Source organism: Pholcus phalangioides, unplaced genomic scaffold, assembly GCF_987345545.1.
Source record: "Pholcus phalangioides strain wild (caught in Gottingen) unplaced genomic scaffold, Ppha-v1.0 ptg000007l_1, whole genome shotgun sequence".
NCBI lineage: Eukaryota > Metazoa > Arthropoda > Arachnida > Araneae > Pholcidae > Pholcus > Pholcus phalangioides.
In genome coordinates this window covers 27,000,995-27,145,173 of record NW_028301600.1, presented here as the reverse complement: position 1 = coordinate 27,145,173, position 144,179 = coordinate 27,000,995, and the positions used below count along the sequence as shown (strand labels likewise).

The 144,179-nt window shown below is 35.6% G+C and overlaps 3 protein-coding genes across 3 annotated transcripts in view; 1 reads left to right on the top strand and 2 right to left on the bottom strand.

The window, feature by feature from the left end:
* LOC149085129 (univin-like) overlaps nucleotides 1-6,303 on the bottom strand; it is a 9,704-nt gene extending 3,401 nt beyond the window's left edge. The window contains exon 1 of the mRNA XM_089233926.1: nucleotides 5,732-6,303. Coding sequence (XP_089090052.1) covers nucleotides 5,732-6,110 — 379 coding nt within the window. The 5' untranslated portion in view covers nucleotides 6,111-6,303. The remainder of the gene's footprint in view (nucleotides 1-5,731) is intronic.
* A 70,158-nt stretch (nucleotides 6,304-76,461) lies between these two features.
* On the top strand, nucleotides 76,462-108,157 carry LOC149085128 (transmembrane protein 8B-like). Its single transcript, XM_089232942.1, has 11 exons — nucleotides 76,462-76,560; nucleotides 87,590-87,755; nucleotides 101,679-101,892; nucleotides 102,099-102,217; nucleotides 102,330-102,574; nucleotides 103,073-103,413; nucleotides 103,963-104,186; nucleotides 104,429-104,583; nucleotides 104,694-104,872; nucleotides 105,806-106,066; nucleotides 106,301-108,157. The coding sequence occupies exons 1-11, from the start codon at nucleotides 76,464-76,466 to the stop codon at nucleotides 106,619-106,621; spliced, it is 2,322 nt and encodes a 773-aa protein (XP_089089068.1). The 5' UTR covers nucleotides 76,462-76,463; the 3' UTR covers nucleotides 106,622-108,157.
* A 12,922-nt stretch (nucleotides 108,158-121,079) lies between these two features.
* LOC149085127 (uncharacterized) lies at nucleotides 121,080-143,034 on the bottom strand. The gene is made up of 3 exons (XM_089232941.1): nucleotides 142,786-143,034; nucleotides 131,827-131,901; nucleotides 121,080-124,629 (listed from the first exon to the last, which is right to left on the bottom strand). The coding sequence occupies exons 1-3, from the start codon at nucleotides 142,846-142,848 to the stop codon at nucleotides 123,028-123,030; spliced, it is 1,740 nt and encodes a 579-aa protein (XP_089089067.1). The 5' UTR covers nucleotides 142,849-143,034; the 3' UTR covers nucleotides 121,080-123,027.
* Nucleotides 143,035-144,179: the final 1,145 nt, after the last annotated feature.

Sequence of the window (144,179 nt, the reverse complement as noted above, 5' to 3'; positions counted from 1 at the left end):
CCAAAGAAACCAGAAGATCTAGCTTGAACTGTGAGGCGCCTAGGTGTGGTGGGCAGAATTGATTTTTCGCGTGAAAAGAAACGAAACAAAAAGGTGTTGATCCTTTGCAGTAAAATATCACCGACAATAGAAAACAGAACTGGTTCGTGGTGAGTTGCAATGTATCTCTGATTACAATACAGTTACAATGTTTCAGTCCAGCAAAATTTTCATACTACTTTATCTTGGAATAAAATAAAGTGACACTCTTGGTGCTGCCATCTATCAGACAATATTTTAAATCAATAAAAACCATGAAAAAATCGAATGATTTCGTTGTTACTGTAATTAGTGCTCGCACGTGGTGACAAACCGAGGAATCTTCGTATCTTAGAAACAGCATTGTTTTAGATTAATGTCCTCAAAATTGGTGATATCGCTCCCCCAGGGGAGCAAGCATGGATCACGAGGGCAGTAGAAGCTACAGGTAAAGTATGAAATCACATCAGCTGGACCTAATATCAGGGGTGCTCTGAGATAAAAACAAAAATTCTCGGAAAGAGATGGTTAGGACCTATGAGTTCAGCCGAATCTGTTTTAGATGAAATACGAGATAAGATAGAACGGGAGTTAAATACTATAGGGCGAGGTTCTTAATCTTTTGTATTCCATGGACCCTATATGCCAATAACAAAGTGTTAGGTGGGCTCCCAGCTCCGCGCAAATAAAACGAAGGATACGGACCCCTTTACAAAATAATATAGTATGTAGAAGAGTAAAAACAATGAATTGATTTCCACGTGAACCGACTGAAATCTTTCCAAGGACCCTAAGGTGTTCGTAGATCCGTGGTTAAGAACTCCTACCATAGGGAGTTTCTCTCAAACTGGGTAATTGATGAATAGAATCGCTCATGGTGCCCATAACGGTGAAATTAACATGACTCTGGGATCCATTAACAAGTACGGTGATCCATTTCATTTTTTTTTTTCATTTTTTATACCAAAAACTTAATAGGAAATCCATATAAAAGAGCCCAATTAAAGTCTTTTTGGGAAGGTGGAGGGGCAGCGGAACCACCAAATATCCTGGCCTATGGGCATAACCATATTTAGAGGTACGCAACGCATTCAAATTTTCGGTTAAAAAAAATTGAAGTCTGCTACATATTTAACATTAAGTTGAGTTGAGCACGGTGGCATAAAATATTTTACTGTACGGTGATGACGTAAGCGACCTAATTACTGACCTGGTTATTCGGAATGCTCATAGATATAGGGATGGGTTTATCTGAGGTGGTAGAAGAATTCAAATAAGAAATTTAGATAACATATTCAAGTCCAGCATTCTTTCATGGTCTTACGTAAATCTACCAGCAGCTAATCAATACGTTTAACAAAAATATAGACTGTGCCTGCAGATTAACACTTCCTTCGATATGAGTAGTCATCGATTCCTCGAAAATTATTACCGTAAAAAATGCACGTATAAACCGTGTGAACCCTGACACCTATGTGCATGATAACACCAGTCACATATAGAAACCCGAAGACATAAGGACCAGCTGTTGGAATATCGAAACAATGATTCCTCTCAAAATAAGACTTAAATTTCCAGTTTTCCTTCTCACTGCTGCAAACCTGTAAAACCTCAAGAATTCATTTTATTTATTTATTTACTTATATTATTCTCCCGAGTTGGCGACGACGACAACGTCTGTCGCCTCAGCATTCATGGCATCCAAGGTCACAGAGTTTGGCTGCCGGTGTGACACACACACACACACACACACACACATACACACTGATTACTAAGAGGATCGCTGAGGGGGTATTCAGTATATCGAGCCATCAGTAACAATGCGTTGTGAGTAGAGATTCTATTGACGCAACGTTGTGTAACGCCCGTTAGGAACGATGATAAGAAGTCATGAGGGTAAAAATTTTTTTAGCACTGTATGTCACACAAGATCGCGTGGAATTTCATGAATGTGTCTCATTTTTTGCCCTGTTTTTTTTTTTTTGTGCCTCACAACATTTGGCTCTAAAACAAAAAAAAAATTATTTTGTTTCTTTAAAACCACCAACTCACATGTGTTTTGGGAGAAATATCACAGAATATGAAACCGTAAACACGGAAATCAAATTCCAAAAAAAAAAAAAAAAAAAAATTATGGCAAATGAATATTTTTTTAATTGCTAAATTAATAATGATTAATTAATTTGAACTTGAAAATTATATTTTAGTATCTATATAATGATATCTTAGTATCCTTACAATAAATATGAGAATTGAAAGTCCAGCTACACGGTTTCATATTAACATTCATATACAGTATATATGAATAAATAATGTTTCAATTATATCAAACTAATTTAATTATAATTAACATAATTGGGATAAAACTAATATTTAATCAAAAATATCCATATTAAAAATCTATAACCACCACTGATTCGACTAATTATATATTTCTATCGTATTATATTCTCGAGAAAAAGTGTTGATAAAATGAAAAAACGCTTAAAAAATGAATTATTTTTTATTTTATATCCAAAAACAGTTAAAAAACTGGATGAATCGAAACTCTTCCATTTACAATAGTTTTTCTTAGATTTATAATATGTAACTTTTCATGAAAAAGACGCCTTTGAAAATAGTGATACCTGGGTTAACGAAGATTTCGAAGGTTTCGAAATTACATTCGCAAGCCGGAATTTTCGTTATCCGAAACGTGATTTCCAATAGATTATTATGGAAAACGTTTAATTCGTCCCAGGTGTTCCCCAAAGTTTAAAGATGAGTTTCATAAAACACTGAAGAAGCACAAAAAAGAAATAATAATAATAAAACCTGACCAATGACTGAAACTGACTAAAGTCAAGATTATGAGTCATTATCTAAAATTGGATACATGGGAATTTACTAGAAGATGAGAAACTGAAGATCTTTTCATCTTCCACCATGCACACAATCGGTATCCCCATTAATTTCTGATTTGAGCAGCTCATTTCTGGACTCGATTATGTACGGGCTCGAGTGACTGCAATTCTGATGATGATCGGCGTGGAAATTCAGGTAGGTCACACGGTGGCTGTGTTAGGTTAGAATATGCATCCATATCAATAAAAATGTTCGTTAGCTAAATCCATATTCGTTAGCCGAGGCCGTAAAATTGCGGAAAAAATCTTCATTAGCCGAAAACTTCATAAGCCGAGGCGTTCGTTAGCCAAGGTATCACTGTACTCTCAAATTAAAGGTTATTCTCCCCCGTATCGTAATCCTTAATAAATTTTACAGATGTATAACAATCGATGTATTAAATGGAATTTATTTTTATTCACTCGTTTGGGTATTGATGATAACAATCTCTATTCGCTGTATTAACATAAAATATTCAATGAAGTAAAAAAAAAGCTAAATCCTTTTAACGCTTTTGGATAGCGTAACCACAGACATCTGCTCCGGTCGAAGTGTTCTTTTTGTGGTCAGGGATGGGATGCGGATAGATGTTGTTATCCTTATTAGACTCAAAAACCACAGATAGTCATATGCTTTATGGATGCTCATCCTCCCGGAAATGATACCGTATTAAATTTGCATTCACTTTCTATTAACCCCCCAGAGGCCAGACAATCCGATAATTATACGCAAACATCTGAAGTGGTTATCCTTAAAATAGAATAGCAGCTGCTATGGGGTTTTATAGTCTTTTTATGCGGTTTTGTGAATAAAGGAGAAAAATAAAAATAAAAAATCATATACTACATTATTAATGTCGGCCGGCGAGGCTTTGAAATGTCAGTTAGAATGTGTTGACTCTTTAACGGAGTCTGTGTTATGAAAACAGACGTTTTGAAAATCTCTCCGTTTAACAAAAGCTTTTACTCATATTTCAAATTTAGTATCATTTATTTATACCAAATTTTAAGATGAGGATTACGTCATTTCTCAACGACGAAAAGGATGATAAAGGAGAACGCTGGCAAGTGAATGTGTGAATGGATCGTTTCCAATGTTTATGGCATTCCACTCCTCTCCCTTGTGTTTATACATTCGCTACTTGAGAGAAGATGGAAGAAATATATGTGTATAAATAATAAAGAGAGAGAAAGAGAAAATATATTTTTTGAAAAGTCGTATTTTTTTTTAGTGTGGAATTCTTCAAGAAAAAGTAACTCGAGAGAAGAATTCTTAAAACATTCTTTAAGTTACGTGCCTACGGAACTACAGCGTTTCAGACATTGCGCTCTGGACTATTGTGGTTAAGATGGAAACAAAGTAGAAAATTTTGGTTCTCAATATATAAAGAACTTCCTCACTAAATTATATCGATTTTAAAAGATAAATATCCGCTATAAATTAAACCAATTTACTACGGCGTCTATTTTACCCCATACTTCACAATTTTCCGAGAGAGACATTTCAAATAATTTAAAATTAATTTATAGAGTTTCCGGTTAAATGCACCTAAAAGAAACATCCGATAAGAAAACGGTACTTTTTGTGGTTCTGTTTTCGATGAAGACTCATGTGGTGTATGATAATTACAATTCTAATTCTTACGCATTTGTTTGTTTTTCTGAATGAAAACAAAACTGATGACGCGATAAAAAATTAAATATTCATTTCGGCAACGAGAAAATCATTAAACCATTGAAAAAAACAATTATTTGTCTTTAAAATGTCCATTCAATTTCTCATAACAGAATAAAGAACAATCCTAAGTTGAAAACTACATGCGTCATAATTGAAACTACTTATATATTCCATTTCCTAACAACAATTTTATTTACATAATGAATCTCAATCGTGGTGGATTTCACGTGGAATATACTATAAAACATAATGAAATTCCAAAATTTCGAGAAACATTTTCTTATACGTAAGTTTACGCATCCTCCTCGTTATTGACGTTTTCAGCTAAAGATGAATTGATTTTTAAATGAATTCAACTATTTGTAACCTCAGAGTTATAAAAATGGAGAGTTTTTAAGGAAAAATACACAAAGGAAAATACACAAATATCTCTCGAGATGTTTTCGATCGAAACATCTCGTTTTCACTTTTTCCCACGCAACTGTCAGTACAGTAATCGATCGACAGTGAAATTGGCGCGATTCGGCGTCAAATACCTCACAAACCGTTACGATTAATGGCGGGAAATATAACTTGGTTCACGTGGGATGGATCAGACATACACAAATACGGTTGTTGAACAATAAGAGATTATATTCAAATATATCGTCAATAATAACTGATATTTTTTTTGCTTTATAGTGGGAATAAAATATTTTTATATCAATGTATACACGGAATTTTGAGAAAAAAAATATATGCAGAAAAACCTCCCTGAGAGAGAGAAGATAGTATAGAAAAAATTGTTTCCATATATATATATATATATATATGTAGGGTGTCTCAGGGAGGTTTCACTGTATTTTTCTGTGTACATACCTCGCATATGTGAGCATTTTAGCCTGTGAAATGATTTTCGATTCCAATCTACAATATCTACAATGACTTACCTATCGGTATTTTCCACCCAATAAATATTCGCTCATCTACATACAGTAGAACCTCTCGATAATGGGCAAATATAATTGGGCAAATATAATAGGCTCGATAATTTAAGCAACCGAAAGTTTTGTCCGCTAATGAAGAGTGTCCATTATGGGAGGTTCTATTGTAGATATAATCATGCACGGGATTGCGTTATTTTACGGATTTGTTTGCAGGAAAGCAAACTCACCTTTAGCCGAGAAGCTATAGATCCTCTCCACACTGTGCTTTTTCCTGTTCGTCGAGCTATCATCGTCCTCGTCATCATCTTCATCCTCTTCTTGGACACTTCTCTTGTAAAGTTCGAGCATAGCCTCCATCTTCTCGGAAGAAATCACCGCACGTGATACGTCCGGGACTCTGGTCAGCCCCAAATCGGCGAGAATACGTTGCTTGATGGCATCTAGAATCTTACTGTCCTCTCGACGTTGTCCAAAGGTGATGGGTTCCTCTCCAGTTGAAAAACGGATGGTCGGCAGCATCTCGGCTACAGCAACTAAAGACACGAACACCATAGACGTGATGCAAACCACCCGTGGTTGGATAAGCACTGACCATCGTCTATGCATGCTGGCCGGACACTAGTTACGATACGGTCACGAGCCCATCAGACGAATTCAAACCGAACACTCGGAAGTGATTTATTTATTTGGTTCGAGAGAGAGAGAGGTAGATTATATAGGTAGATAATATTGTCGTCAGTCCGACCAAACATCACTCGAAAGGATGCAATGCTCCTTCTGTTTGGGTCAGAGCCCCGCTCGCAAGTTTTAAACCGAGTGCTTCGTTTGTCAAAGAAACGATCGTAGCGCCCACGAGCGGCACAAATGCTCGAATCGTGTGTACGGCGTAATAATAAGTCATGTCATCGTCATGAGCGCGAAAGCCGCGCGCGCGCGCGAGAGAGAGTGTCTCTCTTTCTCGTTTTTTCCCCCCCTCTTTCAGCGCAAAAATGAAGTTTCGGAAATTCCCGCGAAATGAACACGTCATCCAGGTTTGCCATCGACGGTGAAATCTTGCTGAAGTTTGGCGACCGATTTCCGAAATGGTCCAGAGGAAAAATAACGTACAGTGGTCTGAATAAGTTCGAGGTTCCGGATAATCCGAGGTCAGTGCCGTCTTAACGCATGGGCCCACCCGGGGGTGAAAAATGAGGGGTAGTTGAATTTTTCGAGAATTTGCCAGGTAGGGCCTCGATGAAATCACTTTGCCGGGGGCCCCATGATGCTCTTAAGACGGCCCTGTCCGAGGTGCTGGGAATTTTTTCAAAATTCCTTCTCAAAAATTGTAGCTTCCGGTTTTTCGCAGAGAATGCATTTTTTTTTTTCATTTTTACTATGAATGTGAGTAATATCGGTTTGAATGGGACTTGACAGGTACTAAAGGGGGTCTTGATCGCTAAATCAGGGCCACCCTTAGGAGTGTGTGACAGGTGCGGTCGCACCGGCCGGGGGGCCCCAAAGGCCTTCCCGCAATTACAGTAATAATAATTTCTTACATAAATTCTGAATTTTCATCCATTCTGGAATTCTGAATTTTCATCCATTCTGGAATTCTGAATTTTCATCCATTCTGGAATTCTGAATTTTCATCCATTCTGGAATTCTGAATTTTCATCCATTCTGGAATTCTGAATTTTCATCCATTCTGGAATTATGAATTTTCATTCATTCTGGAATTATGAATTTTTACAATTCTGGAAAAATCTGCATTTTCATCTAGAATGAAATGATTCTATTTCTTAATTCTGAATTCTTATTCTATTCGCATAAATTCTGAAAATTTCCATCAGTTCTGGAACTAAACTTCCATCATTTTTGAAATTTTAAATTTTCATCAATTCTGGAATTATTTTTTTCACTTATTCTGAATTTTTCTGGATGCGGGAATTATTTCTTTCATTTATTCTGAATTGCCATAGGTGTGCTGCCTGTAATTATTTACTCCACTTATTCTGAATTTTCATGGCTGCTGTGTACTCTTATTACTTTCTACTTTCACTCATAGGCAGAGATAGACTTTAAAGTATGGAGAAGGGGGCGGGCAGCATGGTGATGGTCAATTCATATATACGCATATACATTACATCAATCGGCTCCAACTTTTGCGCTGGGGGTGGGGGGGGGGGGACATTGCTCCCCTCCGTATCTCCGCCCATGCTTTCACTTATTCTGAATTTTCATGGATGTTGCTATTATCTCTGTCAATCATTCTTCTTATTTTCAAATCATGGATTCTGAATTTCCATTAGTAAAAAAATATTTTGGGGTTGCTTTACACCAGCATTTCTTAACCTTTTTCGCCCAAGGCCCCTTTTAAACCTTATTTTCGTCGCGGCCCCCTTTGTTTTATCTGCTCTCCCTCAATCAAGGAACTAGTTCCATTTTACTTATATAATTGATATTTTGAGCGAATTTTGATATTGAAAAAAATTTTGTGAGTAAGATTGACCCCCATCCCCGATTCAGTGAGGTTTTTGTAGGGAGGAGGCTTCTATGCAGTGGCGTCTCAACACCATGGCCCTCGAGAAAAAAGATGCCCCGGAGTCCTTTTACTTTAGCTGGAAGTAACAGCTTACGTATTTCCTTACTCTCGCAAATCATTGTACATTATCATGTAGGACCAGCACTTCCTAGAGATAGAAGGCCTCCGCAGTCTGCTTGTGACGTCAGTAAGCAGTCCATTTTCCCTCAGAATATTCAGGGAAAAAAAATTCCCTGCTCGTGCCAGTATCATCGTTGTGAGGAAAAGAAATGATCGGGTTCAGAATTGGTGATTTCTATGCCCCACATCCATATACTACGCGGTATTTGTGAGCCAATCAGGAAGATTCTACGCTAAAATAAGAAGAAACGAAATAGGATGCTGTGTTTCAAAATGTGGCAAACTTGCTAGGTAGTCTGAATGACGTTTATGGCAAACACTGCAGAGGCCTTCTATCTCTACTGGTAGGACCCACTACTGACATCAGGTTCAGGGTCGTGCCTGGATGAGGCCCTTGTGTGAAGATGGTCCTGGTTGTATGCAGGGTCATTTTAACAGCATTGGGGGGGGGGGGGCTACCTGGCAGGAAATACACGTATACAAATATTTACATACTTATTTTCGAAGAAAATAGTATCGTATCTATCGGGGGTGGGGGTCCTATTATGTATTCAAGGCCCCGGGCTGTGTCTGGATAGGAGCATGTGTTAAGATGGCCTTGGCTATATGGGCAGTTTTGCTTCATTCTAAAAGTGTAGTCACACTTCACTTTTTTTTTCCTGCCATATTTTCACTTGAAGCTTCATTTCTCTAAATCTAAATTTTTTCAGAGCGCTTTGCGGCCCCCTTAACAGCCCGTCATGGCTCCCTTTCAACTTGATTTTTACCCTTGCCCCCCTTGGAGTATCTCAGGACCACAAGAGGGGCGATATGGCCCCAGTTTGAGAAACACTGCTTTACACGACTTTTTAGGTGGTGCAAACTAGCCCCAGTTTTGCTCAGAACGTAACCATCAAATTATTATCGATCAGATAATGAAAAATAATTTAAACGACAGTTAGAGTTTCTGCATACAAATGAACATCATTTACTTCCTAATTAAATCTTATTTTGATCATTTGATCATTTTTGTCGCACCACGGTCATTTTCTGCACACGAGGGCTAATTAGACCGGGACCTACAACTTATTGCCGATTCCGAACGGCAGGCTTGTTTTTTTTTATACTCATCGAGAGGTTGGTGCGCTTTCCCCTCGATGGGGGAACTCCCTGCGGTAGTAATTTTTTGCTGCGGTCAAGTCGCCGTTTTTTGTTGTGCCCCTGCGTCAGGAAAGTTTTCTGACAAGGACGAACCGGGTATTGAACTTGCGACACCTCTAAACATCCTTTGGTACTTTAGGCGAGCATCTTATCGACCGGGCTACTGCGCCCCCAAATATTATTTTGACAACAAAATGCAACTTTTCTTGGCAAAAATTCAAAATGCTATCAAGCAGCACAGATATGTTTAACAAACGATATCCAAAATGACGAATACATCAGTAACTCAAACACTATACATGAGTTAACCGATGATGTCATTTTTTATGCTTTTGTATTGGGTTGCTGTATTTTGGTTATATTTGATATCCATATTTTTTATGGTAATCTGTTTTCATCCACTCCGTTGGCCAATTTGTTTGTTGTGTCTATTGTGTTTGTATTTGTATTCTTCTCTTGTCGGGCAAAATCAAATTAAGAGAGGCTATTAATGCCTCTACTTCAGCGCCTCGCACCACAGTGCGTGAAATAAAGAAGGCATACAGAGGGTCGTATCTTCAGTGGTGTAGATAGTAGTATGCTTTCCCGGTGAGCGATAGGGTCTGGTTTCGAGTCCCAGCGGATACAAAAAATTCTAATGGAAATGTATTTAACATAAACACATCACAATTAACACAGATACAAAACACGTATTACATTCTAAATATTACACCCAAGGGATCACACGATCCGTCCAGGTTTCCATGATTTGTATACACTTGGCAACAGACAATTTTTTCATATATTTGACATTAATCAAGTTATAATCATGAAATATAATTATCACATACACACAAAAGAAAAATTACACACATATTCGTTTCTGTTTTTTTTTACTTGATTTTTCTTTCTCAGTACACCTCAGCATAATATCCAGAAAATATCTGTTTCCTTAAAATCAAAACTGTTTGGAAATTTCATTAGAATAGCACTAGGTGACGTTGAATGTTTTTCAGGATTGGTGCAAAGTAAGCCCCGTAGGTGCAAAGTTGCCCTGGATTACGGTACGTATAAACAAACAGTGTCTTTAAAAAGAAACAGCAAAAAAACTTGGCACAATCACGACTCAACGCGTGAAAATCCAACATTTGACATGAGTCAAATTTTTCCGTATCAACACCGCATATAAAACACATTTCAATACCATAAAACTTTTTTTTTAAAAATACAATAGACATCATTTTTGTTTCTTTTGACATGAATCATTCGTCTTAATCCTTCCTTTGGTCTACTTTACGGGAACCATTCAGATTCAAAAAGACATTCTATTGGATGGTCACCTGATCAAACGAGGAAAAAACTATATGCTAATGAGGTTTTTTTTCCTCTCCTTTATAACAGCCCGAAGCATCTTCATTATTTCCTACTTCCGAGAAATCTTTGTAATAGCAATAGTTTGATCGAGAACATTCAAATCTAACGGTGTAAAATTAATTTTTATTGTGAAATAGTCAGCACTGGTCGGTAATTTCGCAGAGTGGCGAAAGTCTGAGTCCCAGTCTGAAGTCTGGGGAAACGTGCGAAATGGCCGGCCCTTTACGAAGACGCTAGAATTTGGACCTTGACCGCAACGTTCCATATTGTCATGTATAACGACTACTTAAGGTGTCTCAAGATTAAAAAAAAAACTTATTCAAATAAAATTCCATATTCGATATTTCTGAAATTGTGCATGGTACTTATTTTTCTTCGATGTTTTTACCCATTCATTTCATTTTCCTTTCGCAATATCTAGTCTGACACGCAGTTTTTTGCTTTCAATTCCCAATTAACAAAAAAAAGTGTCTTTCAAAGTTGATTCTAAAAATAATGTTTTAAAGCCTGCAATTAATAACTAAACTTTGAGAAAATATCATATATTTTAACATAAAAAATTGAAATTATAAAAGCAATGTTTAAGGCAAAGAATCACAGCTAATTCGGCACCCCAGAATGCCATTATTAGACATAAGAACGAGAGTGAAATAAATTTAAGACCCGTCGGGTTTTAAATATTTGCTCTGATTATGTTTTATTTCATTTATTCAGCATTATAGGCAATATTTTCCTTTAAAAAAAACTATAAATAATGAATTGCTATCAAATCGCCTTATATACTGTTGGCGAGTATTGGCTATCATTTCATTGATTGGTTTCAGTTTCCCTTTATCTCTCAAATACCTTATACACTTAGAAAAAAATTTTTGCCTTGAAATTGAGATTCTTGGTGAGAATTTCGAATGAATTTCTACAGAAGTTTGAAAACTCTTATGTAGAAGGAAAAATAAGGGGAAGAAAAAACTCGTAAAACGAAAGGAGGGAAGGTTAACATTCTACTCGAGAGAAATGGAAATGTTTTAAACGTAATATTCTCTCGAGGCACGGAACTTCGTAGAATTTTCGAGAACGCAGGTATCGTAGAAAAGGAACGATTTTTCACGGGATAACGTCGACCCTCTCTCCCTTTACCTGTCACTCTCTCTTTTAGACCTATATCTTACCGTTATGGCGGGAAAAAGAACTGTTCTAGATGCTTTCTATGTATTGATTTAAGCGTGTTTCATTTTTTGGCGGTTCCATCTACACATGCGTAAAAAGATAAAAAAAAGAATATGTGTATTAGTTCTCACACACACTCACGCGCGCTAAAAGTATTATTTGTTTGTTCTTTCCGAGATGTTCCATAACAAATGTTCGTTCAAAGAATGGCGTATTCCTCTTGAGATTTTGGAACTGAAACTTGAAAAAATAATTTCGTAGAAACGACAATTTCAACAAAAATATGTATAAATTTTTCTCCTCACCGCATTCAAAGAAAAACCATCCCCATAAGAAATTTCACTGACATTAATAAGAATTAGAGATTTTATCATCATTTTAAAAAATATATTCGGTATTACACAGTATATATATATATATATATATATAACTTACTACAATAAATATAATGAAAGAAGGGGATAAAAAAAAACAATGACCTTCATCTTGATTTTTTGATGGCCTTCAATTATGTTATGTCGACTGTCTTGATGAAAAAATACCAATAGTCGCCACGATGTCCAGAAAGAAGCATCTTATAACTCTGCCCGGAAGGTTTTGTCTGAGAAAAAACCGATGATTATACAAACCGGAGGAACTCCCCAAGTAAGGACCCGTGGAAAGTACGTGTATAAGAAAGAAGTGGTATAAGATAATCTCCGTATTCTCATGTTAACAATTAGTTTTTAACCGCAACTACCCGACCTCAACAAACGACTCGACGTCTTTCGTTGTCTTTATCTAATTTATACCGTGTGTTCTTTTTTTCCATCTCGTATCAGACGCAGAGCACGTGGGGAATACAAATTTAACTCGATTGTTCTCGTGTCGAATTAATGTATTTCAATACGTTGTTATTGTTTTGTTAATGTTTGCAGATTACACTTGCGTTACGTAGCTAAGAGAGAAACTACCTGGTTTCCATGTAACAACTAAAAAAATGGATCGATAGATTCTAATGTTTTGACTGAGAATTTCATGATTCAGTAAAGAAATCATCTAGGTTATTGTCAATGGCCGAGACAAATTCCCAAGAATCAGTAACAGGTATGGTATGCGTTATGATATGACTCACAAAACCCTGAGGTGAGTCAAAATATTACTTATGAAAAAAAAAAAAAAATAAGAATCTGGTATTCGTCACGAAACGTGGCCGTCTTTTGCATACACAACTGGAATTTGACTTCTGTATATTCCCGCGCGAAACGAAATTATTCGAAAAATGTCTACCGGTAATAAATGAGGCAGTTGTGAAAGATTATTTCGAGAACTATTTAAAGGATTCAGCGGTTATGATTCATATAATCTTCATCTAATTAAAGCAGAGGAACGACGAAAAAAATATTCTTTTTTTTTTCTTGTTCAATGGAATGGATTCTTCACCATCATTTCATTCACGTGTCGGGTGGATTACTCCCGAATGAAACTCTTGCCAACAATCAACAAGATCGCGGCCAAGAACCACGCTTTTCGCTGTCACTCTTTTTCGTCTTCAAATAATTTTCATTTTTTCCATTGGATAAATATTCCACTAAACGTTTTTCAAGTGTTCATCCACTTACAAATGTTTACATGACGTTGTGTCCACGTCGATCAAATGAAAACAAATAATTCTCTTAATTACTCAATAAATGTCATTTAGATTCTAGGATTTTCCTCCATAGAATTCACTTAAATCATTTAGAGTTACAGACAAAATATGTGCTTATGTTCGAGAATTTTCTTTTGAGAACCCATAAATACAAATACAAATACAACGCCACAACAGACAAAATGCCCAACGAGGTGGCTGATAAAAAGATGCCCATAAAAATATGGATGTCATATATTTCAAAAATACAGCAACCCAATTAAAAATGCAATTAACATAAATTATAAACAATATATACACATGATAAAATATTATACAACGCCCATAAAGAATACTTATGGTTGTCTTATTCTAAGAATGGATAGCTTCTCGATTTACCCCAACATGTTTATCGTATTTCTTTTTAAACGTGTTAATTGTGTTACAATTTACTACCTCCGGGGGTAAGCTATTCCATTTATTAACAACCGTATTAGAGAAAAATTCCCCCTGCGGCACCATAACCTTGCATTGTCCCTCACCAATCGATACTGGTGTCCCCTTGTAAAAGCAGTCGGTTGGCGGAGTACTAAAAGTTCATGGTTCCTCCTATCCATCCCATTGAAAATTTTTTGAACACTTCAATCATATCTCCTCGACACCTGCGTTCATCCAATGTAAACATATTCAAAAAATGAAGTCTCTTTTCATAATTCAAGCCCCGTGTGCCAATAAGGACACGCGTAGCTCTTCTCTACACCCCTTCAACTAAGTCTATGTCCCTCTGTAGGTATGGTCTCCAAAACCTTACAGCATACTCCAGTCCAGGACGAACTAAGCCTCGAAAAAGCGGAAGAATGACTTTAGGAGAACGCGAAGAGACCTTCTTGAAAATGAGACCAAGCATTCTATTCTCTTTTTTGACCACCGCTGAACAATATTCAGAAAACCTAAGCCGCTCGTCAATAGAATTCCCAAATCGGTGATCCTAGTTGCATCCGGGATAGTGACACCATTCAACTCGTAAGAGAACCATGGGTTGTTCGAACCAAAATGAGCGACCATGCACTTATCAACGCTAAACGTCATGCTCCATTCATTTGCCCATGATGCAATTCTGTTTAAGTTGGTCTGGGGCAACTCCCTATCTCTTTCATTCCCGATTACCCCCATTAGCTTCACATCATCTGCGAATTTGCTAGTAATCCCATCGATACCCTGATCGAGTTTATCGATAAAAAGTGAAAAAAGTATGGGGCCAAGGACACTTCCCTGAGGAACTCTACTTGTGACGTCTGTCCAACCAGAGAATTCCCCGTTCACCATAACTCGTTGCGACCTATCTCTTAACTACGATTCTATCCAATTCAGCAAGTTGCCCCCAATTCCAATCTCGTGTAAACGCTTCAAGAGTTTGCCATGTTGGACCCGATCGAATGCCTTCTGGAAATCAAGGTAAACAACGTCGACATTTTCGCTCTAACCCAAAGCCTTAGTCACGTGATCATAGAAGCAAAGGAGGTTAGTTACACATGACTTTCCCTTCCTGAACCCATGATGACTATCCGACAATACATTATTTTCGCCTATCCACTTCACAAACTGCCTTTTGATAATAATTTCCAAAATTTTCGAGAGGGAGCTCGTCAAACTCACTGGACGATAATTGGACACAGCTTCTCTACTACCCTTCTTAAATATCTGAACAACATTAGCAAGTTTCCAATCTCTTGGGACGATACCCTCAGCAACCCTACTCCTGTATATCTGTGCGACTGGCCCCAACAATTCATTGGCACATTCCCTGAGGACCCTGGGATAGATATCATCTGGTCCTGGTGCTTTGCTTGCACATTCATTTCTTATAAGATTTAGGAACTCATCGTCTTCTACTTGAATATTGTTGAGGGTTTTATTACCCCATGCAACACCCGTATATCGAATATCATTATCTCCATTAAAAACTGACGCGAAAAAGTCATTGAAAGCACTACACATGCCTACATTGCTCTCTACCCTAGAGCCTCCTATCGAGAGGGGTCCAACTGTCCCCTTACATTCATTATTGACGTATCGAAAAAATGATTTTGGGTCAGAGCCAATGTTATCTGCCAACCTTGATTCAACTTCCTTTTTACTATCCCTTATCGCTTTCTTCAACAGTCTTCTTTTATCAGTAAACAATGATAGGTTACCTCGTCCACTTTTATACTCTCTGAATGCTCTTTTCTTTTCAAGATTAAGGTTCTGCACGCTATCCGTGAACCATAGAGGGTGCGATGTACAAACACGCTTTTTTCGAACAAAGGGTATGACGTCGTGCAAAACATAGGACAGTTTCGTACTAAATTCCTCCCATTGACTTAACAACCCTTACTGATTCCAACCGGTCTTTGAAAACTTCCGCTAAACTTCTTCTCAAAACATCAAAGTTAGTTCTCCGAAAACAAGGAACCATTCTTTTGTTATCAACCTTACCCGAGAAAAAGTTACAGTGAAATCTGACGATACGATGATCACTGGAAGAAAACTCTTCCCCCACCGAAATATGTTCAACTAGATCCTCAGAGACTCTCATAAGACTCTAAGTTAGAAGGTTAACCTTTTAACGGCCAATGTTCCCCATTGAAAACATCGGTTTTATTAATTTGAAAGAAATAGTTTTCATTCATGAAAGAGATTAATTTTTTTCTCATGGATATGTGACATTCCAAACTTAATTCACAAAACAAAACTTTTACTAATTTCTGCACTTGTGCTACAAATTTAATTTTTTTTTAAATCACCTATTTTGAAGGAAGAATATATATATTTTTTAATTTAATGTTGTTTCTATGGGCATGACCAAATCCAGAAAACATAAAGCTTTTCTGTATTGAGAAAGAATTTTTGGTTGATATCTCTAAACTCTCTTCTAAAGCATCAGAAGGGGAATGGGAAAAAAAATTAAGAAAATCAATCCAAATCGGAATTCGGCTGGTAAAAGGTTTAAGCATATGTGATCATATAAGAATGATGAAGTAGTTTTCGTTCTTTGTTGTGGCTAAAAGTTGAAACTAGTCGTCGAATGTCCATTATAGGGATTAGGTTATTGGTATTCTAGTGACATTAGTAGGTGACGTGCGTGTTTGTTGTGAGTTTTTTTCTTTCTTGTGTCATCTAAGTGTTCATCTGAGCAGAACAACCGACAAAAGAGGATTGCAGTGTGATTCATTTGACGAGTTCCACGAAATCTGAATGACGACAAGATTAATGAATAAAAAATAAAAAGCGGACGGCGAGGCTCTCTATGCCTCTCATTTGCCAACCTTCTGTTTTTATTCATTCTTACGTACGTTGCGTCCGGCCCAAATTCGCATCTAACAGATTTTATTACTTTCACATTATTATTATTATCATCACTATTATTTACCTGTCAATCGACTTCATTAAATTGCCTCCATGCCTATTAATCTCGATATTAAAAAAACGCTTTGCAATAGAACCCCGGGGCTTGACACTACGAAGTGTCCCGAAAACAAGAACGAAGTCCCAATTTTCAAGGTTTAAAAGAATTTGATATTATGTCGTCATTTCATACGTGTGAATACTTAATTTGGTCTTTCTTTTATCTTTTTTTAAATTATTCTTCTTGTGTCAACGATCCAGTCGCCTTTGTGGTTTGCAGCAGCATAAATTATATATTTCATTTTCTTCTTGTTGGCTAGATTGAAATTCTGTAACATAACTCGTACTTTCTTGATGGAAAAAATTTCCATAAAGTTAATTACAAACAATGTTATGCATATTTTTTTTTAGGTCTTGTTTTTCCTCTATCCATTAGTTTTTGTGTGTCAGTGATGACATATTCACTTCAATTGTTTTCCTAATGTATGCTGTTGGTGGAGTCCGACTGACAATTTGTGGTCAAAAACAAATCTTTAATGGGTATGAAAACATTCGGTTTTTTCCTTCATTATTTAAATGAAATTTTTTAAGCTCTGTGGTATGCTGCTAAAAATAGACTGGAAGAAAATTTCCTCACAAAATGAAATTTTTTTCTATGAATGTGTACAAAAATGGACGAGGTCATTGCCCCTAGGTTAAGCAGACGTATCTTTCATTATGAACGTTATTGCAATAAACCAGCGAAATAACAATTATACTTACTCTGAAGCGAATTCGCACCGTATTTATTCCTTAGAGATGTCATTTCGGAAAATATACACAAAATCCCAAGTGACGTCATCGAGTGTGCAAAAAATAGAAAAGATTCTCTATGCAGATTCGTTTTTTATTGTCCTCAAGGGACACACATTTATTTAGATAGGTTACTTGTTTAGCTCTGCCTGACTAGATGTATAATGAATACATTTTTCACTAGACTAGCAAATGAGTGATTTTATACCCAGGTGGGAATGTTTTTTTCGCGTATTTGTATATTGAAGGGATTTTTTTTTGATGTGATATATCCGTAAAAATGAATTAGAAGTCATTTCAGTGATTTTCAACTCTGCATAATGACCTCTACTGTTGGCCTTGACAATGGCTTCCTCATATTCTCCTGGAACCAGTTGCTGATGTTATAAATGACTGTCGGTGACATGGAACTTGCTTATTAAGTGATGACTCGTCTCTTGCTTCCGTTTCTCCAATACGGCCTCTAATCGGCCTTCACTGAGATGTCGATTCCCAAATGGAAATAGAGCATTAAAACAACATTATATTTTGTTCCTATAAATTAAACTAAACCTCCTGCCACCTTCTTTAAATTTAAGTCGATATATATTTCGCTAGCTTGAGAAATTTAGGTTAAAAAATCATCAGGCTCAATGGGATCTCGATAAATTTGGATGAATTTTTCATAAATGTTAATACCTGAGTAAGTCAATGAAAGTGAAATTAGACTTTTATAATTATTGTTGTTATTATTATTATTATTATAATTCTCACTGCGTAATTTCCGCTTACGTGTTTAGAATATGTTAAAAGGTCAAGGTAGAAGGCATTTCACACTAGGCGAATTTCCGAAAACTGGTGAAACTTGAGAATAAATATAAAAAAATTGATTGGAGAAGGAAAAACCTCCACATTTTAGAAAAAAAGTTATCAACGGTTTATGAAAACTGGGGAATAATTGAAAGGATGGTGATAATAGCATCGCAATGTAAAAAAATCACAAATTTATTGACATAATAAATGCGCGCAAACTTGCGAAAGAACGTGAATAAGAGTTATAAAAAATTTCCATTTTATTGTCTTCTTTCAGTGATCAAGATTTAGAAATGAAAAATAAATAAATAATAAATTGATGCCTTCTAAAATTATCGATTATACATGGCGATCACAATAAATGTACCTTGTCGAAACAAACATTAAACATTTAAAATTGACCCGAGATGTCAACATTGAAATTTTAAATGTTATTCTATGCTTATAGAAGGAACAAAAACGAATCTTCCGTCTGGAGAACGAATAAAGCGTTACCAACAACGATAAAGGGTTAATTCTGATTAATTTTATTACCGAAATTGGTAAATACCGGAAGTGGCGTCATATCAACTCCCCAAATCAATTACACCTGGAAAAATCATATTCTTATCGAAAAATGGTTAGTTTTTGTCAATGCAGCCGATCATTATTATCATCATCATACGTTCGATTCTAACCACTCTGTGTACATATAACAGATCCAGAAACGCTTACACTTCTAAATATTATAAGCTTCCGCATTGCATCATAGTTTTCTCACGTGCGAAACCACTGACAAAAAAACACACACACACATAACAGGTATATAAACATAGATTCTGAGGACTTCCTGTTGGGTAAAAAATGAAATTATAAAAAAAAATTAATAATAATAAAGGAAACTAGATTTTTGTGGGAAAAAAAATGGACGTGAATATCTCTTGCAATCAGCAATTACCAAAAAAAAAAAAAAAACGGACTTGGGTATTTCTCGTCAGTGGGTAATTCCCAAACGAGCACAATCGGACCGCGTCTGCTAAAAGTCCTAAAAAAAAACATTTTTGTTTTAGACCTGTATAGTTTCCTTCACAGGTAAGAAAAAATAGACAAAGAAAATGAACAGAGGATAGAAAAGAATAATAACAAACAAATGAGAAAGAAAAAGTGGATTATAAAAATGATAAAAAAAATAAATAAATAAATAAAGAAAACAACTCTTGGCTATACACGCGAGTTAACGCTAGGAAAAAATGACCTTGGGGTACTTGCGGTCGACTCTTAACAGCTTACTGTCCACTACTGGCACTCGGTTAAGCCGGGAAATTCCACCAACAGCATGTATGGATGTGTTTTTTGAGACAATCACTTGATAGAATGCCATAGTAGAGAAAAATAACAAACAAAATAAAATCACAGAGAGAGAGAGAGAGAGAGTATATTAAGGGGGGATTTCAGATGAAGCCTTGTGGAACGTTGATTCTAAATGAATAAACGGATAGCGGAAAACATAAAAAGAATATAATATAATAATAAAGAATCTTTATATCCTAATACGTGTATTAAGTTTCGTATAATACCAAAATACTCGTTTTATGTGTTTTGACCTTAGTTCGTAAACCTATTGTTGATAATGATGCTGCTGCTAACACTTGTTGGGCTTTCATAAGATGAAGATCTGATCGCAACCAATCAATTAAGTATTATAATGGAATTGATTTTCTATAATATTATAAACAACAAAAAAAATAATTTATAGGCAGTCTTAAGGGGTCTCGTATAACTGTAAAAACCTCAAAAACTATGCTGTAGTTGGACGTATCTCTTTAAAAATATTATTTAAGGATTTCTTTATTTCAAATTTGATAAACATATTTTGGATTGTATGTGCTATGCTATGTCAAAACAAGATTTTACTTATAATACAAGATTTTACTCTAATAACTTATTTTTTTACAAATTTTTCAAACATAAAAAAAATGCAATATTAACACATTGCGCGCATGATAAAATAGCATGACATCAATGTGAATAAAAAAAATTGATTCGATTCCAAGATTATTCATAAATTTCACAAAAATATCTTGATTTTTTTTTAAATTTGAGTTTTAAGTTTAATTTTAAATAAGATGAAGTTAAAATGATATCTGAATCTTTTGTCTCATTTTATGTGAACTGAGAAACTTTGCTTTATTTTGAATAAACTTTTATTGAATTGAATTTCTGTTACGCTATTTTATCATGCGCAATGCACATGATAAAATGATGTTAATAATGCACTTTTTTTCTTAATGTTTGAAAATTTGTAAAAAATAAAAATTAGAGATACGTAAAACATTGCATTGGCATAACATATAACGGGAGGGGGGAATTCTCCCAAACTTTTTAGGAGAAAAGTTCGTCGCGGAGCTCTGCGGACACAGGGGAGAGTTTTCCGGCTGGACGGAAACCTGTTTTCGAGCAGCTTTTACCCCCTGGTCACACGAGAGCGTATTTCGGACGCGAACGCAAGTTTTGTGACGTCACAGTGCCAGCTCCTTATTGGTTGTCTGTCATAAGCGCCTTATGATCATTAAGATATTATTACGGCAGGCAGACGCTGCCCCTTCACGAAGGGGCCAGCCCAGTTGACCCGGTCAATGTCCGAAATTCGAGCTTTCACCGGCCTCTATATATCGATCCTTATATATCCCTATATCTATTCCTATGATTCGGGGTCATCGACGCGTTGGCGTGTTTTTTCTGATAATTATGGCCATTTATAATTAGTTTGTTTTAATTTATTTATTTAATTTGTTGAAATTAATAAGCAATCAGTTAATTTTAATTTTAAAAAACCAATTTTTTTTATTTAAAAAAATGATTTTTTCATACCGTCGCCCGGATTATAAGCAAATGCACATGTGCATATACCTATTTTGGCCTTTTCAGCATTAATGCATATAAATGCATAAAATCAAAGAATTTTCAGAATAAGTGCATATTTTTAAAAGTTTATTTAAGCTCAATTACTTTTTTTAAATAATGTTTCAAGTAAATATTTCTCGTAATATTTTCATAACATTTTTTTTCCGGAGGTGGGATTTAGTGAATTAATAGAGATGCTTGAAATACAGTATTTTCCAAATATCAATCATTTTATTGTAACGCTATATTTAGAGATATGTCATAAATGTTTAATGTTTTTTAGAAATAGCGTCGAAATTATTTTGTTACTGGCGCAGCTTTTTAAAGGGTATTTTCTCATTTTTGTTACATATTTCGGAATTTTTCGTTTCGGAATTTTTCGTTTTTCAGGATATTTTAGTGCATATTTTGGGTTTTAATGCATATCTTGGCATTTTCAAGTGCATATTTCGCCACTTTTTAGTGCATATAATCCGAGCTCTACTGATGAGTCTGAATTTGAAGGTTTTTGATTGAACTGTAAATCAGGCTATTGTTTCGTAAATAAACAATAGCCTTATTTACAGTGATTTTATTACAGTGTGACCATTAATTAGCGTATCAATGGACTGATTATTGAAACACAAGTTTTTATTCTAATTTTTTTAAATCCTGACGATAATACGCTGCCTTGGATTATATATACAGGGTGATTATAAAAAAACTATCCCGACATATGGGCCCCAACTATCATACCATTCACAGAAACTGAATGAAATTTTGGCATAAGGTATTTTGATGTATGCGCTCAAGAATGATATGGAAAACAACAGTGTCACTCTAACAGTTACGGTTACCGTGAGAAAATTTCGAAAATATCAAATGGCAACACCAAGTTTTTTGCATTGGAATGTGATCTCCATTGTGAAAAACCCTAAATAGCGTTCGAACGGCAACTGTAGCATGAAAATCACCGGCGGTAGATAGGCTAAAAGTGAGGACAACCAATAAGGACACAGAAGCAGCATAAAATAAAGCATTTTATTGTGTTTCACAAATTTTCCACATGACCTTGTGGAGGACTAATCAGGCTGGGATCTCAGCCGAAGAAACGGTGTGACGACCGAACTAACGGTGTGTCCACCGAACTGACGAAAAACACGCGAAAAAAAAATGGAACCAGTTGCGTTTTTGTGCGTGCGACTTTGAGAACGCGCCTTTTGTGCGGGGAACGCGTGTTGTGTGTGACCGGTCCCGTACAATTCTCTATTGTCCATTTTTCTGCAGTTTTTCCCTCTCCCGCTTCACGCCCGTGTGTCCGTAGCTGAATGTTCGCCTAGCACTTGAACTATCTAAACTAACACCATCTATAGCAGAAGGCCTCCCCGCGAAGCTCGCGAGGTCACTGAAGAAGGTCGTCACACCTATAGCCACTGGATAAAGAAAAAAGAGTAAAGATAGTCCATGTGTCGGCCTGCTATATTCAATGGCTATAAGTGAGTTGACCTTCTTCAGTGACGTCACGAGCTTCGCGCGGAGGCCTTCTGCTATAGATGGTGTTGCCTAAACACACGGAATAAGGAATTTTATGAGAAACAGTATGTACGATCTCGGAACGCTACTCACCCACGTCTGTAGGATAAATTCCGCGATTACACTATAACAGTTTTATAAAAACAATATTGGTAACAAATGCAACCAATAAGCTGATCAGTCGCATTTGCTCGAATGTAACCGATAAACTTATCGGTTGCATTTTTCCAGTTTTATAAAAGAATTTTTATAAAACTTTTATAGTGTAATCCCGGCCTAAGAGATGCTGCTGCGGTGTACACAGGGTGTTTCTTACGAAGGGTGGCTGATGGGGGTTAAAACTCCACGATAAAATTCGAATTGAAGATAAATATTGCATTTACGACTCTTGTAAATAGGCTATGACACAACCGCATGCATCATCAACTACAAAAAAAACGATAAAATTTTCATTTTTCATTTTATCATAGACCCATTAAATCTTCTTTTTGATCAATTCAAATTAGTTTTCATCATATTGAACCCCTATTCCATAGTACCCGTTTATTCCAAATTACCCCATGAAAATTATTTTTAATGTTTTGTTTCTTAGTTATAATATATTTATCTTTAAATACGACACAATGAACTTGTGTCAATGCAAAGACAATAAACCAAATTATATAGAAATACAGGTTTCAGGTTTCTATCTGGCATGGAAAATTACAAACTGAAGTTTCAGTTGTAATAATTGGAATGAAAATTGCAAAGATGTTAAATTTTTTTATACTATCCTCAATCCCCAAAAGGTTCAACAAGACTTTGTCATCATACAGTAGAACTTGGTTAATTCGAACTTTTACGAACTCACCTTGAGTTTTCCATCTAATTTAATGTTAAGATTTATTGTTTAATTCAAATTTTTTGGATGATTCAAAGTTGGGAATAAAAGTCATTATATTTTTGTACCAGCAAGTTTAGCTTGGAAAAATTCTACAAGAAGTCAGACTTTTCGGGATCAAGTTGTTAAACAACAAATTTTCAAAAACAAACAGTTTGAAAATTTTGTTTTTCTCTACTTTATCTTTGATAATTTAATGCCCATTTTAATATTGGTCAGCTAGAGCAGTGTTTCCCCAAAGTGGGCAATATCGCTCCCTGGTGGGCGATGGAATCGTCCGGGAGGGGACGACGACAAAGGCTACGAGTATAACATAGGATCCCATGGGCACGCTTGAATTGGGGGGGGCAATGAGAAAAAAAATTCCTGAACAAAGAGACGATGGAATAAAAAGTTCGGGAAACTACGGCATAGAGTTCATCGAGAATGTGTACCACTTAATCTGAATCTTTTTGTTTTCATTAAACATATGGAAAGTATCGGAAAGTTCAGATTGTAATACGTTAATGAAATTATATTTCCTTGATAGCCTAAGTGAGATAAGTAAAATTTGGGAAACAGTTTCGTAACTGATGATCATGAGCTGTTTCCGTATATCAGGTTTTGAACATGGTCAGGAAATCCTGCAGTGATGCTGATTCCAGAACAGTGGAATAATGTAGCAGCTAAGATCAATTATTATAGTTAGAAATTATTTAAAATTTGGGAAACAGTTTCACAACTGAAGATAAAATTTTAATAATTGATAATTATTATCATATGCGTGTGTTGATGATTACGTTGCAGTTTGTAGTCATTTTACAGAAGACGCTGTGATTGTCGAGTGGTCATAGTGACGGACTCGCATCGCGGGGACCCGGGTTCGAATCTCACAGTCACCACAGTGGTGGTCGGCTGAAGTTGGTTTTCTGTGGTTCCCAACTTCGATATGCAAATGCGAGCCGATCTCCCATTTGAAAAGTCTCGCTACAGAGAGCAACAGGCCTACAACGGTACAATTATTCAATCATCATACTTCACTCATACATAGTTAAAAAACTGATGTCAGCGCTACTCATAACAAGCATTACACAGAAACAAGCTTCATGGTAGGTTCACTACACGTACATGCGCATTCCAACATGTAAGAAGTTCCGCAGAGGATTATGAACGAGGTGTATCTGTGGTTTAGTAGTAGTTATTTTTTTTTACAGATTTAGGATAGATTTATTGGATAATTCGAACTTTTTTCCTGTGACTTTGGATTTCGAATTAACCAAGTTTGACTGTATTTATACCGGAAGAAATTTACTTCGTAACTTTCTTCGATAAAGAGCAATTTATCAAGATATTGATAATTAAATTTATTAATTTTTTCCACTTTCTAAGGGGGAAAAATATCTAAATTTTACTATGTTCGCGCGCACCGGTGCCAATTTATTGCAAACAATTGAATTTTGCGAACTAAATATATTTTATATTACCGTCAAAGACGATGAAATTCAACTTGGTCAAATTATCTCTGTTTGAGGAGTACCGCGGAGCACAGTTTCGTAAATCTATATTGTATATACCAGTGGTTCTCAACCTTTGGAAGCCCGTGGCCCGGTAAATGTCTTTTGTGTAAGTGAAAAGCCTTGTCATACATACAACTAATGGGGCGTTCAAGTATTCCGTCATCAAATTTTTGGCCATTTTTGACCCCTCCCCCTGTCAGCAAAAGTCAGCAAAACGATACTTGATTTTTTGAATATGTTTACATTGAACGAACTCAGTTGTCGGTGGGATGTGATCGAGATTTTTAAAATTTTCAATAAGATATCTATCTCATTGAAAGATAACTAACACATGAGTTATTAATACACCGTGAATCTACTGCTTCGACAAGGAGACATCAGTATCGTTTAATAAGGAACAACTCCAGGTTGTGATGTCTCAGGGAGGAGTCGTGAATTCTAACACAATTGACACGTTTAGAAAGACGTATGATAATAAAAATATTGGGATAAATCGAGAAGCTTTCCATGCTTAGATAATATAAGACAGCCATAATCTTTTTTATGGGCAATGTATTAAATATTATTAATGATTAGTTTTTTTCCGCGATATATGCTTTTTATTGGGTTGCTGTATCTCAGTTATATTTGGCATCCATATTTTTATGGGAATTTTTTTCAGCCACCTTCAGAGCAATTTGACTGTTGTGGCCATTGTGCTTATATTTGTATTAATATGCTAATATTTTACGACTCGTTATAGAAGCAGCATGATTGATCCTTATAAGCCGCTAAGTCATTGAAAAAAACAATTCAATCCATCTTATCAAATTATTTAAAAATAAATAAAATTGTCTAATACCAGAATTTTTATTTCCCTAAAATTGATATTATTATAGTTGATATGGGAATTACAAAAGAAAACAGTTATATAAAAAAAAATAACTCAACAAAGTAATGATTTATTAATGTGTCAACACAATGGTTTTTAGGCAATACATCATTCGCGAGAAGGACTTCCTGAAGAGACGAATGTCACGAAGAGTTTTGTGAATGGATAATATAACATAAGGAAAAACTTTCCTAGGGATGAAGTATCAAGTCGTAAAAATGATGCCTTTTGCTTGGAAAAGGGAATCTCTTCCAAGAAATCTTTTCGAATATGTATGTAAGAAGATATAAGAATTGATGATGTAATACATAAAAGGCTAGTGAACGCGTATTAGGTAAAGTAGCCTTTATTTTTTTCATTGTGTTAAAAATGAAAATATCCGTGAGACAGATAGACCCAATATTTGTCTTCTATTTACCTTGTTTATTTATTTATAATAAAACATATCTAGCTCTCGAATATAAATGATTATCGTCAAGACAAAAGGGAGTACCATTTGAAAGTATTATTTGGAGGTGGTCAAAAAAAGCGAATAGAATGCTTGGTCTCATTTTCAAAAACGTCTCTTCGCGTTCTCCTAAAGTCATTCTTCCGCTTTTTCGAGGCTTAGTTCGTCCTGGACTGGAGTATGCTGTAAGGTTTTGGAGACCATACCTACAGAGGGACATAGACTTAGTTGAAGGGGTGTAGAAAAGAGCTACGCGTGTCCTTATTGGCACACGGGGCTTGTATTATGAAGAGAGACTTCATTTTTTGAATATGTTTACATTGGATGAACGCAGGTGTCGAGGAGATATGATTGAAGTGTTCAAAAAATTTTCAATGGGATGGATAGGAGGAACCATGAACTTTTAGTACTCCGCCAATCGACTGCTTTTACAAGGGGACACCAGTATCGATTGGTGAGGGACAATGCAAGGTTATGGTGTCGCAGGGAATTTTTCTCTAATACGGTTGTTAATAAATGGAATAGCTTACCCCCGGAGGTAGTAAATTGTAACACAATTGACACGTTTAAAAAGAAATACGATAAACATGTTGGGGTAAATCGAGAAGCTATCCATTCTTAGAATAAGACAACCATAAGTATTCTTTATGGGCATTGTATAATATTTTATCACGTGTATATATTGTTTATAATTTTTATTAATTGCATTTTTAATTGGGTTGCTGTATGTTTGAAATATATGACATCCATATTTTTATGGGCATCTTTTTCTCAGCCACCTCGTTGGGCATTTTGCTTGTTGTGGCGTTGTATTTGTATTTGTATTTGAATTTTAGATATCGTCGTGGTTTGCTAAGAAAATCCATGGATTGTCTGTAAATTCGGTAGAGTTCATCTTTCTTTTATTACACTCGAAGCTGGATTCTTTAAAATTTTTTAATTATTTAGAATTGATTAATACTTGAAACTTACTATTATGAAGTATTTAATTGACAACTTATTGGAAATGAATCCTATTGCATTCGATTAAGTTTTGAAAATTTTATTTTGTTCTCTACTTGGTATAAATATTTCATTTAATAAATTTTGTTTTGTCGTAAAATTTTCTGATAGAGCTATTTTTAGCGGGAAAAAAAACAAGTTTGTATAAGTTCGTGTATTTTCGGAAGAGACAAGTGACATCGAATCTTTGTGACGTGTTTATAATGACGTAAAATCTCGATTGACGAAACTGAGGCGATTGACTACGTATGTATAGATAGTTTTGACTTGCATTAAGATGATTGTTAATGGAATTTTCCGTGGAAGGGAAAATAGTGTTCGATGCAATGTTTCAATAGCTCAGTAATGTTTCTTAGAAATTTACGGGAAAAAATCTATTTAAAGCGATTCGAGTTACGTCTTAGATATTTAAGAAACGTAAAAAAACGGGATTTGTGTGTGTGCTGGTTTATATCCGTAGTATACGTGATTGAACTATTCCATGCAATTCAAAATGGACATTTGGTGTCCTAGAAAGATTTCCCTCCCAGATACAGCAATACGTAGAACTATAGAAATTTCCAAATAATTCCGTCTGAGATAATGGAGACTGTTGACAATTATTTCGATATCAATAAGGCTGTGGAATAATATTCAAAAGAGTATTGAAATGAATATCTCGCAACACTTTTTTTTTGTTCTGTTCTGTTACAATGATCCTTAGAAATCACCAGCGAAGAAATCTCTGCTGGAGGTCTCTCGAGTTATTTAGCTATTGCACAATTATCAGTAAAGGTAAATTAATCCGCCCGTAAGCGTTGCATATACTCTTTTCCTTCTATTATTATTATTGATTATATACTTATCGATGTAATGTATGTCTATTGAGATATCGAACAAATACTTTTGTGCGTGTGTGTGGTTTGAGGCATCGTTTGTGTTACCTACTCGAGATTGCATGTGTCAAATTGCGATGATGATACGTTACAGGTAGAAGAAATTCATGAAACAAAAACAATAAAAATAAAACACCGAAAATGTCATCCTTATCACCAAGGCATCGCGCCACTTTCGGTATTCTAAGCATACTCACAATAAGATTCCATGTCTTCTGTTCCTGAAATTTACCATCAAAGTAACTTTTTCACAAAAGCGTTTTATTTTTTAAGCATTGAATAATATGGCAGGGGAATAAATATATATAAAAAAAAATTAAAATTGCTTCAACTTCAATAAAATGGATCGTTTTCAAAGATAAACGAAAAAAAATAACGTTTTTTAACGATATGTGTTCTACAGAATCGATTTACTTTTATTTATTTTGTATATTTGATATTTCTGTAGAAAATCAAAGAAAAAAATTACTGTAACGTGAGATTGCATTTTGAGTAGTTGACCGTTTCCTGGAATCCATAATAACTTCAAAAAAAAATTATGGCGATTTCCAAACAACTTACGTGATCATGAACAGTCATGTAACATTCTTTTTCGATTTGGAGAATAATAATGTAAATTTTCTCAAAAATGCTTACGTGATCTTTAACGTAATCGATATGAAATTGATGGGTTTAGTTGAAGAAAAGACATATTGCTGCAGAAAAAATTGAATTTGATTTGTGGGATGAGCGAAGTATTCGAGGGCCACTTAGATATCTTGTTTTACTGTTCGTGGGCCACAATGAGATTTAGCGGACCAAACTTTCCAATGGAATAAATATCTTAATAAAAATTGCAAATAATGATGATTCGTGGCTTCTTAATGGGTAGAAAACGAGCCACGGGGCCCAGGGCTCGAATCAAACAGGAGGTCCCTAATCATTGAAGAATTTTTTCGTACTAGATTTTTGATTAAATTTTTGTTCCTTTCTTCAAAATTTCTTTTAATTTTCATATTACCAGTTTCATTCGCCCTTTTTTCGCGACGAAAAGCCAATATTTATAGAAGTAATAAATTAGAAAGGGGTTCCAAACATTTTCAGGTGGTCAGAAGGCCCCGTTGAGATGACCCTGGTTAAGATAACCATTTTTCCATGGAAATACTGCCACTAACAATAGATTTTGACAAACAGTGAATCCTGAATTGTCGATCTTTCAGAAGTTGAGATATATTCATGCTTTTAATTGAAAAATATGTATTAAGGTCTTACATTCGGTTTGGCTTCGTAGGCCACACAGTTTCAATAGCACATTTGGCTCCCGGGCCACAAATTACGCATGCACGATCAGTTTCCCAAACTTTTTGTTCCATTTCACCCTCCCTTTCAACTTTTTTTTCTCATCGCTCCGAACTCAATCCAGCCCATATAAACCTACACAGGGTAGTAATAAGAGAAGTCTCTAGGCCATATTTTACTAGAGAAAAGTTGAATCCTAGACGCACAGTGCCAATTAGAAAAAGTAGTTCGCGATAAATACGGGTAAATCGTTTTACCCGTATTTAAAGCTATTTTCTCCCAACTTTCCTCCGTTTTTCGAATTCGAATATCTCAATGAATATTGTACTTAGAAATGTGGAATTTTTTTTATTGGTATCAGGAGAGACCGGGCAACAATTTTTTCACTGGGCTTTTGAAAAGACACCCACCATCAAAAAAAGAGCACCCTTACGGCAACTTTGACATACGAATGCATGAAATCACAGGATTATTTCAATCCTTCAATGCAATCTGTGCAAGGTGTTGACTTGGGACGTTGACCAAGTGCTCGCAAGCACGAAATCGGACACGAGCATCGAGCACTCCAAGTGCTTCAGGGAGCACCGTGGTGCTCGCGAGCAATGCGTTGAAGATGCCTGCTCTAGGATCACGTTTCGCCAGTGAAATGCGGCAAGGGGGAATTATGGAATCATCTCCTGTATACCCGTAGCTCCTTCGCCCTTCCCCCTGGACTATTTCACCCACTCCCGGGGGGCGATATTGCCCACTTTGTTGAAAGCATAACTTCATGCTTAAAAAATGTTTCATCGCTATTTCCAGATGTTATCTCCGACCATTTTTTCGCGGCCTAGTTCGTACACGTATGGAGTATGTTTTGCAATTTCAGAGGCCATATTTAGAGATACATAATTCATATATACTTGCAGGGGGTTGAAGGGGGGGGGGAACTTCTAGGCCACTTCGTTGGTATGCAGCGAGACTGGATTCTTTGAATGGAAGGTCGCAGACTTGGTGGGGCACGAGATTAAAATCTGCAAGACTTAAAACAAGGGTGCTCAACCTCTGAGAGAGTGCGGGCCACTTAATTGGTTCGATAGCGTTGCCACTTAAGTGATCTGGAACACCACCGCAGGTTACTTAGGTGATCTGCACGGGCTGCTTGAATGCTCTGGAATTATAACACGGGTCACTGAAGTGAGTGAGTCACAACTTCACACAACTGATCTGTAAATTATGCCGTGGGTCACTTAAGTGATTTGGATATGCGGCAGGCTACTCGATTGCTCTGGTACTGTGCCGCGGGTCACTTAAGTGATGAGAGAATGTGTTGTAAGCCACTTGAGTGCTCTGGAATTGTGCCGCAGATTACTCAAGTGATCTGTAAATATTCCGCGGATCACTTAAGTGATATGAGAAATGTGCCACGGGCCACTTAAATCGTTTGAGACTGCTGTAAGCCACTGCAGTGCTCTGGAACTGTGCCGAGAGTACTCAAGTGATCTGTAAGTATACCGTGGGTCACTTGAGTGATTTGTAAATGCCGTAGGCTACTCAAGTGCTCTGGTACTCTGCTGCAGATCAATCAAGTGAGCTGTAAATATACCCCGGATCATTAAACTGATGCGAGAAATGTACCGCGCACCACTTAAGTGATTTGAGAATGTGCTGTAAGCCACTCAAGTGCTCTGGTACTGTGTGTAAGTCTGATAAATTTATCACTTTTACCGGTGGTTATGCATAATACCCAAGCACCATTGGTTGTAGTTAAGATTGTTAAATGACAGTTTGTATATCGGGTTACAATCGTAAAATGTGTTAAAGAGGAGCTCGTTATATCGCAATCCGATTGTAAAATTCAACAAATATAAGTTGATTATATCGAGGTCCGATTGTATAATTCGTTAAGTAGGAATTTGTTACATTGGGGGTCTGATTGCATACGCACAAAAAACTTGTAAAAACTCGTTAAATCAGAAAAATTGTTAAATGATAGTTCGCTATATCGGGATACGATCGTAAAATTTTTAAAATGGGAGTTTGTAATGTCGGGGTTCGACAGTAAAATTTGATAAAGTAAAAGGGGGGGATTATAATTAAAAAAAAAAATTAAAAGGAGTTCGTTATACGGAGGTCCGATTTCAGAATTCGTCGAATAGGAGTTAGTTATAGGAGTTATTTCGGGGATGTTCGGAAAAATTCGTGAAATCGGAGTTCATTGTATCCGATTCAAATTCTGGCTCAACAGTACGATCATCTAAATAATAAATCTTATCACGGCGTTGGAACCAGTTTATCATATATACCAATACGGAATGGTGATTATGCAAAATAACTGGCAAATGTGATTAATTTAGTACGATTATCATGTTTACCAACGACGCTTGGTTATTATGCGTAATCGCCGGTAAAGGTGATAAATTTAGGGAAATGTATCAACCTTACCAAAATGATCGGTGATTATATGCACAATAACCGGATTTCTCACGTTTACCGTGACATCCATCTTTTAAAATTTAAACCATTATTTTATGAGTAGTTTTTAAATTTATGTATTTCTTGTGATAAATTTCCAGCAATTCTACTACTTATCTATATTTTAGGGTTCGATATTGAGATAAATATAGTAGTATATATATATATATATATATATATAATAACCATATCAATTTATTTATACAATATTTTTCGGAAAATTCTATCGTTTCAGTTTTTTCAGCGCAATTCTTTTGTATTGTTGTAGTCCGTAATTGTATAATAAATAGAAATAGTGCTTTGAAATATTATTGAATTACAAAGGAATTCACATATCGGAACTCGTAATAATCGTTACAAATAATTATTTGTTGAAACTAACCCAAAAAAAGTTGTCAGTTTTTTATATCTGAAGTGGCTTTCTGGAGATAGTCTCATTGAAAGTTTATTGACGTCAGTTTTAGTAATGGGAAATTTTAATAGTGAATATTAATAGTAATATATATACAGTGAAACCCCGCCACAACGATACTCGATATAACGATAAATCCCTCTATAAAGATATTTTTTAAATCTCGTTTGAAAGAGGAAAACCACCATGGTTTTCCTCTCGATATTGTTAGATTAATTATAAGAAAGAATAGGTTTATTAATTCATAATAATTATACTTCTTCACTTGAAAATGATATTATTCACAACCCTCATAAATTTTGGTCTTTCTGCCGAAATTTAAGATCCCGTAATTGTTTTCTCAGTGTCATATCTTACTGTGGCAGATCATCATCATCTGATTTTCCTGTTATTGCTGAATTTAAAAAAAAAATTTTTAGTTCAGTTTTTCGTAACAACTTCGTCTGTGACTGAACTACCAAGTTATGATTTTGCGAACAGTTGTTTCTTTGGTTCCATTACTGAACATGATGTTTTGTCTGCTATAAACACACTCAAAAGTTGTAAAGGCCAAGGCGATTATTGTATTCTCCCATACATAGTCAAGGGTTGTGGCTCATATTTAGCTGACCCTCTCTCTATCATTTTTAATATCTCTATTAGTTCAGGTGTCTTTCCTACAATTGGGAAGACTTGTTCAGTGTTGCGTGTCTTCAGAAGTGGTGATAAATCTGATGTTTTAAATTATCGGCCTATAGTTAAAATTAATTCTATTTGTAAGGTATTTGAATTTATCATCCATGGAAGAATTTATGGCCACGTTCGTTCCTGGTTTTCTAGTTGTCAGCAGGGTTTTATTGCCGAGAGATCTTCATTAACTAATCTAGTAGGATTTTCTCAAGTTATAGCACAAACTATAGATAATATGCAACAAATTGATGTTGTTTATACTGATTTCTCCAAGGCTTTTCATTCAATCAGTAATATTATTCTTCTTCGGAAGATCAGGGGTTAGGGTTTTTGTTTTGGACATTTGCTCAACTGGATTGAGTCATACCTTACTGGGAGATCTCAGAAAGTAATTTGTAATGGTTTTAAATCGTCTTGTTATCCATGTTATTCTGGTTTTCCCCAGGGGTCGATTTTGGGTTCATTACTTTTTATTTTTATTTATGAATGGTTTACCTGATTGTGTATTGATACTAAATGCTTAATGTTTGCTGATGATGCAAAAATTTCTCGTGTTATTAATAATGTCGATGACGCTGCTAAATTACAAGAATCTATTAACAAATTTAATTTCTGGTGTGTAAATAATAAGTTGTTCTTAAACATTGATAAGTGCAAATTTATTACATATAGTAGGAGACCACTTATATATGATTACAGTATTGATCGTCAATTACTTCAAAGGGTTCATCGTGTGAGAGATTTAGGTGTGATATTTCACAGTTCTTTTTCGTTTAACCAACATATTAATTATATTGTGTCTAAAGCATCCAGAAGTCTTGGTTTTATAATTCGTAATAGAAGCCTTTTCACAATGTTGAAACTTTCTTGTTGCTTTTCAGTTCCTATGTTCGACCTGTCTTGGAATACTGTCTCATCATTTGGAATTTGTGTTACTTATTTAATGTAGTTAAACTTGAACGTGTTCAAAACATGTTTTATGCTATGTGTATTTTAAGAAACATCAGTCATATAATCATTACTTATCAAACGAAATACTTCGCTCATCGTTCAGTTGTGATTCACTTGAAATTCGCCGTCTCATTCAGTGCCGTCTTAAGGTATGGGCCCATCCGGGCACGGCCCGAGGACCTCAAGCGAAGAGGGGCCTCACAAAAATGAGATCTGGTTGAAATTTTGGAAAATTTATTTGGTAGGTTTGATACTCTTAAGACGGCCCTGGTCTCATTGCCCTTACCATATTTTTTGTAAAAATTCTTACTTTGATATTGACGCACCTGATTTTCTTAACCTCATTACATTTTATTTGCCCACGTATCATTCAAATGTATTGAGTAATTCTTCATTTCACCGATTTCTAAGATGCAATAATAATGATGATGTATATATATATTTAAATTTTATCTTATTTTTATTTTATAATGCATGTTTTTATTTTTATCTTGTGTTCATATTTGCGAACTGGACTTTAGCGTGTATAGTTTGCATTTTTAAATAAATAAATAACCTATAGACTAATGTTAAACTTCTCTAGATATAACGATATCCTTTACTACGATAAATCCCTCTATAACGATATTTTTTTGAGGAGATTTTGTAACTCTCTCTGCTACAACGATATTTTTTATATTTCACTCAAAATAACCTTCAGTATATTTTCAAATTCCGCACCAGCGTTTGTTCTTTCGGGGATGTTTGACAACATCAGTATTCTGTACGATCTACCTTCCGAAAACGTTAATGAAGTTGCTTTGAAGCTATTTTTTGTGTAGTACACAAATGCATTTGTGTACACACTATTTTTTGTGTAGTACAGTAAACCACTTTACACTGTGAAACACAACTCCATAAATTTTATTAATCAACTAATTGATAAGAATTTTTTATTGCGAATACCGATAAATTCCTTTTATGGTGTTACTTACAATGCCAAGAAAGAGAAGACGATAACAGCCTAAATTTGTTCGATGACTAATGATAACACTGCTCAGTACTGATTTTTTCTCAAAGATATCTCAGTGATTTTAGGGTAATTTTGGGGCACTGATTCCGAATTCGGCATTGGATTTGTCGGATTGGCTTTTTGAGATAAAGTGAAAATTACATTTCATTGGTAATACCATAAGCAGCATACAAATCACATTGAAACTGTGCGTTATAAATAAATAAAGTAAATCATTGGCAAAAATATTTCAGTGATTTTAGAGTCGTTTTGAGGCGCTAATTACGAATCCAACATTGGTTTTGTCAGATTGGCTCTATTTTTTGTGATAAAGTGAAAATTACATTACAATGGTTATACTATAAGCAGCATACAATCACATTGTTGACAGTATGCGTTATCTCAAAAACTAGAGCCAATTCAGCGAAACGAACACCAGTTTTGAAATCAGCATCCACAATATAACCCTAAAATTATTAAAATTTTCTTAACATGAAAAACAATTTTTTTTTACTGTTGATCAGTGTAATGCTACATCTCGATAGAACGATAACACTGTATTATGCGGTTAGCTCTGACCACCTTGATTAAATATAATTACATGAATAAAATTTAATTTTTAATGATGATATTTCTGTGTTCGCAAACTTATTTTCGCATACCCATATAGAAAAAGGTAAATTACTTTTGATTGCATTTTTCACATTACCGTGAGTGGCTACTAAGTATAAAAGAAATAAAAAAACGTATACACAATATATATATTATATATATAATGTTTCTTTATTCATTCCTTTCTCAATGGTCAGTTTTACGATCTTATCGTATTTAAGCTTCAATCAAACTTTGAGTAAACAAGTGGTTTCTTTGTTGATCGCATGTATTCATGAAGGAAACCGATACGAATCTTTTAGGAATCTCTATTTTTTTTATGCTGTATTCATGTTACATGTTTTCTAAGAACTTCTTCACCATAGGATAAGAACCGACACTACTGATGGTAAGGGACCAAAGGAGAAAAAAAAGGTTTCTGACCGAGATAAAAGAAAACTTTGACAAGACTGTGGTAGGTTGAGCCGAGCCTTACGTTCTCTCTTTCGATTTCTTTTAGGGGTTTTTTTTCCTTCGGACTTACTCTCGTATATACGAGAATGTCGAATTTGCACGCAACATCAATCAATAACATGGCTCAGCATTTACTTTTTTTTTTTTACTATTATTATTCTGAAGGAGCCACGAGTTTCCTTCTTCCTGCTAAAGGTGAATATATATATGATAGAAAAAATTGAACACGAGAAATTCGAGGAAGAGCGTTAGGAAATGTATATAACGCTTCCCAAGAATCAGAGCAACATAGAATCGCTTCTTCTTCGAAGGTTTTAACGTATCACAAAAAAATATATATTACGTATATATAACGCAAAAGAAACTTTCACTCCTTTTTTTTTATGTTTTTTTTTTCTGTCCTCTTGCTCTGAAATCTTTTCCATCGAATTTCGTATTTACTACTTTCGTCGAAATAGATGGGAGTGGTGGACAATACATTGGTAAAACATTCACTACACTTTTCTTTTATCATTATTATTCTCGATCTGACCAGGTGATCCGTTACTAGAAAGGTATGGGGGAATAAAAGCAAAATGTTCAAACAAAAAAGAAATAGTTCAGAGAGGAAAAGAAACCGAACCACACAAAACCAAGCTGACCACTTTGAGCGTGCCGTGCGTAATAAAAACTGGGAGCTCTTTGATAGTTATACAGCTGTTGTCTCTTTCTAATTTACTTACAGCAACCCAGTGCAATAAGAAAACGCCAAAATCCGCCAAACCGTCGTATCCTTAGAAATGTTTTGAAAGTGTTTTTTAGTCGTTGTGGTTATGATTAGGGCTGGGAATCGATTAAATATCTAACTGATCAATCAAAAAATTTTAATCGATTAATCAATCGAATTTTAATTGATTATTCTAACGCTAATCATTCACAGCAAACGTAGTACTGTATTTGTAACTATACAATATCAATTGATGCTATAAAGGTATATTCTAATCTTTCACGCATCTATCTACTGAAGGGATGTCAACAAACATAGTAATAGATTAAGAAATAAAGGCCGCCTGCTTGTGAAGCTATTCAGTATGCTGAACCTGTCATGTCTTGGAATTTCTTAACTTGGTTCATCGTTGATTTTGACACTAATTTTGATTTTTCATACATTGTTACTTTTTCGCTTGAAGCTGCTCTCAAATAGTACTGGAGAGGGTGGGAAGCTGATGTGTTCCCCGAATAGAAAAGTGCTGTTCACAGAGAAGACAATAAATTTTGGTATTGTCTTCTGAAACTCCCACGAAACTCGATTTTAAACTGAAGTTACGATATCACACCAGTTTTTGCTAAATCGACTTGTATTTCCCCCATGTCGAAAACTTCGATCAAAATATTGATCCAATATTTTTAAATATGGTCACTTATCTGAATCTTTATGTATAGAAATATAATTCACACTGCATATGTCAAATTAATAAAGTAAAATTAAAAAATTTGAACAAAAATTTTAACCGAATTGTTCGAGTCGATTAACTCAACAAAAAATGTTAACTGCGATTAACAATTGATCAATTAACCGATTAATTGGACCAGCCCTAGTTATGATATTCTCTGGATGAGTGTTAACCTGATCAAGACTTGATACTGATAGATTTTGATGATCCAGTCTATATATAAAAAATTAAGGTATCAAAATTCCAGATTTCATGTAGGGGGCAAGTTGGTACAACGGTATTTATGGAAGTATGCAAATACACAAAGTTACGCTAGGGGAGGGGGATATAAGTATACTCACCATTAGTGTTCATCAACTGACCGTGTGTATGAATTACTCAGAGCCGCTCTTACCAGTCGCGGGGCCCGATATGAAAATAATTGTGGTGCGAGAGAGGTCTTAACAGTTTCGGGAGGGGAGAATCGGCATCCAAAAATTCATACATTATTACATAAATGCTGAAAAATATCCATACAAGAAATATAAACACACAATTTCAATGTTAATTAACACAAAAATTAATGAAAATTTTGATCTGACGAAATTAAGAACCGAAGAAAATTTCAAGCTAATGAAAGAAATAATACCAAAACTAATGAAAATTAGGAGCTAATGAAAATTTAGGATTCATGAATAAGAAAATAATTTAAAAAATATATACACATCAGCACCTACGAAAATTAAGAACTAATGATAGAAATATCTTTTTCCGAATTGTTGAAAATCCAGAATTAATGAAAGAAATACCTTAAGAGTTCAATAACTTTGGACCCCCCTTTTTTTAAATTACCGTGAGTGAGGGGCCCTGTGCGACCGCACCGACAGCATGCCCAAAGGGCGCGGCTCTGGAATTACTTTCTGCAATTTTTATTTTTTTATTTATTATTATTATTTTTGTAGGAGTTATGTTTTATGTATGTGAAATCGACACTGTTTGAAGTACTTTCAGAGAAGATTTTGTTTCTTTTGTGACAAAAAACGAAAAATTCAACTATTAGGTGAGATAAATTAATTTTTTGTAGTTTTTCCTTAATTTCTTGTATATATAATACGTATATAATTTCTAGATCGCTTCAATCAAAATATATTGTTGGATGCGAGTTGATATGGTGTAGAACAAGAGTGATCAACCGTTTGGAGAGTCGCTTCGTTTGTTTGAAAACGTGTCGCGGGCCACTTAATTGAAGGGAGAATGTGCAGCAGGCCACTTTGGTGATCTGGAACAGCGCTGGTTACTCAAGTGATATGAGAATGCGCTGTGGACCATTTAAGCGATGTGAAGATGCACTGCGGGTCATTTAAGGGATCTGTGGATGTGGCTTAAGTCATTTGAGTGATATGTAAATTTGCTGCGGGTCACATAATTGAAGTGAAAATGTGCCGCAGTCCACTTAAGTGATCTGTAAAGGTGCTGCGGGTCACTTCAGTGATCTGAGAATGTGCCGCGGATCACTTAAGCGATCTGGGAATATGTCACGGGATATTGAAGTGATTTGGAACTGCATCGTGGATCACTTAAGCGATCTGGTAAAGGTGCCGCTTAGTTCATTTTTACAGATGCAGCTTCAAGGTCGTGGACCACATCAGATGACACCGAGAACCACATTTGGTCCACGGGACATGGGTTGAGCATATATGGTCTAGAATGATATACGAGTTGACACAGTAGTTAACAAAGCTGAAATGTCTGTGATGCTTCAACTCTTCAATACTTCGTGTAGAGAGAGATAATCTACACTCAGAGCGACAATCAATCATTCCCCACTTTATTTGACATCAGCAATAAAACGCGATTATTTTCTTGTGTTCTAGCCCGCAGATAAACTAATGGTCAATTTTAAGTTAAGAACACACTACAAAAGGAAAAAAATTACCATAGTAAAAGCAAGCAAATTTTAAGTTATAGAATAAAAATTCATACACTGAACAGTTAATATGCATATCCTTATGCACGTTTATCATCTCAACCGTTAGTGATAGAGGCGTACTTTCCATTAGAAAAATTATTCAAATAACGTGCCCATTTCATATTCACAAGTACAATATTTGTCGAGATATTGCTGATTGAAAGTTAAGAGGGCATCTCATAATTTAGAAATGTTTTATTAAAACTATGACCCCAAAAAAAGATGTTTCAAATATTTTCTCGAGTTTGTCCTTTAAAATATACAAATACAAATACGCCACAACAGGCAAAATGCCCAGCGAGGTGGCTGAAAAAAAAAAGCCCATAACAAATATGGATGTCATATATTTCAAAAATAAAGCAACCCAATTAAAAATGTAATTAGAAACATTATAAACAATATATACACATGATAAAATATTATACAATGCCCATAAAGAATACTTATGGTTGTCTTATTCTAAGTATGAATAGCTTCTCGATTTACCCCAACATGTTTATCGTATTTCTTTTTAAACGTGTCAATTGTGTTACAATTTACTACCTCCGGGAGTAAGCTACTCCATTTATTGACAACCCTATTAGAGAAAAATTCCCTGCGACACCATAATCTTGCATTGTCCCTTACCAATCGGTACTGGTGTCCCCTTGTAAAAGCAGTCGATAGGCGGTGTACTAAAAGCTCATGGTCCATTCTATCCATCCCATTGAAAATTTTGAACACTTCGATCATATCTCCTCGACATCTGCGTTCATCCACTGTAAACATATTCAAAAAATGAAGTATACCTTCATAACTCAAGCCCCGTGTTCCAATAAGGACACGTGTAGCTCTTCTCTGCACCCCTTCAACCAAGTCTATATCCCTCTGTAGGTATGGTCTCCAAAACCTTACAGCATACTCCAGTCCAGGACGTATTAAACCTCGAAAAAGCGGAAGAATGACTTTAGGAGAACGCGAAGAGATCTTTTCGAAAATGAGACCACAAGCATTCTATTCGCTTTTTTGACCACCTCTGAACAATGTTCAGAAAACCTAAGCCGCTCGTCAATGAGAATTCCCAAATCGGTGACCCTAGCTGCATCCGGGATAGTGACACCATTCAACTCGTAAGAGAACCGTGGGTTGTTCGAACCAAAATGAGCGACCATGGACTTATCAACGCTAAACGTCATGCTCCATTCATTTGCCCATGCTGCAATCCTGTTTAAGTTGGTCTGGGGCAACTCCCTATCTCTTTCATTCCCGGTTACCCCCATTAGCTTCACATCATCTGCGAATTTGCTAGTAATCCCATCGATACCCTGATCGAGTTTATCGATAAAAAGTGAAAAAAGTATGGGGCCAAGGACACTTCCCTGAGGAACTCCACTTGTGACGTCTGTCCAACCAGAGAATTCCCCGTTCACCATAACTCGTTGCGACCTATCTCTTATCCACGATTCTATCCAATTCAGCAAGTTGCCCCCAATTCCAATCTCGTGTAAACACTTCAAGAGTTTACCATGTTGGACCCGATCGAATGCCTTCTGAAAATCAAGGTAAACAACATCTACGTTTTTGCTCTTACCCAAAGCCTTAGTCACGTGATCATAGAAACAAAGGAGATTAGTTACACATGACTTCCCCTTTCTGAACACATGCTGATAATCCGACAATACATTATTCTCGTCTATCCACTTCACAAACTGCCTTTTGATAATAGTTTCCAAAATTTTCGAGAGGGAGCTCGTCAAACTCACTGGACGATAATTGGACACAGCTTCTCTACTACCCTTCTTAAATATCTGAACAACATTAGCAAGTTTCCAATCCCTTGGGACGATACCCTCAGCAACACTACTCCTGTATATCTGTGCGACTGGCCCTATAACAATTCATTAGCACATTCCCTGAGGACCCTGGAATATATATCATCTGGTCCTGGTGCTTTGCTCGCACATATATTTTTTAGAAGATTTAGGACCTCCACATCCTCCACTTGAATATCGTTGAGGATTTTATTTCCCCATGCAACACCCGTATATTGAATATCATTATCTCTGTTAAAAACCGACGCGAAAAAGTCATTGAAAGCACTACACATGTCAACATTGCTCTCTAACCTAGACCCTCCTATCGAGAGTGGGGCCAACTGTCCCCTTACATCCATTATTGACGTATCGAAAAAATGATTTCGGATCAGAGCCAATGTTATCTGCCAACCTAGATTCAACTTCCTTTTTACTATCCCTTTTCTTCCTTCCCCTTTCTTCAACACTCTTCTTTTATCAGAAAAGAATGATAGGTCACCTCGTCCACTTTTATACTCCCTGAATGCTCTTTTCTTTTCAAGATAGAGGTTACGCACGCTATCCGTGAACCATAGAGGGTGCGATGCACAAACACGCTTTTTTCGAACAAAGTGTATGACGTCGTGCAAAACAGAGGAAAGTTTCGTACTAAATTTCTCCCATTGACTTACCATCCCTACTGATTGCAACCGGTCTTTGAAAACTTCCGCTAACCTTCCTCTCAGAACATCAAAGTTAGTTCTTCGAAAAGAAGGAACTAGTCTTTTGTTATCAACCTTACCCGAGGAAAAGTTACAGTGAAATCTGACGAAATATGCTGTTCTTTCCCTCATTTAAATCGATTTTTCATCTCAGATATCTCGGCTAATATTGCATATTAAAACATGGTATTTTTTATGGGCTCAGAAGAGATAGGGCAACAGTTTTCTAGTTGAGAGTTAGAGGCAGGAGACCGTATAATTTAAAAAAATAGATTTTGTATTTCATCACGTATATGGCCCATAGTGGAAGAAATGATAAATCTCTGAAACGGGCGCGTTATTTGAAAACTTTTTTTAGTTGAAAGTATGTTTCTATTACCAACGGTTCAGAAGATAAACGATGTACATAAGGCTATGTCTTTACACCATATATGGCTCTCGGAGTTATGTGATGTGGCCCGCGATTTAAAACCTAATTTTGTGGAAATGAACTAAACGAGCACATTCACATATTACTGAAGTGACCTGCGGCATATTTTCAGATCACTGAGTGTCCAGCGACACGGTTACATAGCACTTAAACGGCCTGTGGTACATTTATAGATCACTTAAGTGATTCGCGGCACATCCGCAGACCACTTAAGTAACCCGCGACAGATCTACAGATCACTCAATCAAGTACAGAGCAGTAGCGTGCTTTCTCGGGGCCCCGGGGCAGAATTTTCCTTGGGGACCCCCCTTCCTTTAAGGGTTATTATTATGAAAAATTATTACATTTTTTGTGGGGCCTAATTCAACTCGTTGTCCCGGGGCAGTGCACCGGTTGCCCCAGTCTAGTTACTGGCCTGCTCAAGTGGCGCGTAGCACAGTTCCAGACCACTCAAGCGGCCCACGGCGCGTTTTCACTTGACTTAAGCGACCTGCAGCACATTCCCAGATGGCCCACGGCACGTGGCCATTTTCATGCTACAGTTGCCGTTCGAACGCTATTTAGGGTTTTTCACAATGGAGATCACATTCCAATACAAAAAACTTGGTGTTGCCATTTGATATTTTCGAAATTTTCTCACTGTAACCGTAACTGTTAGAGTGACACTGTTGTTTTCCATATCATTCTTGAGCGCATACATCAAAATACCTTATGCCAAAATTTCATTCAGTTTCTGTGAATGGTATGATAGTTAGGGGCCCATATGTCCGGATAGTTTTTTTATAATCACCCTGTATATGAGGGGGGATATTTTTTTTTTGTAAATGAATACATATGCACTAAGAAATAGAAAAGATGCCTTTAAAAAACACATTTTTTTTTCCATGGTGATTTTTTTAAATGCACATTTTCTCATTTTTTGTACATATTTCGGAATTTTTGACTTTTCAAGATTTCTAGTGCATATTCTGGGGTGTTTAATGCATATTTTGGGATTTTCATTGCATATTTTGGCATTTTATGTGCATATCTTGGCATTTTAAGTGCATGTCTTGGCATTTTAAGTGCATGTCTTTCATTTATAAGTGCATATCTTTCATTTATAAGTGCATATCTTTCATTTATAAGTGCATATCTTTCATTTATAAGTGCATATCTTTCATTTATAAGTGCATATTTTTGCATTTTTAAGTGCATTTTTTCATATTTTTAGAGCATATTTTGCCACTTTTTTAGTGCATATAATCCGGGCTCTAATAATAAGTAATTCGCCTACACACCCTTATCCCACCCCTAAGGGTATCCAGGCTACTTCGTAAACTGGACACCGCCATGCTACTAAGTACAGATCTGGCTGGACGAGACGGAAATAATTCCCGAGTCGAGAGGCAGCGGAGCCAGGTTCGGGGGGGGGGGGGGGGGGTGGGGAGTGTCAACCCTCTTAATGTCCATCGTGTGGTTTTTGCTAAAGCTACAGAGCTATATTACATTGTAGCCTTCGACCGCAGGGCTTAGTGCTACGTAACGGCAGCACCAAGCTGAAGCCCTACACGCAAGGGCAAAATACCCAACAGTAGGGTAAAACTAACCTGCCTCACGACGGTCTGCATAATAAGCAATACTTATTTCTTTTACTTGACACTTTTTGATGAAATTCTGGGTCTCATTTATGACTTTTAATATTTTGTTTATCTTAAATGAGAATGGGGGGGGGGGTTTCGTATTTTTCTTGTGATAAACCTTATTAACTTTTTTTAGTCTCATACATACAAATACAAATACAACGCCACAACAGGCAAATTGCCCAACGAGGTGGCTGACTTAAGAACATCATGGATCCCCGAGCCATTTTTTTGGAGGCCCTACCTACTACTACTACACCACACATGCACCCCGCCCACAACCCGCCCCGCGGAACCCCCCAACGAATCGGTACATGCGGGAATGTGCGTGTACGTGTAGTGAAACCTGACGTGAAGTTTTTGTTGTTTCTCTGTAATGCTTGTTATGTGTAGTGCTGCCATCTGCCACTAGTTTTCTAACTATGAGTGAAGTGTTATGATTGAATGATTTATCGGACTGTTGCTCTCTGTGGCGAGACTTTTTAACGGGGAGATCGGCTCGCATTAGCGCCTTGAAGTTGGGAACCACAGAAAACCAACTTCAGCCGACCACCACTGTGGGGTTCGAACCCGGATCCTCGCATCGCGAGTCCGTCACTATAACCACTCGAATACATTATTTGTATCAACTTCCCGGACACGGAGCAAGTGGATTGTTAAGAATTTACGCATTTTATTCACAAATACAAATGCAAAGCCACAACAGGAAAAATGCCCAACGAGGATTATGCGCAAACAGAAATACAATGATACCTTGGCTTACGAATTTTTCGACTAGCGAAGATTTTTTTTCCTGATTTTTCTACCTCGGCAAACGAATGTGGATTCGGCTAACAAAAATTTTTTTTGTTAATTTATAATTAAGATGCACGTGCTAATATAAAACAGCCGCGTCATGATATAAATTTTCGCAGCCAATCTTAAGCCCAATTAATTCTTTTCCACCTCGAAATCTTTTTCTAGATATTCCTCCAGTTCTCTTTCTGAAAGTTTTGAACCATTTTATGTAAAATGAAGGATCTCCCCCAGCTAACAGAAAATGCATTGAAAAAAAATAAATAAACCCGTTTTCATAGCATACATTCTTTCAGTGCGAGACTCTGATAATCAAACTGAACATTCGAACTCAACTCTGAACATGGTAGGAGCTTATCTTTTCTATCTGCATGTATCAGACACAGAAATGAGCTGACCGAATCACAAATGAATGGGGAATACCACCTACCAACTCGACTGGGTTGTGTCAACACCAGCTTTAGTAGACCAAAGCTGGTGTTCGTTGTGTGCATTAGTTGTAAAATAAAAAGATCTTCAGTATCTATCATGTTCCCGTAGATTCCCATTTAGTCAGTTTGAAGCTGTTCATTTTAGCCTTCGATCAGTTTTTGTCCTTTTTATAGCGTTGCTCGGTGTTTTAAAATCCTTATCTTTAAATTTTGGGTAAAACCTGGAACGAATCAAACGATTTTCCATAGAAACCTACCTATGGGAAATCACGTTTCGGCTTACGAATATTTCGCCTAACGAACGTGATTTCGGAACGAATCATCTTCGTTAGTTGAGGTACCATTGTACAATATAATTTTTAGAAAGCCAAAGACTTGAGACATCGAAAAAAATGTGTTTAACACTTTCACTGTGGAGCCTAATTTGTTTTCTTAGTTTCTCCGGCGGATTTTTTTTATATAAATGGGTAATTTTAGTGTGCGAGACAATATTAGAGTTAAATTAGTATAATATTAAGTATTTCAATCAAAAAATCGCATCATGCCAAGGGGAGTCTTCCGCTTGTGGAATTAGGCTAGTTATGCAAACCCGCAACACATGAGAAAGAAAGTCTCTGATGGCCTATGAATGGTGGGGCAGAAACTTGGCAATCAATGGGCCCTTTTTGCCACAAGTTTAGGATAAAAACAGCATTATCTTGCAAACCATTTTCTTACCTGAGTGATGAAAGGAAAGAAGCAATGAACCAAGAGGATGAAACAAATGGAAAAATGAACAAAGCCTAAGACCAGTAGACCAGTGGCGTATTTACAAGAGGACTCAGCGGGATATAGCCCAGGGCGGCAAGTTCAGAAGAGCGGCAAATTTGAAAAATGAGTAGCCAAAAAAATTAGTATAATGGGAGAAGGGCGGCAAAATTTGTATAACCCTAAATAAATACACCTCTGCCGAGACAGTAAGGGACTAGGTTAGTGAGTGATCAAAAGAGCGACCTAGAAAGTTTGCAAGCACGTGAATGAGCAAAAGATTGACTTCGAGCGTGAGCAAAATGGTATAAAACTGATTGATTAGTAAGTTTAAAAATTTAAAAAACCCATTAAAATCGTGTTTTTGTGCGCAAACAAACTGTTTATTTGTAATAAAAAACAGTCATTGTGGGATGTGGATATATTAAAACAAATAAACAAAAATGCTAAAGGAAACAGTTATTTTCCGGATATTATGCTGAGGTGAGCTCGGAAAGAAAAGTCATCACGTCTCCGCCGGGACTCGAACCCAGGCCTCTTGCATACCGGGCAAGAGGCCTGGGTTCGAGTCCCGGCGGAGACGTGATGACTTTTCTTTCCGAGCTCACCTCAGCATAATATCCGGAAAATAACTGTTTCCTTGATATCTCTGGCTGAGAAAGAAGCCATCTATATCTCTCTAAAAATGCTAAACTTACCTAAAACGTTGTTTCGGAAAACAGAGGGCTCGTAGAGCAGACAAAAAACTTGAAATAGCTAACTGACAGTATGAAAACTTTGAATGAATGTTCACAGTGGCCACAATGCAAATTCAAGGCCCACATCCCCACCAGTACCATTCTATAAGTCCAGGCATCTGCAACCCGTTGACCACGGTTCTCCCTCGATACTAGTGTCTCGTCCTCGATACTAGTGTATAATTTTGTGCTCGCGAGCACTTGATCAACATTCCAGTTAAACACTTTGGATCAATTTTATTCAAGGATTGAAAACATCGCCTTTTCATACATTCATATGTAAAACTTGCCGTAAGGGTGCTCTTCTTTTGACGATGGGTACAGGCAGTGCTCGCGACTGGAAAAAGGTTGGAGACCTCTGCAAAATAGTCCCCCAATAAAACGCAGGCTAGAACGAGACAATAATGGCGTCATCCGCAGTGAAAGTGTTTATATGCTTTTCATGCAGCAGAAAAAAAAAATCATTAATCAAAATGTGTATTAACTTGTCACGCCCCCCTCCCCCACATATTGAAAGTAAATTCGCTTCCCACCTTAACATTTTTGTTAACGGCACCGTGTGCTCCGAGTCAAATTAAATGTTCAAAATCTCTTTGCTTACGATCTTCGTCCAAGAAAATTGATTCCCTCGTCATTTCACTCACACCCACAGATAAATGAACACAACGTGCCGATGGAAACTCACGTAAATACAGTAGCGTTTATAAACCAGAAAATATGATATTCATATAATTTCTCGAGAGAAACGAATGCCTCGTGACGTCATGGTCTTAACGTTTCCCCTTCAAAGTTCACGATACATATATATATAAGTGTACATACTCTCACAAGTATAACGCGATACTAAGTAAATATTTTCCTTCTGATACATAGGAATATCAAAAGTGGAAAGAGAAAATAAATCTCCCGAAAACACATTCGTCACGGCTTTCTAAAGGTGTTTTCCGATTCCCGAAACGCCTACATTTAAATTAATGAGCCATGTATCCGCTGAAAATTTAGCGCCAACACTGCAATCATTCGTTTAGCCTGGCTTGGTCTAAACAGGTTCACATGCAACTGGAATTCTCGTATATTTTTTTTCATTTTTTTTTTTTTTCACCCTCGGGAACATACTTTTCCCGCGTTTTACGAAACATTTTTTTTAGCTTTAATTCATTTATTTAAAGTCACTTCCGGCGGTGCTCACTTATTCATACGCTAAAAGTGGGATCCTTCGCAACTATCTTCAAGCGCCATACTCTTGTATATATATATATTTCTTTTTTAACTTCTTGTAATTCACTTATAAAATGATATCAGACACGTGTAGGACGTGAATGTGTGTATAGCATACGAATTGGAGAGAAAAACAAGATCTCGTCGTCGTCGCGCAGTCTCTAAATACACACACACACAGTTACTAACCACTAACATCATCCATTTGTAATGATATTAATTATTTTTTTACATCTATTTCAGGTGTTACTTTACCTTCGAGGTGCTTCCTCTATGTGTGTGTTTGACAGGATAAATAAATGAATACGTTTCTATCTCTTACCACCAAGTAAGAGATCTGTCGTGAAGATATACCTACATGCAAGTTCATGGAGTTGATGTTATTTAGTTAGAGAGTATATATCTTAAAAAAAAAGTTATTTGAGAGAAGAAACTTTTTTTTTACAGGATTAACCATAAAATAAATTAAAATCCGAAAAAAGACCCCATATTGAAAAACTTGAATACGATTATTTAAATCATCTTGAGTGTGTGTGGTTTGTTTAGTTTGCATCAATAGCTAACCGTGGAATAATTTTAGCTAATATAAAATGAGATTATGGTGAGAAGTAACGAAAAATAACGTGAATATTTTATTCAATTAAGTTGAAAAAAGGAAATTTTAATATTTTTAGGTGTATCTTGTATTCTTCTATTATTAATTTAAGCATTTTTTTTAATATGGGGGGGGGGGGAAAGACATTATCAGTTGTAGTAACTACATAGCCATATCATTCTTTTTATATCGGATTGTCGGACTATTTTGATTGGAGAAAATTAGATGATGAATTTTAAAAATTTAAAATAATTTTTGGTGTGAATACGTGTTTTTTAAATCATCTGACGATACTAGGTGCATTTGCAAAAAGTTGCATAACGAAATAGAGTGAGAAATCTCGCTATAACGATACCTACTTGATATAACGATAAATCCCTCTACAACAATGTTTTTCCAAGTCTTGTTCGGAAAGAACTATAATCTAATGTTCAACTACCGCCTCTCGATATAACGATTGTCCCTCTGCAACGATAGTGTTTCCTGGTCATCAGAGTATCGTTGTATCGATATTTCACTGTAATTAAAACGCTCATATTTCAGGAAGTTATCAGAACATATCAGTATTTTTTATGTCTGCGGGTATATCTCGTTACACAAATCCAATGATACCACTTTGGTTTTAATACCTCCTTCGGTCTTGGCACCACACCAGCGGCACGTATTTTTAATAAAATGGTTTTACGCTATATCTTGGAAGGTTCGCAATGCAAATGAAAGACAAGGATATCATCTGTCAGATATTTTATAGACAAATCCGATGTTATACGTCTTCTGGTCTGGCCACCAAGCTCGCGGTTCGCATTTGTAACGAAATTGTTTTACGCTATATCTCGAGAAGTTAGCAACACAAATAGACAACGTTGGTATATCGTTTGTTAGTTATTTTAACAAATCCTATGATAACAGTTTCATTATGCCAGTACTTACTACGTGAGGCCGGGTCTAAGTTACAGAGCCTACCCCATTTTTTTCCCGTTCATATTCGCACTGTACTGTCATCGTACGGCGCTATTCGAGTACGTCCTGGTTTTAGAGCGATCCAGTTTTGGTGATTGTATCCAAAACACATCACATGATTTTTGGATTCTCCAAGAAAATCATAAAAAGATAATAAGAGTACTCACCGGCAGTGCTGTCTTAACGCATGGGGCCCGCCCGGCACGGGGGCTTCACAACATGAGAACTAGTTGAAATTTTCGTTGAAATTTGCCAGGTAGGGCATCAGGGAAAAAATCTTTGGAGCGGGGGTCCATGATGCTCTTAAGACGGCCCTGCAAACCGGTATGGCAAGCTGGATATAATATAGTATTATAATTGTTTTTTAATGTCTGTTTATATTTACTCGTTGCTATAATTGAGACAAAATCACAAATATTTTACTTGAAGAGTAAAATTCTTACACGATCTAGGTCAAGGGTATTAACCTTTAGGAGAGTGTGGGCCACTTTATTGGTTTGAAAACGTGTCGCGGGTCACTCAAGTGATCTGGGAATGTGCCGCAAGGAACTTAAGTCATGTGGAAATGTGTCGTGTGCCGCTTGAGTGATCTGAAACAGTAACGCAGGATGCTTAAGTGCTCTGGAATTGTGCCACGTCACTTAAGTGATCAGTTAATATGTCGCGGGCCACTTGCGTAACCTGGAAATGTGCCACGGCGGGGTTCTAGCAACCTGGAAGGTCAGAAATTAGAAATGGTCAGGGAAGACGTAAGTTATATATTTGGCAAAAGTCAGAGAAATATGCAAATATTAGATAAAAATCAGGAAAAAGATCTGTGAAGGGAAAAAAACTGAAACAAAAATGCGAAATTTGGGCACACATAGTCAAGATTTTGAATTATATTTCTTGCGGAGCTTTGGTTAGAGAAATGATCGAGCAGATTTTGCTAGGAACCCTGCGCGAGTCACTTAAGTGATCTGGAAATGTGCCGCTGGCCGATTTCGTGATGTGGAACTGTACCACGGCCCACCTAAGTGCTCTGAAACTGTGTTGTTGGTCACCAGAGGCGCCGACATGAAGAAAACATTGAGGGGGCTGAAAATCGCCATTTGTCCCGTATATACGGGACTCAAGCTCGTACGCAGGTGGCGGAATGGTGCGTTCCATTGTATATTGATGAATTTAAGTGGGGGCTCAGCCCCTTACAAAATTTAATGAGGGGCTAAACTCTCCTCAGCCCCCAGGTTCCGGCGCCTATGTTGGTCACTCAAATGCTCTCTTAATATGCATCGGATCACTTAACTGTTCTCTTAATTACGCATATTTATTGCATATGTGTTCCATTTTCTTACATATTCAAAAAAAAGTGTTTGAATCTTTTTATAAATTCTTTAAATTCTCACAACCATGTTTTCCATATGCGAAAAAAACAGAAACACTACCTCAAATTAATTATTTTTTAAATACTTAAATTGAAAATTTCTATGCTATTGTTTTGAAATATGCGGTGGGTTGAATAGAACCTCAAAGAGGGCGGTAGTTTTCTCATCACTAATCTAGGTAATGTAAATACACTACTCAGTTCGTCTAGTAAAATGACCAATCTTTGATAATTTCGGTTAATGAAATTATCATTTCAATGTGCCAACTCTGCCACCAGTAAATATTAAGCTTATATCTCCAAAATTTTCTGGAACAATACACCTTTTTAATTCTCTATTGAATTTGATTCCACTTTCGATACAAGTATTGTCATGGTCCTCACACCCTGAAGTGCCCCCATGCTGGGATCTTTTGTGGGTCCCCCCCCCCCCGGTCATACTTTTCATTGGCCCTTCTATAGTTAATTTATAGCGTGAAAAAGCAAAAAAATTATGAGAATTCCCACGGGCCCCCAGGACTAGAGCGCTGTCAACCCCGCCCTTGTGGGGGCCGTGAGTATTGTATTCGCCTCGGCCTAATTTGCCCAGGGTCCCAAAATTAAAACAACATAAACATATATTCACTGACCAACCAAACATTTTCGACCGTAGTCCCAACAGCTTCTAAAGCAGAAGGTGTTGGTAGTCCCCAAGTCCCCTTTAATGTTGGCTTTGCCGATAGGCCTTTCAAGTCAGAGTTGGTACATATATGACTGGTGTATTTGCATATAGAGAAAGTGTCTATACAGGGTGATTCCATAATTTTCCTTGCCGCATTTTACTGGCGAACCGTTGATCCTCGAGGTATGCTTCCAAAGAGGAAAAATATCCAAATAACGCGTACGTTAAAAGTGGGATCCTTCGCAACTACCTACAAGCGCCATTCTTGTACATATACTTATTTTTTAACTTCTTGTAATTCACATATAAACTGACCTCAGGCACGTGTAGGGCATGTATACGTCATTTATGTTGTGAGGGATTGTATAGTTATTTAAATATAAAAACTAACTTTTTATACGGGCACCCTGTGCTCAAACACCCAATTAGAAAGTTTTGTCTTCTGAGGCCAACAAAAAAGTTTCACTTTTCTAAGTGCAATATTCGCTGAAATATTTGATTCAGAAATCAGAGAAAAATTGGGAAAGAACAGTATAGATGAAGGAAAGAAGTGATGTCCATTAGAGATCATGCTGTTCTTTCCCAATCTTTATTCAATTTTAGAATTTGAATATATCAGCGAATATTTCACTTAGAAATGTGGAATTTTTTTTGTTGGCCTCAGTAAAAAGACAGGACAACAACTTTCTAATTGGGTTTTTGAGGACAGGGTGTCCGTATAAAAAGTCAATTTTTTTACTTTAATAACTATTCAACCCTTTGCAACATGAATGCCATATCTGAGTTCTACACGTTATTTATATACTTCTTCTAATCAGAAGTAAGACTCTATAGGATGAACGTTCGCCAGTGAAATGCGGCAAGAATAATTTTGGAATCACCCTGTATATATTTATCTCTGTTCAAATCTTCACGTTTTGCAATTGCTAATCTAGAAGCCTCTTATCAAACTTCGTACAAATGGATGATATTTTTCATTTCCATCATCTTTCACAAAACTCCAAAAAAAAAAAAAAAAAAAAATCGGTGTGAAAAAAGGGTTATTTCAACTCCAAAAATACGCGTATTTCAAGATATTTAAGGAATGCGTAAGTGAAAGAGCCCTTTTTATTTTCAAGAGAGAAAGAATTCTCATTTTTACTCGAAAGAAGAAGACATAAGTAACATCTTTAACACTACTACGCTTTCCGGCCAACAAAGAACGCGCAAAATATTTGTATGTATATACTCTATTGCCCGATCACCTCATCCGAATTTAGCCCTGGCTTGCCTAATTTAGCTACAGCAATGTATAAACGAAACGCTTTTCGTGACCGTGCAGCTTCTTTTTATAGCTAACACCGGAAGGAAGTAAGAAATTTTTCTCTCAAAAACCACTCAACACTCGATCTTAAATGATAGCCTCCAATGTATAAGACTTTACAACCAAAAAATGAAACAAAACAATTGTTTTTGCCTCTGTCGAAAATATTTTTATAATTCCTATTTTTACCTCAAAAAAAATCCCGCTTCTTCAGATATTTTCTTCAATTTGCGGCGCATATATTAACTGGCGGATTTTTGTTTATCCCGTATATATTGAATGTCTAATTACTGTCTAAATGCGTCTAGACAGTCTTGTTTATAATTAATAAAAAATCAATAGTTATATTACCGAATATCGTCGTCTTTGTTCTATCTTTTCAAATATTGTATGCATTTATTTATATAGGTTTCATTTTGCATTGAGTCATTTCAGAGATATTTCAAGGTATCGGAATATCCTCCTTTTTACGAAAAAAACAATAAAATCGAAGCCTTTTTTGGTATCGACGAAATTTATTGGCGTCGACGGGTACGAAATACGAGGCATATTGGCGTCTAAATTAAGATATCAAAACAAAAACTAAATTTGTAATGATTCTTCTTCATGACATGTTGCACCATTACATCCGTCCCGTCACTAATGAAATATTTCAATATCAGATTTTATAATAAATTTATGATTCGTGAAGAGTTAGTTATAACATAATATTTTCTCATCCATGTCTTACGAGGTTTTTTTTTATTATAAAAATGTACTGGTTCTTTCATTTTTACGAGTTTTAATTAAAATTTAATTTTTTAATGTATTAGTTATATGGTTTTAGCCATAGTAATTCTTTAGGAATAGTATTTGGTTATGAGAGGATGCACCTGAACTGCGTGTATTTGTGATGTTTCGATACACATGCATATTGTTTATTCATTTTGTTTCAGCAGTAATTCCATTTTAATGCAATAATATTTTGCTTAGTTCTCTTATCAGACTAGTCAAATTATATTTTTAGTCATATTTAAGCAAGCCACCTTACTAGACGTAAGGCCCAGTGTACAAAAATCACGAGGCTCCTTCACGGAATGAATATATTCCGTTAATTACTTGCATTATTTACATTTTTGCAAGTGAACCGCAAATATTTCGTTTTATTTATTATTGAAGACCACTGTACCTACGGACAAAATTCACATTTTTTCACTTAGTAAAACTGTGGTGATGCTAGTGCTCGTGGATGTCTGGTTATTTTGGAAGCATGCCGAGTCAATGACTTCTTTTCTTTTTTTAAGTTATTTAATAGAAGAAATAGAAGAGAGAGAGATTTTTACACAACATGTTCGGTCGACAGTTGGAGCCAGACTGAACTCCAATACAAGACGACACTAGATAATGCCTAGCTAGGGGTCTAGGTCAATTCGTCGCGCTCAACTTGTCGCATTTAATTTGTCGCAGCATCAGTTCGTCGTGCTACAAACTCGTCGCGGTACAAATTTGTCGCAGACTCATTTCGTCGCAGTGCAAATTTGTCGCAAGCTCATTTCGTCGCGGTACAAATTTTTCGCAGACTCATTTCATCGCGACAAATTTGAATTTCTTTAAAATTCATATGTTTGTTGTGATCTTATAAATAGGGTAGTTGCTTTAGGCGTAAAAAATGGAACTAATTTTTTTTCTCATTTATTGGAAATGTTCCCCCTTCCCATATGTTTTAATTTTCGACAAATTAAGGAAAGTATTCAATGAAGTCATTAAATTTTTAAAATTTAATTTTTACCATATAAGCCGCATTTCTGTCGGGATTTCTATTTCTCGCAGTGAGGGATGTTGAATAGCTCACCCAAATAAAAAATTGAGATCAAATAAATTTTTAAATTTTAATTTACACCGTATAAGCCGCATTTCCCACTTTTTGTCGGGATTTCCATTTCTCGTAGTGAGGGGCGTTGGGAGCTCACCCAAATAATAAATTGGGATCAAATAAATTTTGAAAATTTAGTTTCCATCGTATATGCCGCGCTTCCCGCTTTCTATGTATCCATGCAGAGAATATATCTTTAAGGAATTTTTTATGACAAGACAATGTATCTAAGTTTTATGTGTAACAGCTGCGAAAAGTATTATTTTCAAATTATTTTTTTGCAGTGCAGAGTACATTTCAAATCACTTTGTATTATCACACCGAAATAATATTCAATCACTCCGACCATAGGCACCAGAACTGGGGGGGCTGATGCCATTTGAGCCCCCCCCCCCAACTCCAATAACTCATGAATATACAATTCAATGCACCATTTCGCCTCCTGAGTACGGGTTTGCGTCCCTTATAAACGGAATGAATGGCGATTTTTAGCCCCCCCCCCCACCTCCTCAGTGTTTCCTTCATGTCGGCACCTTTGACTGGCCAAGGATGCCGGAAGTGTTTGGAACTTGTGGATTCTTGTCTTGATCTTGAAGTAGGAAATTTTGATTTCTGAATCATTTCTCTGGGTGCTCATACCCATTCCATAAGTACCCTGGACACCAACAGCATCTCTGTCTCTGACACCACTGCAAATGTCAATCGATTTTTGATTTATTTTTTTTTCAACTCTAAAGTAACAACTCTCGAGTAAAAAGAATGAAATCAGACTTTTAATTAGTCCATTGTATGTAACTTCATGTACATGAGACTCGAAATTAAAATTATAACATCAATTACATTTAAAAATTTAACTGCATATAAAAGTTTAATTATATTTGAAAATTCGGTTATAAAAATTTGAAATGTTAAATAATTGATTTTTGCTGTGATAAAATTTCAATATCATGTGGAAAAATTTCGGTTTGTATGATATTCCCCAAATTATAGTGAGCCTATCTTTAACGGTAAATTTCTATCTGCCCCATGGGCTCGAGAGTTCCCCCCCCCCTTCTCGAGAGTCACCAACATTTGCCATTACAGTATCTCCATAAGAACCTGAAATATTTAACTAATTAATAATTAAATTAAATTAATATTTAATTTTCACCGTATAAGACGCACTTCCCGCTTTTGTTGGGATTTCTAGTTCTCACAGCGAAGGGAGTTGGGCGCAGATCAAAGGTGGAAATGTACAGTGCTTATGAATGACGATTCGATGAAGTTTTCATAATGCCCACAGGATGAGCACCTACAAAAGCAATGTAATCACCAATAAGAAAGATGACTATGGGTCAGTCGCATAGATAGAACATAACCATTAATCTTATGTTTATAATCAGTCGCATATCTTTGGCTGGTTTGTTTGTGTGGTTGTAAGTGTGGCTTATACGGTGAAATTAAATATTAATTGAATTGAATCATTAATTAATTAAATATTTCAGGTTCTTAAGGAGATACTGTAATGGGGCAGATAAAAATTTACTGTTAAAGATAGGCTCACTGTAATTTGGGGAATATCATACAAACCGAAATTTTTTCACATGATATTGAAATTTTATCACAGCAAAAATCAATTATTTAACATTTCAAATTTTTATAACTGAATTTTCAAATATAATTGAACTTTTATGTGCAGTTAAATTTTTAAATGTAATTGATATTGTAATTTTAATTTCGATGACCTTTATGTGCATTGACAAAAATTAATTATTTTCAGTTAACTGCGTGTACACTTTTGTTCATGTTTTTATTTCACGTGTAAGACAAAAACCTACATACAAGCTCGCGTGGAACATGTACAGTGAAGAATCGGCGGTTCGACGAAATTGATTCTGCGCTGTAATATATAAATTGACGTCACGACGAATTGACACGGAGTCAAACTTGTACAGCTACGAATTAGAGCTGCGACGAATTGACACTGCGACAAATTTGTACCGCGACGAATTGGCACTGCGACGAATTTGTACCGCGACGAATTGGCACTGCGACGAATTTGTACCGCGACAAATTGACCGGCAGCTAGTGAGTGGCATAAAAAATACAAAAATTGCGCAAGACAAGCAGCGCCACAAAACGTTCAGGTTATGCTCTAAAAAAACCTTTGTGTGAATAAAGTCTTTTTTTTTTAAACTAAAATTTTGAATACTGAATTTTTAAAAATTGAAAATTTGGAAAAGAAATTTTCGTAATCATAACCGGAGGATCCCGATGACAAAACTACTTCGTTAGAGTAGTTGGAAGAACTAAAGAGAAGCATTTTTTTCACCGACTGTTTTCTCTTCGCTACGTTGCTGTCTTTTGAAACAACTCTTTTTAGCTACTTTAGCAATTTCATCCAAAAAGGCTTGTTCAATGACTTGTTTTTTGGTGTCCGAATGTACTCTGTTCTCCACAGGGAGATAGCAATAGAAAGTTAAGATTTCAATGATTTTAAAATCAAAAATAAATCAACAAAACCTTGATAATAAACTACGACTATGACAAGTAATTATTAAAAAAATTAAAGGGTGAGAAAAAAATTAAAAAGAGCTAGTTTCCCGTACGCAACTTCCTATCACTAGTTTACATCTGCCAGGAATCACCACTCTACATTCCCACCTGTTTTCGAATTTTAAAATGAAATGTACACTTCCCTTACCGTTTTCTTTTTAATATTTTTGCATTATTATTACACCAAGAGTGAGGTTCCACGCCACTCAATGGTCGCATATCTCACAAGGGCGACTCTGTATTCAAGCGTCTACGAAATTCACGTTTAACACCGACCTGTGCTATATAGTAACGCAACCCTATAAGATCATACAATTTTTAACATTTTTGCATCATTTCTAACGATTGTAATTTTCTAAATCCTGATCGCGTTAAGAAAAAGCTATCGTATATTTTTACGAAAAATAATCTAAATCAGTGGTTATGGACCTTTCTGAGAGTGCAGCCTAGTAAATTAAAATTAAGGCAATGAAAAATTAACTAATCAAAAACGGCCAATCAATTACTCTGTAACCGTAAGATTACCTTAGTCTGTAAGATTTGAACAAATGACAAATATTATTTCCCAGTACGATCGATGTCATGGCCTAGCGGTTAAGAAACATTGGTCTAAATTAGTGATGGGCAAATTACGGCCCGCCGAAGATTTTGAGGTAATAGTATAGAAATTTTCAATTTCAGAGAGTTTTCAAAAAAATTCATTTAAAGGGGCGTACCATTTTTTGCATATGGAAAAGATAGTTGTGAGAATTCAAATAGGAAGTGTTAAAAACTTTAGCATATGCAGAAAAATGGAATTCAACCTAATATGAATAATTAAATATATGCACAAAATTTTATTAAAATATACTAATTTATTTTCACAGTTGTAAAGGATAAACCACTGTGTCTCATTTGCAATGAAACCGTGGCAATCTTCAAAATATTCAACACATTCTTCGTTTCTAGGCATAAAAAATTCCAATTATTAATCAATGCCCGAATATGCCCGGGCCACAAAATTTTTTTTATTTTTATTTTTTATCCGGCTCCTAAAATAGTTTGCCCATCACTGGTTTAAATTATGCATAAGCAATTATTTCTGTATTTTACGGCCAAAAAGGTCTGCAGTGTGCAGTGTTTTTCTTTTTTTTCAAACCGAGCACAACTCCAGTCTATCGCCATGGGCAATTTACTACCAAGTGGGTTGTGCTGGAAGTGCGTATATATTTTTTCAGTCAACCTCGTTGGGAATTTTCTCTGTTGTGGGCTTTGTATTTGTGCGCGTGGAATTGTTAGTGCTGCTATTTCAAATTGTGAGCGAAGTTTAATGATTGAATATTTGTACAGTTCTGGATCTGTTGCTCTCTGTGGCAAACCTTTTTAGCTGGAGGATCAGTTACATTCATGTCTTGAAGTTGGGAACCACAGACGACTAACTCCAGCCGACCACAACTGCGCCGCCTGTGGGAATCAATCCCAAATCCACGCGATTCGAGCCCATTACGATACCCACTCGATCGAACAGTGGTGAAAGCCAAAATTCTGGTCATTACTCGAAGCCTGGCCATTTCTCACATTGGCGAAACCTCAGACATTGAAAACTAGAAGTAGAGCCTAAACTTCGGATATCGCCCGTGAAATTTATGCATCTATGAATTTTATATGCACGGTTCATGGACAACCAACGCAACCCGCGCAGGTCATATTACTGGAGACCATTTTCTAAAGTGCGTATTAGACTTCGCGCTCGTTCTCCTAGCCATCAATTCATTGTGGAATACTCAACAAGGACATTAAACAGAGCTTATTTTAAATGAACCTGAAAAAAATTAGGCTTCAAAAAATTAAAATATTTTTCCGAACTAGCATCACAAATATTTTTACTTACTGAAAAAATCGCAAGATATTGCCATCTCTTATATGGCATACCGAAGCCAATTATAAAATTTCATGAACATTCAACAAATGAAATTGAGTTGGACATGAAATGAAATTTGTTTTAGACTTAATTCTTCCAAGCACCATGACAAATTTAACCCTCTATGGTCCACCAGTGTATATTTGAATATGCATGGCAAATACATATTTATTAGTAAAAAAAAACCCCATTATATCAATTTCTTTTCTCAATTTTTTTTTTAATTTTGAATGTACATCTTTTATTGTCATTTCAGTTAATATAAAAATACAGCTATATATAAGTGTAATATATTTTTTTATCTAGAGTTTTGTTCCTTGCTGGTGTCTTTTTTGAGATCTGCTAAAATTTTACATGTTCAGGGATTTATAAAATAGCACGAGATTGAGGGAATCGGGAATAAAATTCAAGGAAACAACTATTCAACTTTGCTAAGCAAGATTTTATCCGTTTATAGATGACAGTAAAATGAACGCAAACTATATATAGGGTGTTCTGTAAGTTCTAATGCGGCCTTTATGTCATCAGTCAGTAGTAGAGGTACAGTGTGTCATAACTGTTTCATAGTATTATGAAAGGATAGTAATCCTAGGATCTGTTGCAAATATTGTTCGTCTTAATACGTTTTAGCAGCTCTATTCCAATCGGTGAAATTTTACAATCACTCTACAGTATGTGCAGCATAATTAGTTGTGTTTTTGATTTTTACGTAAATCTAGAAATTTGTGAGAAATATATTCTCAAAGAAAGGTATACAGTAAGACCTCGGTATAACGCCGATCGCTTTCAACGTCGTTACGTTCACAACGTCAGTTTTAAAGGTCCCTGGTAGAGCAAAGGCCACCCTTATCGGACGCGGGGCCCGGTGCGAAAATAATTTCGAGCTCCTTAACCCCAATTTTATATATTTTGTGAGGGAGAAGAATTGGCATTCGAAGATTGGCATTATCACAGAATATGCAAGAATGCAGAAAAATATGTACTCACACAAATGAAAATTCAGAATTACTGAGAGAAAAATCCTAGAATTGATGGAAATTCAGAAATTATGATAGAAAAATCCTAGAATCGATGAAAATTCAGAATTAATGAGAGTGAAAATTCCAGAATCAAATCAGTTGAAGCTAGGACACCTTGTTTACTACGAAAAAAAAATGTATTTTTGATATATACAGTAGACCTATGTATATATTTTTTACTTTTATTGCCATAAGTGTGGGGCCCCTTCGAACCATGGGACCCGGTGAGATCGCACCTGTCGCACACCCCCTAAAAGCGGCTCTGCTGTTAGTAAAACATTAGAAAATTGAACTTACTCGTTAAGTCATCCCGTTCATGAAGTCATTTTTATTCGGTCCCCAGGGATGACATTATACCGAGGTTTTACTGTATTGACTGATTTGATATTTTGTAGTATTATATTGAATTATTTATGCTGTTTTAAATAATAGGGTATATAGGTGAAAAAATACTTTTTCTGTAATAGTCATATCTTGGGCGAGAGCAAATGATGTTCACCTCAACAGGAAAAATATCTATTTGTACGCAAGAAGATTCTCGAAGATACTGGGCATGCGTAAAGTTTTCCACAGTGCAATGAACATACACACACAAAGAGCAAAGCCGCGGAACCATTGCCGTCTTATTGCATGGGCCCAGGGTCCAGAAACCTCAGGGGGCGTAAAGGCCCTCGGCGATAATGAAATCTGGTACTATTATTTTTGAAGGTATTTACATAAGGGGACTGGTATTTTCAGCCAGGTAAAAAGAGCCGCGAGGATAATAATTTCCCCGCGGGATCACAAAGCTGCGCAGAAACCGTTGCGAAAATGCATGGGGGAGGGGGGGGGCTTTTGTGGGTGTGGAATCATTGTTATGACGAACAAGGAAGGAATCATTTACGCTGACTCTTTGTTATATTAGAGTTCCCTAAACATTTCACGCGAAGGGGTTACAAGCGATTGGCAAGAAATTCGGATGCTCTCTATTTGACGAATTGGCAATAAATATGGTAACCTTGTCCTAACGCTACAGCACGTTAGAAAAAGAAAAGGAGAAGGAAAAAAAAGTAGAAGAGAGTAAAGGAAAAAAACAAATGAGAAAAAGAGTATAATATATATAGATAAATTGATGAAAGAATGTAGATACAAAGTAGATTTTTCTTTTCACCCTCACCCTAATTTCACCCTATTCATCCTCTTTAACTCTTATAAGAAAAATTACTATCAGTTTATACAAAAAACCAAGAGGAAAAAAAATTATAAAGTTGCCACAAAGCTTCGCGATGATGACGAGAGAAGAAAGAAAACAGAAACAAGTTTAATCCACTAGCGTTTGGACGCAATATTACGTCCTTAATCAAAGACGGTGATTAAAAGTTAAGTGGTTAAAATAGATAAGAGATTTGCTTACCCCTAGAAATACGTAAGAAAATATTCCGACATCTAGAAATGCGTAGGTTCACTTGAATAGCATCCATAGAAATGGGCATTCATCCCAGTTCGGGCATGGATGTGTATTAACACTAACAAATTTCCCTAAACAAATCATACACTGTGTGTGTCTTTTTTTGGAGTTAAAACATTTTCTCGAATTTCTACAAAAATACTGGGCAAATCGTTCTGAAATTTCGGTCACATGAATCCTATAAGGCCTGTACTCATAATTTCCAGTGAAAATTTAGTGCATTTAGGGGACCGACAAAAAATTAAATAAGAAAAAAAGGTTTTTGATCAACCCTGTATGATAAAAAACTGCAAATTTCTTGTAACTTTCACAAAATATTATACCAACTTTGTGCAATACTTGTGTGCATCTAATGAGAATAGCACGTACATTCAATTTTCATCGCAAGCTTTTTTTGTATATAACATGCGGAGTTTTCAACCAGATTTTTTTATGAAATTCATAGAAATCGGGCACTATACATGGAAACCATGTATAGAAATTTAGAATTTGTTAATTCCTTATTTAATGAAATATGAGTATTTTTTGTAAATAATTTTTAATGTAAACCCTAGCATGGTTTTTATCTCATCATATCTCATTAACCGTCCATGGTACAGGTATGGTTCCAGATTAAAAAATGCTGGACAGGTGTTCGAAAATTACCCTTTATCTGTTTTGAAAATGAAAATACAGTGTGTAACAAAATGAAAAAATATAAATTTTTATACGGTCCTCCTGTGACCTGACTTCCAATTAAAAAATTTGTTGCCCTGTCTCGCCTGATGAAAAAAAAAAATCCATGTTTCTAAGTGCAATATTGACAGAGATATTCGAACTCGAAAAACGGAGGAAATTTTGTCAAGAACAGCGTTAAATGAGGGTAAAATGGTTTTTTCGCATTTAACGCTGTTCTTCCCCAAATTTCCTCCGTTTTTCGAATTTGAATATCTTTGTGAATATTGCACTTAGAACAAGGCCGTAGCGGGGGGGGGGGGACTTGGGGGACTGCCCCCCCCCCAAATTGTGAGAAAATGACCGAAGAAAGGGAAAAAGATGGCCAAATCCATTCTTGTCACTTTGGAACCCTGTCAGCCCTACCCTTTGGGGTCATGCCCCTTCCTCACAACTTATCCAAACAATTCCTAACAAAACAAATATTTTTTCGCCCTTACATCTGGTATTTTGCGCCCCTCCAAGACCAGACAGAAAACATTTTCTTTGATTCTTTTCGGCCAATATAACTTTTTTTTGTCCATTCACCTCGGGTTTAGTACCCCTCTTGCGCGTCACCCGGAGCGGCCACAATGAGTCGCAAGGTCAAGCGCCGCCCCTAGCTCTATCACAAGGCGCAAGTGTGCATTTTGGTTCCCCTCATCCAGAATTTGTTCCAGAATAGTCAAATGAAAACAAAGGGAAAATTCGGCATTATTCGGCATTATTAAGAATGGTAAAATAATTCTGGAACAAAAAAAAAAAAAAAAAACAGAAAAATCTTCTTCAAAAGCGGGATGTATGGTCACGCGCATTTTTCACGGTACACACCATTGCGTACAGTGTTTGGTATGATTTGTTAATCAGGTTTATCTCGTGGTTCCCCTTCACTGAATCCCTGCTAACCTCCTGCCAGGGTCGCCATGGGGCGGCATATGAGGCTTTGCACCCGGGCGGCAGATGAGCTCGAGCCGCCCTGCAAGCCGGGCCATAAGTGATTGCACGTTTCTTTTTTTTTTTTTTAAAAAGACATTTATTCACTTTCACTTATACAAGAAAATACAAAGAAAGGGGCAAAATATATATATACATGCACAACATGTTACAGACTGAAGTAATTTTTGATACACTGAGTTACATGAGAGTTGACAAGGGGTGACTTGGTTACCTGTACTGACAACAAATAATGAAGCTAAAACTAAAAGTCAATAGTGAAATCAGTATTGCTATGTTAAAAGCGCGAGAATAAAAAAAGAAAACACAAATGCATGCTTGAAAAAAATATACATATCAGCAAATCAAGAAAATATATGCACTGAGTATAAAAAAAATAGAGGTGGCTGACAGGAATTTATTTGTAAAAAATAAGCAAATCGCTTCGGTGAAACACATCAAAATGTATAAGTTTACGTCTGAGTATTAAAATAAGTTTCAATATTTGGTATGTTAGCAATGTATTGTTGAAGTCGTCGTTTCAAAGCAGGAAACTTGTATTTTGCGATTCAATAGGTAAAGTGTTACAAATTTTAGGAGCAATGTGAAAAAAAAAAATGTTTGCAAAAAATATTTTTTCTATGTGAGGGAATCTCAAAGAGCACATGAGGTCGTCTCAAGAAAACATTCATTTTGGCTGTGCAAAGATTCTTGTTTTTGTACAGAAAAATGATTGCATTATAGAAGACAAGTTTTCATAGAGGTTTAGGATATATTTATTATAAAAAGAAATAAGAATAACTTTTCCCTATTCATTTTCCGTTAGTTGTGTTTGAACTGGCCTTATACTGACAAAATCAAATGACACCGGGCCGCGGGCTTCTAAAGGTTGACAACCACTAGCCTAGGGGGTCATCGTTGTAGGTTGTTGGGGGTCCTGCTCTTAGCTGCCAGCTCAGCCGGTTGGCAAAATACCACACTTGTGTCTCATTTTCGCGAGTTCTTAAGTGTGGAAAACGGAATACCAATAGAAAAAAAAAAAAAAAAATCACTGTATATGGTGCTGCCATCTCTCTGACAAGATGGAAAATGCATTCAGTATTTGTTTCATTTTATTTTGACTAGATGGAAGTACATTTTGTAAAAGATTTTATATACTGTATATGTGTATATATATATATATATAGGGTTACTAGCATCGAGCTTATATTACTGGAGGAAGCATATTATACTTAGATATGTAATCTAAGTAATATGCTCCCTCTAGTTAATGATGTAGCTGCCGTCGACATCAAATGCAAAGAAATCACGTGACTCGGTGAAAACAAAGTTCATGCCTGGCAATTTACCCATAGAAATGTCAGTTCGGTCTATAAATATTGGATTTTAAAGATTAAAAAAAGGATAGAGGAAAGATTCATCTAAAGATGAAAAAAGATTAAATTATTTATTTCATTAATACTGAAATCATTTCTTTCATTAATGCTGAAAAATTTCTTTCTTCAATTCTTAAATTTTCCTCCATTACTTCTGGAATTTTCCTTCATTATAATTCTGGAATTTTCCTTCATTAATTCTGGAATAATTATTATTTTTTTCATTACTTCTGGAATAATTATTATTTTTTTCATTACTTCTGGAATAATTATTATTTTTTTCATTACTTCTGGAATAATTGCTTTTATCAATTCTGGATTTGTTTCTTTCATTAATGCTGAAATTATATCTCGTTAATTTTGGAATTATCTCTTTCATTAATTTTGGAATTATCCCTTTCATTAATTTTGGAATTATCCCTTTCATTAATTTTGGAATTATCCCTTTCATTAATTTTGGAATTATCCCTTTCATTAATTTTGGAATTATCCCTTTCATTAATTTTGGAATCATCACTTTCATTAATTTTGGAATCATCACTTTCATCAATCTGAAATTATCTTTCATTAATGCTGGAATTATCAATTTCCGTAATTCTGGAATTATCTTTCATTTATTCTCAAATGATCTCCCATTAATTCTGGAGCTATCGCTTACAATTATTTTGTAATTATCACTTCATTAATGCTAAAATTACCTCTTCCATGGATTTCGGAATTATCTCTTCCATTAATTATATAATTTTTTCTTTAATTAATTATATAATTTTTTTTCTTTAATTAATTATATAATTTTTTTCTTTAATTAATTATATATTTTTTTTTCTTCAATTAATTATATAATTTTTTTCTTTAATTAATTATATAATTTTTTCTTCAATTAATTCTAGAATTTTTCTTTCATTAATTTTGGAATTATCTCTTTCCTTAATTCTGGAATTATCTCATCGATGCTGAAAAATTATTTCTTTCATTTATTGTTTTAAATTCCTGTGGAGGATTGTGTTGTTTTCACCGAGTCACGTGATCTTCAGACGAAAGATGTTGAGGAGACCGCTGACGTCATACTCTCTCCAGTGAGGCTAACGAGAAAGAGACTAGGGTGAACCATTATTTCCTAGAGATGCAGTATCACTAGGAGGTAATGGCTGAACTCTCTTTCTTGTTAGCCCCGCTCTCCAGTAATATAAGAGATCGATGGTTACTATATTTTCTTTTTCGAAACTGAGAAAGGAGGATGCTTGTGCGTAGAACCAAAGCCTCCTAGATAGTCTCTCTAGGAGGCTTTGGTAGAACCCCTTAATACTTACTTGTGCGCACCCTCGATGACGTCATTTTCCCGATTTCCACAACAGATGGCGCTACTTTTCTTACAAAAAAAGGAAACCATCAACACAAAAGATTTTCCCAACTAAAACAGAACAGCTATACGCGTTACGGAAATTTGATAAATCCTGTTATTATGCATAATCACCGGCTATTATGCATGTTCACCAACCACTTTTGTAAGTTTAATAAATTTTGTTTCCCGGTGATTATGTGTAATACCTAAAGTGACCATACATACCGTATTTCCCGGGACAGTCCCGGATTTTTCTGTTTTTCGGGCTGTCCCGACTTTTTTGCAAAAATGTCCCGGTTTTTCACGTGTTTTCAATGAAAACAACTTGAGTTTATATTCTTCAAGTCAACGATTAAAATTATCCTCTCAACTCAGAAATTACATTACGATAATTACGACTACAAATACGATTATTCATCTCTCATATTTGTCATGCTTTTTTAATTCATTATAATTTGAAGTGGTGCTTCATTTCTCGCGCGATTAGCGACTTCTCCGCGATTTCCCCCCTCAAATTCTCATATATAAACAAGCAACAAACAAATCACTTAAGTGTTCACTCTGGATGGTCGTCAGCCAGCTCAATGGCTATTTTGGTATATACCAAAAATAACCCTAAAATTTGTGGCTTTTACTGTGACAATATGCGAAAAGAACTATTTCAGCAACGCGTGTTCCCAGTATACAAAAGTTGTGGCATTTGATGGATATAAAAGACTTTTTTAAAAAAGATTTTGAGATCAAGTCGAAGTGAAAACGTTGAATAATTGAGGTTTTACGTCGAACAAATGAAATATTTTACCATTAGAATGTATAGGAAACAATAGCGACCGAAGCTAAACGTCGTATGAATGTGAAAGTCATATAACTGAGAGACGTATAAACTAAGTTCTACTGTATCATTCCTAGAGTAGGGCCCTTAGACTGGGATCTTTGGCGGGCTAGGATTAAAAAACACATAAAGTATATAAATGTGATGTTTCAAAAGTGTAGTGGGGGGAAGCTTGGATTGATAAGTCCTCCGTCGTCTTAAGAATTTATCTGCTGCCAGCAAGGCACCAACACCGGATGACATTTATCCAAGGGTTCTTGGGAAATGCGCTAATGAGCTGTTTTTACCAGTTGTACAGATCTACAGGAGTAGTGTGGATGAGGGTATCGTCCCACGGAACTGGAAACTCGCTAACGTAGTTCTTTAAAAAGGGTAGTAGGGAAATCTTGTCTCAAATTATCGCCCGGTGAATTTAACTAGCTCCTTGTCCAAAATGCTGGAAATTATCATCAAAAGACAACTCGTGAATGGATGGAGGATAATAATGCTTTGTCGGAAAATCCGCATGTGTTCAGCAAGGGCAAGTCATGTGTAACCAACATCCTTTGCTTGTATGATCATGTGACTAAGACTTTGAGCAATCAAAAACGTCAATGTGGTTTACCTTGATTTCTAAAAGGCTTCCGATCGGGTCTAACATGGTAAACTCTCGAAACGTTTACATGGAGATTGGGATTGGGGGGGCAACTTATTGAAATTGATAGAATCGTTTTTGCCTGGATAGAAATATTGTTACGACGTCTTTGACACTTTCAAGAGGAAATATGATAAGATGGTGGGAGTGATCGAGAAGCTATCCGTATTTACAGAATGACAACCATATTTCTATGGAAATATATTTCACTTGTTTATAGTTACTTTTTCTGGCCGATTAATTTTGGGTAGCTGTATTTAGACTACGACAACCTTAATGTTTTGTGGGCGTTTTTCTAATACTATTTATTTTCACTTCGCCTTTTACTTTTTTCCAATTTTTACTTTTTTAATTCCATCCTTTTTTTACTTTTTTCCTCGTTGGGCAATTTCCCTGTTGTCTTTTTTGATTTTGTATTTGTAAAAAAGTCGTGTATAGAAAAGCAGTCGGTAAGAATAAAATATTTATAATAAAAAGTATAAAACATTAAAATTAAAAAAATAAAAAATATTGAAGTTAAAACAGAAGTCAAAATACTGAATGCTATGCTTTAATATTCAAAGTAATTCTGGGTGCGACTCAAGGAATGTCTACACATGGATTTAATCCCTACAGCGGCAAAGACGAAATATGTTGTCTAACTTGATGCGCTTTATTTCGGCAATCACGAAATATCTGGGTTCTTTAAAACGCTCTCAATTCACGAGAGTTTCTCTGCAGTGTTGAGCAGGTTGAACATTATCAGAACGCGCATGCGCGATGTGAGAGGAGGCGATTTTCTTCCAGTAAAGTGTGTCTCCTGTTGTTACGTTTGCCAACTTATCGCCAAACGTATAATATATAGTATATATAATGTAAGGAGCTATATTATTGTCAACGTGATGCAAATGAACCGCATTTGGATGAAATCAGAAAAAATGAAAGCATTTTTTAGTGAATCAATAAATGATAATTTATTGTATTTAGGTGGCCCCCGTCTCTCCACGTTCACTGTTTGGAAACAACCTTCTAACCCCGTGCATCTGGCGATTGGTGGTGAAATATGTATGAAAATAATGAATTACATTTAACCTGTGCAAGGGTTTAAAAAATTAAATGTAGTAAAAAAATAAAATTTTATTAAAATTTAATATAAATTTAACATCACACAAACATTAAAAAAAAGATGGTAATGAGGAAAAAATTTCAATCGGGTTTAAAGGAATCAAACCCACAACATTCGTTACGCGTGTCCCATGCTCTAACCAGTGCACTAATTGCGAATGCCGGTTCCCTATTAAATAAAATATATCCAATATTAAACATCACCAGGAAATATATTGGAGCCAACCAACAGTCGCCAGAAAAGCGAGTGCCAATCACGCGCATGCACGTTCTGACAATGTTCAACATGCTCAACACTGAAGCGAGACGCTTTACTCATTTTGGCGATGACGAGCACAGCTACTGTGTTGAATTATTTTTTTACAGTTAAACATGATTTACATTCCCCCCCCCCTTCCAACCTGTCGATGAACTGCCAGTGGGCAAAGTCAGCAATTGTTCAAAGTTTGATAACAGAAGAAAGGAGACGCGGTGTTTTTTCCCCCTTCTTTTGCGAATAGTATAGGAATATGCGTACAGAATAAATAATAGAAAAAAGAGTATTTCTCTTCCTCGTTTATAATTATTGTCCCTTGTTTCGGAGGAAAGCAATATCATCGCAAAAAATCGGAAAAAAAAATTTATTTGAAAATACTGTAGGTGGGGCAATTTCTAAAAGGTCAAATTCCTAATGCTTTGTGGCAGTTATAATGCAGATCAGGGAAATTTTAAAAAACTCCTAAAGGGTTAATTGCTGTAACATTTCATTGCCTAGCTGATAATTATTAGAACCGTTTGCTCAAATGCTTTGATACGCTTTTTGACGTTGAAATCGGAATTTTTATTTGAAAAAACAGACAGAGATACCCATGTTAATATTCTTTACGGAACTTCTAACGTGCAAGAAATGTTTACCGACGGCTCCACTGAAAAAAGTGGAATGTCGTTTTTAGGAGCACAGTGTTTTCTATGGAGGAAAACACTTGAAACAACTTCATATCATCGTCGAACTCCACTAGAACAGCGTTTCTCAACCTTTCTAAAGATAAGGACCAGTAAAATGTCTGTAACAATTCGACGGACCCCTAACTTACAGAATGGGCAATGACCATATATCTCGTAAAAAACAGCTCGTATAAATATCGATATGTTATGCATGTAACGTGACATTTTTCTTTTTTTTCCTCGTTCCTAATTAACTCCCTCGTTACTTCTTTATGAAATTGTGTGTAAAATTTTTTTTTAACGAATCTTATTTTAATTTGTTATCTTTACTGACTGTGAGTTCTAGTTACCCTTCATTTCCCAGCAACGTTTTTGATAACAATTGGCGACGTCTCGTATTTTACTGTATTTAAGATCCCTATCTCCCGTATTTTCTCAGTAAGATATAGTGACCTAGTCCTCATGATGAATACTTTCTTTTTGTGAAATAAATTTCTGTTCACTGCGATTTGCAGCAGCCATTTATTTCCTCTACCCTTCAACAATTTCGCACTAATTTTCAAATTTGTCGTAAATTTTGTATTTTGTTTTTTTCTGGCTACGATTAGTCATACATCCCGTATTTAGGATCACAATTTCCCGCATTTTTTTCGATGATATAAGGTTACCTCAAATACGAAGGTCTAATTTTTATTTTATCCCATAAAGATATTGCTAATTAATCAATTGCAAAATAGTTGAATAATTCGTAATAATTTCGTTAGAATCAGTTATCGAGTCTGCTTTGCGGATCACCTGTTCCATCTTCACGGACCATAGGTTGAGAAACGCTGCATTAGAAAGATCGATGATACAGTCTGTGTGATATCATAGGTATACAAAGTAAATAAGATTAAGCTTATACCTATATCCTCCTGAATGAAATGGAAAAACCGTTTTACTCGCATTTAACGCTGTTCTTCCCCAAATTTCCTCCGTTTTTCTAATTCGAATATCTCTGTGAATATTGCACTTACAAACATGGAATTTTTTTTTGTTGGCATCAGGAGAGATAGGGCAACAACTCTGTAATTGGAAGTTAGAGCACAGGGGGAACATATAAAATTTAAATAAAAAATTTAATTTTTTATTTTGTTACACAAACACACTCTATTTTCAGTCTCAAAACTGGTACAGGGTGATTTTTGAACGCCTGTTGATCATTTTCTAAACTGGAATCGAACCTCTACGACGGATGGTTAATGAGATAAAAGCCTTATCATCGCCGAGATGAAACTGCTGAAGATAAAAATATCAAATTTTGTCAGTATAGCTCATATAATGGTATAAAGACTCACTAAGAAGGGGTTTTTTGAAATTCGACCCCTAAGGGGGGTTAAAAAAAGAGGGTTCAAACGTAACATAGAGAAATCACGCCGAGCCAAAACCGCTGAAGCTATATTCATGGAATTTGGTCAGAACTTCAGTTTCATGACGTACAGACTAACAAAGAAGGGTTTTTTCGAAAATCGACACCTACGGGGATTATTGGGGTTCAAAGGTAACGTAGAAATTACGTCGAGCCGAAACCGCTCAAATTGATGAAATTCGGTCAGAAGTTTTATTTCATGATGGGTTTTTCGACCCGTGAAGGGGTTCGGCCAGTAAAAGGGTTTCAAATGATAATAAAGAGGTATAAATATGAAATTTGGTCAGTATTTTTCTGTTGTAATACATAGACTCACTGAGAAAGGATTTTAAAAATCCAACCTCCTAGGGGGGTGGGATTCAAAGGTTATATTATATATCACTGAGCCGATATCGCTGACACCATAAATATGAAATTTATTTCAGTATTGAATTTTATAATATAGATACCCAATAAGACGAGATTTCTGAAATCTCATACACCCAATGGGGATGATGAGGGGTTCAAATGTTATACGGGAGATAGTATCGCCGAGTAATTTTCAGATTACCAAATCCACGCGATCGAAGCCGCGGGTAACAGCTAGTTCAACATATTTGAATTGGTATTTTTTTATTTTTGTTGCAACGTATAGTGCTGATGAAACTTTCAAGTACCAGGCTAATTAAATCGTTGTGTACCAAATAAATTTTTGAAAAAGTTACTTTTTTTTCATTTTCAGGCTTTAATTAGAACTAAAATGCCCTACCAAAATTTCACACGGTAATTATTTCATTTTTTATAATGTGGTACTGAAAGGATTAAAAAAAAGAGTGAGAGATTTTGTATAAATAATAATAAAATTTAAATTAAATGGCTAAATTATCAATTCTCATGGTTTTCTCGTATCGTTATAGCTATTTAGAAGGAATGAGAAAAATAACTTACTTTCGAAACATAACTTTTATAACAGCTAAAATAGTGACTTTTATAATAATAATGAAACCAGAAGCAGACGTGATTTATCAAGTGTTCATAATTTATAAAGAAAGTACTTAATTTCCTACGAGTTACATGATGCACGCAAAAAAAGAAAAAAATTAAACTTCATAAACTTATCTTTTATGTGTACATCGAGAGGAAACAAAAGTAATAATTCAGCCGCAGCAGAACACGCAATTTTCTATGCGGTTTCGGACGGTGTAAATTTGATAGAAGATGGAAATAATTAAATTCACACCAAAGTTTTTGGCTATTACAGTGTTCGTAAGTTTCACTCGCTGCGATTAAAGTCTTCGGGACGAAACATATTTCAAAGACGTGAAAATGAGAAACAACAACAACAAAAAAAAAACTGAAAATAAAAGCAGATTCCGCTAATATTAATTTTTCGCACAGGTGTTACTGGCATCCTCCTAGCGATCCATTGGAATATTCTACACCGATTCAGGAGAATAATCCATTAACAGCGGCAAAATGGATGCAGCTGGGTTGGGGTTTTTTTTTTCATTATTTCTAACCCCCCTCATCATTTCTGAAGCAGTAGAACTTACCAACCTGTCGAGAAAGAAAGACAGCTTAGTACGCACACAAGCCTTTCCCCTCAGCCTCTCGGCTTATACAGTAGAGTATAACATAGATTAGATGGAACCCTTTTACGTAACAGCCACTTTATAGCATCTATCTCGTTCCTGGGAAACGGGAAAACTCTGTATGGATCCTAAAAGCATCTCCGGGGAGAACAAAAAACATAGAAATAACGCAGATACGAGAAACATTTCTGGGGAGAGGACAAACATATCTCTTAAGAAATTCATCATCTTCTATGTTATGCTCTGGTAATGTCTTTGCTTGAGTTTCAGAATAATCACTTCTCTGCCTGGAAGGAGATCAAGTTTTAATTAAAATATAATGAATACTTTATGAAGGAGTTCAAAATTAATGAGTATGAAAAAGAAAATTATCTTACTATCATATTAATGAAATCCTTCCGAATAACCCTCAACTATAGCCCAAAAAAACTGACTATGTATAAAGGTTTTAATAAAAATGATGTCCAATGTGAATTGAAAAAATATTTTGACTTATGGTCAGCATAAAAAAAAATGTTAATAAATTGCATTTATGTTAATAAATGCAAATACGCGAACACAAAGGCCACAACAGACAAATTGCCCAACGAGGTGGATGAAAAAAAAATGCCCATAAAAAGGAATTTGAAAAATGAACAGTATTTGTATGAACGTTTTTTTTAATTTCTCAATTCTTTTCTGTAATTTCTGCATGTCGAGAATAATAATAAATCTTAACTACGCTGACTTTATTTGTGCTAGAGAAATCCGAGATATTAAGATAGTAAATACGAGGTGATCTAAAACTGTCAAAAAATATGCTAACAATAAAAAAAAAAATTGTCAATCAACGGGAAATAAACGGCTAAACTCCGTCGAAATTCAACTGCAATAAAACCTGCTAAACTGTATGACCACATCTGTGAGTTTTTCACCGGTCAAAGTTTAACGTGTTTACAGAGAAAGACTACAAGGCTAGACAGTACTATACCTTTTAAATTTCACCACCTGCCTAAATTGACCAGAAGATAGTTGCACCGTAGGTGGTCAACTTACACGGGTTTTATTACACATTATGGAAAAATCATGGAGCGATTCTGAAATGAATTTGAATTATTTCTTTAAAGAAACTAAATATTTATACATATATTTATACAATTATGTGAAAATAAGGAATTCATATAAGCTTCATTGAAAAACTGGACATTTTTATTGAAATTTTCAGAACGGCTAAAAAATGTGAAAAATACGGGAGAGTCCGATGTAATACGAGTCATATGGTCACTCGTCACTCAAATCTTGATCATATCCTAAATCAATGTAGGTCAAAAATTTGACTGAAGCAATCTTCTTTAGTGTGGCTTCAGTTAGCGCGATTTACTTAAATGATAGTAGACATGTTACCATTACATATATATTTACTGTAAATATATATGTAATGGTAATTTTAATAACTGTTAATAAATGGTAAATAATAACTGTTTTCAAGGAAACAGTTATTTTCCGGATATTATGCTGAGGTGAGCTCGGAAAGAAAAGTCATCACGTCTCCGCCGGGACTCGAACCCAGGCCCTCTTGCATACCGGGCAAGCATGCTAGAGGGCCTGGGTTCGAGTCCCGGCGGAGACGTGATGACTTTTCTTTCCGAGCTCACCTCAGCATAATATCCGGAAAATAACTGTTTCCTTGATATCTCTGGCTGAGAAAAAAGCCATCTAAATAACTGTTTTGTCTGCAAAACAGTTAAAATTCTCAATAAATAATCGATAAATATGAAAAAAACAAACAAAATAAAACGAAATTTTATAACACATCCGTGAAATTCTACAAGAAGCACTAACGTGTGTTTTTTGTTGTGATCATGTATGAATTTACAACTTGGCTTCCTCAATATTCGACTCGAATCGATTCTACTCCCGATTTCACAATTCTAATAAAGCATTGATGTCTCCCCGACATTAAGTGCGTTCTCCTCGCTTCTCGCTGTGAAATGTGGGCTTTCTCAACCATGAGACAATATCGCGGTAGTTTGGGACCACGAAGATAATAAGTCTTCTATTTATTGGTGATTATCGATATGGTGCCTTGGCAACGCCGATATAGATGCATTCATTTTTAGGGCTTCCTATAAACATTTCCACATGTATACGGGTAAGGGGAAACATTTTTGTGTGTAATCGTAAAGTATCCAGTGCAAGATAGTACAGTATACGACGCTTTTAGACGGCGGATACACGTGGAAACTTTTGGAGGAGAGCCACTTTTACGATCCAAATGTTGTACGTCGGTTATGCTACGCTAGGGAAAGAAAATGATTGATAATACACTACATACGGTATATTGATTCAAACAATTTAGACCGTTTCACCGTAAAACACACAAGAAGAGATTCTGTCCAAATGCTGAAAATTTATTGCAGCTACATAAAAATTTATTGTAGTACTTTATGAAATACAATATACAACTATTAACGTCACAAAAAGCACTAACGAAAAATTACTCATAAATTGTGATTGATGACTATAAGATACTGTATAGTTTTTCTGTATACAAGAAACATATCAATAAAATATCAGCTGTCTTATCAACATCATTGAATTTAAATGCAGTATCCGCCATTTATAAGAATCAAGTTTGGTTCACTCATTTTCATTCTTAAAAGCGTTTGATTCCTATAACCAAAGATTTTCTCTTTTTTTTTCTCGTATACATTTATTTACCTAGATATTTTGCATCGTAAGTTTTCAAATATTCAAGGAAATTGAGTACAATATGTTTCATAGATCCCTTGAGAAAGTCTCTCAGAAAAGTAAATTCGAATCTAGTCAACTGAAAGAAACTGATCAAAAGCTGAAAGAAAAGGGTTACCCTCATACATTTGACTTCATTATAGGAAGACCATTGCAAAAGCAATTCCACATGTTCATGGATCACAGTTATTTCTACGGACTAATTACGACATTAAGTACGGAAATGTTTATCAGCAAGGAAGGGGGAGGCAGAGAACACCTTCTAGCCTCCTTGCAGTCTTATAACAATAACTTACAGGAAAAGAAGTTATTTATCTTCGGAATTCGCAAAAAAAACTTGACGGGAAGAAAAGATAACATTATTCGAAGTCCCAATAACAAACAACGAATTTTTTCCCATGTTTTATGATATCATCCCATCATTTATGATATTGGTCCATTCCGTTCTTTGAAAAAAGTGATAACAATACCCGAATGATATCCGTGATTTTAATAAGTGGGGTCGACTGTATTATCAAAAATCTAACTAAAACAGAAAAAGGAAGCAAATGTATTGTCATTATGATACCTGTAAAGTGTGCTCTTTTGCAATACTAAAAAGTAGAAGGAAAAACCGAATTTACGGAAATTTCACCAATCCGTAGGAAAGTCATCAATTGATAAATACAAACATCTCTAGGGGAAAATATATATATTTGCTTCCCTAATTAGTCGAAAAGAACATAAAATTCTCATCTATATCATTCTTTTCAGATTAAATTCCACTAAAAAATAGAAATCGATGAGTTTTTCTTTCATGATTGAACAACATCCGATATATTAACGTCTTTCAATTATTTAAAAAAATAAATAAAATTAGAACCACAGAAAATGGTACAGATGAGTTTCTATGGTACCATAAAAAAATAAAAAAAACATTAAAAATTCCAGTCATTCAGCAGATCATCAAGAAATTTAATTTTTAAATTTATTTTTATTTTATTGAGCGGGTAAGAAAACCTTAACAAAAATGGGAGCAAAAGATTGCGATTTGTTTTTTTTCAATTAATAAAGAAAAGGGTTATTGTAGAGAGAATTATTTTATATATTTATGTGTCCCTATGTAAGAATTTATAAAGGGATAGCATCCTGTGTAGTAGCGGGGTCTTTTCTGAAATCACGAGCTTGGTATGATGTGCGCGTGCGCTGCTAGACGCTCGCGACTTCACGTGGAGAAGCGCAGGGGCTGCTTCTTGCTTCATTTCGTCTAGCGCAATCATGACCGAAAGTCGCTTCTTTCGGCGATTCCCATCCTTTTGCACTAGTGTTGTTTTTATATCCTTCACCCTGTTGTGTTGCCATGTCCTCGGACACGGTAAGGACTCCACTTTATAAAATACGTATTAAATACAATTAAAGAATATCTCCGTAATTCTTGCATGAAATACATATAAGCCTGTAGCAATTTATAGGTACTTTTAAATCACGGACAGGCCTTATAACCTTGATTTTTCTCATTTATGACAATGAATATTATATTAGATTTTTTTTAGTCTATTGTAGATTAAAATTTGATCATTTTCGAAAATGTTAGAATTTTGCGATTAGCAATTTGATATTTATTGATTTTTATGAGCTGTCATGCTCGATTTTTGTTTCGCATGTAAAGGTATATCTTAAGTATCAAAAGTAATTAGCTCAAGCATGAATTTTTTAATTTGATTTTTCAAATGAATTTTGATTGAATATTCAACTTTCAAAGGTATACTTGGTATGCAATGATCGAAGAAATATAAATTGCTAAAAAATGCATTTACAGATAAAATTTCAAAATTCGTAGTCAATTGATTTGATTTCTTTTACAATGCTTATAATATGAAAATTATGTATGGGTATTATTTTTTTTAATATAAATAAGAGGCATAATATGAAAATGGGAAATATTTTCTGATCTTTTTCTAATAGTATTTCTCAAATAAAATGATGGCCTTATGCTTTGCTACTCAATATATCATGTTTGCAGTAACATTTCAATCAAGCATTCTAAGGCATTGTGCATAAATAAAATTACAAAAAAATGTTATCACAGTTTGTGAAATTTCTAATGTGGGAAAAATATAATTTTTAAAAAATGAATTTGAAACTTTTTTGAAGTATGGAAGTAGCATATTTCACCGCGTAAATTTCATGCCGATGGAAAATTAAAGAACATAAAGAATATTATTACATGATTTCAATGTATCGTTAACAATACTGCTGAATTCATAGTTGCAATATTTTTTATGTTGGCGTACATAGAAAAAAATTGTGTTACATGTCTCCATATGTTTGCTTCTCCTAGCAGAACTTGGCTAAGAGCAAAGTCTTTGTAATGAGTCTAATCAAAACAAAGTCATTAGTCGAAATATTTTATACATGAAGATTTAGGTAAGATATAGTGACCATATGAATCTTATTTTTTGTGACAGAATTAGTTTTTCGAATAATTTTACTATTCCATCGTTTCGGTTAAATTTTTTTAAGGAAGCTGACTGATGTTTTCAATCGCGGAATCGTTATCTTAATACGAATTGTGTGTCATTAAACCTAAAACATCTTTTTAAAAAAATAAATATGGTCACCTTATTAACGTATCAAAATTAATTAATAAATTTATATGTCCCAGCTAAATGAACATCGAAAATGTTTTTTGATCGTAAACATATGCTAAAAAATTAATATTGTATAACTGGTGATTAAAATACAAATACAAACACAAAGGCCACAATAGACAAATTGCCCAACGAAGTCCCAAAAGAGAAGCCCATAAAAAATATGGATGTCAAATATGATTAAAAAACAGCAACCCAATATAAAAGCATATATCTCTCGAAAATAATTAATAATATTCACTGCTCATAAAGAGATTATGTTTGCCTTATCTAAGTAGTATCTAATAGCTTCTCGATTTATCTCAATTTGCTTATCGTACTTCTTTTTTTAAACGTTTCATTTGTGTTAGAATTCACGACCCCCGAAGATAAGCTATTCCATTTATTGACAACCCTATTAGAGAAAAACTCTCCGAGATATCACAACTTACTAATGATACTAGTGTCCTCTTGTTGAAGCAGTCGATTCCCTGTGTATTAATAACTAATGGTCCATCCTATCCCATCCCGTTGAAAATTTTAAATACTTCGATCATATCCCGCCGGCACCCGTATTCTTCCAATGTAAACATATTCACGATATCAAGTCTCTCTTCATAGCTCAAGCTTTGTGTACCAACAAGAGCACGCGTAGCTTTCTTCTCTGTACCCCTCAACCAAGTCTATATCCCTCTGTAGGCATGGTCCACTACAGAGGGATAGCATTGAACACTTCATTTTTCAATGAAAACTTAAGGAGTTTTTGACGCTTTGGTTTGCACATATTGGTTCTCTATTATATTTTGCAGCTACATAATTTGTAGAATCCTAGCTGCAAGTTTCGAGTAGAATTCCACTGAAATTTAATTTCTTAATATCCTAAAAATACGGGTGCCATCATACGAACACCGTGAAAACTTCAGATACTTAAGTGAGAAACCACTTCGATCCTCCATGATGATATGTATTGAGCTCAAACATCGGAAAGGGCTCATGCTCTCTCTCTCTCTCTCCCTCTCTTTCTCCCTCTCTCTCAATAACGGTTTCTCTCCAAGTTTAGTTCGTGATGGGCAAAAGAGAATTGAATTGGAAAAGCTCTAATTCGATTTACCTCCTCTCAAGCTTTGCATCCAACGTATTTCGACTGACTTAGTTTCTGCCGACTCGTTCTGTACATATATATATACCCCTCTACCAAACTCTCTATTCTCTACAGCTTTGCCCCCTTCTTTCTGAACCTAGAGTTGACAGATGGATATATCACTTGGTAATATCCACCATGCATGCGTTCTAATTCGATTGTGGTACGTTGGTTTCAGAAAAGCGTCATTCGTTCGTATGAAAGGAACTCTTTGGATTCAGTTACTGGAAGCAATTTCCTACAAAATTAAATCACGAAACCACCACAAGTCTCCTATATACGTCGTGCAGTGTGATCTTTCCTGGTAATATCCGTGAAAGGGAGTTGAGCTATTTCTATGGAAGCTTGACTAGTCGACCGCAGTTATTAAGAGCCTTCAAAACTTTGAAAATAAATTACGGTTGGTATTAATTTAAGTAAATTCGATTAAAATCATGTCAATTGCTTTGAATTCTGATACACGTTCAACCTAAATAAGGAATTTAATTAGATCGTGAATTAAATTAAACTAACCTTAATATAAATCTATATTTACAGAATAATAAAATTTACGCTACCAAATAATGGATTGTTAACAATAAAGCATAATACAACATCAACTAAATTTATGAATATTTATCAAGTACTAAAAACTAATATTATTTAAAAAGGGTTTTTTCTACAATTTTCTCCCACAGCAATACTAAATCTTTATATATCACACACAATGAATAATAATAAATTCCAAATTGTAACATTTGGAACAAATACAAATTTTAAAGAATTATATTGTATTATCTGTAAATTTACCTTTCTCTCTCTCTCTCTCTGCAACTGATAATGTCTCCTTTCTTTCCTTGGAAGACGTTCTAGTAGGGCTGTTTTGGGTACTGTAAAATCCCATTTTGCTTTGATTTTACTTTTCTTTGTTAAATCTTATTTTGTTTGCAGGAAACCTCGTTAGGAAGAAAGGATTGAGGGGTTATTTATTTCCAAGAAAATCTAACCTCCAAACCACCTTTGCCATTCTCAAGCTAGTTTCTGACATTGGTTGGTTGGGGGGGGGGGGGGAGGTTTCATCCTGTGCGAATTAATTTTGAGAATGTTCAAGTGAAAAATTCTGCTCGTTGCTTCAAAAATTGTAGCTATATAATTTAGTTGGTTGAAAGCCAAAAATTGGAAAAAAGTGAGGCACGAAAAAAAAAACTTGGAATCGCTCAAAGTTCGTAATCCTCTCTTTAACATAAGAACTACAGGAATTTCCCTACCACCCAAGAACTACTGGAGCGGTCTTTTTGACCATCATTGCAAAAGTACACGATACAGCTATAAATGTGGATTTATTTTGGATTAAAACAAATGACATAAAAACTAGGGTTGCCTGTCATGAAATATTGTCGTATGAGGGTATTGGGGAATACGGGGCCCCAACCCGGTGAATAAAATCTTGTTTGTATTTTTCAAATTTATGTTGCTTCTTATTCATTGATTTCAAAATTTCGGAATGTAAGTTGCTCCACGACAATCCAGTGACACCCCTCCCCTTCCTACTTGGGAGTTTCAATGTGGCAAAACAATGAAGGGTTACTAGGGATGCCAGAAATCTGGCATATAAGAAATTCAATAAAGCACGCGTTGGAGGGTACGTGCATTGCTTTGTATGTTTCTGAATTATTGAGGGCACACTTCATAGAAATTCTTGGGGGCTCAAGTGACCTGAATCCTTTGGGCTTCACCACCTATGTTCCCCCTGTCCGCCCCTCTCCCAGCTGGAGCACTCTAAAAAATTTTATGCATGAAGCTAATGCTCAATTTACTAGCAGCAAGAACGTGAGGTGTTGCCATTGCAATTTTGCCACTTTTAATCAAAAAGAATAAGTTTGCCCGAAACTATAGCAGAATATTGACAACGTGATGAGGACTAATTACAATTTACAAAACACCGACACATGAACTCATGGATGCAGTTATCAAGGTGGAAAAACAAACACGCGCGCGCGCGTTCTATCCCAACGAAAAACGTGGTCAGAATGAGAGTTATTTCCTTCACTTCAGTATATTTATTCTCAGTTTTGCCACTTTTGTTTTCAAGTGGTTGCAACAGTCAAACCATTTTTTACCCATCATATAACTGAATAATGTGATAAAATACTGTGATAAAATAATCTGATAAAATACGGCAACTAAGATCACTGTACAACTTTTACTCCCACTTAGTTGACTCTTTGACACATCGGCCGCAAAATGCAGGGTCAAAAAAAAAGAGATTCACCTTCTTATCTTAACCCTCAAGGGCATTCTGGCACCTTTGTGTCATATTTGCCACCAAGTATTTGTAAGAAAAAAACAAAGATTATTTCAATTCAATCTACCACCTTTTAGAAATTAGCCCATCTTCTTTCAAAACACCCTATATGTTTGCTTACCCCTGAAATGTTACGAAACATGAACGATTCTATAACCTATTTTTAGAAGAGAAAACTAAAATTTTATTTCCTAAAAAATGTGCTCATAGTATATTTAAAATCTGGTTATATATAAGCAACGAAATTTTCAACTGCGGTCAAAATGAACGCTCAGTAGTTCTAGGTAGAAGTTGTTTTTTAAAATCAATGGAATTACTTAAAATTTTCGTTTTTGCTCCAAAAGATTCCTTTTAAAGAATTAGGAAAAGTCGTGAAGGGAAATTTTCAAAATTAGAGTTGCAAATAGCAATCAAAATTTGAAAAGCGGTCAGAATTATCGCGCGGTGTTAGATGGTTCGAAAAAATCAGACGAAAAAATTTTCCATTGTTCTTGTTCTTACTAAAAGAAAAGGCATTATATATTTTGCATGCTTATTTGGAAGAAATGATTTAAACGCAAAACTTTCAAAGTCCACAAAAATATCAAGGAAAAAAAAGCAACGATTGACACCTGACAGTCCTGTGGATAGGCAGCTAGTCTCTGACTGCAGATCTGGGTTCGGGCTTGGATGTGTCTACAGAAACTAACAAAATTCCCTGGGCAGATAATAATGATCTCTTGGGAATAAGTGGCGATCGCGACACATGTTTTTGTTGATGTATTCAATTACGTGAGATTTTAATCAATTTTTTAATTTTATTAAAATATATATTATTTTAATATCTATTCAATTTAAGAATACTCAGATTGCTGAAAAATTCGTATCGGGCATGTAAAATGTTTTATTTTGCTTAAACGCATCATTTTTCAAGCCGGTATGGATATAACGAAGCGTTCGCGTTTTTATAGTTAGATAAAAATCAATCTATTGACATTGACCTGGAAGAGTGAAGTTCTTTGAATGTGTTTTATGTGTTACTGTTTTTGATTTTATTTCATTGTTATGTCTTTTGTACAATTGTTGTCTTTTGTCAAAATAATATTTGCTTATTTATTTTTGAACTCATTTATAAAGCAATGGGAAATGCCAAAAACAATTGCAATCATCCACCAGTCTTCAAATATTATACAATAAATCAGTGTTTCCCAAAGTGGGCAATATCCCCCCTGGTGGACGATGAAATGGTCCAGGGGGCGATGGAAGCTACGGGTATAACATAAGATGCTGTGGGTTCGCTCGAGTTGGGGTCGATGAGAGAAAAATTTTTGGGAAGCCATGCAATAAATGATATTTGGTATTGTCGTTATCAAAACGACAAGGCAGCTGAATAATATGGGGGGGAAAATACAGTGATACCTCGGCTGACGAACGCCTTGGCTTACGAATGTGGTCTGCATATCCACGTATTTTTGCACAATAAAAGAGGAAGACAAAGGAAGGAAGGGAAAGAAAACGCAAGAAAAGATCGGCAAAACGCGCGGCGCACGACGTATTTGACTCTTCTACACAGAAGCAGTCGACCAATCACACCCGACGTAAAGCGCTCACATGAGGCGTGGTGTACTCTGTAGGAAAAGAGTCGTACCGCTTTGTCTATTGATGAGTGGACAGCGTGTCGCGCTGGGCGATTCACGTTGCACGCGGCACAGAAACCCTGCTACTAGAATAACCCGACTTATAACGAAGATTTTTTCGTGATTTTTCTGCCTCGACTAACGAATACGGATTCAGCTAATGAACATTTTAACTCATATGGATTCATGTGCTAACATTAAACAGCCATGTCGTGAGCTGAATTTACACATCAATCATCATCAGAATTACTCACTCTAGCGAGATTATAACTCATATCCACCTCGAAATCTTTTTCCAAATGCACTTTCACTACTATTTATGAAAGTTTTTGAGTCATTTTATATGTAAATGAAAGATTCGGTTAATAGAAAATGCTTTAAAAAAAAAAGAATCCATGTTTTCAGAACACGTGTTCTTTCACTACAAGACTGTTCGCATCAAACTGAACAGTCTGGAGATTCTAAGAACTTAACTTTCCCATCTGCATGTACAGTAAAACCTGTCTAAGTCGTACATCTATGGTATGATTAAAATCTGTCCAAGTTAGAGAGGTGTCCAAGACATCGAGGTACGGTATTGTGGACACAATGGGTTATAGGATTAATGGAACCGATTTTCAAAACCGTTTAATGTAGGCAAGTGTCTGGGATACAGAGGTATCTAAACTGGCAGGTTTTACTGTATCAAGCACCGAAATGAGCTGACCAAATCACAAATGGATGGGGACACCTACGAACTCGACAGGGTTGCGTCAACACCTTCTGTAGCATAAAGTCTCCTCCCGAGATTCGTAACGTCATCAACATTAGACCGTCGAAATCCGTCCCTGTAAGGTGGTTTTCCAGTAGCACCACAAACGAGCAACATCCACTGTAACGCCGATACGTTATACATATTTGACCCCGTTGCAATTTCTTTCTAAAAGTACATTTTTATTAAGGTTCTTTAGAAATACGTTAGAAAAAGTCCACAGAATTTTTTTTCTCACATTCTGAAACTTACCTCAAAGAAATATTCTTAGTACCTGTCTATATTTCCCAAACCTGGTTTTTAAATCAGTATTTGTATATATTTTCCAGTGCATGCAAAAACCAATTCATCAACACAGTATTTTGTAATTTCTAAAGAACCCAAAGTTGTTTATCAAAATGCATTGTGGGTCTATTTCGAAAATGCACCTTCTGTACCATCATCGACAAGCATAGATTAATTTTGAAAATGATATTATGAAGCAATGTGTGTTTGTTCAAGAAGAGCAAAGTACAGTATAAACCTGATGAAATTTATAGGCGGGGGCAAAATTCTATCAAATATTTTTTACTACACACATTGATATAATAAATAATAAATAATCAAATAATAATAATAAATAATCAATATATATTGAATATTTTAAGTTGTTTTAAGTGGAGTTGCTAATTTTAATATCTTCAGCACAAAACTTATTATCACTTCATTTTCTCATTCTTTACAGAAAGATAATTCAAATGATTAATGTTTTTGGGGAATTATCTTCGAAGATTGAAAGCTTACCCCTGAAAAAAACTATAGGAAACTTACTTCACTGAAGAACTATACAATAAAGGAAACTTGCTAGCCGAATTGAAAAAAAAAAATCTTCAATCGAACATTTCCACGAATAGTATAATAACTTTTTAATAAAAAAAGGAGAGAATATGTAAATGTACCAATAATGAGAACTTGTTTTGAAGATTTCAAAATAAAATAAAAAATAGATTGAAGGGGAATTTGAAATTCCGAGCTGATAATAATGGATAACAGTTTAAATCATATTGAAAAGTAATTAAGGAAATAATATAAGTTTTGAAGCTAACTAATTAGATGCACAATGACCAATTTTAATTTGTTCCTCTGCAAAACTCATCAGTAATTCATTTTCATCAGTCTTCAAAGAAGACTGAACATCATTCAAGAAATCAGTTTTAGAGGAATTTTCCTCAAACATTGGATTCATACTTTTAAGTGCCTCTAATATGTCATTAAGTCATTCAAATTTGTCAACTTGTACGGGAAGGTAAATTTTGAAATTTTATTCAATGCAATACTTTTTAGATAAACAGAAACATTAAGATTATTTACAACCACCGAGTGCTAAATCTGTGGATATGGTTGTATCTCCAAATGAAAAACACAGAAATGGTCACTTTGATTCGACACTAATTGTCAATAAAAATTGTCAAGACCAAACGTTTCAACAAATTGCTGCAAATCTTTCATGCTGCGGATTTGTCTCTGTTGATATTATGTTGTTGCATTAGCCACACTTTCTTGAAGGGCCACTTTTAGACGTTCATTCTCTCTGTCTTTTTTTGGAGTTGTAAGGTAACTGTATCCGTAAAAGTTGCCGGATATCCTTCGAAGATGTGCATGGCACAACATTCTTCTTTCTTCTCTTATTCTTCAATGGAGCAGTCTTGCCACTTTTTCAATCGAAAGCCGAAGATTCTGTTTCAAAATCTGTGGCCAGAAAATGCAGTTCACAAAATAAACATCATCAGACATGGAAATCGGTAACAACATCATGAAAATAATTTAGTCTCTCTCCATTACTCTGACAATTTGTTGTTGGATGTAGCTAGACAAGATACCCATTGAGCTTATTAAAAAAGGCAAAAAGGGTAAAGAACATCTCGAGAAGAGAAATAAGAAAATGAGTCATAAATTATATGATGCATTACTAGTTGAGAGTAAATAATGATTTACATTTTCGTGATTACATATAAAATTGGTATTAAGTTTAGAAAAAAAAAATAACAGTTTTGTGAGCATTATTAACGTTCGCCTGAGTTATTCGCGTATTATTAACGTTCATTTTCACTATTTCATGCAATAGTGAAAATGAACTCACCTCTGATTTTATATGCAGTTGTTATGCAAATAGGCCTATCGTTCCTTCATCAAAACAAAGCTGGCTCACCGGAATCACTGTTGTTTTAGACCAGCCATTTTTATAAAGGCCGTGGGAGACAACAATATTGTTTTTTTCCTTCACGACATGTGAATAAAATAAGCAAGAAATAGCATATTAAAAAACGATATGCACGCACGTGGGACCGAACCACCGTTGTATAATGGCGAAGACGAGGGACAGGCAGCTTCGGTGGAAGAGGACAGAGCTTTGGGAGAGGAGAGAATGTCTAAACTTGATGACGTTCACAGCATCGAAAAGATTGCCGGCGAGGGCTTTCTCTATAGCTGGTGTTGGTTGTGTCAACACTAGCTTGAGCAGACTAAATAAAGAGGGTGTTGGTTGTGTACATAGTGTAAAAAATGTAAAAAAAACAGTGTTTCCCAAAGTGGGCAATATCGTCCCCGGGGCGATGCAAAAGTCCAGCGGGGTGGTAGAATCTTTGAATTCAGTTTAGGATCCTATGAATCGGCATGGGGGGGGGGACGATGAGAGAGAATACAAAAAATTTGAAGAAGTGGCGATGGAACAAAAAGTTTGGGAAATTGACGTAAAATAGAAAGATCTTCAGTATATCTCTTCTCTCATCTTCCTATAAATTCTCATTTATCCTATTTTGAAGCGGTTCATTTCAGCCTTGGATCAATTTTTCTTTTTTTTTTATAGCGCTCTTTAGTGTTTTAAAAAACTTATCGTAAAATTTTGGGCCATTTCTGGAACACATTAAACGATTTCCCATAGAAACCTATAGAAAATCGCGTTTTAGCTAACGAAGATTTCGGCCTACGAACGCGATTTCGCAACGAATTATCTTCGTTGGCTGAGGTATCACTGTAGTTTTTTGTCTCGTAAAAAATATTGGATAGAATAATTTTTATCAGCATAATCGAGCTAGAATTCAAACCTAGTTAGGTTGTTGCACCGACTAAACGATTTCCATCAAATACAGACATTTAAATGTTGAATCGTAGAGGACTTTCGGTGTCATCTTTATCTCTTTAACAGAATGCTAAAAAAAAATCACGCTGTTAAAACCACAACGAAAATTCTGTTTAATCCGATCACTCTAGGTATGAATTTACAGTCGAAAAAAGGCTGGTGTTTCCAGAAGGATTCAAGGTTCAACAAGATTCATGTATATATATATATATATACTTCGAAAAAAGATCAATCAAACTTCAGGAGAGCTACTCGTGCGTATCTCGAGCACGTTCTATAACAATAATACTTCAGGAGAAAAATTCTGAAGATGAGCTTAGCTAGCCACATAAAAAAGGTGACCCTCACGTTGCCAACATTGAAGAGGTTTTTTTTTTTCCTTCAAGAAATGGATATAGCTTGATGGGGTAGGATATGGCATCAAATGAATAACATCAACGATCATAATTTTTTTTTTTCTTTGTCAACTTTCCATACGAGACAGTTAGCGAGGGTTCTGTACGTGAAGTTTGGGAAATTGGTGAAGATAAAAAATGTCTTCACTCGGTAACAGGACCTGACAGGTTGCTCTCAATCTCATTTTTTTTTTTTTCTTATGGGCTCCTAGTATTAATATAAATATTTATTCTTTTCCCCTCGATCCGTAAGTGTATATGATAATAAATGTTTTTTAACAAATATTTTCGCTCCATACTCGAACTATTCGGGAGGATGATAAATTGTCGAATAAAATGACATGGAAGAAAAGTTCAAGCAATAAAAAATTTTAAAAATTGAGTACCCTCTTATTTTTCTCTGGTGTTTTATTCGTGAATTTCTGGAAAATACTGACATCGACATTGATGTTGTTTATACCTCTCTCAGATCTTCCAAAAAAGCAAGTGTTGGCTCCACGGCAGCTGCTTCCATACCAGGCTTATAAAGACGTGCAACTTTTTCACTATGCCGTACCAGAACAAGTTGCGATTGGCGAATGGCAGTTTCGGACGAACCTCACTAAAACATGCGGGGAATCTATAGAAGTCACAGTGTAAGTGGCAAATTCGTTTATTTAATCGTTTAATAAACATATGATCACACATGTTGGGGTGACACGATTGGGTAATTAGACCAGAACTTATAGTCGATTTAGTATCACTAGAAATCATTAATAACTAGGGTTATCAGGACTAGGAATTCATAACTAGAATTACCATACTTCGCAAAACAACACATTTTTCGATATGAAATTTGTGTTACAATAATAAACTCGGGATTTGGAAATATTAAAAGTAGTTCTCAGAAATATTGACAAAAAAAGAATTAGGGAGTATAAGTACTATCGGTACTTTTAGTATAAATGTACAGAAAAAGTTTTTGAAACATATTATAATACTAAAAAAAATTCTGTCCCGTAAAATACGGGAAGTATAGTCACACAGTCCATAACCCATCTAAGATTCAACACAGACGTGCATCAGGTTGTTGCGTTGATCAAACAATTGCCATCAAATATTGGTGTGTGGACTTGATCATACTTTTCTCTTCAGCATGTTGTTTAAGTTATTTCTTCTACTGATTATCGCTAGATCACACACATTAATCTCTCAATACGCTTCATGATTCAATCTCTCAATAATTTTCATTATTTAATCTTTCAATAAGTTTAATCATCCATACCATATCTTCCTTCAGCTTACAATAATTTAATTATTTTTTGCATCAATTTTATCCTCATTAGAAGAATCAATTGAATAACTGAAATTAATATTTTTATTTTTGCCACGTTAAATCCTCCTGGTGATAATGGGCTATCCCACCGTCTAAAAGTTTCGCATTAACAACCATCGGGAAACAATTTTTAATCTCTTCCGCTAATACTAGAAGATTTCTCTCCCGCTGCGAGCGGAGAATCAACACAACTCAATCAACTGAACCCGTTCCTGTTAATTCTGTTTTTATGTACCAACTAATGAGAATTTATTAATCTTTACCGGAGTAACATCGAGACCATCTTTGCAGAGATCGCTAAGAATCTCCGCCAATCTTTGCGCTCTTTTCACGTTAAGACTCTTTTAATGCTCGTTAGGAATATGGTTTTACCACTGTTGTTTCCATTTTAACATTTTTTCGATTAAAATTTAATTTCCAAAAGATTCTTGTTAGGCAACGAAAATAATCTTAAGGTTTAAGCACAAGATGGAAAAATGTTCAGGCAGACGAACCAACCACATCGTTTTCGGCAAAACAAGAGTCTTGCTAAGAAAACACCCCAAATTGCCACCGAAGCTCTATTGGTTGGAACCATCGTCGCTAAGGCAACAGGGACTTCGGCTGCATTTTCCGCATGAAGAGAAACCCAATCGATTTTTCTCGTTGCCTTCTTCGAAATATAAATACGCTGCACAATTTCTTGTACATCTCTAAGCACATGCTGGAAGTTCTAGATTGGATTGCATTGGTTATTTCTTCTTCTCATCTCCTCATCACACCGCTCTACTTAAGACATAATGAGATTAATATTGCGGCAAGAAGGCCAACGAAATATGGAAATTATTACCCAACAGTTGCACTTTTTTTTTAGTTTTTGGAACTGGAAAGAAATTGAAAACTCCGTCAACAAATGATATTATTATTGGAGCAAAGATTTCCCGTCTTTTTTGATTGCGATGATGTAATTTCAGAACCAGCGATGGGACGAAATTCGTATGTGTAATGAAAGCAGCGACCTTCATCAATCACCCAAAGTGAATTTAAAGATCATTTATTTTCGTCGCCGCGTGTTTATTCTATGCATTTATATCTCTCGTTTTCTTTTATTTTCTCTTGAGTGACGTCGCTTTTATACGCTATTTATGAATATGCTCCTGCCTTTAGAGGAGAAAGGGAATCGTTTAAAGCGTTTCGAAAGTAAAATACATCAATCAGAATCAGCGGTAATGAAGTATTTCGAGGGATGAATGTTCATTTAATAATCGCACCTCGAGATGACGGTAATAATTTCAGAAGTCGAAGCTAACGTTCCACAATTCTGTAACTCTTCAAGTTTCAATGGTGAACATTTCTGACGAAAAAAATTACATTAAAAACTTTTCTGTTACACTCATCTCACACCAATCATTCAAACACTGCTTCTTCAGATCGGTTATTCTTTATCGTACACCATCTGTACAAACGTTCTCCAACAGAATATTTTGTGTTTTGTATTTTGGGCCGTCAACTAAACATCGATGGCATTATATAAGAAATGTCATCTAGGCCTCTAAATATTTTCATTATATTGTTTGCATTCCGTAGTTAAGTCATTATCGTTTATGCTTCTTGAGATTTTTTTTCTTCGTCTCTTTTTGACATGAGAGGAGAAAAAGCTGCCATCATTTTGTTAAAAAAACGGAGATATCCCATCAAAAACTTATGAACTGGTGAAAATTGCCAAGGGGGTATGATTGCATACCTCGTATTAGATTATTATTGAGTGGTACCAACATTGATTTCGCCAGTCTTCCGAAAACGACCGAAGGTAGGAGCGTCCGAGCACAAGTGACAGAGGCAAAAATATTGAACAAGCTGGCATTTTTTTCCTCAAAGATATTTAACCACCTAAGAACCTAAACATCAGTAGTGGCTCGATGCAAATTGTCGCTCATTTTCCTGACAAGATAGTTGGTGCCAAATTTTCTTCCCGAAATGGTGCTGGCTACAGCACATTCATCGATACTCTGACCAGTAGGTATTTCTTTTATTCCAAAAAATGAAAATGGAAATAAAAGAAGAAGAAAATTAAAATTCGGCACTGTTTTGGACGTGTCAGCAGACATCTAAACAGTGTTCCAGAAAATGTGTTGGTTCTCTCGAACAGTAATTTTCAAATTTTTGGTCACAGAACACATTTTACCAGATAACTTATTATACGTAACACTCGTAATCTCACAGTTGACAATATTTTTTTTCCAATAAAATTTTTTTTATGAAGACATTTTTTTTCATTTATTTTCCAGCTACATTGGTACGCTATTCGCCTGTTCCGGCTATCATGGATTCATCACAATCAAACCCTATGATAGAAACACTCGCAGGCTATAATTTGATCAAAATATCGAAGTAACATACAAAAAAAATGATACGACAGTATAGGAAACCTGTCTCCTAAAATACATATTAAAAAAAAAATGGGGAAAATATCGAAAGAGAAATTGAAACACGAGTCGGAACGTGCAGTTCGTGACAGCAAATAAGAGTGGTATGTCAGAGAAAATAGAAGACACAAACTGGTGAAGAGAAAGCTTAGTAGATAGCAATGACAACAATTCTAGAGCCGGGAAGAAAAATGATGGGCAGAGGAAACTGAGTTCACACATTGCAATCTTCTCAACAACAATAAAATAAGAAAAAAAGAAGCCGGACATCCGGCTCCAACTATAAAAATAAATAAATAAAAGAACAATACGTTAGTGTGAAAAAGAATTCGGCAGCATATCGATGGCTATAGTCAACCTTATATACAAGCAAAAAAAAAGTGGGAGTGAATTCTGAAATACAACAACAACCGGGCGTAAGTCGAAAACTCGCGAGACCGAAATGAACTTAAAGAAGCCCTTTTCCTCTTATATTTTTTCTATCGACGGCTTCACTATTTTCTAGAGTTCTTTATGTGGACGGAACTTCAAAAAACTTAATTTGATCTCTTTCTTCCAAGACATATATATATATATATATATAAGATAAAAAAAAATTCTTCAAAATAATATGAAATAAAACAAAAATTGGAAAAGAAAGGGAAGAAATCGCATTTCGGAATTTTTTATTTCGTTCGAGAAGTTTCTCCGTTGCTTTTCCTACGAATTCTTATTTTTTTTATTATTTTTATTGGACTCGAAGAAAAAAAATAAAATAAAATGTTTCGTGGAAAGTTACGAAAAAGGAAAAAAAAAACGAAAAAATTTTCTAACTTTTCCCCTCCCTAGAGTTTACCTTGACAATATAATCTTTTGGTATCAGAGATTTCTTTTGACTTGGGAAAAAACTGCCATTTATACTTTTTCCGCTACCGAAGGGATTGGAATGGTACCTCATTTGCATTCATAGCTCTGTTTGTAAATGAGATTTTCCACGAGCGAGGTATTCCTAAAGGTATAAGAATATTCTTTTTCTTTTCGCTTCGGGCATAATTGAATTGAGAGTGCCTTGAGTTTGTTTTGTGTTTCCTTTTTTTTTTCAATTTTATTTTGTTCCTTTACAGAAAATCCTACGTATCTCTTAAAAAAATACTTTGAAAACAGGTATTTGTTAAAATGTGAATTCTCAAGAAGAAAAATACATTTTTTTTTTATCATTATTATTGTTATTTTGAAATCTGTTGGGCTTTACTGGTACTTTTTCACACAAATCCTATGAGTATATTCATTCTGATTTTGTATTAGATGCCGGAAAAATTCTTGAATCGTTTTAATTAAAGGCTTTTTTTTCTTTAACATCTGTTACCTTGGTTTCCTATTGTTTCGTTTAAACGATGACTGCCTTGATTATTTCCTCATTTGTGGTGAAATACTGCAACTTTCTGTGCCACAATTATAAATTTTCGCAGCTAGCAGGGTTCTTTGTATTAGGTATCGGATATAAGTGTGGTGACTCCTTTCTGTGTATGTAATGCAACAGAAATGTTAATTAGCATTATATCAATCGATATCGATATGTTTTCATTTATTTCTGGAACAATACTCGCTGATTGTGTTGGACAATTAGAGAGAGAGCATGATAGGTCAGTCAGTCAGTCTATCGTATCAGCGTTAATAAGTGATATTTCAGGAATTGGAAATTGACTAAGCTTTGTCAGAATCTTTCATTACGCGAGAGGTACTAATTCCATTTTTAAAGGAGAGGTGGCGTCACCACCACAAGGACTATCGTAATAATCCCTTTTGTATGCATAAAACGACAGTGCTGGGACATAAAAGTGTGTGACAAAACTATTTTGCAAGATCGACTTTCGTCTTGAATTTAAAATTCTTGTTGAATTCTTCCAAAATTTACAGTAATTTTTTCAAAGAAAGCACTTTTCGTTTTGTCGACATTATGAACGGTGGATTTGACACAGCCAGCAAGCAAAGCACCACAACGAAAGAAAATTCCACAGGAAATGATCGAAAGAACTTATTGTGTATCATAGACGGAGATAGACTTGGAAGTCTGGGGGGGGGGCGCGATCATCATTGCTGGGGGGCACGATGATGATGATGTCAATTCATATATACATATATATATATACATTAGATCACTCGACTTTTGACGCTGGGGGGGGGGAACAATGCCTCCACGCCCCCCCCGTATTTCCGCCCATGTTGTGTATGGGTACCGTATGTGTCTCTTATCGGCAGACCTGTACCCTCCAAATTCTTACAATGTATGGACTTTCTTACCCTTTGAGGATAACGCTGAAAACATTGGGAGAAGAAAAATTCTGAAAGGACATATGGCCGTCAAAACAATTGAAACCCCCTTTCTTTTGGACTCACCGCGTCTGCGTATTCTCAGAAACAAGCAATAAACAAATCACTTAAGAGTCCACGCTAAATTATCTTCAGCTAGCTCACTGGCTATTTTCGCATATATCAGCAATCATCCTAAAATTTATGGCTATTGCGGTGAAACGCAAAAACTAGAACGTGCATGAAAATGTGCAGTCTTAATCGCTTTAAAACTTGAGTGAAAGTTCGCGAGCACAAAATCCGACACAAGAATGGGGGGGGGGGCACTTTTTCTTCCGTCAGCGGTGCTCGTGAGTACCAGGCTGAATATGTCTATGTTAGATGGTTTTGGGAACTATCCTTATCAAGTTAGTTGCGAATCAAGTTGTGTTAATGTTAAACGTAACTTTAGGATTGGTGTTCATCATATGGTGATTTTGATAAACGATCAAAAAATTAAACGCACCGAATTTCAGTCAAACTGGTTGACGTTCAAATCCCAGCTAAGACATGAATCTATTTGTTTGGCAATTCAAAATAAGCTTTTAATTTTAGGTCCTGATCTAAAATTTAAGTCAACCGATGTTATAAATGAACAAATTACATCAGTGTCTGTTTCATAAACACGGCATTCACGGGAACACAAAGCAGTCACGCAATTTTGTGAAAACGTTTTTCAATAATCTCGTATGCTTAAATTGATTCACCTGTTGCCTTAATTCATTGATTATCAGCATAGTGATTTTACAATGAGAAAGCACAGCTTCTTTAAGAAACACGGTTAGAGTTATCATAATGGGAAACTTAAAAATTGGAATTGAGTGTTTGTGGAAAACTGAATTTTCAATCTATTTAAACTCAACAAATTAAATTAAATGTGAATTCTCGAGACTTAAGTATTAAAACTTTCTCTAAAATAAATAAACCACTCTCGCGTGATTAAAATGAATTCCTTCAAATTTCGAATAACGTACGAAAATCAAAAGGCAATAATAATAAATTGTGTGAGCAAAGTTTATAATAATTAAAACTGTTAAATAATAATTAACCTCTAATGGAATTTTCTTTCCACCAAGTGGGGTATTTTGATTAAAGGAAAAAAAACGGTATATAAAAGAGAGTTTAACATCGTATTTCTTGTCAGTAGAATGAATGAACCGAAAACGCCAACACTAATGATCTCGCCTTGTAATCGAAACGAGTTCCTCTTTCACTAATTGATTATTTTTAATGAGTTCAATTGTATCACGATTGTTTTTCCCGTGGTATATAATGAACAAAAAGTGTAACACGTTTTTACCGGCAATTAGGAACCACCGAATAGTTAATTACACCGAATGATCATTGATTAAATCGTGAATTTGAAAATAAATTTAAACTACTCGAGTACACCTACTTACGCAATCAATTTTGACGACGTCCATAAAAGGTCTGTTGTCGAGAGCAATCTTGAAACTCAAAGTGTAGGAATACAAAATGTTGATTATCACTAGCCGGCCATTTATTAGTGCACCGATGAATGAAAGTTAAAAATAGCAAAATTTTCTAAGACTTAAAAAGCACTTGACGCTTTTGATTCGAGTAACAAGCCGTGGTGGAAATTCTTGTGTATTCTTCCATTGCTTAAAAGGTCACAATCCATTATCTTTTCCTTCGTTTGGTTCCCATGGTTATAAGGAGTGAAAATTCTTCAAGACGATAGAGTTTTGAGCTCAAGATAAATCAAAAGCTTTTGTGTTTTCTTTAACAGGCGCTAAAAAGGAATTTCGTAAGAAGATAAGAAGAATGTACGAGGAATAAAGGGTTTCACCTCGAGAGTCTCCCGCACAGTTTTCTTTTTCATTATTATTATTATTAATCTTATTACTAAGAAAAAAAATCGTGGGACAAAATGTCTCGAGAATATAATAAGATTTTTCAAATAATCAATGAAACATTAAAAGCACATTATATTTTTCCACACGCCTGAGTTAAAAAAATCAAACCTCCATTTATTTAACGAGACTCTCAAGTTTCCTCGAACGTTCTATTGTCTTGTATTTTTTTCCGAGACGAGACACATTCTGCGCGCGAATAGATTCCCTTTCATTTCAATTGAAACGATGAAAGATAGAAACACCAGAAAGATTAGCCAAAATGATGAGAAGTAATGCATGCACTTATTACGTAATCTATCGTTTTATGAATGAGATTTTTTTTTCTTCTCCGAGATTGTTTTTAAAAAATCCAGTAGGATCCATTTTTACTATAATTCAATTCACAATGGAATTCTTTCCCGCAAATACCAACTTCTTTTGCAATTTTCGCATAAAAAAATTGGAATTATTGTTATAAAATTTTCATGTCCCTCTTCATCAGCTTTATTGGGGAAAAACTTCGGAGTGTAAATTATTTTTCACCCTTCTCCTTTGCATGAACGCAAGAAATAGACTAAAGAAGGAATGAATTTAAAAAACAGTGAGCACATAATGTGGCATCATTTTATACCCTGTGATGTTCATGATTATTCTCCGGAGTAAAATTGCAAACTCTCTAGATTTTTTTTGGTGTATTTAGAAACTTGATAAAATTTCTGAGTAAGGAAGAGATAGACATAATTTTTACTCGCTTAATTTACAACAAGATGCATATTTTGCATAGGAAAAAACTCTTTCGGTATTAATGGTATTAAGTTAGATATATCGTCCTCCTTATGCCAGAAACATGAATGTGTAAATTCTTAGAAGAAAAAAAGAACTTGGGAAATGATGTCTGAATGCTACTCTTCCTATGTTACTGTATGGGTGTTATTTTCCTAAACTATGAATTGTAACATTGTTTCAATAGGGGATGCACATTCGCGTTTCTGTCAAAAATTAGATATCAAAACAAGGGATCCAACCAGTTGGTAAACCCAAAAAGTGAAAATTTGCACATTCAGTGTCTCTGGCATAAGGGACGATACGTAATTCAAATCAGAAAATAAAGCGATATTATGTAGATTTCTTTTCCAATTCAATGATTATCAGCTCTGTCCGCAGAGTTGAATGAAAACAGAAGAGAAGTGAGAAATTGGAGACTTGTCTTCTGTGTATAAAAAAAAGACAACAAATTATGTTCAACGTTCAAAGGGATTTTTCATTTAATTAAATAACTGTATTAATGAAAATAAATTTTCATTTAATTTGTGAATTCTAGCAAAATCAGCAAACCGTAAAATGTTCGTAAACATGACCACACTCACACACAAACAAGCTCTATTAAGTAAATAAAATGACAATGAAAAAACAAACTTTGACGCTGAAAAGAATCATTCTGATCCAAATATTGTCTTACCTAAACCCATTACTCATTGATTTGAGTGTTCATGCTTATATTTAAGAAAAATGTATTATTTATACATTGTTCGTCTTAAATTCATTTATCTTAAATCAATAAAGTGAGTTCTCACTGCGTAATTCCATCAGCGATGGTAATCTTTTCGTTTCGAAAAAGAAAATGTTGAAATTTCTAAAATTCCCCTTAAAAAGAAACTTATCATTAAAACAAATGGAAAGTAATTCTATAACATGTGGTTTGAAAGAAATTTCAACGATTCCTTTTAAACGAAAAAATCTGGGCTTAATATGTTTTTTTTCTTAATTACCGTTACCATAGTTACGTTCATTAATTATAGGATTTTTTTTATCATCTGTGCTGTTTGTGAAATATTTTTTAAGACATTTTGTTGAAATTTATCTGAATCTGACATCATCACTTTATCTTAATTAGAAAAACTAAAAATCAATTTTCTTTCAATGGCTTCTCTGATAATTTCGCTATAACAATTTTGTTATGTGTTTTATTTATTTAATTTGTTTTTTTAGTGGAGGATGTCTTCTTCCAATTCCGATATAATTAGCGTATACTGAACCAACCTTTATGTAGTAATTGGCTTTCAGTACTGGCAAAAAAACTATATTGTTATTTTTTTTTTGTTGAATGAAATGAATCCTTTAAGGTTTTTTTCTATTTCCTTTGTCATCTTCTTTGATGTGTGTAATCTCAAAACAAAATTTTTCCCTAATTGCTGGTCGTTTCTTTCTCTTACATTTAAAAAATATGATTTTTTTTCCCCATCCTTAGAAGCATTTTAACATTTTTAAAGACCTCCATTTCATCTTCAGATCGAATACGAATTCTAAAAAATCATTCAAAAATATTCAAAATAAATTGTTATTCCAGAAAAAAATTCTGTAGGAAATACCCCACTTGGGGTAATGGCCTTTTTACACAACACCACATCCGTTATTAAAATTTTTTCATGAAATATCATCTAAATACATCTATCTCATTATTTTTCAAGTGGTTGGAATTTCAAGAAAATTTCCAATGTAGTTTGCTTTATGCATCCGATGTCTTACACTTTTACCCTCGTAAATTTTTGATAGGTTGATCATTATTTTTCCGTGCAAATAAATTGCTGAGTTTTAAGAAAAATGAAAAAATTTATCAACTGGGATCTTATTAATTTTTACAAAGAATATTTGATCAAAAATGTTGTTTTTATTGTTGGCTTTCTACGCATTACTTCAAAATGTACGCTTCACAAAATCGATTTTTTTTTTTTTTTTTATGTAGGAGAGTTTTTTAGGCTTGAAGGCCCGTCGTCAGTTTATGTTAAGCACTTTGCTTTTCCATCGCCATCTGAGATGTCTGCGGGTCATAACGATTGCAGCGTATATTTATGGCTGACACGGCTTGACGAGGGCTATCGTGTTGTGATTGATTGTTGGGCACCGGGACTGATATCGTAACGGTAATATAAATGGTAGTACCTAACATAAATAGCGCAGCGATCGCAAAATAATTCTTAGATCTGATGACATCTGCTTGTTCTACTTAAAGTTGGGAAATCGTTAAGAATAAAATCAAAACTAACGATGGCCCCTTTAGCCTGAGAAACGTCTTTATTTGACAACAGCCGTGCAAAAAAAAAAAAACCTGATCTGGAATACTCTTAGATTTTTTTTAATAATTTCTAATACTTGAATGAAGAAAACCCATATACGTAACTACATGGGGAAAAACAATATGCAAGTATCTCTCGCTTTACGAAACGCAACCTGCGAAATTGAACCTTGAGTTTCATGTTAATCCTGAAAATGTTCTTTCTAATTGAAGGTATGGCGTAGTTAAAATGATAAAATCAGTTGGATGTCATGATTTAGAGGAGACAAATGTGGGACACAAACGCTCAAATCCAATTCACCAGCTCTCACTAATCAGCATCTTTTGATAACATTGACAATGCTATCAGAATTTTAATCAAAGAAAAAGATCCTAAAATGAAACTAGAATTTTCGTATTTACGAGGGATATTCAGAATTCTCTGGTAATTCTCTCGCTACTGAAGTTTTCATAAGAGACAAAAAATACGGCTTGTTATCGAAATCTTGACTGTTAAAGAAAGTTATCAGCCATACAGTTATTATACCACACACCGGCTCTACGGGAAAAAAACATCCACACTCCCCAGAATCAAGCGGAAGTACTGAAGACAGAAGTAGAAAGTATCAATTAAGTTCATTTATATAGCTTAAACCCACGAGATTTATTTAAAAATTCAAATAATCAATTCTCTCAAAAAAATTATTTTGCTGCTGGATGTTGGGTTTTTCCTCTTATCTTTCTGGAGAAACCCCCGTTCCCTAACTAACCCATGTTGAATTCAACTCACTTTACGCGATTTCGACAAACTCAATTATTTTGATGAACCAATTAATCGCATAAAGCGCGGAATGCCTGTATAAATAATATATATCGATATTTTATTTTTTCTCTGCTACATTACTTCAAAAAATCTGAGATTTCGTTTAATATTAATAAATTCTGTGGATAAAAATCCAAAACACGAATGAGATAAATAACCCTCAGGCGTCACTTGAAACTATTTCCCCAAACATTTGAAACGAAAATGAATCAACAGCAACTCTCGATAAATCTTATTAAAAATTAATCTCCATAATCGTTCTTTTGAATCCATTAATTTCATCTTTTGAGTAGACTGAGAGTTTTCTGAGATACTGATATATATAGGGGAAAGAGGTTCACTTTCCTGTTGGTGCTTGCAGCCAGCTATCGAAGAGTATTCGAGTGTTAGCGGTTTTCAAAATCGATATCTGCTCGAGGGACAATGAATCAAATTTTGAGCTTTCCATACGCGGACACTAGTGGCACTTTTGAAATGTACCCGGATTTAATGATCGTGGGAGAGGGATGGAATGTGAACGAAACACATAATGTACGACAGGAAAAGCGTGGAGAACTTTTTTTTCACCCTTTTCGTTTGTATAAATTCGTTCTCGGAACAAACTATTGAATATTGAACCATAAACTAATATCCGCATGAATGAACTTGAATTACAGATAAAGCGTATCATTATTTGTGTGAGGTCATACTGATTACTTTTCAAGATAGTACAAAAACTAAAGATGAAAATAAATCGTTCACAGAATAATGTACATTCAATGAGGTTCTTTTTGTGGAATAAAAATTGATATCTATTTATTGGAACTTGGAGAAAATTTATTAGTGAATAAACTAAAATGGATCAACTAAATGTGTCTCGAGGAAAAGACAGGAAAAAATAACTCAAAAACAGTCGATAGGTGGCACTGACGTACAAAAGTCAAAGAAAAGACACGCAAATAATGAACAGAATTCCTCCAAATCGTTTATTACAGCAGTATGTGTTCCACATGACCACCACCACAAAGGATTGCGAGCCCACCTCGCAAATGCTTCCCTCTGTACGGTATCCGCTGGTAAAAGTTCATGGCACGACTACAATCTGTATGGGTACAGATCAAGGATTTCATGAAGAATATTGCGTATCGAGGATGGTGGTAAGCCCAAGCGTCTGGCAGCTTCACGAGCACTGCTGGTCTCTGCAGCTGATTCGGACGCTAACGCTTCCATTTCGGCTGCAACACGCGGCGAATGTGCCTTCCTTAAACATAGTTGTCCGGCTCTCTTACACTCCAGCGTTCCAGTTTCTTCAAGCCACTAAACAAGCTTTATGAGGCCTGTTGCTGTTAAAGTCTTTCCAGTCCTCACATTCTTCTGAACTCGGAATTTATGCAAGGCAATGGTTGCTGATTCCTGGTTCACGTAAAACAACTTCCCCAACAAAGCTTTATCCTTCGCATTCAGCATCCTTGTTCACATACACGGTATACAACGGTGAACTAGTTGTGGATTAGGAGCGCAAGTTCTTATAACCGTCTCATTTGAATATTTCCACCGAAGTCGCTTGTACCAGCGCCATCTATCGGCTGGTGTTTTTAGTTATTTTTTTTCCTTGTCCTAAAAATTCTCGTGATCAAGCAACGCTAACCTTGCAAACCGTTTTTTGATTTGGTTATTTTTCCGGTTTTTATTCATTTTTAAAGTTTCTACGGAGTTTTTGCACACTTTGTATTTTAGGATAGGATTCAAGACGAGATTAATTTTCATGGAATATTCTACAGAAGTTATAGGAGTTGAAATAAAATACCAAAACTTGCCATAACTTTCAGAACATAACCCAAGGGAACTCTTTAATTAATTCATATTGACCCACCAGAAGGACGTTTAGTGTCTTGGGGTCACAGATTTTTTTTGTCTGTCATCGTCGTGTATGTCATTTTGTGTTTTCCGTTTTTCTTTATTGTCGTTTCTTTTTCATGTTTATCTCAGTTGTTTTGAATGTATATTTTATATGTTGTGTTCTGTCCAATGAAAAATTAAAAAAAATGGAAAAAGAAATATTAAGAAGAACTGATGAATTAAGAGAGATCAGACGTAATGTATCTCTCAGGAAAATGTTATAATACGGAAAACTGGCTGAGTGAGGAGATATCGATGTTTCAGGAAAGTAAAATTCATGTCTGCCCTCACGAGGACTCGAACCCCGTTCTCCGGACGAGTGCTCCATCAACTAAGCTATGAAGACCGATAAAGTTTAACATCCTTAGAGCGTATGTATATGCTGAATGGCTTCGTGCAATGGACGGTGGCAATATTCTGCTAATAGCTCGCAGATGACATCAGGGCCACCAAATGGTGGTATATGACGAAAGACGTCACTCTCCCTTGTTAATACGACAGATGCGGAAAACTGGGAGCGAGCCAGTTTTATATATGTATAGTATGTATATGCTCCTTGGAGAGAGAGAGAGAGAGAGAAAGAGCGTATAACTGTCTTCATATCTTGGTTGGTAGAGTACACATCTGGCAAACGAGAGAACGCGGTTCGAGTCCCCTTGAGGGTGGAGATGCATTTTACTTTCCTGAAACATCGATATCTCCTCACTCAGCCAGTTTTTCGTATTAACAAGGGAGAGTGACGTCTTTCGTCACAAATGCTCATAATTTTGGGAAGTAACCAAAGTGCTAAAGTAGAGCTCTTATTTAATGTGCTTCCAAACCAGTCAGTCAACTGAAATCAATTACCGTATATACAAAGTCCTTTTATAACGCTTATGTATATCCCTTGTTTTTCTATCAGAACTTTACAACATGGCAGCTATCCCGTCGTTTCTTCAGATTCCGAGAATTCTGGAGATTCATCGATTGTAGCAACACCAAGACAGCCTGTTCGAGTGCTTCAGTTGAATCCAGATGATAAACAACCATCGACTATCAACGTAACCAGCCCGATGCCAGGAGATTGGTTTGCTGCCGCATTCTACTCTTCAGCGAATCCGAACAGAAAACGATGGGTAGATCGTTGTGTTTACTGTTGTTCTTTAATGTAACACTGACTTTTGTTCTTCACATAACAGTTATTGATAATAATGAGTTAAAAATAATTTAATTGATAACTATTGTTCGTACAGTATTAATTAATTTTACTTATATATACATATAATACCGTATTCTCTTGGCTCTCTTTCTGGACATGAAATATTACGAAATTTGTTTTCAGCGACTGAGATGTGAAGTATGGCTATCTTCAACTGCTACTTTTCATATCGACGGCAGTGTCGTCTTACTCATAACTGAGTACCCGATGAACCAGAAGATTATCGGAATACAACGTTATCGGTGTGTAAATCATTTAATTTTCTGCCGAAACACATGTAAATTCACTATTAAATATTTCACTGCACACAGACAATGTTTGAAATAATTAATTCCACTCGGGCATTTCTTTCAGATTTTTCGCATCAGAAAGCATGTGGTTTGCTCGAATCACGTTGACAGAATGTGACCCTTGCCCTGTCGCTTTGTCTTTCCAACCCCGAGTCTTCCCAACAGAAGAGAGAGCCCTATCCAGAGTAGATTGCACAATCGCTGAATGTGTATTGGAGGTGGCAGTTGCCGAAGATGATTGGAATTACATTGTAGTTGAGCCTCAAGAACCCGGAATCATAACATATCGCATAGAAGTGCAATCTGCAAGTATGTTTATTCAATTACATGTATAATCATTACTTCAAATATGTATAGCCAAATATAAGAGTTGTAATGCAAATACAGTACATAAAAAAAGAATTTATTTTTCATTAAGTTGTACAAGAGGCATCTAAATTTTTAACAGAAAATATTTACACTTCAGCACATATAGAAATGAACCATGCCAAATAATTTAGATCAACCTTGAGAGAATTCAGCTCATTTGCATATTTTCTGATTGAAAACTTGTACCTGTGTATTCTTATGTAGTTCCTACTCGTGCTAAAATTAGTTCCTACTCTCTCCATTAAAGCCTTTTAGTTCAAAGGGTCTGTTCTTCCTCACTGAGTCTGATGAAGAAACAATTGCTGATGGTAAAAAAACATCAGATGTTTTGATTTTATAATATAGACTCACATCGTGAGATCAGTTTTGGATATACATAGACATAAGATATAACATTGGTCTAACAGTTAATGGTATATATATATTTTTACTCAACAGTTTGTCCAATGGAAGGAGCTGGTGATCAATACAACGAGTTCACAATACAGCCAGTGCCAAAACCGATAATCAAGATGAAAAATGGGTCAGAATGCTCACCATCGTTTTCTGAGAGTTTTGGAACGTTGAACGCTCGACATTGTTATTCTCGCTTAGAACTTATAAGACAGAAATTGCCAGGAAACTTCGCTTTCAGATACAGCCGTCTATCAGGGTATTCTTTCGTTTCACCCGTCGTAAATATATCGACTCTACATCCTTCTTTGGCTATGTTTAGAGTTATGCCGATCGTTGATATCGGAGGAACATTCACAGTAGAAGCGGACCTCCCACCACCTTCTGTAAGTATTAAAGTGATTCAGCTGTATAACTCTTGTTATAAGAGCAGTTCTCGCCTCAACAACAGCTGAGCTCGAATATATGCAGCAGAAGTAAGAAATTATATTTTTTTAACAAAAAATTTATTTTTAAATTTAAATGAGTTTTATAAAATCGATATTTCAGTAATTTTGATTCTCAATCAGGCAGAGTATGTCGATCTTTTACATATGAATGGAAAACGATGGCAATTGCCCTAACCTTAGGGCATTTTAAATAGGTAATGGTTTTTAGAATACACGTTAACAGATCTCACTTATCGTAACTGCTGAACAACAGGTAAAATTATCAAGCCCTGTTATACGCTTTGCATGAATTTTAAGTCAAATTTATTCTCTGTTTGCAAGCGAGAATATGGCTCTCGGGTTTTTTTTTCATTTCCAAAATTATTTTATAATGTTAGTCAACAAGTCAAGATGTCGCATTCCAAGGAGGAAAAGCATCCAACATTTAAATGAGTTTATACGATTTGTGAATGAGTAGTGACCTCTGAACGAATGTTCTTTCACTAGGTTGCAGGTAATACGAAACTCTCTCTCGAAGCATGTCTTCAGTACAACGAAAGACCTCATATCACAGATGATGGAATCTGCAGTGCGGGATTCGGAATGTACTTAAATACAAGCACAACAAATAGCTCGAACGGCAAACTCATGGTGCCTTTCCCAGAAGCTGGTCTCTGGTATCTCTTATTGAAACCTCGATGCTATATCGAGAAGGAAGGAAGGTACAGAATGTAAGTGCAGAGTACTCTCATCTCTTTTTCTATAATTAATTTATGTAAAAAAACAATAACCGTCTAAGGGCGGTATTCACCGATATGATTTAAACTATAGTCACAATTTTTTGATGACACGGATATATTGGTTAAATTCAGGTTTTTAACCAATCTATGTCGATCTCTTATCCAAGAATTGTGACTACAGTTTAAACCATGTCGGTGAATACAGCCCTTTAAGTGATATTTTCCATTTTCAGTCAAATCATTTACGTTCCATGTCCGACGAATACAACGCCAGTTGTTCTTCGTTTAGAATCTGGTCCTTGTTCATTGGGACAGTGTGGTGAATATGGACGTTGCTATCAATATCTGAGTGGTGGTTTGGTTTTCAGTTCTTGTCTCTGCACCGCAGGTAAAAATCAATACCTTTATATCAAGTTTATATTTATACCTGTGCATAAAATCTCTCAAGTATATGATGTATTGAATACAGATCTTTCTTAATTTTTTTTAATTTCACAGGACGGAAAGGCTGGGACTGTGGAGATGATTCGGAAGCTCACACGTACACCCAGTTGTTAGTAACAGTGCTTTTACTAACTGTTAGCAACATATTGTACTTACCTGTGACTGTCCTTGCAATATATAGACGGTACTTTACAGAAGCTTTGGTTTATGTAACTGCAATGGTTTTTTCTGCAGTAAGTTAAGATTCAATTTTTACCATTACAAAGTTATACTAATAGTAATTGTATTTATGTAAAATCTACTTGTATTCACAGACTTTTTAGTACGATTGTATTATACAAGGATGACGTCACTCTCCGCTACCATACGAAGGTTTTTTAACAACTGGCTGTTGCGAAGATATATTTTAGAAAGTGAGAAAATGCAACTGTCTCTGCGGGGAATCGAACCCACGTTCTTTCACTTTCCGGGTGAACGCCCTAGACCACTAGACTACAGAGGCACCGAATCTCTCAATATTTCCTTGGAGCTCGTGTACACTGATAGGGACCGTACATGGACGGCCGGACCAGACTCAAGCCAAGCTCACAACTGCGGACGCTGCCACCTGAGCTTGGCCTGAGTCTGGTCCGGCCGTCCATGTACGGTCCCTATCAGTGTACACGAGCTCCAAGGAAATATTGAGAGATTCGGTGCCTCTGTAATCTAGTGATCTAGGGCGTTCACCCGGAAAGTGAAAGAACGTGGATTCGATTCCCCGCAGAGACAGTTGAATTTTCTCTCTTTCCAAAATATATCTTCGCAACAGCCAGTTGTTAAAAAATCCTTCTTACTATTGTATTAGACTTTTTTCTACTTATTTTTTAGACGTTCAGACTATGATTTTGGTCTTCCGCCTGTAATGTGTTTAACTTTAACGTATGCCAAAACAAAAGTAACTCTATATGATAAGAAAACTTCTACCGTATAATACAATATTCTAAAGTCAACCAAAATAGATTATTTATGAATACGTTATCAGATATAACCCCATTAGAAAACATTACTGCGTAAAACTGTGAAAACTTATGAATTCCTAAATTCTGTTGATGAATGTGATCTTTAATCTTTCTCGAGATCATTTTTCATTATCTTATTGATATTGGTGTCTTGTTTTACTTGCTCAGCTTTTTCACGCATGTGATTTCGAAGTATCCCCTTTCTGTGTGATTCGTTTGAGCGTTCTTCAATATTGTGATGTATACGCCAGTGTATTAGCTGTATGGATTACAATGGTTGCTCTCGCTGATCTTCCAACAAGTGGACGTTCACTTAGCAACATGGTAGGAGCGCTTGGCTTAGCAGTGGGAGTGGAATATGACAGAACTGGATTCTGGGTTTTCTTGGTACCTATAGGAGCTGGTCTTTTCCTCGCTTCAGTTTCATGGGTAAGTAAAAATACTGTAAGAATTTCATATTCAAAGTGAATTATAGTAATATGGTGTATATGATTTCAACTTACCGTTTGTTCATTCAGAAAAATACAATGATATTAAAAAAGAGTGAATAAATGTTTTTTATGCATTACTGCACAATTCAATGTAACTTCAGACACAAAATAAAATGTTGTCACACCAGAAAAAAAATTTAAATTTTTATGTTTTTCTTTATTTTATTTTAAGGGATTTCACTGCTATTATCAACGTCGCTGCTTCGTACACAAACTGAGTTGGTTTCGTTTGATGATTGGTTTTGGTCTGATGGCTTCTGGTCTTGTGCTGTTCGCAATGTTTGAAGGTCACCCGAATTACGCTTACGTCCACAGTGGCAGACACGCTTGTTTTGCACTTGCTCTTCTATTTCTTTTGCCGGGACGAAAAAGCACTAAAGGCATGCAAGATGGTATCAACACATGCAGCTACATTCGAGTTGAAGAGCTTAGCGATATAAGTCATCCTCTGGAATGTGGAGTTTACCAGCATTTGCTAACTCCGACACCTTGAAGAGAGATAAATGAAACGATAACCTGTTATATGCAGGTATATCCCTGTCTTTAAAACTTCAAAGTTTTTTACTCGATGATGAACAAGGAAACTGCTCTAACATTGAAATAAAAACCACATCTATAAGCTAAATTTTTTACCGTTTACAAATGTTCGAAACGGCGTTAACGTCCCGAGCTTACCTGTAAACTGTAGCATTGCAGCCGCGCGCGTATATATATCTAAGCTTACATTTAAATTTTTCTTTCCAATCAAATTTTAAATCTTCGAATACGTGTTGAATATTATAACTTTTTTAAATGTTTTATCGTCAGCAATATATTCTTGAAATTTTGTTCCCCAATGATACACAAGTAGTATCATGTCAAATGTTTTTGAGTAAGAGAAAAAAAAAGCACGTAATTCCCCTTACCACTGAATTCTTTTTTTGTTTTATATAAACAGTTTTTATTTTCTGCATTTCTATATAATTGCACAAAAATACGTTATATGCTGAGCGCATATCACAATCGAATAGCTTATGAATGTGCAGGCTGCTCAAACACACAACAACAATGCATATCAGCATCAAAATATACTGAATCTTCCCCAGAGCTATGCTCGGAGCACCTGTGATAAAAATTGATACAAAGAGCAAAAAAAAATTCCCAATAAAATGTAAATATTGAAAAAATAATCAGCACTTATGCACTAAAAATACCAAAGTGTACCTAGACAAAAAAACCCATTTTTAGTTTACTTGTATCTTCCATTCGTAACAACTGTAAATCGAAATTTTTCTAGTCGAAAAAAAACTGTTCAGGGACCACTACCATACGCACATTACACTCACACAAAAAATGTTATTCACATGCACTCAAAGTTGTGAAAAAAAGTATTTGCATATCAATTGTCCATAAAATCACACAAATTCATAAAAACGGCAAAAAAAAAAACTATATGTAATTAATAATGAAGCTTGATAAGTAATAGTAAAAAGAAAATAATCAACAAAGGAAATAAAACTGAAACAATTGGAAGCTCAAAAGAAAAATCATGGAAATATTGAAAAATAAATTTGCATATCAGAACCAAAAACCTTTCTCATATTGTCCAAACATACCTAAAAATAAACATTTCCTCAAACTTTTTTTTTGGAGATTCTAATTACATCTTATACGTACGCCATGGATATGACATCGTAGCCCTATTGTACTATGGAAAATATTAAGCTTAATTTTATTTCTTTTCTGAAAAACAGGAAAAAGAACTACGTACTAAAAACTGTTTCTGGTTTGAGTGTTATTTTTAACTTAATTCCGTAAAACCTCTCCTTCTCTTGAAAATGTGTTTCATTTTTTCGCACATCTGAAAAACAAAAACTTGTTGTAAATTCACAAAGAAGTTGGTTGGTGTTACATATTAATTAATGTGTTTCTTGTAAAGGTTTAATCGTACTTGTTTAGAAACTGACGTGTTTTAACTGTTCAATTACATCTATGCCATTAAATATGTAATTCAGTGTAATGTAAAATTAATAAAGATTTGGATGTTGTATTCTAGTGATATCTCTCATTTCTCTACTTGAGAGTTGATTTCTTCATTACAGTAAGGCCGTCTGAACAGTGTCATGGGCCCCCGTTAAAAGTGATGTGGTGGCGCTCTCTACCTGGCTGGAAGCATCAGCCTGTCAACGTAATTTCGTAATATCATAGTAGTGTATCTCCCAATTACGGGGGGGGGGGGTAGCTTTGCCCGGTTGTACCGGGCCCGCGCTTTGAGGAAGCCCCATTTATGCGACATGCGTTGTAGCTCTTAGCAATGAATAAAATACTGTACTCATTTTTTTAAATAAAACAACGTAGCTACGGTTTCAACTACGAACATTTATATGAATATTCTAAAATCTAAATAATGTTAACGAATTAGTGAAAATTATTCGTCCCGTGGTGTGACCTCGCATCGTTTTATCGTTTTCGCACTGGGCTTCGCGTTTGATAAAGAAAACAACTAGAATCGAGAAACCACAATTTTTTGTCACTGATATTATAATTATGCAGTCGATGCCGCTTATTATAATCACGGATAAAGTTATCATTCGGGTATTGTTATCACTTTCGTTAAGAACGGAGCGGACTGACTCCAAAACGGGGAAAAATTCTTTTTTGTCATTGGGGTGAATCACACTTTTTCCCCCATCTTTATTAACCTGCAGACTATGTAGACGTAAGGGAGTGCAACCGCCCCATCCCCACTTGTTGAAAAACGTTTCCGTACTCCCTTTACGTTTGCCTTATTGCAATGGTTCCCAAAGTGTGGGTTGCGGCCCCCGGGGGTCGTGAGAGATTTTTCCAAATTGAAAACGTTCTATAAAAATGTTCGCAACGTAATTAAAAATATGACAAGACTAAAAAATGTCTCAGCTAACACTAAAAAACTCAGCTGAACAACTAATACCGTGCTTACCATGCATATTTCATATAATATAAGGTTATGAAATTCTACATGTACAATAATCAATAGATCAAGCTAATATTTATATTGGGGATTTTCAGAAAGAATCAACCGATTTCAAAATATTTTTATTTATTTTGAAAAATTAAAAACATAGAACGAGATGAATGTGAATGTATAGGGGAAATGTCTAAATTTTAACTTATGAACAATTATAACAATAGTGTGTCATTAATATGAAAGCTCTGTTGATGAAGAAGTGAAGTCATTAAAAATATTGGGAAGAAGGAGGGCGGGGATTAAAAATATTGTGGGAGTAAAGTGCATCGGGTACTCGCTACAATAGAAAATATTTCTGTAGTTGCGAAATAATTTTGTGTAATGCAGCAAGGATGACTGCCACAACCATGAAAATGTTATGAATATTCAAAAATAATATAGAAAGTCAACAAAAATTATTTTTCCTACTAAAGAAACGAAAATATTTTTGCACTGAGCCCTGCGTTTGACAATGGTGACCGAGAGTTTGGTTACAGTTATCCGTTTTGCACTATTACGATGCACAGGATATTCATTTGTCCTAATTTGCGGCGGAGTTGATGGCACCGTTCACATGATTCAAAGCTAAAAAGCGTATGGGCAATTTGAAATTTCATAAAACAATTCTGCTAACTAAATGTCGAAAAACAGTTTGAATCCATACATAATTGATTACGGAAATTAAAACACATTCATTAAAAAAAAATGAAGAGTGTCTCGAAAAACGGGACATATGGTCACAAGATGTAGGGCTCGTCGATTAAAATTCGTCAAAAAGGGGGTCGCTCACCAAAATGTTTAGGAACCACTGCCTTAGTGTATCATGCATACTACTAGAGACACTTTAATACATTTCCTAGAAGGCAAATGAGAGAGGGAGAGAAAGTTTATTTTTAAAAAAAATTATACTTTTTCGGTTCTTCGTCAATTTCTCTCCGTTAACCAGAATCGAATTTCTTGTGAGTAAGGGTATGCTCTTAGTGCATGCGTATTTCCAATTCTGGAAACCAGAGTATTTTCTGATTGGTTAAAAACCTGAATTTCAACTTTTCTAGTTTTCAGGTTTCGAACGACTAACGGGAAAAATTTCTTTGTCTTTCCGATTCCGGCAATCGGTAGCGATCGGACCAATCCGAATGGAGAAACACTCCGTTCATTTGCATAGCATGTCGCCGCTTTGCGCGATCCGGCTGTGAGAAGCAGAAAATTCCCCACCGGTTACAGATTCCACGCGTGTCTAACTAGTATTTAAACTACTGTAGATTGCGAATGATAGAAGATTCTGATTTATTGATTAACATAATAATTTTTCAATTTTCTTTCGAAAACTCAAATTTGGTACTGTGGTAAATTTGAAATTTATAATTTGGTAAATCTGAGAATATTGAGAGAATCGTTTAACATCAGCAAGTAGTTAGGACAGCGGTTCTCAACCTTTTCTGACTCGCGGAGCCCTTTTGAACTTATATTTTTTTATGGCGGAGCTTTGTTTGGCTCGAGGAGTTTTTTTTAATACATACACTGCTGGCCACCCAAATTGCAACACCAAAAAAGACAAGAGATATCGCAACAATATTTATTTTGTAGATAACATGTTGACCAAGCATCAAATGATTAAATTTATAGACTTCTGTGAAGTGTGGTTCCTGCCAAAATCAGTAGCCAGAGTAGCCGCCATTGTTGGAGATCACCGCTGCCACACGCCTCGTCATTGATTCAAAGAGACTTTGGATGTGTTCTTGGGGTACAGCAGACCAAGCAGCTTCCACGCGTTGCCAAAGTTGATCTGGTGTGGCAGCTGGGGATGTAATCTGGGTCAATCGTTGAGCAACCATGGACCACATGTTTTCTATCGGCGAAAGATCCGGAGAGACAACCTTTGGACAATGCGTGCCACGTGTGGTCGCGCATTATCCTGTTGAAATATGGCTGTGGGCAAGCCCTGAAGGTAAGGAAGGACAACTGGCTCCAACACCTCGGAGATGTAGCGCTGGCTTTTTAAAGTACCGGCAATGCGTACTAGAGGAGTGCGAGAGTGATATCCAATACCGCCCCATACCATAATACCCGGTGCAGGACCAGTGTGGCGGTGCATAACGCAGCTGTTCAGCATCCTCTCTCCACGGTGTCTCCAGACTCGAATCCGACCATCGTGGTGTTGCAGACAGAAGCGTGACTCGTCAGTAAAGACAATTTCATTCCATTGTGCCGTCCACATCCTTCTTTCATCGCACCATTGTCGGCGGAGACGTCTGTGGTTCTGCGTCAAGGGTAGACGAAGCAATGGACGTCTTGCGGACAGACCACTCTGCTGTAAACGGCGTCGGATGGTACGCGCAGACACTGGATGATGCGGTACAGACTGAATGTGCTGTGCTATGGTTCGTGATGTGGCTGAGCGATCCGTCACTGCCATACGCACAATACGCCTGTCATCACGTGAAGTGGTGCACTGAGGTGGATGCGATCGAACACGTCGGTCCGTCGTACCCTCCTGCATCCAACGATCACATATCCGCATTACAGTTGTTTGGTTTCGTCCACCACGACTACCGATTTCCCTGAAAGATAATCCACAATCTCGGTAGGCCACTATCCTTCCTCTGTCGAACTCGGATAATTGATCAAAAGATGATCGTTTTTTTGAAAAAACCACAAGAAAAACACAATTGCCGTACTTCAAATCGTCGAAATCTCCAAGCCTTAAATAGCGCTTTGAAGTGGCGCCACAGGCGCGCGTGATGTGCGTCTGCGCTGAAATTCTAATCATTTGCATATCTCACCTCCGCTAATGCATGTTGTAAATTTCATATTATTTGCATGCTTCCTTCAGGGTGTTGCATTTACGGTGGCCAGCAGTGTATTTATATGACGGAACCATATAGCGGCGAAACCGACTGATTTATTTTACTTTCCTCGAGCGGCTGCGGAGCACCTGGGAAGTGCACACGGAGCCCCAAAGGCTCCGCGTAGCAGCGGTTGAGAACCACTGAGTTAGGAGAAAATATGACGATATTCAGCACTTTTTTTTTTGGTTACGTTTATCAACATTTTTAAATGTAAGCAACATCACTGATCGAATCCATTATTCTAGACTGAAATTTCATCAAAATTTCCGGTAAATTTAAATAATTTATTCACGATTTATCATATTTACCAATACCAGCTGGAGATTACACATAATCACCGGTAAATGTGAGAAGCAAAATTTATTACACTTACAAAAATGGTTGGTAGCTATGCATAATAACAAGATTTATCAAATTTCAGTAACATATATAGCGGATTCTGTTTTAATTGGGAGAAATTATTGTTTTGGTGGGTTTCTTTTCTTTTGGAAGTAAAGTGACGCTATCTGTCAAAGCGGCTTTGCTATCTGTTGTGAAATTGTGGAAAATAGCGTCATCAGGGTGCGCGCACAGGCGTCCTCCTTTCTCAGTTTTCGAATCTGGTAACCGTAGCTATGGGGCAAACGTGTACCAAAGCCTCCTAGATAGACTAGTATCTATCAACATCATCTATAGCAGAAGGTGAAGGTCCATCTGAAGCTCGTGACGTCACTAAAGGTCCTCTCACCTGTTGCCTTACTCTCACCTATAACCAGGGCCGAATCTTGAATCCTGCGAACTACGCGGTCAAAGGGGGCACCAACTGAAGAAGGGCAATTTTTTAGATTATGTTTCAATGGTTAATATTTTCAGAAAAAAATATTAGTATACAGGGCATCCAAAATTAAAAGACCACATTTTAAAGTAGCCTACAGGCGAAACCAGTCATCAGAAAATTGTGAAATTTTGTGGAGGACTTCATGAAGTGGTGGGAATTTGTTTCAGAAGGAAAAAAAATTAGTTGCACGTGTCGCCACCAGAGGGCGTTTTATTAAGAAATTACGCATTTAGGCAAACGTTTACAATTTTAACAATTGTTAAACACTTTTACAATTGTTACTGCAACAAAACATGTTCCACGTGATGGCCATCATTTTCAGATATCATGTGAAATCGCAAGATGGCATATTCCACAACTGACCGAAATGTGTGCGAAGAAATGTTCAGCACGCGGCGTGAAATACTGCCTTTAAGTCCAGGTAAAGTTCTTGGATTGTTACTACTTACCAGACGTTTCAAAAGCTCCCAACGCCAAAAATCACATGGATTAAGGTCCGGGGATCGGGGAGACCATAGATTAGGGAAGTCACTGCTGGGCTGATGATATGTTCTTCTGTAAAATATGTTTTAAGAACATTCTTAAAACACACTGCAATGTGTGGAGGAGCTCCGTCTTGCTTAAAGATTGTGTCTGCAAGGCAGTGGCGTGATTGCAGAGCCGGAACAATTTCGTTCTGTAATAACAGCAATGCATATCGCTTCCCGGTGATCGAAGATGCGACTGGACCTGTAGAACGTAGGTACTCCTTGTAGAAGTAGGGACCGAGAATAAATGATGCATTAAATCCACATCATACCGTCACTTTATGCAACGGAACCTCTAAGATAGCGTGCGGATTTTCTGGTTCCCGAATTCGGCAGTTGTGAGTATTGACTGCACCATCCAAGTGAAAATGCGCTTCGCCTGTCCAGAGGATATTAAAGATAAGATTATTATAAAAGCTGCTGAAATTTACTTAATCTTACGTTAATTAGGTAAAATTTACATAATTTAAGGAGGACGTGTCCTCCTTTTTGATGTCATTTCAAGCGCCCCCCTACGTTTCGGAAAATTCACCCTTTGTCCTCCTTTTCAGGTTTCCTGAATTATTTTTTTCTTGGGAAAATTTTTTTTTCTCCACTTTGAAACATATTTCTTCATAGGTATGAGTGTTTTTCCCCACGCGCATTCCCCAAAAGCCGTCGAAATTTCCAGATTTTTTTCGATTTCTGCTTTTTTCAGCTGTTCTGTTTTAACAGAAGTGTGTAACTACAGTGTGTCACTGCAGTGTTGTGCAGGTTGAGCATTGCCAGAACGCGCATGCGCGATTTTGTCTGGCTGTAACGCTCGATTCGCTCGCCCAGTAATCGCTCCGTGTGCGGAGGGCCGTAGCAACTTATCGCCAAACGCTCGCTATTTTCGACTACTTTATTAGTACATACACCTATAGGCCGAAGGTGTATTGGCCTATTCGGCCTATAGGCGGAGGCCCGCAAACAGATTCGTCAACCGCCCGAACGAAGAACTCGGCCCCCCCGCTACACTCGGACGTCACTTCGCACCTCGGGCCGATAAAGGGGGCCCCTGCTCCCTGACCTGAAAATATTCACTCTGTTTTCACCACAACCGCGGATGCATCTTGCGATTGGTGATGTAAATGAATCACATTTAACCTGTGCAACGTCCTTGGACAGACCAAGGACAAATACGCATAGTATTTAAGTATAATCTAAGAAGAGGTACGAATTGGATATTGCAAGTAAATAGTGACGCATTCAAGAAAATTATGTATAAAGCAACTATATTTTGTGGATGGAAGAGTTATAGAGTGAAAGAATTCCTTAAGCCTTTACAATGTTTTAACTGTTGCATATTTGGCCATATGGCCAAAACATGTAAATGGGATAGTAAATGTAAAAACTGTGGTGAACTTGGACATATAAAGGTCGATTGTGTAAAAGAAGTGAAGTGTGGTAACTGTGAGGAATATAATAGACAGAAAAGAGTCAAATGGGGTACTTTGCACCTCAGTACGTCAGTGAACTGTAGGTTATATCAAAGAGAAATTGATAAACTTAGAGAAAGAACGAATTATTGTTGTTAATTCGAATAGTGTAAATAATTAATGTTGTTAATTCGAATAGTGTAAATAATTAATGTTGTTAATTCGAATAGTGTAAATAATTAATGTTGTTAATTCGAATAGTGTAAATAATTAATGTTGTTAATTCGAATAGTGTAAATAATTAATGTTGTAAATCCCATAAAAACTGTTAAACTGTTTATTGAAATGTAGAAATGTGTAAATAATGAACAAAACTATTTTGATTTTAAAATAAGTGCAAGTTGTACTTTGTTTTAATAAAATTTAAATTTTTCCAGTCACGGGGTGGAATGGGAGCCCCAGACAGGGATAGATTAAAATGATTAAAATTAAATGATATATACATTAATTAATTTTATGACACTGGTGCGAGTGGTGCCAGCCCAATTTCTCTCCTGCTGGGCTGGATTCATTCGCGGCGTCCGACCTTCAGAACTAGCGCATGCCTTTAGGGGCGGGTCACGTAAACTCATGAGCTTAACCTGTGCAACGGTTTAAAGAAATTGAATTTAAGATCATACACACATTAAAAAACGAAGATGGTAATGAGGAAAAAAACTCAGCCGAGTTTGTGGGACTCGAACCAACAACCTTCATTATGGGCACCTCACGCTCTAACCACCAATTACGGATGCTGAACCTTCGTTGAATTAAGTATATCTATTATGCAAGATATACAGAAAACTGGATGAAGGTATTTAATTTTGAGATGATTTTTAAGGAAGGAAAAAACTCATCTCTGCCTCTACAGCAGTGTTTCCCAAAGTGGGCAATATCACCCCCTGGTGGGTGATAGAACCTACTGATTTAGCATAGGATCCTATGGGTTTACGTGAGTTGGGGGGGGGGGCGCTGAGAGGAAAAATTTCTGATGAAGGGGGGAGGGGGCGATGGAACAAAAAGTTTGAAAGTCTATGCTCTACAGGGAGTCGAACCTAGGTCCCTCGATTGCCGGACGAGTGCTCTGACCACCAAGCTACAAAGGAGACAGAGATTTTTCTTCGCTATAGCGTATATATGCCAAACGGACCGTGCAATGGACACGATCAGCTCATAGACGACAAGCCATCAGATGGCTATATATATATCTATCATATTAAACGTCGCCAGGAAATATGTTGGCGCCAACCAATTGTCCAGAAAAGCACGCGCATGCGCGTTCTGACAATGGTTAACCTGCACAACACTGCAGGGAGACGCTTCCGTCTTATTGGTCGGAATAGTGGCGGCATCTATTGTGGAAATTTAGATAAATGACGTCATTGATTGTGCGTGCGCAGGGATCCTCCTGCCGCAGTTTGCGAATCTAGTAACCCTAGCTTTGGCAGTACTCTAATGCAGTTACACGTGCTGCCATCTAACGAAATATTTTATGCTTACAAACTATCAAAAAAGTTCTCAAAAAAATTACTTTCATCTTATCAATTTTTTGATGTGTGGGATACTTCTATTCATCACAACTCTGCCCGACTTAGTGTTAGAACAGGCCCGTCATTTGGGGAAGAGGGGCCCGGTTTTTGAAAATACACAAAATGGTACATATACATACGTAGAGTACATGTGCTATGCCCCCCAACCCCCCCGGAAAAAGTTGAAATGACGGCCGTGTCAGAAATCAATGCTAATGCTTAATCCATTTTATATTTTTCACGATTCTCATTCTTTGGAGATTTGTTACTACCGCCGTATGAAATAACCGTGTATGGGGAGATAGTCTCTCTCCACATCCTGCTGGAGCATAAGTGCTCCTGGAACGAGCGGAAAGAGAATCACCGAGGGTGTGCTTAGTGAGAGCAGCAGCTCTCCCAATAATTTTACGCCTACAAGCAGGGCCGTAACTAGGGAGGAGCAGGCGGAACTCATGCCCCGGACCGGAGAGGGCTGAAACCTCTCCAACATTACAAGGGGACGCCAAAATGCGCACTTGCCCTGGTGACTAAACATCTAGTTGCGGTCCTGCCTACGAGTACAGAAAATTTCCACCTACCAAACAAAAGACAATATAGTACTAAACTTAGTATTAACCGTTTTCATTGGCGTACGCAAAGGGGAAGGGGGTTTTAACACCCCCAAGCCGAGATTAGTGTTATTTTGCAGGGAAAAACGTAAACACCCCCTTGAGAAAATTCTGCATAAGCCTATAACCCTTTTTATGTCTCTGAATCTACCTTTAAAAGCTTAATAATATGAGGCACACAAAATTCTGTATAAAAATTAACTTTCATTCCATTCCAAACTGTGGACCATTTATTGTTACTTTACGAATATGAAAGATTTGCATAACTAGGTTTTTGCAATCACAGCTGAAATTTCAAAAGAAAGATACAGGCATTTTCGATGGCATAACTTTTTAATACTCGAGAAATGTTCTACAATAAACATGTAGAAATATTTTACAACAGAACTATTCAACATCATAAAATGCTACAGAACTTATTTTTCAATCTTTAAATCAAAAGTAAAAACAGAAGCTTCCATGGTTTTCCTTTCCTTTTAACTCAAGTTCAAATAACCGCAGAGTTTTTGATTATTAACTGTCTTTATCAGTTACACTTTGCACTTATGTTCAGATGCAATGGCAGTTGAAAACAAAGCAACATTTCTCTCTAAAAAAACTGATTGCCTTCAGTCCAAACAGTACATATGCATATAAAATGAGTGACAGCACAAAAAAGCTTTATCCCACAAGGCACAAAGAGGCGTGACAAAATGTATCACTGCATAGAAAGATTTTTTTTGCCCCAAAATGACAAAATTCCCCAAAAATGCATAGTTAGATTCGTTGGAAATACTTGCATAATTGTTTTTCTTTTTGTACTTCGCAAATAAAATTAGCAAGACTATGCCAGAAAATTTTCAGATGACTAGACTTGCAATCATATTTCAAACAACAAGACCTTCTAGGATTTGCACAAACAAACGAAAATATCAAAGTAATATATCCATGAATCCCACAGAACAGGTAATGGGAAAAATAGAAAACATTCAACACTGTGTCATTGAACTCAACCAGCACCAACTTAACAGATTCAGTATTCACTCACATTCAGAAATAGAAAGCCACGTATCATTTTGGACCCTTGTGAACACTGAACACAAAAAAAAAGGTTACGAAAACGTTTAGGTTATTGCTAACTGGGTAATAAAATACCCATAATAGGCTAAAGACAACATCAAGACTGATGCTAAATAAGGCTTTTGTGAAACTTGTTCCTGCAGCATAGTCCTGAAGAAATATGTTCAATTAAGATACTTGTACTTGAAAAAAAAAATTAACACAAAATCTTATGATCACAAATTAAGTACTGAAGTCTTGAAATATACTTTTAACTGCTTTTTCACTCTTCCAGCTGTTCTCTTTTGATACAAACATTTGAAAACACCACTAAGAATATATTCTTCCCAACAAATTGCCTATAATTCTAATATAATGAAATAAGTCATCACTATCACCTTACATTGTGGGTAGTTTATACATTCTTCAAAAAGAAAAATTACAAAATGAATAAAGGAATTGAGTACAGCATTCTAGCACTTTAAGGACCAAAAATACATGCTGGTAAAAAATCATATGCACTAATTATACATGTGGTTCAAAGTACTAAAATATAAACAAGTTTTGGATTCTTCACTTGCATGTAAAAAAGTTTTATCTTCTTAATAAGATGCATGATACTCAGAGTGCAGACATTCAATAATTTTAGTAAAAGAACAATTAAAAACTTTAATTTTGATATGTTAGAACAAACAAGAATTCTCTAAGCAGCAAAAAATCAAATTCTGGAATCTGATATGTAAATTTTTGCAAAACATATTTCCAATACATTCAGATAATTACAAAATGCATGCAATATAAAATTTATTCTCTTATTTGAATTACTGAACATCATCCTTTATATAACTTGAGCTTCTTAAAAAACAAATTATGTTCAGAAATAATTATTCTCTACAAGGAAACTCACTGATTTTATAACATCAAGTTTATAAGACATGGACATATATCAAATTATAAAAATTCCATAACTCCTTGTGTTACATATTTGAGGTTCTACAAAACTATCCTCACTTTTTAATGGTATCAAGAAAGAGCAAGCATGAAAAAATACTACCATGAATTGAGATATAGCACATTGGATGCTAATGCACAAGCAGAGAAAGCTATGCCAACTTGAAGATGGAACATTAAAACGATAACCTAGGTTCTAACACACAGAAGAATGAATAGAAGATTCATGTGACATAAATCAGTAAAATGTGATAATTTTGTTAATATTCTTCAAACTTAATGACAGAAACAATATGGACAACATTTAGTACACTGTTTTCAAAACATGTTCCCCTTCTCAATCTTAAAGGCAAACTGCATTTCAAGTTTAGAGCAACAGATATGAAACTGGTAATTTCATTTTTTATTTTAAAAAAGGTTTGGCTTTTTTTCAAAAGGAATCTATCTCTTCAATGTATTCTTTTACATGAACACCAGAATATATCAGATTTGCTCATTTAGAAAATTTTATAGGAAAAAATACATAAATATTTAATAAAGCATGGGAAAGAAACTAAAAAAAAACATTGTTAGTCTTTTCCATAAATAATAATACAAAGACATTTATCAAGACAAAGGCATCAAACTTATAAATGACACTGAAGTTCAACCAATTTATCTAAAAAGGTCTTTGACCCAAAACTTATATATACGCCTTGCTACAAATACATTTAAAATCGGAACACAAATCTTAGGAGTCGTACACTTTATATTTTTCAAACTCGCTGTCACATCAAACATATATATTTCAATCTTTGATTTTATACAGGGTGAATCCGACCCTTTCTGCCAAACGAAAGGGGCTGGATAGACGAGCCCGGGGAAATGTGTCAAATCTGAAAAAAACAAAATTTGTCAAGTTTCTAAAAGACCTATAGGCAAACTAAGTACACATTTGGAAAGAGCAGAATTCATTCAATAAGGTGACAATTTCATCGAAATATTTGGTTCTAATGGCGAGCCACAAGCGCTGAAAGATTGGCAAAGTTCAAAATTCAATTATTGCCAACGTTTTTAATCACGAATTTTGCAAATACGCTTCTAGCTAAATTCTGTCAAATTTGCCAAAAACTTGTCCATTCTACCAGTTTCTGAAAGAGCTTACAATAAATCATCGGTTTTCTGGTTCAGGGAAATTTAGTTTTTGTTTGCAATACATCACTAAAATCAGCTTTTATCGAAGTAGATATTCAACGAAAATTCAGAAGCAGCCGTTAGATTTTGACAATTTGATTTTTCACAAAAAATCCTATAAAGTGACATTACTTCTATCTACAGGATATCCATATTTAATAGTGAGCTACAAGCACAGAGATCAGTGAAGTGAAAAATCAAATTGTCGCCAAAACCAATTAAAATTACTTCAACGAACGCAGATTTAAATTATGTATTGCAAACAAACGACTAAATTTCTCTTAAAGTAGATGACCAATTTGGTCTATTCTAGGCTTTCAAAATCTGGTGAAATGGGCAAGTTTTCGGCAAGTTTGACCGATTTCAGCCAAGAAGGGTATTTGCAGAATTAGCGATTAAAACTTTTGGCAACAATTTGATTTTGAACTTTGCCAATCTTTCAGAGCTTGTAGCTCGCCATTAAAACCAGATATTTCGATGAAATTGGATGTCACCGTATATAGCATTTTTTCTGTACTTTCAAAATATGTGCTTAGTTTGCATGTAGGTCTTTCAGAAACTTCACAAATTTTGGTTTTTCAGACTTGATGCATTTTTCCCCATAATTGATTATCCATCATAACTCAAAAACAGTTTGAGATAGGACAGGGTTGGTAAGTTGTTTCATGATTCACTTGGGCTCGTCTATCACTCCCTTTCGTTTGGCAGAATAGGTCGAATTCACCCTGTATATTTCAATTTATATACTTTATATCTGTATGCCGGAGGTAAAGGGCATCCCCAGCATGGCCCAACCCACATGGGTAAAACGCTTATATCCAAGAAGGGACAGAGCCCGGGCCCTGTCTGGTCTGACAGATGTAAAGGGCACTGTCCATTTTCATCAATATTAGGATTACGCTATTAATTTGCAGTACTTTCGTTATACTACACATTAGGTGTAGGAAACAGTCTTATTTTTATAACTAACAGATATTCACTTTATAAAACAACCTGCATAGGAAGAAATACTAAAAAAAAATCATTAAACAGCTCTCCTGTAAAATTTCCTTTTTGTGACATGGTTCCCTTTACTTCCAGCATATGGATATAATAAAAAGTATAAGATTACAAATAACTAAACACATTGAAATTTTCTGACCATTGTTTATTTTCTGATGACTGTTCATAAAAATATTCTAAATCTCTTCTATTAACTAATAAAAATGTATCTTTAAAATAAAAAAAAACTAAAGAAACTTGTTTCATACTGATACACAATAACTTCGAAAATGTCAAAGTGAGAAAAACTTGACTTCATTCCAGTCAACTACAGTGAAACCTGTACAAAACAATGTCAAGAGACTGAAATGATTTCCCATTTTAGACAGGTTCCATTTTATAAAGGTGCTTATCAAAGCACTAATCATCAATGGGACTGTTGATTTGTTTCGATCCTGTTCAAGACAGGTTTCTATATCATATAGTGTGTGTCTTAGACAGGTTTCACTGTAATTTGAATAAATCAATGTCCTAAAAAATGGTCATTCAATACTTAGAATTTCGTGCAATTTTTTAAATCCTGGAACAAGTGGAAATTTTATCATTACTGGAATGAAAAAAAAACTGAAATGACAGTGAAATATCTTACCATGAAAAACTACATAATACCAACCAGAGTGAATCCAGAGTGCTATCACAATAACATTGACTCAGACTGACAAAAAAAATTACCAATTTTTTGTTTTCATCTTCTTTAAACATAGGAAAGTTAAAAATGACTTTGAATTGTATTTCATCCATTATGCTCTTAATGGCTAAGTCACTTTAAAAAAGCTCAGACGTGAACTTATTTTTTACTTGGTTAATGTTAAGACCACAATGACCAGCATTGAGCTAACTATGATAAATTTTGTAAGATGAATTGGTGAAAATTCAATAACATAATCAACAGTAATAACAAATATATCATCAAAACTAACATTTTTAAAAAATTGAATGCATATGTGAACCTAAACTTCCAGAATAGATTTTAGAGCAACATTCAACATATTGCGATTTTTGTACTAATTATACAGACTAATCTAAATATTTAATTTTCAATCCCTCACTTTTAAATTTTTGGGACATGCAGTCAATACAATTTCCCCCCCCCCTACATGCAATGGTTCTTGAAAATAAAATTCAGCTTTGTTTTTTCTACCACTGTATACCTGTTCTTTACAAAACTCTAGGTTTCCTCTTTTTCCAACTCATTTAGTTACAATATCGCATACAAAAAAAAAAGAAAATCTTATTGAAATAAATTGTGTTTAGGCTTTAACGATCAGTAGCCATAAAAATATTTAAAAAATTTACACAAACACTAAGTTATAGTATAGTGCAAAGTCATTTTCAACTTTCCATTGTCAGATAAGAAAACAAAAATTAGGTATTTGCAATGAACCTATATGTATCTTTAGACTTGCATAGACACGTATCTGTGTTCTGTCAACAAAAAAAAAAGTTCAAACCTTTGAAAAAAAACAGTTAAACAAAAAGTTGGAATGCAAAATAATGCAGCAACCAAAACAAAATTAACATCTTGAGACTGGTTGCACATAACAAGCTTCTTTCAATCCCCAACTATGCAAATAGAAAATATCTTTCACAGGTGTGCTTATTATTAGAAGAGTGGCATATGTATGGAAGGCATTTTTATATTGGCTAGCCCCACAGTCAGAAGTATAAAGTAGCTTGCCATGCACATCCAGCCTTATTACTTTTAATGCTATATTAAAAAAAATAAATCCCCAGATTAAATTCAATTTAAATCGGTTCCTTTCTTTTTTTAAAAAAATCCCACATGAAAACACCACCGGTGTGACATTGTGTGTATCTATATTTACAAAAATAGTGAATATGACTGTAAAATGGGAAAGCTACTTTTTTTGCATATTCCTGTGTTTTATTCAACACATTGTTTTCACAAACAATAAGCAATGAGCAATTCAGTCATACAATAGGACTTTTTCTTTTGCTCCATCAATCAATATTTACATAAGGCAAAATTCGTATCGTCTCCTCTGGTAAAATTGTATTTTCAGTACATTCGTGCCATGGTTTCCACGAACCGTCAGCAGAATAAGTGCCATTGACGAACTCCCATTCTTGTGAATACTTATCAACATCTTCATCTGTAACACTTCTTTCAGGCGGTGGTTCATAATCATCAGTCAAGTCTATTTCATCTGGATTGATAGGTGGTAGTTTGGAAAGAATTTGTTCGATTTCTTCAGATACAGGATCTGTAAAAGGTACAGAAAAATCTTTGTCTGGTGTTATCACAGAAGATTTACTTGGAACATTATCACTAATGGGAGACGAAGCTCTCTCAACAGTAACGCTTTCAGGGTCACTGTTAGACGGAGATTCGGAAGTGCATGACAGAAATTTTTTCATAAGTTCAGATTTTGATCTGAGAAGCTCAGCAGAGGACACAAAATTATTCGGTGAGGTCTTCAAAGGAAAGTTGTCAGCTTCAGCTCCCAAGTCACGCAACTTCAACTGATTGCTAGGATCTTTTCTGGCTTGTAGTTCTTCTATGAGTTGCTGAGTCGTTTTAACTTTGGACAATTTAGCACCAGAATTTAACAAGCTAAATTTATCCCTAGCAGAATCTGATGAGATTTCAGATTGTCTATCAGGCTTTGAATTTTTCTCATTATCTTGTTTCAAATAGCTAAGACTCTTAAATGCAGAACTTTCACTAGGCAAAAGTCTTTCTGGTAGCTCAGGAACACAATCAATGCCATTTTGTGAGGTCAAGTCATTTGAGGAATTGTCACATAACACTTGCATTCGCACTTTCTTTGCTCTGTTATCATGTGCATCCTTCCGCAATCTTTTGTTAGCAACATTGGTTTTAGCTATATCCAATGAGGAATGAGCAGTTCCTACTACAAGGGGAGGTCTTACCAAGTGTGCTGGAGAAATCATTTTATCATGTTTTCGCACGCTTATTGATGCATCCTTAGATGTCTGCATTGCACTGGCTTCGATATGCGGACTACAAGAACGAGAGCTATTTAGATGAGCAGGACTAATACATCTTGGTTTTGGTTGAGGTATAAAGTCCATGTTAGCTGCTCCAATATTACTGTTGGCATGTTTAGCAGCAGCAAGAGCTGGGCTAACTGGTTTGAAGATTTGGCTGCAAAAAAGACTTTTATTTTGACTTTCAGTTTTATCACTACGTATTCCTGCTTGACTATATTTAGCTGGAGCATAATTTGAAGGTGTTAAAGACTTGCTTGTTCCCTGAACTTTTGCTGTCAACTGTGGGCTGTTGGAGGCACTAGAATAAAAAGGACTAGTTGAATGCTCGAACGCTACTGATGGACTTGTATTTTTGAGGCATGGGCTTCCTGGCACTGAACTACATGGTTTAGTAAACTTATCACCAATTTTAAATGTCCCAGTGTTACTGTGTGTGTTACAGCTTATCATCCGTTCTCCATTAACAGAATTGTTTGTTTGTGGCAGGAGCTTCCTCCAGCTTTTAACAAGATCCTTTGCTCTGCGTGCAAGTTTTTCATTGCTGGTTCTCTTCCGAAGTTCATTGACATATTTCCCAATTCTTGTTTTCTGAAAAAGAAAACATTAAATGAAGCAAATTTTTTCAAACATGTATATTAAAAACATTCATGCAGTTTCTGTGTGATTTGAAAAAATTTGGTTGAATTTTTTTTCTCCTCAAAAACTGAATATAAAAGCCAATCCCATCCCCCTTCCCCCAATACAGGAGCAGAGTTTTGAATAAAGTCACTTGGCTTATACCAAAAAGTACACACTGTATAACAAATTTAATTTTGTTGTGCTTAGATTATGATAAAGACAAAGGCTGATTTGACAAGCCTTGTGCCTTGAATCTAGTTTTGAATGGCTGCAAAGAGGAGCTGGAATTTCAGAACTTCAAAAAGCTGAAGGTTGGTGCACTATTGAACTACTAGAATATTTGAGCCAAGTTTCTGAAAAATACTTACAAGTCAAATCATGGTATGGGATCACAATTTTTAACAGAATCATTTTGCAAACATATCTGCAAAAATTTTAGTAGGTAAAAAAAAAATTAGTTCAACCTTTCAATCAACAAAGACTGCAAAAACAGTTAATTCATTACGGGAAATTCAAATTATTTACAGGATACAAGGGTTGGACAGGTCATCGTGGCAACTAAAAAATTAGTATTAGCGACTAATATTTTCTATGTTTGATAACTAAATTAGGATCTGGAGGACAATACAAAATTTTTAGAATTTATATCAGAGTATCAATAACAGTCACTACATTGAAGTCAAAAGAAATATTTTTTTTACCTGTTTTTCATTTAAAAAAAAAATTTTAATGCCAAAAAAATTGTTCTTCCACCTAGATCTTTTTGCTATTTGTCAAGCCCTGCGGGAGATCAAGGCCTACAGTGGTAAATTTGAGGGAATGGGTTGTCAGGAACTAAAGGTTGGATAGAGGTGGCAAAATTGTTATAGCTCACAGGCAACAAACCCATAAATCCAGTGTCTTGTACTCAGAGGCTGGTTTATGGGTTTGCCACTTTATAAGTTGACAAGTACCATAACTTCATCATCAACATCCACATAGGACTTCAAAATAATGCAGCAGCTGGCACTTTACTGTTCTTGAATCTGCATCATTGTACAGTTTCTCGACTATAACTAAAATACCTGCTTTACAGAAATAGTTCCTGATCTTCTGTAATAAAACTTATTTCTTATCTTTGCTAATTTTATTGAAGAAGCATCAAAGAAATCTACATCCACACTTGTATATTAGAATTTGATTTTCAGCATATGCACATGAACTATGCAAGGTTAAAAATGCTTGAGATTTTGAATTACACTTTGATCCATAGGTCGAACAGCATTTTGGCTCATTGGCTATTCAAGTGCTTTTGTTAGATTAATATTGAACGATTGGATGAGGTTTTTGCAGATTTAAAAAACCAGTAATTCTTCTAAATTTAGTTAAGTGATGAATCCATTGGAAAAAGCAAATAAAGGATTAAAATCTTGACCTGACATTTCCCGCGAAAAAAATATTTTTACAGAAAAAAAAGAAATTAAAAATCAACCATCTCTCATATCTAGGGACCTTGTCAGTACTGTTTTAACACTCCTCCACAGGTTATCAAAATGATTGCACATCTGTTCAAGCCAGAAAAACTAAGGTAAAAAAGAAATGTACTTATTGTATGTCAGGATTTCCAGACTTGGATATTGAAAAGTTTAGCATATAGTCTGTCACAAACATATATAGACACGCAGGGTTGTTTGGTTTTAACCAAGTTTTTTTTTTTAAATAGCGCTTGGTTTTTTTTTTCAAAAAATCACATAAAAGTGGCTTAAATGTAATTTTTTTTTCCCTTGAAAAATATACTGGTTCATTATTAGCCAAAATTTTTCATTCTTATCACATTTTCTATTGTTAAATTACATTCTGATGGTATATCCAGGGGTGGGAAGTGATGAAGAGCAGTTTTGGAGAAGCAAAGGATTCTGAGAAGTTTTGGAGCAGATATTTATAAATTGAAGCAGCGAAATTAACTTACAAGAATATTTTCGTTACTGCTACCCTTTTCAAAATAAAACAATTGCACTGTCTTTTATCATTAGAACTAAAATTTTTATGCTTTAAAACTTCTAAAAAAAATGCGCATTTACTCTCTTAAAAACTAAATATGCCCTAAAACAAAAAATATGTCCTTAATTTTTCATTCCTATCTCAAATAACATTAGTTTTAGCAAAATAATATAATAAATAGTATTGATGCTGTCTAAACTATTTTGAACCATTACTTATTGTATGAACAGAAATTCCTCATTTACAAACTAATCTCATTGAACCAAAATTTCCCTTTTGACGAAGTTTTTCCCCTATAAATTAAGAATTGATGTGCTGCCATCTATAGGTAAAAATACCTAGCCAAGTAGTATATTTAGCTTTGAAACGTACTAAAAAAAAATAAGATAAAATGCTAAAAATCCCCCATTTACCAATTTTTCCCACGAGTTACCATCACAGACACAGATTCAGATGGTTAATCTATTTACAGCCACACAATGTGTCCTTGAAGGACTAGTATTTTCATGCTCTAACAGTTCAATATCATTGCTGATTAGTTGAAAAACCTAAATTAAAAGATTTTTTACCAAACAGCAACAACATTCCATTTTTAGTGCATAAAAGTCGTAGCCCTAACAGCTCTCCTCAGAGGTGGGAACTCCGAAAACCAGTATGAAACAGGATTGGAATAGCAAGGAAAAATTTATTGTTCATCGAAAATCATGAAATATGCAAAATATGCCTTAAAATTTTGAAAATATACTTTATCGCATAAAAATAACGAAATATGCAAAAAAATATAAAAAATATGCAAAGATACAGAAATCCCCCTAGTTATCAAACATCTTTCATCAGCTTGTTTTTTGTTTTCTAGTTTTTGGTGTTGACACCTTGTTTGAAAGAACGACTGTCATAAAATTTCACACCAGTCTATTTAAGATGACACTATTTGCTGTGTGGAACAGCAGTAGTTTAAAATAGGCTAAAAACCTTCTATAAGTTTTGAATTTTTTTATACTCAGAAAAAAATTGTTGCAAAATGGGAGAGAATTTCGGAGAATTCAACACTATGTTTGGCGATTCAGCACTTGTTATTTGGCCATATTAGCGATTTAACACTTGCTATTCGACAAAGTTGCTAAATTAGCATTCGTAATTCGGCTGACTTGCTCTTTTACTCACAGAATGAAATTTTTTTTCACAGAACATCAGGATTTGACATAATGACAATCAACTATAGTAATTTCTGCTGCTTGAAGTGGCAACTTTCTTTTTTTTGAAATGGAAACTCACATTTTCGCTTTAAAGCTGAAAGACCCTTACAAACCATCTTCAGCTGCACAATCACGGTTATTATCAGGGTCTCGCGATGGAAAGCCTGATGAGGGGCCGATAGTTTAAATAAGGGGCCACAGTTATCCCAATCTGATTTTCGAGGTCAAGGTCGAGCGTGGGAACTTGCTGGGAAAATTTCGAAATTGATACAAAAAAAATCTGTTACCTTCTCTCTAATTTCACAAACTTTTCTGGACTTCCGGCAACTCTTTCAACGAGAGACCAGATGGATTATCGGTTCGACATGCTCGTTTAGCACTTTTAAAAAAACTGTCTTGGGGTAAAGCAGCGAAGGGTAAATAAATACTAAATATTTTTTAATGAAAATTTTCGTTCAAATGTAATAAATATCTCTGTGGTGCTTACAAAGCGTGAAAAGCACACATGGTTATATAGCCTGCGAGTTTTTTTTCCCAACACTGTACTTTACAGTGTAGTCAAACTACTTTCCAACAGACCACGTTTTTTCAAGGCCACAGGATAACACGACTACAGAAGATAGGAGGTGGTGGTGCTGAAAAGTACAGAGGAATAAAACACTCTCTTCTCTGAACGAATCATTTAGCGGAGAGAGCAGGAACAAAAATTTTTTGCCGCCCGAATTTTTTGCCCTTTCTAAAATTCCAGGCATACTGGGGCAAAATTTGATACTTTGGCAGTTTGGCGCAGAAAAATTTGAAAATACACTATTGGAGCGATGTCAATTTTAGCGTAGTGCGGCGCAATTGGTGCCGAGTTCTCATCCGCATATCTTTAAATTGTATAAGGCGATTTAAGTGGCTTTTTTCAAAAAATCCTTATGAAAGTGACCTCAGCAAATAACTCATACGAGAGCGACTATTAAAGTTTCCGGATTTGAAAAAATGGCGATCAGAATTTTTTTGTCACAGTAAATAAAAGTATATATTTTTTAATGTGTAAAGCTGCCGACAGATGGTGCTTGAGTTCTGTTTTTTATAGCTTTGGCAAGCTTTTCTTTTGTCTTCTCTTTACCTTTCGTGTAACGCTATGGAGGTTACAAGAGAGAATTTCAGAGCCATGATTTATTATGATTTCAAAAGTAGACTTAAGCAACAAGAAAGTCTAGAAAGGCTTTTCTACATTCTTCTCCTCGTACAATCGTTTATGAATCGTTTGCGGAATTTACACGTGGTCGAACACCCCTAAAAGACAAACGTACTGGGCATTCACCGACTGCAGTGACTGATAATAACGTCGACCTAGTGGAATCGCTAGTCAAAATGGATCCACGGGTGACAAAGAAATTAAAGCATTCATTCGCTGCAAATTTAAGTAATATTACATCAGCATTTATGACTGAAAAAAACTTTGCTGCCCTTGGATACCTCACAATCTTTCTGAGGCTCAAAAAGGAACAAGATTGAAATGGTGCCAAGAAATAGTCCGTTGATTTGAGAATGGCAAAAGTCGACGTGTTCATGACATTGTGACGAAAGCTGGATATACCAATACGATCCAGAAACAAAATGCCAGTTCTCATGGTGTTTGGGTGTTTCCAAATGAAAATCCACTAGTTAAAGTGAAAAGACCTAGGAGCGTTAAGTGGAAAATGTTGGCCAGTTTTTTCCCCTATCGAGCCATGTTGCCACAGTTGTGCTGGAAAATCAAAAACTGTCAATGCAAACTGGTATATGGCAGTATGCCTGCCTAAAGTCTTTGAAAAGTTGAAAGAAAGAAGACCGAAGTCAGGCTTACGAGAATTCTTACTTCATCACGACAATGCATCTGCGCACACTCCGATTACAATGGAATTTTTGAAGAGTACAGGTGTTCAATTGGTCAATCATACACCCTATAGCCCAGATCTTGCTCCCTGTCACTTTTCCTGTTCCCTAAAGTGAAAGAAAAATTACGCAGACAAATTTCGAAAATTTCAATATACAGGGTGTCCTAAAATTCACTCTGTAGAACTAGAATCCTCACTTGTAAGAGATAAAAGTGACGAAAAAAAATTGTAAGTTACACAGTGACCCTATGACCTATATTTTACAGGTCAAAATTATTTTTCTCATAATACTTGGCTATTTCATCGTTTTAATAAAGATGTTTTGTCAAGCTTGCTAAAAGAACCCACTTTGAAATTTTTAAATCGTAAATTTGTTATTTTAACATACACTATGTATCAATGAAAATTTTTTTTCTGGTTTTTTTTTTGGTCAGCTTAGTTACACACATAGCTTCCGGATAACAAAAAACATGCTCATTTAATCATTTTTTTTCTCCCCCACTTTCATTTTCTGTTCAATGGGACTAATTAGACAGTTATTTATACAGTTCACAGCTGATTCGGAATGGTTTTTTTATGTTTCTCACTGAGAGGTTCATACACCAAACATTTGGTAAGCAGACTTTCTTCAATAGCAACGTGCTGCTTGATCATCATGGCACTGTTTTTGCAATTGTTCCTTGCATCAGAAAAGGCACTGGCAAGAGGGCACCCGACACCTCTGAGCATCTTGTGGCAGAGTTTGCGAGTATATTATCGACCTGGGCTACCATATTCCACTGCCATGAAAGTAGTATTCCACAAATATTCACAGTTTTTTAATCATGACAACTGATAAACAAGTATCACTGATTTTTCGTTCAAGTATTCACATTAAAATTCACAAAATGCAAGAAGCTGTCAAAAAAAACACAATGGTAAAAAAAATGTTTGATGAAATCTGGGCCGAAACTAGAGGGGAACAACTGTTCCGGATGCCAAATTTTGAGAGGTGGCAAATATCTGGAAAGAAAAATAATTATAAAATCATTTGAATTTGAAATGGAAGGGGCGGTAAAATCATGTCTGCCCCTCCTCACAAAAATCTGGTTAAGACCCTGGATGAAATGGTTTTTAACGATAAAGAAACAATATTCTCATAACAAAATACAGAACAAGAGAAAAAACATTACTACTCACTGTACTTGGTCAGCCGCATTGAGTGTGAATTTTGGCATACACCACTCCCATCCGAAATATAGAACGAGTGAGGAACGAGTTAAAGGAAGAAAAAGAGAATTCCCCCCAATACCCATGGTTCAGTGTGCCAAATCAGAACCAGCTATAGTAAAGCTCAAAAAAAACTTTTGAACAAAAACTATTTATTCTCACGCTTCTGCAGAGTAAAACAAGACAAGCTGAGACGAACTTCACCAAAATCTCTAAATCATTTCTCATGATGAAAGATAGCATAAACTCTGAAATCGTGGTCTCAGAGGAGCAAAAATTCCAACTTGAGCACAAACATAAAACATGAAGTGAAAGGATAGTCGGTTTCTAGCGATTCACCATGTAAGTTTTCTGGAAGGACCAATAGGTACCATCAGAGGGTTTGTAAAACTTCCTTAAAAAGGGAATTTTCCCATTTACGACATTTGATGTCATTTCGAAAGGAGAAAAAAAAGAGGCTTCCTTCCCACAAGAAATTCCTTAGGAATTGTTTTCATAAGTGGGGATTTTTTTTTAATGAATTAGATAATTTTTAGGAACAATTAGAGATTTTTTGTGATTTTCGTAAAAATTTGGGAGATTTAAGAACTTTTTGGGAGGTCGAGGGATGAAGATAAAATTCGGGAGATTCCCGGAAAATTCGGAAGACTTGGCAGCTATGCTAGTGGTGTAGATGGTAGCATGCTTGCCCGGTATGCAAGAGGGCCTGGGTTCATGTCCCGGCGGAGATGTGATGACTTTTCTTTTCGAGTCCACCTCAGTATAATACCCGGAAAATAACTGTTTCCTCAACAAGTTCTATCTGACAGTATTTCTACACTTTGAAAACACGAGGTCTAATCTGATAAATCTGCCAGTTGAAGAAAACAATCCTTGGAAATATGTTTCGTATAAGATCAGCATAGATTACTCACCTCTAGAGTCTCTCTGGTGATAATAGTTTTTTCCAACATAGAAATGACTTCAAAGACAGTAGCCATATCCACAACCTAAAAAAATTCAAAATACTATAAATGACTAACAAATACAAAATCAGTGGCCACAACAGGCAAATTACCCAACAAGTTGTCTGGAAAAAATAATGGAAAATGCAAAAAATGTAGAAAAATCAATATAAAAAAAAAAAAGAAAAAACCCATGGATCACTAAGATATCAATATTCAGATACCTTTGATCGTTAGGGTTGCCATAGCTAACCATAATAATTATGATTATATGTGGGTAATTATAAATGGCCATAATTATCACAAAAAATACACCAACGCATCGATGACAGTGAATAATAGGGATCGATATATAGGTGAAAGCCCAAATTTCAGACATTGGCCGGGTCAACTAAGCTGGCCAGTTCACGAAGTGGCCAACTTCGGTCTTTAGCAGTAACATATACATGATAAAATATAATAAAAGAATTATACAGAATTACTTAGAAGACAGTCTATAAAGACAAATTCACTTTGTTCCACAAGATCGCACATGCAAATTTTTTGAAAAATTGTAAAAGGATTGGAACACCCATTCAATTTCACATTTAAATTTCTGAGATTGTTAGAGGAAAAAAAACTTTCAACTAACAAAAGATTTTTTCGTGATTTTTCTGCCTCGGCTAACGAATACAGATTCAGTTAATAAGCATTTTCAATGATATTAATGCACGGACTAACAAAATAGCTGTGTCGTGAGCTGAATTTTTACACCAATCAGAATTACTGTCCTTAAAGCCCGATTAACTCATGTCCACCTCCGAATATTTTTTTTCAGATGTACCTTCCTACACTTCTCTTTCTGAAATTCTTTGAACTATTTCATATAAACTGAAAGATTCAGCTAAAACAGAAAAGGAGCCTATGATTTCAGTGTGCTTCCTTTCAGTGCAAGACTCTTAACACATTTGCATCATAACAGCAAATCGAATTTTCCTGGCCATTATCACCAAAGCGCATATATTTTTTATGCATAAGAACAAAACACTAGAGTACCAACATACTGTATAAAACTGTTAAATTTAATTTTTCAAATTATTTTCAATGTATATCTTCATTGAACTAAAAACATTATAAATTCTTTGTGCACGCCATTTTGTTTTTCGCTTTTTTTCATTTTGAAATATTCCAACTTTATACAATAAAAAAATTTTGGTGATATGGGCCAATTTTCCACTTTTTCGAATGATGCAAATGGGTTAACATCAAGTTGAACAGTCCAGACATTCTAGGAGCTTTATCTTTTTAATCTGCATGTATCAGACACAGAAATCAGCTGACAAAATCAGAAATGGATGGGAACACTTACGAATTTGATTGGGTTGTGTCAACACGAGCTACAGTAGGACTTCATTTACTAAAGCTGGTGTTAGTTATGTACACTCTAAAAAAAAAATTTAACATCTCTTTAAATTTTGAGCAGAAGCTCGAACAAATCAAATGATTTTCCCCATAGGAATCTATGGGGAAATCAGGTTTCGGCTAGCACACAAATGTGATTCTGGAACAAATTATCTTTGTTAGCAAGGAACTTAAAAAACTCTCAGGAGTATTTAAAAACAACCTAACACAAAAAAAATCTGTTTTTCATTTCACAACAGGGAAAAATTGGTTTCTTTCACTTCGCAATAGGGAAAAATAAGTTATTTTTCTTGGCAATAGAGAAAAATGACAAAGGATTATGGGAAAGGTGTGAAAAACCAGGAAAATTCACCAATAGGATGTGAATCTTTTTCCTTTTTCCCAGGGTTGTTTGATTTAAACCATGTTGGTTTTAACCAGTTTGGTTTTTTTCAAAAAATCAAATAAAAGTAACCTAAATACCATTTTTTCCTAGAAAAATATATTGGTTTATTATTAGCCAAAAATTCATTTTTACCACATTTTATATTCTTGGGGACATTCTGATGGTATATCTTTAAATGGCATAAGATGGTATAAGTGGCCTGAATGTATATATATTTTTTCATATGAAGCATCTTAGTTATTTAAAATTATTATACAGAAGCCAAAATTTCTCATTCTTACATTTTCTAACCTTTGGCTACATTCTGATGCTCTATCTTTAGCAAAATCATGAATAAGGATTGCATCACACATCTAAATGTAATGGTGTATTATCGCACAGGGTTTCTTTTTCCCTTCGCAAAGCAGCAGCAACAGTAATGACACCATCATGCTAGGGACAGGTAGTTCTATAATCCAATAGACACCAGCTGTCCCTAAAGGACAAAGACTAGTGTACTAGTAGTTAAATTACCTCAGACATTTTCCTTCCCATAAGTAGCACATTTCCTACTGTATATCTCCCAGTCTTAATATTCAATAGTTTTTTTTTATACTTTTACTGTTAAGCCCAGTTAATCAAGGTTCTACTATATAGTAGTAACAGATTTATGAAAAATAATCAGCTATATGTAGGGTGATTATAACATGGTCCCCACAAGGGGTGGGCTGACAAGGCTCCAGCCCTGGGGCCCGAAACAAGTTTCAACATTTTGCTTTTCACGCTATAAATTCATCATAAAGGGGGCCCGTGGAAGTCTTGTCTGGGGCAACTCGAAAGATCGCAGTCCGGGACCCTGCTTCAGGATGTGGGGAGCCATGGATTATAAAGTTTTGATTCCAAAACTATACAATAAGTACTGGTCAGAATGACTTGAAATTTTACATGGATAATCCTGAAGCAATAGAAATTTCTTTCGCAAAAGAAAAAAAGTACAAGTAGGGCAAAATGTGCAAGTAGACGACGCTGTACTTGACCAGCAGTATAATCTATTTTGTGCAACACATCATTTCAGCACTTCCACAGCATCAGTGTGGATATGGATAGAACAACTTCTATCAAGATGCACGTTGTAATACCAGCAAAGTAGCTGCTGAAGACCAATTTTGACAACAGGATGACAGGACACGTGGCCAGCCATCAGTTCACCTGACCTTAACCCTTGCAACTTCTGGCAGTGGTGGTGGTGGTGGGGGGGGGGGTCACCTAAAAAATGCTATGAACAGTGGTCGCATTGAACACATGACCATGGCATACATCTGCTGTTGAACAAGAATATTTTTGTGCTTTCACCTTATAGGCAGAAAACACGGTGGACAACATATTTAACATTTTTTGAGTAAGTTATTTGTTTGATTACTTCACTTTTTTGTGATGTTTTCATGAATTATGTAATCGTGTAATGCTATAATTAAGTTATCATTTTGCCATGAAAGCCTATTGTTTCCATTCTGTGAGCAAATTTCCCACGTGTTGGATGTCATTAATTTTACATTTTTAAGCAAAATTTCATTTTTCATTCAGTTTTCATTTTTTCGCTTTTACCAAATAAAATTCCATTTCTTCAGGAATATTCATGTCAATTTTCAAGTCATTCTGACAATTCTTTTTTTTTTTACAGTATTTTGAAATTAGAACCTTAGTTATAATCACCCTGTATATCGTAAATCGCTAATTAATCTGATTATGCTTCATTAAATACATTATATTCACCTGATCTTTATTATAGTTTTTGCAAAATAGCTTCCTAATTAAACATACTGAAAGTAACTGGAGAAAACATCTTTATATTATATATGATTAATAACAACATTAAAAGAATTTTCAAACACAAAGTAATCCATTGAGTTAAGCAAAAAATAATTAAATTGCAAAAGTTGGTTTTTGTTAATTAATCAATAAATATTTCTTACTAATATGGGAATAGTGTTAATTACATTAATAAACATTTTATTTTAATTATTAGAAGTTTGAATGATTGTTCAGAATTTTTGTTTTTAATGTTAATACTATTTAAACCAAAAAAACCCTTTTCTAGTTTTTTCAAAAAAAACGTTTTTTATCATCAACTCTGCTTTTTCCCTACAAAGGGAAAAAAGCTGTTTTGGTATCCTTAATTTTGCACACGTAAACAGGATTTTAAAATCCGGTTTTAGGAATGTTCCTGTGGTGAGATTTTGGATGTTGTTCAGTAATGATTTCTGATTAAGAAAAAATTTACAAAACTTCCGTTGCAATTTTACTTGGGTTCATCCACAAATTACCTGGACTAACAACGTTGAACTGTCAGTTTCCCTAACAGAAAAATATTAAGAAAATTAAAAATTTTATTTCGGAACAAGATCATAAAAGGCGTAAGAAATTCATTTACATCCCGCTGAATGTAACGTGATCATCAAAAATGTTAGAGATAAAAAAATTATAGATCAAATTCCCGAGATGTTATGTACACTGATCCTTGGCGAAATATGTGCTTACATTCAAAATGTGTGAAATTTCTCTTAAATACCGTTCAATATTGTTGAACAGCTCACAATTTTTCATGCATAGATACTGGAGTATGGGTATACCTGAGGGCAGGGACGGTCTTAGACCAAGTGGCACCCTGTGCAAAACCAGCAATCGGTGCCCCCTCCCATTCAGGCGCTGATCCACGGTGATGTGTCGGAGGTCATAATTTATTGTTTATTGCTAGTCACTACTGTTCCCTAAAAATATAGGACCGATTCATTTTCCCATATTATCTATTGGGAGATCTTTCAACATGACACCCCCTCTGGATTTGCACTTACCGTCCTCGTAGTTTAAATTAGAGAAGTAATAATTACCTTGATAATTACTCTAAATTAGAAGTTGGCTAAATTAAAGTTATCTGAAGTTTTTTTCCCCTCAGGAAAATTTATAACAAACAATTTTTTAAATATTTCTTGAGGCGTATAAATGTGTATATATATATAAGTACGAAGATCATTTTTTTCCACAAAAACGTGGCAAACACCTTCCCTCCATTCTTTAAAATTTCATTATGAATGGATGAAATTTTCTCATGGGGGGGGGGGGGGTTATACACCGCCGCCGACTATACTGTCTTTTTTTCTCTGACAGAAACTAGTGAAATTTGTATCTGTGGATTATACACAGGAAAATACAGAAACCAAGAAATGACTCGCTTTAAGATTTTAAGATGCTTAAAAAATGTTACAACTTGAGAAAACTAATACTGTATGACAAAAATAAAATAAAAAATTTCACTAGGTTCACCAAATTTTCATCTTCATCAAACTCATATTGAGCTTTTTTGGCTTCTCCTGAAAGGCAGTTGGCATGTTTTGTCAAGCAATCCCAATTTTTGGTAAAGAGTTTTTACTGAGTGGATTGTGGTCACCACTGGCTGACCACTCAAAAGCAGAACTACTTTTTAGGCTACTACTAGTTTCCCCCACACCAACTCTGAGACTATATATCACCATATGGCAATTTCCAACCAGTGGAGTTGGGTGGGAAATGAAAACCCCATCCATCAGTGGTCGCAACAGGCCCGGTAGGTAAATCTAAAGCAAGACCGTCACAAAATATTCCCTTGAAAATCCCCCCCCCCACCTACGTTTACAAATTTAAAGTGTCAGCTACAGTGAAATTATTCTCTCACAGACACGGATACCTAAAACTTTTTTTTTTGCATTTGAACAGCAATCAATAGCACAATCCCACTTGAAAGTCATAAAAAACGGGACAATACAATTGCTTTCGATCTGACTCCACCAACATAGATGTATCTAGTTTCCTACAGTTTTGCTTTAAACTGATGGTTATCAACCTCCTGACTCTTGAAGGAAAAACAACTTACATTATAAAATTCGGCACAGCCTTCAATGTAATCGGTTCTGAAAAAAAAGTTTATGGTCATACAAAGGTGAGCTTATTGTAACTTTTTTTTTTACTTGTTTTACATCTCTCCTCCTAATGGCAATAAAAGACAACCGAATCTGCTCGTGAAAAATTCTACTTTTCTTTCAGATATTCTCTACACAAGTGTTTTCATTTCCTAAAAACAATGTCAAAAATCGTCCTAGTTCCCAAACTTTTGGATTTGTAGTACCCTTTGTATAGGATGTCCAACAGTCTAAAATAAAGATTGGGTTGTGTACAAAAAGACCAGATTGTTAAAATAGGGAAAAGGAAGGTGTGTCAACTCTCTTCATGAAAAAAAAAATAATAATGGGGAGAAATTAAATAAATAAATATTACTTTTTACAAAGACAAACACTTCCATGAAGACCAATCACTTTTGACTTCTGGCGTTCATGCCTTTTATGTGTGAAATATAGGAAATTTTTTTGCCTTGAATCACAACTTAAGTCTACTAACATCTACAGTGCAGTTTAATTAATTTCAAGACAATGGAATAAATCTATTTGGTGAGATGTATCGTGTCCCCCTTCCCTGCCCCCAAGTAGCTTACCAAGGCACAAAATAATGCTACTACTACTAAACCACACATGCACCTCGTCCATATTCCTCTGCGGAACCTCTAACGAATTGGTACATGCGGGAATGTGTGTGTACGTGTAGTGAAACCTGACGTGAAGTTTGTTTCTGTGTAATGCTTGTTATGTGCCATGCTGCCATCTGCCACCAGTTTTTCTAACTGTGAGTGAAGTGTAATGATTGAATAATTTATTGTTTTAGGCGTGTTGCTCTCTGTGGCGAGACTTTTTTAATGGGGAGATCAGCTCGCATTTGCGCCTCGAAGTTGGGAACCACAGGAAACCAACTTCAGCCGACCACCACTGTGGTGAGGTTCGAACCCGGATCCCCGTGATGCGAGTCCATCATTATGACCACTCGACCACAACAGCGGCACAAAATAATGCTGCAGAGCATAGTTTGGGAACATCTATCCTAGTGAAATAAAACAGAGCCAAACTTAGGCAGGTGCGAATGGTACGGTTACACAGGGCCGCTAAATTTTAATCACTGCAAAAACAGGATAAAAATACTTTGATTTTTTTTTACACAAAGAAAGGGAAAAAATATATTCACAACGTTACTGACTGAAGTAATTTTTGATACACTGAGTTACATACGAGTTGACAAGGGGTAACTTGGTTACCCGTACTGACAACATACAATGAAGCTAAAACTAAAAGTCACTAGTGAAATTAATATTGGTATGTTAAACGCACGAAAATAAAAGAAATGCATGCATAAAAAAAATACATATCAGCAACTCAAGAAAATACACGCACTGAGTATAAAAAATAGAGGTGGCGGACAGGAATTTATTTGTAAAAAAAATAAGCAAATCGCTTCGGTGAAACAATTTTTGTTTGTCAAAAAGACAAAGTTTATGTCTGAGTATTAAAATAAGTTTCAATATTTGGTATGTTAGCAATGTATTGTTGAAGTCGTCGTTTAAAAGCAGGAAACTTATATTTTACAATTCAATAGGTAAAGTGTTATAAATTTTAGGAGCAATGTAAAAAACATGTTTGCAAAAAACATCTTTTCTATGTGAGGGAATCTCAAAGACCACATGAGGTTGTCTCAAGGAAACATTCATTTTGGGTGTGCAAAGATTTTTGTTTTTGTGCAGAAAAATTGCTTTATAGAAGACAAGCAATCGTAGGTTTAGGATATTTATGAAATGTCATTTGAAGTTGAGTATCTTAAAAACTTGAGAAATTTGAATTGAATAGTTATAATTGGTAATAAGTTTGTCTTATAATCGCAGCCCCATGTAAGTAGACTTATTGTAATGATGCATGAACCCAGGCATAATAAACAGAGCGCAAGAAAGTGTGATGATCAATTCTTCGCAAATGGTAAAACTTGTACAAGAAAAATCTTGAGTTTTTTCGTGAGGAATTCAACATGAGATTTCCATTTCAAATTAGAATCAACGTAGATACTGAGATATTTCCACGAGAAGACCTCTCCCAGATATTGACAATTACAAGCATGAAGTAAACAATCTTTTGCATGAGATTTGAGTTGGGACTTCCCCCGAGGCAAAAGTGCATAAATTTAGTTTTGTCAAGGTTTAACCTCATATCATTCTGAACAAACCAATCGTTAATAATTAGAAGATCTTGCTCAATTTGAGATATCAATGTAAATTGATTGTTGCATGAATAAAGAATTAGAGTCATCGCCATATGTAATAATTTTACCAAAAAGTTTTAAAGTACAAAAATCATTGATGAAAATAATGAAAAGCAATGGACCCAAAATAGATCCCTGAGGAACTCCTCTACCAATGTTCGAGTAAGAACTAAATGAATTGTTAATTTTAACATTTTGTGTTCTATTTCTTAAGTATGATCTGCACCAAAGAAGTGGTTCACCTAAGACACCAGCATAATACAGTTTACTAAGTAAAATTTCGTGATTTACAGAGTCAAATGCCTTAGAGACATCAAGAAAAATAGCTACAGTTTGTTTATTTCTATTGATGCTTCTGTAAGTAAATTTGCAGAAGTTTATTTAGTAAAGCATATTGGGTACTGCGTCCCCACAAAAATCCATATTGATTAGGAGCAAAGAAATTGTTAGGTAAAAACCTAACAAGTCTGATTTTCATTGTGGATTCTATCAGTTTAGAAAAAATTGGTAAAATCGAAATAGGATGATAGTTGCTCCAGATTTGAAAATGGGAATCACAGTAGCACATTTAAACGAACAAGGAAAGCTATCCTTAAGCATTTACTTATGAATGATGGAATTATTTATAAAATTTGTGAGAAATTGTACATTTTTTAAACAAAGATTTTAATCATTTGTGTATGACTTCAACTTTTTCACAAAGCAATAGCTTAAAATTTTGTCCTAGACCTCTTAAATTTAGGCATCGAACCCTTTGGCAAGGTGGTTCGATAGTCATTCTTGGGTGCCAATGTAAACGTGATTTGTTAGATGGGTAGAAAAACGGTGCACGAGTACGCAGGATCCTGGTCCAAAGGAACTACAAATCTTAAGACTCATTTCTTACGTCAATATTTAAAAAAAATATGTAGAATGTTGGTGATTCGATTCAGTGTTTTGAATGGGGGAATTGAGAAGCCGCACACAGCTCAGTCAACATCATCTATAGCAGACGCTATATCTGCTATAGATGGTGTTGGCTCAGCCCTCTGGCCATCACTTCAAAAGAAAATAACCTCCTGTTTTTTACTCCCGGCAACGCAGGGAAACTGCCTTGTTAGCAGAAAAATGGGATGATGGAGGGAGATGACTTTCTTAATTCTCTTTATTTTTCCCTCATTTTGTAAACAAAAGAAAAACTAATAAGTCCTGTATCTCCAGGAGGGTTAAAGAAAAAAAACCTAGTATGTGCGTATTCTCAACACTAGTTATAACAGATCTACTATAACTGGTGTTGGTATTCTTATCTTCACGGAAATCTATATACAGTATGCACTTTATGTGCACTGCTCATCGACTCAAACCTTGAATTTTTTTTCTCGCTGTTACTTTTCATATGTATTCTGCACGGTAATTTTTATTAAAATACCTTAAATACATAAAAATAAGAAATAATCCTTAACTTTCCTAACTTGTTTTGGCGCCCCCTATAATTTGGTGCTGTGCTGCAATTGCACTGGTTACTGCTTTAAAACCGCTACTGCCTTAGGATTTTTAGCTCGTTATGTCAAAATATTCAGTGACATAACTACTTCTCTCTTAATTTTCGTTCATAACCACCCTGAAGCTTACCAACTCAAAAATAAGGAAATCAAATTTGGAATCCGAAAGATACAAAGGTCTATGAGAGCATTTGCCTTGTGTGATGTTGGCCAGAGACAGTGCCGTCTTAACGCATAGGCCCACCCAGTCATGGCCCACAGATCTCGAGAGAATAGGGACCTCAGAGAAATGATTGAATTTTTCAAAAATTTGCCAGGTAAGACCTCAGAAAAATCACTTGGCCCATGATGCTCTTAGGACGGCCCTGGCCGGAAATTATGAAAGACCCCCCCCCCCCCACCACTTTTACAACAATTTTTTCCGACGACAATTCACAACATTACTGACCTACAGGAATAGGCAGAGATAGACCTGAAAGTCTAGGGGGACACAGATGTCAATTCATATATACACATATGCATGAGATCAGCAGACTCCACCTTTAATGCTGGGAGGGGGGCAATGTATTTCCCCCGCCCTCCGTATCTCTGCCAATGCCTATAGGTCAATTAGTTTTGCGAGAGGTGCAAAAATTTGTTTTTTTTTAATCGCATGTAATGGAGTTGATCTGATCTAAGGTGCATAGCGTGGTCGCTTGTGTTGCAGATAGGCTCACAAGAAAAGGGAAATAAAAAAACGATATTTTATCATTTGATAAATATGGCATAGAAGATCACAAGAGGTGTAATAAATACATTAATTTATTTACATCCCACTGAATGCAATGCCATCAAAAAGGTTTGAGATAAAAAAAATTATAGATCAGTCCTGAAATGTTTATGTTCACTGTTCCTTGACAAAATATGTGCTTATATTCAAACAAAATGTGTGAAAATTTTCTTAATTACCGTTCAATATTGTTAAACATCTCAACTGTTCATGCATAGATATTGGAGTATGAGTATGGGTATTTGGCTTATGTCAAAGTATTCAATCACATAGCTATATCATTGGAATGGCTTCCATCTACATCATCACTCTTATTTTTTGTTCAAAACCAACGTGAAGCTTACTAACTCGAAAATAAGTGAATCGAATTTGGAATCCGAAGATGATACAAAGGTCTCTGAGCGCATGTGCCCCGCGTGACGTTGGCCGGAGCTTATAAAAGAACCCCCCCTTTACAGCAATCATTTTGGTCGGCAGTTCACAACATTACTGACCTACATGTCCGCCGCCTTTAGCGTTTTATACGATTTAGCAAAATTACGATTGATCAATTAAGAACTTAATTTCGCACCCCACACTTGGAATTACAGTTGCGAGAGGTGGAAAAATTGTAGAGATTTTTTTTTTAATCGCATGTAATGGAGTTGATCTGATCTAAGGTGCGTAGCGTGGTCGCTTGCGTTGCAGATAGGCTCACAAAAGGGGGGGACCAAGAAATGCTATTTTAACATTTGATAAACATGACTTACATTGTACTCCTTGTCAATTGCCCGTAGTAGCTTGTCCTTTATTTCGTATGGTGAGGTCTGCATGGGAGGACAATGCTTACACTTATTAAAGATCTTTCCTTTCGCGCCCAGCAATCAGCTACTGACAATACTATGGCGGACATAGGGGCAGCAGCGAGGCCTGATGGGAAATCTCATCAACTTTTCCCCCGTCTCGACGCCACGCGGCGGAACGAACCGCCGCTACAACTGCTGCGCACCGGCGCTCAGGACCTGCTTCTCTGGCCCTCTTGGCTCGAAAAGTCGATTTTTGGCGACTATTTCACATTTTGTGTTATCTTCCCGGCAGCCGGTTTGGCATTGGCTTATCATCGTTCCATTTTCATTCGTTTCCTGGATCTCGTCGTTGAATATTATGGAGAGTTATGGTTTTTTTGCAACTACACACACACACACAGAAGAGAAATGCTTTTTCACATCATGACCGCCGACCAGTTTCCAATCCTTACTTAGCTGTTTGTTGTTCGAATTTCGAGGTAGAAAAGAGAGTAGACGGTCGCCTTTGCTATCCACACCTTGAAAAAAAAAATTTAATGTTTTTGAACTCGGAAAAAAAAAAATTCCCACATCTTTAAATATTGTTTTACTTGCTAATTTTAGACAAACACAAGCTTTCAAGATAACTTTCTTGAAAACTATCTTTTAACTCATAAAATCAAATTGTTGAACTGTTTGAAGAACACTGAGTGTTGATTCCACCTTCGTAGGCCTCCAGTTAGAATATACAAATACAAGGACACAACAGGCCGGCTGAGAAAGATGCCCATAACAAATATGACTGTCATATATTTCAAAAATACAGCAATCCAATTAAAAATGCAATCATAAAAACTAATTAGAACATATTTACGTAACAAAAAATTAATTGCACTTGTAAATATTAAAAACGTTAAACCTATACTAGCTAAACATGGCGACCTACGTTAGAATATTGGTATGAATATCGGCCACGGCCGGATTTGGACAGGTGCGACCGCACCGGACAGCTAAATTTTAAGAGCCGCAAAAATGGGATAAAAGTACTTTGATTGCATTTTGATTTTAATGTTTTTAACGAAGCAAATAAAAATTCGACCAAGACCTCTAAAATTCAGACATCAAACACTCTTCCCCGGGGTCAGGGCCGCAAGTGGGGGGGGGGGAGGCAGGCTGATCAGGTCATTACCTCCTAGAGATACTGTATCTCTAGGAGGTAATGGTCTGGTGCCCCGTTCTCATGGCCAGAGGGGCCACAAATTTCGCCCGCTAATCTCACCTTCACATTACAAGGGGGGGGGCGTCCAAATGCGTGCTTGCCACACCTGATCAAGCATCTAGTTGCGGCCCTGCCCATGGTTTTCACAGAATCCCCCCCC

Coding starts and splice junctions, on each gene's coding strand:
- LOC149085128 (XM_089232942.1), top strand. CDS start 76,464: ATGACCGAAAGTCGCTTCTTTCGGCGATTCCCATCCTTTTGCACTAGT. Junction 101,893..102,098: donor ATCCGAACAGAAAACGATGG/GTAGATCGTTGT, acceptor ATTTGTTTTCAG/CGACTGAGATGTGAAGTATG. Junction 104,584..104,693: donor TTCTTGTCTCTGCACCGCAG/GTAAAAATCAAT, acceptor TTAATTTCACAG/GACGGAAAGGCTGGGACTGT.
- LOC149085127 (XM_089232941.1), bottom strand. CDS start 142,848: ATGCAGACCTCACCATACGAAATAAAGGACAAGCTACTACGGGCAATT. Junction 131,902..142,785: donor CAATTGACAAGGAGTACAAT/GTAAGTCATGTT, acceptor GAATTTTTTTAG/GTTGTGGATATGGCTACTGT. Junction 124,630..131,826: donor TCACCAGAGAGACTCTAGAG/GTGAGTAATCTA, acceptor TTTCTTTTTCAG/AAAACAAGAATTGGGAAATA.